The following is a 116,987-nucleotide window of genomic DNA, read 5'->3' on the forward strand; positions in this document are numbered from 1 at the left end:
GTGGGTCCTAGAGACCAAACTGGCAGTGTCTGATGAGTATATGGGGTGGGAAACAGCTGGGCTGACCACATAAAAAAGAAGCAGCAGCGCTGCCTCTGGTCTTCCTGGGTCCAAAATGAGAGGCAGCCACTGGCCAGCCACAGCTTTGACCAGCTTGGCAAAATTGAAATTGGATCTAGTGTCAGCATTAAACAAGATCACTTTAGAGCTTGGTCTCTGCTCAATTCTGTGTGCATTGAAACATGCCTGATGCCATGGTACTAATGCACTGCGCATCATAAATATTAGTAGCACTGTTTTTGACGTAGCCTAAAGCAGCTGCCAAATGACTTCCTGCTCGGGAATGGCAATGCTGCAAGCGTGGTGAAGTGGCTCATAAAACCCCATGCATGGCACGCCATCAAAGCCCATAAAATGTTACTTAGCTGTAGGACAATAATACCTTTCTGAAGCAGGACAAGGCAGCTGGCTGGATTCCCATGTAGAATCTGTCTTGGATGCTTGGGGAGCGCTAACAGGATACAGGATCTTTGCCTGTCAGTGCTTTGAGAACAGTGCAGGTGGGTATGACCACAGCTTCTACTGGGGTACCAGTGCTGATGCTGGTGGGCTTGGGGAAGCTGCAAAGGGACAAGAGCAATGGGCAGCAGCGGTATGTTCAGGCTGAAGGGTTTTAAGGAGTGAATGGAGCTCATAAAATCCAAGGTGCCTAAAGCTTTTTCAGAAGCTGAATTAAGTCCACTGGTCTGGATAGATGTATTGTGTTATTACTATTATCAGTTGTTTTTCTTAACCCAGTCAGGACTTGGCGGTGCCAGGTGCTATACTAGCCAAGAGCAAAACCCAGGCCCTGCCCTACAGAGTTTGCAGTCTAAGTATAGGATTAGCAGAAGCAGGTGGGTACAGACAGATGAGGCAGCACAAGGAAGCAGTGCCCTGATGCCAGCTAGCAGGGTGGGCTGTAGTGGCACCTTAGCAGAAGCTTATGAAGGATCCAGGTTTTTGGAGATGTTATGGCAAAGAGTAATCTGAAGGATCAGCTCAGATCACAGAGCAAGATGTAGAAAGCATCAGGGTGCCTGTCTGGAAGTGTGGCTGTGGGAAATCACATTGCAGGCTGAGCTCTTGGGGATGGTCTCTTGGCCCAGAGACAATGAGTAGTGGGGACAATGGGTGGAAAAGAAAAGGAAGTGGCCTGTGTTGGAGTCAGTGCTCTGGTAGAGTTTTGGGGGGCATATAGGTGCAAATTGTGAGCGGTGGGTCTCTGCAGCAGCATTCAGAGAGTGGCTGTGAAGGGATGAGAACTGTATTTGTGAGTGGCAGAAGAGGTGATGTTGCAGTAACTGAGAAGCTGAGAATTTGCCCAGGCTTTTGGCTGTGCAGAATGACAGAAAAGTCCATAGATCTGAGTGTTGAGTTTTGGTCTGAACCTGGAAGGTTTAGCTTGGAGTTGCAGATCCCAGGCAAGACTATAGCTGGAAATGTCCCCTGGAGGGGTGATCTTGCTGGGCTGTGGTGTGGAAAGAAGAGGGAGGCTAAAGTCTGTCTCAGGGACTTGGTTTAGGCTTACAGTTGAGGGACACTGGAAGGCTTTGTTTGAGCAGGTCTGGCATCAGGGTTGAAGCGGGAGCCACCCACATGGAAGGGATGGCTGAACTTTTATCTGGGATTGGACTGATCTTGGAGGCAGTGGGAGAAGGCAGCACTGAGATCAGAACCCAACTGGGCCCTCTCATCAGGGGACAGGAGGTGAGGAGGGTCTTTGGAGAGATTGTGAGGGAGCTATGAGTAGAAACAGGACAGAGGAGTGTCATTGAGCCCAAAGGGACATAAAACCTCAGGAAGGTGATAAAACCTCAGGAAGGTGATAAACCTGAGTGAGGATGTGGAGAGTGCAAGGAGGGTGGAGGTAGAAAGCTGGATCTGAGATTGTGAAGACAGTTGCCTGGAAACCAGGCAATCTGTTTGGCCAGAAATTTTGGTTTCTGTATGTCTGCTTTTGATCTCACTATGAACATAAGTAAAATATTTCCAGTTTTCTGGCAAAGTGGATGTCCCTAGACCATGCAGCTGCTTGGTGAAAACAGCTTTGTTATCAGGATGGTGGCCAATTTTGCAGTGACATTATACAGCTGTTTGGGGCCCTGCAGTCTTGCCTGCATTCATCACCTGCCTTCAAACTGGTCCTGGTTCTCATTGCTGACCCACTGGAAACCTCTGTCCTGCACCAAACTAACATTTATCAGACTTGAGAGGCTTTGAATAAAGCAATTCCTGTTCCAGGGGACTTGAATGTTTTGACAAAACTTTGGTCTCATCCTGGAATCTCCAAGCAGCTCCAGCCATCGATGACTTTGACATCTGTGATCTGAGCCGAGCACAAGGAGAAGATGCAGTATTTCTTTAGTTGGTGCCAGGCTATTGTGATGGCTGATGCAATGTTTGGCAGCTAAGCCATAGCAAAGGAGGTTTGTGTTGCAGGACCCAGTTCTAACAGGAGTTTTAAGGCCTTAATCTTAAAAAAAAGAAAAAAAAAGCCCACATAAATTCCACTGGATTGGCAAACAGCCAAACCGTAGTACATAACCTCTGAGCACTCCAAGAGTTTTTTTGTAGTAACTGGATGAGGAATGAGTTGATAGAGACAGAGCAGGGGGAGTTCAGAGTGCAGCCTTTCTGATGATTTTTCACCATGCTGGATTGTCCCTGAGTTCCCTTGGCAAGAAACCCAAACCATGCTGCACCTCCTCTCCTTGGCCACCTCCACGGCGGAGCTGCCGGTCTCTGTGTGCCGGGCTGTGAGGGAGAGGTGTTTATGCTTTTCATCCAGTGGGAAGGTAGGGAGTGTGAGCACAGGCACGTCAGACTGCAATACGATAACAGGTTTGCCCCATCACTCACTTTTACGGCTACTAGTAGAGCAAAAGAAGGAAATTCCTCAAGCACGTGGGATCTCTCAGCTGTGGGAGAAACTCCTGTCCTAGTCTTCTCCACTTCTTTCTCCAAGTCAGCGGCTGAACTGCTGCTCCTAATGCAGACTAATGCCATGCAGCTAATACACAAAACAGAGAGGATACACGGAATATATCAGATCCAGGTTTCCCAGGGAGGATAAAAAGAGAGGGCTGCAAAGTCTCACCCCTCCATTAGCACTGACTGGTGTGGCCTCTGACAGGAGGGCGATAGGGAGCAAAATCCCCATCCCCAGCAGAACTGCATCTCCCCAGCAACAGGGAAATAACCTCCTAAATGCTAGGTGCACAGGCCATACTGTGTGAGTTTCCTAGCCTCTGACTTTTCTGGCAGTCAAGAAACTTATTTTCATGGTTTTCAGATTTGGTTTTGGGAGGACAGGTGGGGCTGCAGTGGCCTGACAGAGGTGGGCTGCATGATGGGGTTGGGTGATGTGATTGTGTGGTACCTTCCTCCTCACTAAACCTACCGGCAGATGAATTTCCTGAACGACTAAATTCATGTAAGTGCCTATCCTTATAGGTGGCACGACTGTGTTTTGTTCCAGTGAGGCCTAAAGGCCCCAGCTGAGGTCAGACCCGGTTTCCAGCAAGACCTGTGTGTACACACACAGCCCTGCTATGGTGAGATGGGTTGGAGGAGGCTGGGAATAGGAGTGACTTACCACAAGTTGTGTGGTACATTAGTACTGGAGCCATGGCAGAAAGCATTGTCCCCAAGTGCCTCCGTGTCCTTTGCTCGCCCACGCTGCCTCCTGCACCCGACTTTAATGATGCAGATGTTCCAGTTATGTTCCAGTTTCTCATCCAAAAGCTGTGAGATTTTTCATATTCCTCTGAGGTCAGCAGACATGGATGGCAGTTGAAGGCTATCCTTTTTCTGGCCATTGTGGCCACATACAGTTACTTGAGAGGGTCTCTTCTTTCTGTTAAAACAACTTAATGAGTTCCCTTTGTCCTTTGCTAGGTTTTTGGTCTCATACACACTCAGAAAACTACTTTAGTGGGCTGGGGAGGGGAAGCAGGAGATGTGGTCTGACATGGAGGCAGAGACTGCTCATTTTGTCAAGCCCTACTTTCCCATGTGCTTGGGGGTCCATGAAGCTTCCCAAACCAGCCCATCTGGGTGTGGGGGCTACGCTGAGAGGAGGAGACACCCCTCTGTGGGACTTTTGGCTGCAGCACCCCAAGGAGCAATGCTGAATGAACATGTGAGTCTGCAAGTGCATCCACTTTAAGCACTCTTTAAATGTGCATTTCCTCTCCTTCGTAGCAAAGTATCGTAAGAGAGTAAAAGGGTGTCACCAATTCCCCTTTTGCTCCCACAAAACCTATTCATATTCTCTCTTGTGCCTGAGAAACTACTGCAGAAGAGACTTTCCTTCTCTTACACTCTTTTTTTTCCCCACTTTGTAATGAAATGAACAATCTTTCATTGTTAGATTTTAAAATAATTCTCTTCTGTCAGAGTCCAACTCAGACATCTAACTGGCTGGACTCTGTACCGGAAAACTCTGTTAAGGAGACGATGCATGTCTGACCGCCTGTTGCTTTTCCTCTGTTTCCCAGGAACTGCTGTAAAACCATTCCCTACCCCTGTGGTCAGTAGGGTGATGTAAAGGAAGGGTCTGGCCCCAAGGCCATTGAATGGTGTGCGGTCCCCAGACTGTGGAGGCTTTTGGACAAAGTCTTAAAGGAAAAGGCTTGGGAGGGATTTTCAGGGACGAGTCTGACGCCAAGGCGAGTGGCAGCAGCCCGAAACCGGGGCTGTCCCCCAGCCCTTTGTTCCTCCGGGTGGTCGGCTTCCTCTGCCCGGCGTAGCACAAAGAGGCTTTGGGAACTGGCCCAAAACCGAGGAGTGGCAAAATGCATTTGGTTCCCCTGCTTTTGTAAAAGGCATGTCTGGCTGCCAAGGGAAGTTTCCGTATCCTGCTGCCTTCTGTTTGCCGGGGCTCAGAGGGACCCGCTGTGCTCCCGAGTCCTTGGGCTGTGACTGGAGTCTGGGAGCTTTGCTCCTTCCTTTGTACACAGGCAGAAAAGACAACGGTCAAGTGTTTTCAGCATTTCTGACCAATTTGTGCTTATTACAAAGTTGGCTGCATGGGTCATTTTCCTGACATGGGTTGGGTGTCCAGGGGACATTTGCTTTGTTTCCACTGGGGCTGAGCTTGTTTTGGAGACAGAGAGCCTGGTCAGAAACTTGGGGAAGATGTGGAAAAGGTGGTTGCAGGCTTAAGGATGCCCTCCAAGAAAGACCCAGCTCAGGGCAGGAGGTGCGTGAGCTGCCTTGCTCAGAAAGCAAATGCAACGTGGGAAAACCACTAACTCCTAAAGACACTGGAGACAACTGTCTCCCTCAGTGCACTCTGGCTTGAACAAATTGTGAAGATTGTCAATAAATAACCTCTTTATCAGGCAGGATGGGTTCTTTGGTCCAGGTTCTTTTCTTGTGGTTAATCTTGGTTGAAGAGGGAGTTTTGCCAACACGCAGGGTGCAGTAAAGGGATGAAGCGTAGCACAGGCTTTGTAAAAGGGAACTAAAGAAAAAGACTTGAGACACATGGGATCAAATGACAGTATTGGGAATTATTGTCATGTGGAGAAACATTTCACAGACTGGTGCAATTAGCTGATATTAAAATGGGTGTTTAAGCTGTTAAGCATCCATAATGGTGCAATGGGCAGCGGATTGCAAGGATGAAAGCAGGTTGTCATTAAAAGATGTGGTTACAGGAGGCATTTTGAGTTTATATAGCGTGACAGTTTGGAGAGTAAAGTTTCCTACTTTAGGAAGATTTGGGGCTTTTGCTTTTATTAATTTTCTGATAAGACAGGGTCTCTTGGTGTAAGTTCATGTACTGGAGCACTTTAGCCTAAGGGTTGTCTTCTACAAATGCACCTTTCAGGCCCTACAGACAGGGCTTGGGTCGCTTAGACTGGGGTGGCTGCAGGCATCTATCACACCGGATCACCCAAAGAGAGCACAAGCATACTTAAATCTTGCATGCGTGCATAATGTGAAAATAGGAATAAGTGACAATCTGCCATTTGTTTGACAAGAGCCTCCTCCAGTCTGGGGAGCACTCTGCTCAACAGCCGCCTTTCCTTCGGAAGCAAAGCCAGAGCATGCAGAGAAACTCTGTAATGTGTTATGTGTTTGATATGAAAGGCATTTGAGATTTTTTTCCATTTTCTGGGGTGAATTAATATAATAGAGCTGTCACCTTTTATCAGTCAAATTTGGTGGCAGCCAAGCTCAGGGATGGTGGTGGAGAGGAGGCCATGCAAAAGGTGGGGAAAGATCTGGAATTTGCATCACGGAGGAGATTTTTCTGTGCATCTTGAGAAGTGAAGGGCTGTTCTTTGGGGTTTGTTTCTGTCAGAGGCCCTGACAGATTTTGGGCTGGGCTGAGCCCGCTGGGGTGGGCACAGAAACCATCTGGGTGTGAAGCAGAAGCTGCTGCCAAAGGAAACCAAATCCTTTTTTTGGAGAGACTGTCAGGGTTATTTAGAGGTAGGTTTAAAATGTGCTGCTGGTTTTGCCACAGTAAGGAGTACCTCTTTCTGAACTCTTCCCCGAGGACAGGCTACATGGCCGAGTAGAAGAGAAACATCCCTGCCTGAGCTTGCGTCTGAGTATGCCAGAAATGCAGTGGAGCTGACACAATTCAGCAATCTAAGGGGCAACCTAGTGCTGAAATTAGTATTCTATATATTTAATGTCCTATATAAAATTTTATAACCTATACATTCAGAACTCTGTATTAAATATGTATATGTACAATGTATAGCACACGAATGTTTGCTCTTACTTGCTGCAGTCAGAATTTTGCTAGATCCTGTATGCCCCTGCTCCTGCTAGCCCAAGTCCTGACCTGACCAGTACACAAGCACCTCCTGGGCAGAGAAGGATACCATGAGGTCTCACAAGGGGCAAAAAAGGTAAAACATTTTCAGTGACTCACCTGAGATTACACATCCTCAGGGCCTGGCCACGACACCGCCTGGCAGTCCCAGCAGACCATTTGGTGGGGTTTTTGGACTTGGTGCTGGCCTACTTGCCCCTGTGGAGCTCATAGCACTGGAACTGCTGCTCTGAGATATGTTTTTCTTGGGCAGATTTTATATTGGCTCAGTCTTGGCATCTCTGAGGCTCCTGGGGTGGAACTGCCACAGCTTGCTGCAGGCATGAAAACCTGCGGTCCTCCTAATTGTTGCCCCCAAGGTTTTCAGCTGTGCTTGGCAACGTGAAAACTGCTTATGGTTCTCAGGATACACCAAGCATCTTTTTGTCCCTTTGTAAGATCTTCTCTTACTCATGCAGCAGCAGAGCTGAATGACCTCGGAAGAGCATGCAACTGATTGGAATTAACAAGGAAGTGGAGAGAGCAAGTGTGCTGTTTTCTTCCTGAATTTTTTGGGGAGATGTCTGAAACACTGGAACATTCCTTCACTGAATGATAGAATTAACGAGGTTACCTCAGTTGTCATTATCAGTGCATGCCTTGAGAAGAAGGAGCTATGAACAATTCTATTAAAGCCACACAACTGCAGATAGAGTTTTAGGCAGAGAACTGGATCTACCATCTGTAGGTGACACAAGCTTCTGTCATCCTGAGGACTTTTTTTTTTTTTTTTTTTTTTTTTTTTTTCCTTCCAGGAAGCATTTACCTATGCCAAGTCTCAAGTGTTTTCCAGAGGAGGTTGTGCAGAGAGAATCAAAATGGAATTTGGATACAGACCCAGGGATCTGTTTTCACTTTCCCAAGTACCTTGAGTGATGTGATATGATGGGAAAGGGTCTCTGTGTCAGCTTTAGACAGGCTAACTGGTTCCACCCCGCACATGGGACTGAAAAAGGGAGAGAGGTGGAAGATAAAGGTTTTGGCGACGGGGTGACTGGATGGCGTGGTCTCACTCCAGGCAGGAAACCTGAAGATACTGACCTATCTTTGCCTTTCCCCCCTTTTCCCATCTTGCTTCACTTAATTATAGCATCTTAAACACTGTATAAATTGCTTGGGGCATGGGCTGGTTTTATGTATGTTATGTATATATGCAGCTGCCCAGTGCTCAGCACAGAAGGGCTCTGATCCTGACTGAAGCCCCTGGGGTCCCAGAGAGGGTGTCGGAGATGTCCTTTGGTGCTTGGACTGTCATAGCGGCAGGAGCCACTTGTATCGGACAGAAAGTTCTGCCTGTTTTTTCACTGTCAAATCCCTTGCCCCTGTATTTTTGACTGTTCATCTGCTTGGACAGTATAAAAGTGAGAAAAGGCTCCTGTTCCCCCCTCCCACAGCAAGGCATCACTTGCAAAGAGGTGAACGCTGCAATAACTTAACTTACCACCTCTGAAACAATCAGTTTTGGCTGACTGTTTGCTTGGCACTCACACCTAGCAAGAAAATGCCATCATTTGGAAGCTGCTTGTTTGAGTGAACCGCTTCGTGAGCAAGGGGCAGCCACTGGGTCTGAGACTGCAGCTGGGAATTCTGATGGAAAATCTCCTTGCTTTAGTGTAAAACATAAAATATGGGGATCTCTTTATTTGAAACATATCACCATCTCATACTTCCACCGCCTGCAGTCTTCAGCTGAGATAACCAAGGTCTCTGGAGTATATTGTGTTCAGAGTGACCTTCAGTAAACTTGTGTTGTGACCTTAGCGCCGTGCCCAAAACAGATCTCCCTGCACCTGCCAATATAACCAGGAGTCTGTTATGCAGAGCAGGTGGTGTTGCTTCTTGGTGGACCTGGCAATTGGCTTGAAACCTCCTGTTCAGTTTGAATTTCAATCTGCTGCTGAATGTGGCTTTTGCCTGGTTTCTAAATGGATAACGTGTTTCAGTTTCTTATTTTGTCTGGTAGGCATTTTTATAGAGCATACATCTGCAAAACCAGGCTTTCTTATAGATTGGCCTTATCCTGCTATCTCATCACCACAGTTACTGCAGGCCTAGTAGGTATTTTTTCTTGGTGACTGTATAAAAAAAAAAAAAAAAAAAAAAGAGTATGTTATCCAGGACAGGACACTGGCAGAACTTGTGACATGATTTGTAAGGTTAAGGCAAAGCATTTGATGATCTCAGTTATTTAACCTGAAGAAGGTGTCAAGCCTGTCCTCCCACCACTGCACATGACGTAAATGAAAAAATGCAGAAAAAAGCACTATAGATCCACTCTTCTGCAGATGGCTAATGTACATAGAAAGGATTTCGTATTATGTATTTGCATAATTAAAGGAAAGGCAGCATTACTGGTAGGTAGTACCTGGCTGGCATTTACATCTGTCAAGCCTAAATGAGAGCAGGGTGTTTATGAAGTGAAATGATTTAACATGCCAGTCTTCTCTCAGCTGTCATCTATTTCAGGAATTTCAAATATTTCTAAATTAAGCTTATTTCTCCTTCTTGCCTGGCTCCAGAGTGGGGAAAAACTTTACTGGAATAAACAAATAATTCATTTTAGTTAAATCATACTGGTGGTAGGAAGGAAAAGGCAAAGGCAGAGCTGAGTAACAACTTTAAGTCAATAAAATACTGACATGGATAAGTGAAAGAGGGAATAAAAGGGAGAACGTGATTATCCAACATCCCAAATGTGCAGTGTAAACAATACTTGTGGTGAGGGATGGCTAGTGATCGGCTCAGTGTGTCAGGATGGAGAGCGATTGTTCAGCCTGCTGGGAAGCCTCATTGCTCAGGTGATGGAGCAAGTATTCTGTATTTATGCAACAGCCTTGCTGTGAGCCAGGGAATTGGGTCCTGGTGTCAGACTTGGACAGGGAGGCTGGCAAGTTACCTCCTAATCCTGAAAGAAAGCTTTTTCTAACAGCTGATCCTGCATGGTGGAAGCCAGAGTTTTGCCCTTACTCAGGGTTACTTTATCATATGTCCCTCAGGAGTGAATTACAAATCCTAGCCAGCTGGAAGAATTGTCTCATGGCTATTCCAGATTTTCCCCTCTCTAGCTCTTACCAGTTCCCACTACTCTCCACTTGTTTTCTCCTTGTCTTCCTTACCTTCTCCACCTTGTCCTGGATTAGATCTTTCTTCATGTACCTGACTGGTACTGGCGCAGGTTCTTTCTCGAGGGAAGCTAGATGCACCTGGTAAGATAAACCCTGCTGCTGAAAGCTGTGGGCAGTGAACATTAAGCAGCAATTAGTGTGACCTGAGCTCTTCAGTGGCGCAATACCAGGAAACCAGGTAGTGTGGAATTCCCCTCAGTGGATTTACCATTTACCGCAGCCGCTTGGTGTGGGAGAAATGAGCATGAGGGTGAGCTGTTGCTGAGGAATTGTACTTCCTCAAGGGCCTGGACTTTTCTTGGAGGTCTTTCTCAATCCTAGACTTCTCCAAGGGATTCCTGATGGTTTCTCGTCAGCTCACCTCTCTGGCTTCTTATCAGCCTGCTAAGCCATGAATCCCAGATGGGTGTTTAAGCACCCCATACTCCCAAGGAGGGACTGGCCGGTTTTACCAGAGTTCAGAAAACTTTGATTCACACTTGTGGGTTGTGATGTGCTTTTCCGAGGTGCAGGCCTTTGAAGGAGCAGCAACAATAGAATTTTAACTTATTTCAAGGAATAGGTGAGAGAGCAACCATGCCAGTTTTAATCCAAAGCAGTTCATCACTGTGCCAGACTAGCAGCTGGAGAATGCTGGGGAGCATGTTGTGCTTTGATGTTTCCAAAATGTGGTCCTGGGGGATTTCAGTGTAACCAAAAATGTTTGAAGTACTGGCCTCTTGCCACAGTCTGGGATGAAGAATGTTTCTGAAAAACTTCACACTTCTGTATGGGACTGGACTGTTTTTCCCAGGCAGCCCCAGGCAGTACTGAGATGGATGTACTGTGGAATTGTCTTACTGTCTTACAGTACCTCTGATTCATAACCCCAGGGCAACAGCAAGATGCTAAGGGCCAGATTTTCAGGACTTAACTCTGAGGAGTTCTTTCTTATAATCTTGGAGAAAAAGAATATCCAGTAGTTCAAACTCTTTTAAGTACAATGTGATTCCTGATCCTTAGATTTTTTTATAAAGTGAGTGATGTATATTCAATTTGTGTAATTGAATTTACATCTCCTCTGCTATGCATACAAAGAACCCTGTAGAAAGTAATGTTTTGCTGGCATTTTTTTTTTTTTTTTTAATAAGGCAGTAATGTGTCTCCTCATTCGAAGTGTCTGTAAAAGGTAAAATACAGAATGTAAGGCATTAGATTAATTGTATTTAACACATTTCTAATTCTGGCCTGAAAGGAATGAGTATCATAGGCAAGGGAAAAACTGTGCTGTTTTGCTGTTCTTCAGTGAAGATTAAAATATAAATTACTCACCTATCCATTAGACAAATGTGAACTCTGGAACTCATCAAACATTAGCAGAGAAGGGACCTTGTCATCCATTGGTGTTAGTGTGGCTTTAATCGGCAAGGCTCAGTGGGACCTTGTCCGTCTATTTTATAAAGAAGCCCTATGAAAGGAGGGCTTTTCCCTCTCTTTTCACAGCCCCTTACTATGCTTTTCCTTCTCACCTTTCTTCTAGGTCTATGCCTGCATTTGGCTTGCTGAGCTCTTACACAAATCACTGAGAAGCTTTCGGCCAAGAAATGTGTTAGAGAGTCTTGCAGTAGACAATTAGTCTCTTCTGGCAGTACCCTAATTAATCCTGTTATTAGTCTTTGCCACTAATTGCTCTAGGTGAGGTCTGACCCTACTAAAAGCCACTCCCTCTGGCGAGGTGCCTCCACCATGCCACGACCTGGGTGACAGAGTGGCAGACGCTCTGGACGGAGCTACGTGTGCTGGAATTTGCCTTTGCACTGCTTCACTGGCCATTGCTGAAGATGGCAGCCTGCAAGGAGTAACGTAGCGTGAAGCCTCCTTCCTGGATGTCTGGGATGTTTGATTCAGGGCCTGGTACCCTGCCGTGCTTGCTCAGTGGGGCATCCCAGTCTTCAGGTGCATGATGTGCCACCACAGCTTACTGTCGATAAAAGGCTTTAGATGAAAAGCCTTGATCACCTCCCATTAATGCTTCACACCAACAGTGCTTTTAAAAGATTGTCTTGATGATAAAATGAGTGACCTTCACATCCAAGAGTTTCAGAAGTGCCAGCTGTGCCTTCCCATTAGATTATTATTACAGGTTATAATGACATGCTATAAATTGTATCAAGACTAGGGGTAGCACTGAGACAGAGCTATCCATTCTCCCCAGTCTCCATCTCACTGGGAGCATGTTTCTCTTTGTGCTCACTAAACAACAGTTCACACCTTCACAGTTTCCTGCACTTCACCCTGAATTTTGCTCCTCAGCATTTTTAAGCTGGGTAGAGTGTTTCATCAGCCAAAGCAGCTTCAATTTTCATGATAAAAGCAACTGCTAGCTACATGTAGGTGGTGCCAGGTGCTTCTGGCCCATCAGCCAGATGTAGAGCATTTTCCCTGATGCTGCAAAAAATGGGAGAGCCTTCCCTAAGCGAAGGTGGGGGGAGGGAAGAGGATAAACTTGAAATAAGTGACTGTTGCAAAGCGCCCTTGCATGCCAAACAAGAACCTCTTGTTTTTCAGGCACTGCTTGCCCTTGAGTTGGCTGATGCTTACCTCTCTCGCTGAGCTCTTCAAGCGGCTTCCTGCTGAATCTTGCAACCTCATGTCGCTGTGCCTGTGCGCTCAGTGTGGCAGGGAGGGACAGTGCTCGGTTCAAGAGAGGCTCTGAAACTTTAATGAAATGCCTCTGAACTAAGCAGGTTTTGTGTGCCAGGCAAGTTTGAAAAGCCTGTTTTGTTTGCTGCTTACGTTATGAGCACATTTTGGAAGAACCGGCAGTATTTTTGTCCTGGGTGATCATTAATTTTTTCTTTCCTGGTTGTTCTGTACAGACTCCCAAGTATTTTTGCTGCTCTTCAGTCATCTGCCAGATCCCGCTTTTGCAGCTCTTCCTTGGATGGGCATATCTGATTTGGTGGGTGCTCTGCAGCAAGTGATGGTGACCACTGGCAATAGTTCCATTCAGGTTACTCATCTGAATCACTGTGTGTGAAGCCCTTTGTGATTTTCTGGGCGTGTGGATCAGACTCTGCTGGGTGGCTTTGGAGCAGTCACAAGCTGTACGTTTTCTGCGGGCTCAGGGGGTGTTCAGTATCTCTCCAAAAGCTCTTAGCATCATGCAGTGTTGGGCAATCTCATTACTTCTTTTCTGCCACCAGTTTTAGATTGAAATCAGTAAGGACTGAATGACTTGTCTTCAGGAATAGCATCCCAGTGGCTGTAGCAGGAATAAAACCCTGTGCTAGGTCCAGCTGGCAGTTTATAGCCTAGGATTTGTCTTGGACATGGTATTTCCAGCAAGGGTTAATCCTGTGATCTGTATTCCATGCCAGTTGAACCCTTGGGTGTGATGTAAAATAACAGATGCCTACAAGGCATCTTACCTCTCCAGAAATGGGCTCCTTTAGACACAAGGAAGGTGCTGGTGGACATTAACAGAATTGATACACAGAGAGTGAAAATCCTCCCAGAAATGGCTTTTCAGTCCAAGGGCATGACTTTCCCACCCCTACTCACTGGATTAAAACTGTTGGTGGGGACGCTTACAGACCAGGGAAGAGAAACCTGCTGTGGGATTGCTCACGAGATAAGGCTGGCAGGATATGGTCCAACTTCTGTATTCCATCTATTTGCCAGTCTTTGCAAGCTCACCTTTCTGGCTGCATTTATGACTGAACTTTATGGGTTTTCAGAATGGTTTCTGGAGCTCTTTCTGATCAATGCACAGTAGTGGTCCCTCTCTGGAGGGCATGTTCTGACATGATATTACCCTGACGTCCGTTCTCTTCTCGGTTTATAGCTCTCCTTAATATTTAAATGGCTTTGTTGCTGCAGTGCTTGTGCCCCGCTTACCCAAATAATCTATAACTCAATGACTTCTAAATCCACTTCACAAGTTGTTATATTCATTATAAATGAGTTGTAGTGCAACCTGCATCACAAGTAGGTATTCTCATCTGGAGGTCTGTGCTGAGATCCAGTATGAGCAGTGAATATATTAAACCCATAAAACCCCCAAGACATACCATACCATACAAAATGAGCTCTAACTACATGCTCTGTTCCTCCTTATCAGTTATATTCACTAGCCATTCACTGAAAATGTATCACACACACACACCAGGCAGCTGTTCATGCAGCCACAGCACCTCGTACAGCTCCTACCAAGGTTTTGCAAGCGGCTGGCATGTCTAGCAAGGCTATTTGGAGATGACTGGGACTGCGGGTCTCTGCAATTAACTGGGTGACCCTAACTGCTTATGCAGGAGGGGCACAATCCAGCAGTGTTCTGGGCCCTGCAGCACAAGAGGAACCGACACCCCATGCTCGCCTTCAAGTCTGTGACTGGTCTCATTGATTTCAGCGGCACCAGGCTTGCTGGCTGCTTTTTCAAAGTTGAAGATGCAGCTTGGTGTGGACTGGCCAAGTATTCAGACAAGCCTCTGCATCTTTGGGGACTTTATTATTGTCACAATCAGCTTCATCTGCCCAAGGGCTTTGTCTGGTAGGATCTTAGCTACTTTTTAATCTCAAATCCTGGCTGATCGCTCTGCTAAAGCTAGCTTCACAACTGCTTTGCTCCCCAAATGCTGTGTATCTGAGAATCTTATACAAATGTTGCTCTTGAGATTAAACTTCCTTTTTAATTTTTTTTTTTTTTTAAATCACTATGGAGTAGTAGCTTTAAAAGGGATTTGAAAAAAGGGAAATCTGGAGTTTGGAAGAGACTCCCTACCCCATTCTGACAATGAATGCAGGAGAAATATTAGAACTTGGCAATATTCCTTTGCTTGTAAAATTTGATAGATTTAGATTTGACTGGTTTGCCTTGGATTGAGTAGGAATGTTATTAGTGCATGAAATTCAATGAGCTCTAATGCTATTTAAAAAGCCCTAATGAGAAGGGTGCTTTTGTGTCAAATTCTATTGTTTTTTTTCTTCCTTTTCTGCTTTCCATATTTCAAGAGCTCTAAAAATATTTTTAACAGTTAAGGAGGGAAATAGACTTTTGTCTGAAGGACCTGGGGGAGGAGGGGAGTCTGGGGGTAGGAGAGTGAATTGATCTGGTTTGGTAGCTTTTACTGTATGTATGTGTTCTCCTATGAACCATTAAATTGGGGAGTTCACTTGGGTTACAGCTGGTGCTAATTGTGATCTGAGTTTACTGACGGGCCTCCTTGTCTTTCCAATCAAGAGTCATTGTCTTTCCTGTTGAGATTTTTGTGTGACTTATGGGAAAGTATCAGCTTAAAGGACAAAGAATTGTGATGACCAGTTTTCAGAGTGATTTTTTTTTTTTTAATGATCTTTCGATTAAATGCAATATTCTTGTCCATAAGACCCGGTAAGGAATTGTGCACTTTGATTGGTTTTGGTGGGATACACAGTTTCTACAAAATCTAGTTTAAAGAAACCTTGTATTTATTTTTAAAAAGTCCACGAGGTAAAAAAAAAAATTAAAATATAAACCAATTAGTTTGATTCAACAAACTGAAGCATCTTGTTTTGAATCAGGTCATTGTTAAATTGGGTCTGTCCATGTCTTAAAAGCACTGCCCACTGCGCAGACCTGACTCCTTGACCATCGTATCTGCTTTGATTGGGCTTTGTGGTGCATCATGGTTCCTATAGAGGTATCACAGGAGATATATTCTGGGTATGAAGTCCAACTCACAAAAAAGAATAAGAGCAATGCATGCGCAGACACCCACTTGCAATAGTCGCCAAGATACTGCCAAACAGCCTTGAAGCAAGCCATTTCTAACAACATGTTAAAACAAGATCTTTCATAGTTTAAATAAACTTTGAACTTAAATTCTGGAAAGGACTTCAATATTTTACCTTTTTCTCCAGCTTGGAGGGAAAACCAAACAACAAACGATCAGAATTTACTGATATTAGATCTGATTTTTCTTGTTTGTTTTCTTGTAATACTACACATACAAGCAAAATTGATCAAACCCTCCTGCTTCAGATTTGTATCTTATATCATTTCATGCTATTTTCTTCTAATGTATTTTAAAACATTTCTGTTCCAAAAGCTTGACAGGTCCCTGCACAGAAAGCCCCGGAACAAGGAACCCCAAATATATTGCTTCCTTCTTTCTCACTAGCCTCTTAAAACAAAGTATGTATTTTACATCAACAGATAGAACAGCCTTTTTCTAACTGCAATAAATCTGATGACAATTTACTTTATACAAAGTCTTATGTGATGCACTGTTTATCTCCTGTGTAAAATTTCTTTTTGACTTCTGATTTAACTGGAAGTACAATTACTCCTGCAGCAGGGAAGTGCTCCCACCCCCGTGTTTGCATGTCACACTTCTGCTGCACTGCATGGATGGGAGATAACACTCATTTTCAAAAACTCCTGTGTCAGCCAAAAGCTGGGTTTTAAGGTGGATTTTGCTTGCTAGATCCAGTGTGCAGATTTAGCTGAACCACCCAGAAGCCTGGAAGTGTTCCAGTTTGCACCTTCACAAGCTCTGTCTGGGCTGTGTCCCAGGGCAAGGAGATAAGATGCTCTAATACATAGCTGAAAACTGTCTTCACCCTATGGCCCTGAAGCTGTGTGCTGAGCTAAATTTTTCCTGGAATAAAGCAAAAATGGGTTCGAGTCACCAGGCCTGACTTGTGCCTATGGCAAAGTGCTGGCAATGGTTTTCTCCTGCTGTCTCCAGAAGTGAAGGAAGCTCAGTATCTTGCAGGATGCAGCCACTATAAAAATCTCCTGTGACATTGCTCAATGGTATCATGCAAAGTATCAGAGATCAGCAAATGATTGTTGCTAATTATGTTTAATAGTGGTTTCAAATGCACTGCTTATTTTCTGTTTTCAAATGTTCTGCTCTGGTTGCCCAAAACATGTTGCGAAAGACAGCCCTTGCAGTATAGTGTCTCCTCCTCTTTGAAAAGGATAGTCTGATAAATCATGCACAAGAGCCTGGTCTTTGCAATCATCTAGTCCAGGCTACAGACCTAAGAGAGAGAAAAAATAATCAGCTCAGTCTGGATGCCTCATCCTCAGAATTAATTGTTCAGGTTTTCATCATTATCTCTTGGCTCTTTTGCAGATATTTTTTTCCAAATTCATTGAATAGAAAGCTAAAAAAAGAAGCTTTCATCGCATTATCGAACATCTTTCTGTGTACATACACCACCCCCACCCCCCTATAGTTCAGGGATCTATTATTGTTCTATTAACCGTGTTACATCTGCATATTGGCATAGGGTTTCATGCCCTGGACATTCTCAAGGGACTATACCACTGTTAGATTGCTAGCACAGCCATTTTTCTGGGGTAACTGGTGCACAAGGGCAGTGCTATATTAAGTGCAACATATGCTAGAAATCAGAAATGGAAATGCCTCATCACTGCAGTAAGAGCACTAAGCCAAGGCTTAGTTAGCAGCTGGGACACAATATAAAAATAGTAAACCTGGGTGAGAAGGGCTCATAGGAGAAAAATGCAATAAAAGAAGCAGGAACTTCTAATATCCATTTTCAAAACTGACTGGGGAAAACATTTTGCACAGATTTTTCATCAACATAGAAACAATGGACCCCCAAAACGAGTCTGTTGAAATCGTTGGTGAAAAATGTCAAGGGTTTTGGCTGAATACTCTTGTTCTCTTCTGAAGTGGTTGTTCTCTTGCAGTTAAAAATGGAAAATTTCAAGGAAAGAAGATGCTTCTTTTAAAAATCTGCCTTTCATCAAAGCCTCAAGTACAAACAGAAAAGGGAAAATTTCTGAGATAAAATGTCTACATATTTTCAAGTTATAATTTTTTTTTCAGTTATTTGTAGAGCATATTACTAATACTTCAGCCTTTTTTTTTTTTGGCTGGGTGAAAAGGGTAAATATATTCCACAATAATATCTTGTTATAAATCTGTGTCACATTACAAAGGAAAACAGCTTCACTGGCCCTGAAATAACAGCTGCAGATATTCAGGAAACCTGGAGATGGGGACCAAACTGCACTGACTGCATGTGGAGCAGGGAACCGGGGACTCATGCCTCAGGAGGGCTCTGGGTCAGTGCAAGTGTGGCATTAGCCTCCTTCACTTTGTAGGGATGTACCCAGGTTCATAATGGTAGGACTCTATGACCTTAAAGGTCTTTTCCAGCCTAAATGGCTCTATGATTCCCAAATGATTCTGTAACCAGTGTGCTACGTGCTGCTCCACCTGGGGGCCCTTTCTGTGCTTGGGATGGGTGCTCTGATTCTTGTGCTCTGTCAGAAAGAAGCTACCTCAAAAAATACTTGTAGGCTAAACCCAGCCAGTACTGGTATGGCTCTGGTTTGCAGTAGTCAGTGGGGGCAGACTGGATGAGCTTCTGACCCTAAATCCTTGAAAGAGCAATAATGAGGCATTTGGAACTGTTTGGAGAAGGTTGAAAATGGGCAAGGCTGAAGGTGTCTAGACGGGAGTAAGTAGCCTGTGGGCATGTGGAAGGGCAGGGACCTGGCAATCAGGGAGCCTGGGGAAAGAAAGTCTTTGGGTCAGGAAGAAATTCTTCTGTCCAAGGGAGGGGCTTGTGGCCAGGGAGGGCACAGCAACTGTCTCTGAGCGTCTGACCTGTCTGCTGGTTGTACAACTGACCCCAGTAATGGTTTCTGCATCCCCGTATGTGGTCAATGAGCAACACCTGGGGTCTGGCACACTGGGCACTGGTTTAGGCTCTCGGGACTCATCTAATGGGGAGTCTGTTGTTGAACTGTTACGTTCAATTTAATATGACGTGTAGCTCCTCAGGATTCTTCATACCTTGTTGGCTTTTGTAGCATCTTACACCAAGGTGCTGTTTGCACAGGGTTCCCCAAGCAGCTTCTTAGAAACAGCTCCTGCTTAAAGAGCACCAGCTTGCTCCCGTCCCCTGCACCCAGTCCCACACCATGGCTGGGTGGTATGCTGAATCAGTGAACTGGTCCCAGTTAAAAATTGTTCCTCTCCTCTTTGTTGGCAGGGTTGTTTGTATGCATTATCATTCCTTGACCACTTACGTGGGCACAACTGAGAAAGGTGATCCAGGGTGGAGCGTGGCAGCATCTGTGTAGCCACTGCTTGGCTCATACTGTGAGGCTGCAGCCCTAAAAGTTATTTAGATTATTCCCTTGGAAGTACTGTGACAAGAACTCATACAATAGTTGTGCTTCTTGTTTCTATCCAGCACGTCCCCGTGAAATGCTGTGGAGTGCTTGGAAACAGAATCAGTATGGGCAACTTCTCTTAAGGCCACTGGGCATCTATCTTTCTTTGGAAGTTGGTTATGTGAGTGGCTCAGCAAACAAAATGCTCTTGAAAAAGTAACAGCAATTTTAAAGTCTTATATTAAACATTTTAAAAACCCCTTTCATGGAAAATAGTGGGTTTTGTTAAACTGGTCAAAGAACCCAACTAGGGTAGTTGTTCTTTGCTTGAGTTTTAGGTGCTGCTTGTGTCCCCATTCTTCTGTGTTCCTCACGACGTGCCCCCTCCTTTTTGAGAGCACTTCAAGTTTCTTGCTTATCCTCTCCCATCAAAGCTTTGATGCTTTATGGGAAATATAATGCATTTGAGGATCTGGCATTGTAGACAAGTGAATCAGAAAAAGGAACTAGAGTTCCTATCAGGATCTACAGCATCTATTTTTGGTCAAAATATTCTTTTTCTTTAGAGTTTTTAGGGGAAAGAAAGAAGTCATTCACAGTAAAATGTTAATGAATGGTAGGGTGGGAACTGCTGCTAACAGTTTCCACTTGAAATTTCGATTCGGCCAGCCTACTGGTTCTCTGTTGCATTCCTGTGTAAAATATGCCGTGGCTGGTGAGCAAACTCAGCAACCTGACTCTAAGGCTGGCCATTTCCACTGGTGTCAGAAGATGCTGGTGTTTTCTTTTTGGGATATTCAACTGTTTGTTCATTCTAAAGTCTTCAAGTCTGATCAACAGGTGCAACGTTTCCAATAGATTTGGAAGTGATGCCTCACTGTGGCATCAGTTTGTAGTCCAAGACTTTGTTATATTGTTCTTGTGCAGACTGAATGGGCCCATGACACTGTTTGGTCTCTTTTCTTTCCTTGTGACCTCAGCATTCACCCTCTTTTCACAGCAGTACCAATTCTTCCAATTGGTATATCTCACAAAAAAAAGTCCATAGTCTTGCTGAATCTGACCAGAGCCATGAGGACAATGTTGTCCTGGCCCCTGCCAGCCCTATCAGCGTCACTGTAAGAAACCTGGCTTTTGTCAAGGGTAAGTAGGAAAATCTTTCCTATGCAAGCTGGAAAAGCTGCCTTGACAGATTGCTTGTTGGAAGTGCTAATGGGAACATTGATTTAATGTTCCAGATGATACCAGTAGCCCACACACCTGACCTGAAACCTCATCAGCCAGGTCTGCCTTAAGTGTCACACAGGGACAGTAATCTGAGAAAGGTTGGAAGCACAAGCACTCCTGCATGCTATGTGAGCATCCTCCTGGCCTCCAAGAGGCAGCACTGGCTTCAGCTAATGGTGGATCTGTCATAGGTATGTGCTGGTCATGACAGCTTGATCTTTTTAATACAGTGCATTGCTGTGGGTATAATATAAAAGCGTGCCTTGAGGAAGCGCTTGAAGAAGCAGAGAACAGTAACTTTGTGAATTAGTTGAAGGATACCCTAAAAAATCTTCCATCAATGGCATCATCCTGCTGTGTGGTATCAGCACAAAGACCAGTCAATGATCTATCTTGCTCCGCGCTGAATTTGCAGACAGCTATGTTTCATCAGTCGTGCTCTGCCAGTCCTTTGAAAACGCTGACGTGCAAGGGAGAAATGAGGCACATGAAGACAGTACTATTGTAGTAAAGTCATGACCTTGCTAACCTCTGGCCCCGTATTCATATAAACAATACTGTGACCAAATATGACTACACCCTTCGACAGATGGAGAGTCAATACAACATTGCTGAAAGTTAATATATTAATTTCATTTACAGAGCTAAGAATATCCAGAAGACACCAGTTATAGTGAACATATTCTGCCCTCTGAGCTGACCTCTTAGAAAATTTTAACAGAGCTATATAAAAAGTGAGAGAGAAATAGTAGATGCTCATCAAATTAGGAGAAGAAATTGACTGAAAATGGCATTTGGAAGACCAAGCTAGATAATTTTAAAATAATATAGCTGGAAATACAATGAAAATAGCCCTATCAAAATTGAATGTATGTGACAGAATCTTATAAAGCTTCACAAGCCTTCTGTGAATATAATATGCAAGCTGGGAATATTGGATTCAAAATAATAAAAAGCTCCCAGTCAAGCTCCATCTCATTGCAATGAGCTGTAGTGGCTTTAGGCAGATGCTAAAAGGTTGCAAGCAAGTGCTTAAGCAGTCTTACATAAGAGATAAATATGATGGATCCACATGTAGTAGAAGCACTTCTTAGGATAAAGAGAATCTCCCCAAAATCACAGTAGAGGCAAAGCTGGAAGCTACCGTACAAACTACGGCATAAGAGGCCAATTAATTTCAGGCTATACAGTGAGTAGATTATAGGATCAAGGACTTTTTGCATTTGGAAACCAAATGCAAGGTTAGAACTGGAAAGACTAGGAAGCAAGCAAGATCCTTGGAGACAATAGCCTGTGGGTATTGGATCCAGCCACTCTCTGCAGCTGTACCCATGATGTTTCTATGTGCTTCAGCAGTATTTGCAGATGCAGTCCTACCAAAAGCTGAGACAACAATGCACAAAGCAGGCCTGATTCTCATCTTAGTTATGCATGTGTAAGTTGCACTGTATGTCTGTACATCCAGGGTGAGGTCTGGATTGCTACATTAGGCACAGTTTGCTGCAGGGAGGACTTGAGGCAATGCATGGCTTTAAAGACAGCTCTGTAATGGTCCTGCCTGGTGTGTGTGCATGTGCACACAGACGCACAGAGATTTACACACTCCTGTGATGAATAGAGATGGATGCAGTCTGCCTATGCCAGTCTGATTGCATAGTTACACGTTCCAAGACCAACACAACATGTAATGCATCCTACTTTTTCATAGAGTACTTCCCAAAAATAAAATGGAAAGTTTAGCCCCCCCCCTCAACCTATCTTTTTAAACCTTCTCAAATGATGTTTCTTTGTGCTGTAATTTAGGATCTGTATAAATACGTTCTGCTGCAAAGGGTGATAATTACCCCGCCCACACAATTTTATAATACACACATCTAATTGTAGTACAGTTATTTGTGGCAGCCAAGCACTGAAAATATACTTTTATTGTATGCCTCTAAGCAACGATAGAAAGTCTTTTTATTGCTACCTGAATGTATACTTTCAGGGCATTTTTATTTCACCTAACTAATCTGCTTTTAGATTTTCCTCTTTGTGTGGCTTTCAAAACTCCCTTTCTGCAATTAAAAATATAGGTAATTAGTAGGCACATAAAAAGACTCTCTGGGAATGTCTTGTCAGTGCGTCACAGCATCTTGCAGAGATGCCAGAGCTGGATCAAAAAAAGGTGAAAGACCTTCCCGTTGGTCCAGCAGATGGGAATTCAGAGTCTGCCACTTCCTGTAGGTCAGCCTGGTCAGGGCAGGACCTTGGCCAAGGCAGGGGGGGATACAGTCAAGGGCTATTTTTCATCCTTTTATATATAGCTTGCCAAAGGAAAAGCCAAGTCCTCCACTCCCTCTTTCCTAAGAAACAACAGCCTTTTCCACAATTATCCCCTACTCCCAGAGGTTTTACCTGCACTGTCCAACAAACTAGTGCCATTGTGTCCTGCCACATCCTGGTCCCTTGACTGCCAGCACTCCACAGCTGTCACTCTGGTCTGAAAACGGTCCTCAGAGGCAGTCTATTTCTCTTTGAATTTAAATCCAAGTATTGTTTTTGGAATGGCTTGCCCCAGGGGCTGTTCCCTACAGGCAGTCCCTATAGTTTCCCTATAGGCTGTTCCATTATCTCGTCTGAGTTCAAGCCTTGATCTACCCAAGCCCTCCCTGCCTGTGCCTGTAAGGGGCAGGCAGTTAATTTCTCAATACCTTCCCCAAGTCTGTGTTTAGCAGAACTTGTTTCAGGATTTGCTGGAGAGTGAAGCCTGAACCTGAAACACTCACACCCTCATGTAGTCTTAGCTCCCAAGTTTTAGGATGTCTCAAAGGCTTGTGTGCTGTACTGTAGGCCTTCACCACCTGAATAGACTGGGATTTGCTTGCTGCTGGCCTTTTCCAAGAGGGAAGAGTACAGCCAGTGCAGCTGGAGGGAGCTTTGGGTCAGAACATCAAGGGTTCTATCTCTGACTGGGTGGCTGTGGTCATTTTTAACTCTAGACCAAAAAAAAGAAAAAAAAAAATCCCCTTGGGTAGAAAACATAATTTAACAAAGTCCTTACTGAGTCAGGGATAGATCTTGCCCCTCTGCTCGCTGGAAGTAGACAAGGAAATAGCTGTGACGCCCTAGAGCAAGATGTCCAAGGGATGTGTCCTCCTGCTGTGCCGTCAGGGGATGCTGCTGGGTGAGTCACACTGCTTTTTAGCAGGCACAGAGCAGAGCAATGCCTCTGCACTTCTTTGAGAGATTTACCCTCCTGAGGTTAAGCTGCTGTAGTTTTGACTGCAGAAGGGAAAAAAACCCCAACCAACAGTTCAAAGGCAGAATTTCAAAGTCAGGCTCATACATGGAATTATGGCAGAAAGGTTGGTGCTGAGGGGAGAGGCTAGAAGAAGGAGGCATAGAGAGAACTGGCACTGAAATTTTGCATGACAGCCTGCTCAGCAGCCGGCAGCAGCACAGACCCTGCGTGGTGCCACTTGCTGCAGCATGCCTGGTGCTGCAACATCAGAGCATGCTTCCAGCCTTATCTGGGGATCTCCACCTTTCAGCTTCATGGGTTAGAGCAGGCTTTTGCGAGTCTTCAGCTCCTTCTGTCCTCAGGGTGTTGGCTCTCAGAGATAGCAAAGGGGTGTAAATGCACCCTACGCCCTTTGAAAGGACACGTGTATACTCACAGGCTCTGGCAGTGCAGAAACCCTCTGCCCTTGTGCTGCTGTGGCATCTGCAGGAGCTCTGGAGGTTTCCAGCATGGTGGCAGTGCCAGGACCCCACCATCCCTGTGCTGCCATGCTGTCCCCTGAAGGGCACCCTGCATCTCTCCTATGGCTAAAACAGGGGCAGGACCAGGCTGGGTCAGGGCACAAATGCAGCCCAGATGAGATGCCTCCTGTTGTCAGGAGGCAATTAGTCTAATTGCCTAATTTGAGAGACCAGGTGGAGAAGCCCCTTGGAACCTGCCCCCCCCTTCCCTCAGCTCTGGCCCTCTCTGGACAGTCTAGGTTTCATCCTGGGTTGTCCATGTCCTCCTGTGCCTGTTTCTCCTCTCCCCGACTTCTTTCTCCCTGGGCTTCCAGCATGGATCCCATGGATCAGCCTCTCCAGTCATTTCACCTCCCCATTATTCCAGCATTTCCTGAAACCAATTTTCAAACCAGCTCTTTCTGTGAATCTTTTTTTCTGGGATTCTGCTGTCTACTGCATCTATCCCATGACTTCATCTTTATGAGTTTATGAAGGAGTCACTGAAGCCCAGCGCCAAGGACTTTTGTCCATAGTCACAGAGCAAACTCTCAAAACATCAGCCTGACACAGCATACCCCACTATCTTTCTGATACAGCGACAGTGATAACTTTGTTGGTAATCTAGCTGTTTTCATTGATTAATTTAGATTCTTTTTGAATAATCTTGCTCAGCACTTTTTAATGTCCTGTCTACTGTTGGTTAGAAAAATCTTGAAAACATTAGTTCATTGGAGGTAAACAAATATGGTAGAAATGTTGAAGAGAGCTATGTCAGGCATGCCACAAAAAGATAGGTCAAGTATCAATTTTTGTCTGTTTCCGAGTCACGGTGAGCCAGGCCACACAGAATGAACAGTTGGAGGCATGAGGAGACTGCAGAAAGTTACTACTTTAGGGGCTGATAGGCTTGACTCCATCTAGAAGCAAGACTGTAGCACCTAGATCAGCAGCGCGGTGAGAGCTCCAGGACTGGTCCTCAGTGAGAAAGGTGGCACATCCCTTGGGAAATACAGGTGGGTGTGTACCAGAGCCCTTTCCCACAGAGCTTAAGTGGATATTTCTCTTTGAGAAGGAGATGGTGCTGCTCCTTCCTTGGTGTGTGGGTGTGACCTGATGGATGAGCTTGGAGAATGCCAGTTACTTTTGCCAGCAAAATAGGTGGCAAGTACCACAGACTCGGGGTGGTGCAGGCACACTGCTGTACAGCCCTCTGAGGTTTTAACCTCAGCAGGGGTAGGTCCGAAGCAGGCTGGGAAATCTTCCCAGGGCAGATACTCAGTACATTCACTTGGAGTTGCACTGCGCTCCAAGACAGAGGACCTAGGTGTCCTGGCTTTCCTGCCTGCTCTGCATTTCTTATAAGTTATTGAGTGACTGTGAATTGAGAATATCTCTGTTAATATTCTGATTTGATAAGTACATGCACAGATAGTAACAGAAAGCTTTTATTATGGAAATGGAGATCAAGTAAAAAAAACCAAAAGCCATGTTTATTAAAGCTTGGGTTGCACTGTAATGTGTTACATTTGGTGACTCACCCCGGGCGTCGTCAGGACATGCATGCTAATGCTGTGATGCAGTAGGCTGGGTAATGAAGAGCAAAAGATCATTCCAGTTAGGAAGATGACCAAAACAGCTCTCTGTTCATCCACTACCTGCATGTCTGTCATGGCTAATGTGCAGAGCACCTTATCTGTATCCCTAATCTATTTAAATGCATGACTCACACAAGCCCCTGCCAGAAAGATGACGGCAAGAGATCTGAATGCTGGGGCTGACAAGCCCCCTCCCAGCCTTGCCAGTGGGCTGAGCAAGCCATGTCCCTCAGTCCTGGGGCTGAAACTTGGAGCCAGTGATGACGTTGCAGTCCAAGTGCTCTCTGGGCATCCCTGCTGAAATGGCGAGGCAGATGAGATCACTGTCTCGTGCCGCCACTCTGGTCCTGGCTTGTGGTGGTTGTCCAGGAGGCTCAGAGAGGGGAGAGAGCTTTTCAGCTGACAGCTGAAGTGTGCTTTGAAAACACAACTATATATTAAGAGCATGTAATAGGCTCATAGATCCCCTCCCTTCTCAAGGCAAAAGTTTATTTGAAGGAGCCACTCTTACCATCTGATAGGCACCAGGTAAATGCAGTCTGTGCAAGTGCCATTTACTTGTGTAGAGCCTAGACTGGCTCATGCCTGTCTGTTGCAAGGTGTGAGGATTTGCCTCTCATCATCTTCAGGAGTGGAACATTGCTGGAACCCTCCTTTGACTCCTTTTCAAGTACTTCAAACCTGCCAAAGCACTAGGAAGGCCTAGGACTGAGAAGTTCCTTTAAGAAATAAAATGAATGCGTGCTCCTGAAATGACAACCAAAGTTAGCACTGCTGGTGTGTGTGTGTGTGTTTATAGGGATTCTTTACTCAGGCAGCTGCACTCAGGAGATGGAGTGGCAGAGGTGACAGGAACAAGGGAGGCGAGTGGATTCATGCACTGGGACCTGCTATTGAACTGCTACAGGAACACAGAAGCATGTTCCCAGCTGTCCTCAGGTGGTGTAGTCTCACTGTGGATTATCTTGGCTTTCTCCCCTGCTAGTGCTGCTGCTTTTAACTCTGAAGTTTACCTGGCTCGGGGATGTCTGTGGGGATCAGGGCTGGGTGATGTTGATGGAGTGTTGCAGTATCTTTCCCATTAAGTGACAGGCAGCATACGAAGCATTAACTGGTGCTGAAGGGGGGGCTACCGCTGCAGTCGTTTCTCCTTTGACAGGGCTCCCTAGGGCTTGTCACGCATGAGACTTGTACAGTCAAGACCTTACTCTTGGTTTTATCCTGGGAACAGTAATTGAGTAATTGCTTAAATAGGATGGGGAGATAAACATCCTGGTGGCTCTTAGGAAAAGATCCAAAGAAGATGAGCTCCTAAAAGCCAGGTATCAAAGTGTCTTAAGTAGGAGAGAAGCCTGGCCTCAGTGCTGCAATTCAGCATTTAGTGTGAGCAGCCTGTGGGGCCCGAGGAGGGTCAGCCCCACAGCTGTGCCCAAGCGCTTAGCAGGGAGGTGTCTTCCACCTGCTGGCAGAGCCTGCAGCTCCTACAGCTAGGCGTGAGAGAACTACCGAGGACTTTGGTGCCAAGGTAGTTTTCTGGATCTGCCTCAACAAAACTCCTGCTCGTTTTAGAGCAGTTGGGAATTTGTCTGTGCTCTTCATTTGTTTCCATTTGGGGATCCTGCCTTCACCCTGCAGTGGGCAGAGGCAGCCAGGTGAAATGGCTGAACTGTATCCATCTGGACCATAATTTTGTAGGAGTCTCCCTATAAACAAGTTGCTCCTTATATGCTATTCAGACCTTCCAGCAATGCTGTCCTAGAGACATCTTTAGACACACAGATTCTTACAGGGGTGTTGTGCTCCTGGTCTAGAAATTTCCCAGGAGCTGTCATACCCCTGGCAGCTTCAGCTACCCCCACGGCATGAAAGCAAAGAGCTTCACTGTTATTGCCTGTGCAGAAATGGTAAATAACCAGCCCTTTCCCACTTCTCTTTAGTGGCTGGTCCGCTCCTCCCAACCCTGCAGGGGATGGGCAGAGCAAGGTTGACAGTGCTGCTGCTGAAAAGCTTGTCCCTTGTTTAGTCCTCAAATAAATCCTTTCATTTATCAGCTGACATTTTGGCCAAGCTGTCTTTCCTTGGGGCTTGGCAGGAACTGAGCTAGAAACTTGTTTAACTTGGTGGAAGGGCGCTGCAGTAAGAGAAGTCTGGCGATGCTGAAGGGTGCTGGGGGTTGTCAGCTCTCTTTTGCAGGCAAGAAAACCTCACAACATATCAGTCTGCTCCTAACAGTTTGTTACCTCCCAATGTTCATCTACTTAGACTTCAGCCTCTTCACTGGGCAAATGGGAGTAATTTAGTCATTATTTCCAGCAGCAAATTGACTCCATTAGAGTTCAGCTGACCGATGCTCCAGCTGCTAAAGGGGTGGGAGTGGTGCTGTCTGGCTGCTACAAATTAGACATCTTCTTGGTTCCTGGTTTGCCTTTGCTGCTCTATTTTCCCCTTCTGCATCCCTTCCAACTCAGTCCTTGGTCTGATGCTTTTTTGAGCTTTTCTCAAAGCTCCCATCTTCTTTTCATTCCCATGCACAACACAATGCTGGCAGGTTTTTCGGCTTTGCCACCTTGTCCTGTGCCCCTGAGCTCTCTCTGCCTGGGGTGCTCTCCTTTCAGGCAGCATGTAACACGGTTGCTGCAGACATCTGTCGCTAGCTGAGCCCCCTTTGACTTGTACGGTGCAACTCCTTTCCCACCCTCTGCCTTTGGTTCACAGCAAGTGGTGAGCCTGAGGGAGGGGGCAAAACCTCCCTTCCCTTTATGGCAGATTCATGCATGGGCACAGCTACCACTAAGGCTTTGTGTGCAGGAACAGAAACACTAGTGACCCTTTTGTGTTATATTGACCATTTGTTAAATCTTTAAACCCCATCTGTTTAGGCTGAAAACCTTTTAACGACTGGACATGAACAATTTAGCGATGATTTTTCAGGAGAAAATTGGCTCGGTTTGAACTTCGGTGCCCATTGCTCCAGCTGGTAAAGCGTGGACACTGGTTTAGTGACATGAACACAGCTTTGCTAGGGACAGTTAAAGGGCTGGTGGCCAGCACCATCAGGAGAGTACAACAGATGTGATTTTCTCATCTCTGGCACCTCAAGGCTCTCCCTCCCGTTTCCTCTCTGTGCTGGGAGAGATGCTGTTTGTTCTACTGATTACTTTGTTAGAAGATTACAATTCTGTTGTTAAACACTGGTATTTTCCATTCCTGCTCCTAACGCTGATGTTCATACATGTTTACTGTTCTGGCTCTGGCCCATTTTTTCCAGCCATTTGTGTCTAAACTGCTGCCTCTCTATAGCATATGATGCTGATGCCCCAAAGGATCAGAGTCACAGGGAACTGCATCTTTGAGAAGAAACTTTTCAAATCAAATTGCTCTTAAACACCTTGGCTCTAAGTGAGTTCTGAACAGCAGGTGGGTCCAGAGGTAAAACAGGAAAACACCCAGGAAACAAGAAATCATGCTAAATGAAAAACCAAAACAACTAAAAGTTCTGCTAAAGGTAAATATTTTTATGCAGGTTACTCAGGGGGAAAAAAGCCCCCAACATTTTACTCTGTATCTGCAAGGTACAAGTGCCAACAAATAGGAGCATGGCAGAAGGTGACCTGATGTTGATAATACCTTTTGCTCAAGCAGTTGATGTTTTCACTAGGGTTTTTTTCTGTAATGCAGAAGGGCAAAGATGAAACAGTATACAGAAATTTCAGGAGATCTGGAGTTTATGACAGGTCTGATACTGATCTGGGACTAAACTTGTCTAGTGGAAGGATTAGGTCTCTGAGATCCTCACTGTATTTATGAATGGGACATGGGGTAAATATGACCCAAAAATAGTTAAGCAGTGACAATTAGCATTTGACAAACAAAGGAAGTTATCAAGCCTAAACTGAAGGATATAAAGCACACAGAAATCCAGAATGCTATAGGAAAGGAGACCTAGAAAGAAAAGGGATGTTCAAAGTGATGTACCACAAAAGGCGACACACTAAGCTCAATGTGTTGTGGATTGATAGCACTGTCCTACTGTCCTACTAGAGAAGATCAGCAAAGCTTGAGATGAGACCTGTCACATCTATTTTCAGTAGACATATTAGCTCTGACAGTGATCCAGAGTCTGGTTGCATAAATTTAAGCACTGTGCAGTGAGTGCATGTTGCCACTAATTCCAATTATCCGTAATTCAGTGGACTGAAGGGAACCAGTGTCAGTCCTGTAAATTATCTGCCAAGCAGAGTTGCAGGATGAGTCTCTGGCCTGGTTGTAGTTTGGTGAAGCACCACTGGTGCAGCAGGAGTTGTATCCTGTTGAAAACAGGAATAGTAGACACTGAAAGTCAGTGGCAACTTGCATCTGTGTAAGTACCAGATAAAGCAAAGGAGTTAAAGCGTCACGTAGCGTAGAGCCATGCACATGGCCAGCACTTTTGAAAACAATGCTTTGAGTGTCTAAAATTGGAAACAATAGCTGCAAACAGCAGCAGTGTTATGAAAGCTGTCCCCATAGCTGGATGGTATTGTCATTTAGAAAGATGCATACTCAGAGTAATGGGAAACATCTCCAAATCACAGGGAGAATGGTGAAAAAGGGCACTGGGAAAGTGTCAAATACGACAGCCATAGCAAGCTGCAACTGCTGGGGCTCGGGCATGATATGGGCAGAACTGATGGATTTACTATTGCTGGGAAACACTTGTGCTGATATTTCAGGCTGATCCATGGGTACATGCTACAGATGCCAGAGAGAGTGATTTAGTGTTGGCTGAGGAAGGCAGTGTTAGAGGTGTGTTTCTGAGAGTCTCTCTGCCCTCCAGAGCTATTTACAAGCCTGCGTTGTGCTCAGCCATTTGCTACACAGAGCTGATGGGTCTGTGACGCTGAGGATGCCACAGTCAGCAGATAGCACAGCTTTTGGTGATACTGTCCCTTTTCTGTGCTGGATCACTTCCCACCAGTTGTACAGACACTACCACTGATATCTGCTGGAAAGACAATGTAGCTATGCACATGCAGTCCAGGAGGTTCCTGCAGAGCACTGATGATAACTTTTTGACACAGGCGGCGGAGAGCCAACGAGCTGAGGTGGACCTTGTACTCATAAACAAAGAAGGACTGATTGGGGCTTGAAGGCTGGGGCAATGACCATGAGATGGTGGAGTTCAGGATCCTGTGTGGAAGGAGCAGGACAATAAGTAGGATTGCAACCCTGGACTTCAGGAGAGCTAACTTTGGCCTCTTCAAGGACCTGCTTGCAGGAATCCCATGGGTTAGGGCTGTAGAAGGTAGGGGGGTCCAAGAGAACTGGTTAATATTCAAGCACCACTTTCTCCAAGCTCAAGATCGGTGCATCCCTATGAGTAAGAAATCAAGAAAGGGGGCAGGAGGCCTGCGTGGATGAGCAAGGGGCTTCTGGCAAAAATCCGTCAGAAGAAGGAAGTTCACAGAATGTGGAAAATGGGATAGGCCACTTGTGAGGCATATAGGAATGCTGTCAGAACATGCAGGGAGGTGATAAAGAAGGCTAAGGCCTGTTTGGAATTAAATCTACTGGGGGATGTCAAGGACAACAAGAAGGGCTTCTTCAAGCACATCAGTAAGAAAAGTGTATCTAAGGAAAACGTGGGCCTGCTGCTGAATGAGGTGGGTGCCCTTGTGACAAAGGATACAGAGAAGGCAGAGTTATGGAATGCCTTCTTTCCTTCGGCCTTTACTACCAAGGCTGGCCTTCAGGTTTCCCAGATCCTGGAGGCAAGAGATGAAGTCCAGAAAGGAAGATTTTTCCCCTGGTCAAGGAGGATCGTGTTAGAGATCAGTTAAGCAGACCTGACACTCATGAATCCATGAAGCCATGGGTGCACCCCTGAGTGCTGAGGGAGCTGGCAGATGTTATGGCTAAGCCACTCTCCATCATCTCTGAAAGGTTATGGAGGACAGGAGAGGTGCCTGAGGTCTGGAGGAAAGCCATTGTCACTCCAACCTTCAAGAAGGACAAGGATGACCCAGGAAACTACAGGCTGGTCAGCCTTCCCTCCATCCTTGGGAAGGTGATGAAACAGCTTATTCTGGAGATCATCTTTAAGCACGTGGAGGAAAAGAACGTTATCAGGAGTAGTCAGCATGGACTCACCAAGGGGAAATCATGCCTGACCAACCTCATAGCCTTCTATGATGGAATGACTGCCTGTGTAGAGGAGGGGAGAGTGATGGATGTTGTTTACCTTGACCTCAGCAAGGCTTTTGACACTGTCTCCCATAACATCCTCATAGGTAAGCTCGGGCAGTGTGGGTGAGATGAGCAGACAGTGAGGTGGATTGAGAACTGGCTGAATGGCAGGGCTCAGAGTTGTTATCAGTGGTGCAGAGTCTAGCGATGTTACCCAGGGGCAGTGCTGGGTCCACTTTTGTTCAACTTATTCATCAATGACCTGAATGAAGGTATGGAGTGTACCCTCAGCAGGTTTTCACAAAACTGGGAGGGGTGGCTGGTACACCAGAGGACTTGGACAGACTGGAGAGTTGGGTGGAGAGGAACGTAATGAAATTCAGCAAAGGCAAGCGTGAGGTCCTGCACCTGGGGAGGGATAACCCCGGGCACCAGCACAGGCTGGGGCTGACCTGCTGGAAAGCAGCTCTGCGGAGAAGGACCTGGGAGTTCTGGTGGGCAGCAAGTTGCCCATGAGCCAGCAGTGTGCTGGGGTGGCCAAGAAAGCCAATGAGATCCTGGCATGCATTAGGAGGAGGGTGGCCAGCAGTTTGAGGGAGGGTGTCCTCCCACTCTGCTCTGCCCTGGTGAGGCTGCACCTAGAATACAGTGTCCAGTGCTGGGCTCCCCAGTTCAAGAGGGACAGGGAACTACTGGAGAGGGTTCAGCAGAGACTAGGAAGGTGGTGAGGGGACCGGAGCATCTCCCTTCTGAGGAAAGGCTGAGAGAGCTGGGGCTGCTTGGCCTGGAGAAGACTGAGAGGGGACCTTAGTGCTGTATGCAAATACCTGAAGGGCTGGTGCCAAGAGGACGGGGCAGGGCTCTTTCCAGCGGTGCCCAGCGACAGGACAAGGAGCGACAGGCACAAACTGCAATGCAAGAAGGCCCATCTGAATACGAGGAAGAACTTTACCTTGAGGGTGACTGAGCAGTGGAAGAGGCTTCCCAGAGAGGCTGTGGGGTCTCCTTCTCTGGAGAGATTCAAAACCCACCTTGATGTGACTCTGTGCAACCTGCTGTAGGTGACCCTGCTTTAGCAGGGGGTTGGGCTGGGTGATCTCCAGAGGTCCCTTCCACATTCTGTGATTTGAGAAATCACCTCAGAAATAGCTCTTTGGGAAAGAGTTTGGGCTTCAAATGATGGCGGATCTCTGATGTTGCTGGTAGGTTAATTATTTTTCTAACAAACAGCAGCAGCAAAGGAAATCAGTGCTTATTTTCTGACAGACTTTGTCTATCCCCAGCTCACCTCCACTGGGTCATGTTATAATCATCTTAGCTGGATGAAGAGAGGTCTTTATAACACATGAAGGTGTTAAGGTCTTTGAAAGCGGTCTTCAGTTGGGTCTTGCATGCTGCTGTTGAGCATACTCACTGCATTGGCGTCCTGGAAATTTGAAATGAAGTGGGCTTTTTCCTGAGTTTGTTTTAAAGGAGGAACTGAGGAAAGATGTCCCAGCAGTTCAGGTTTTAGTGTTCTTCTCTGGAAAGCTGAGTTCAGTTGCCATCTCTGCTTTGGATGTAGCTTCTGGAAGGAAACGGCAGCTTCTTTATTTCTCTTTACAGTCAACCTCAGCTGTATTGGGCTTCTGATGTGTCAGCAAAGGAGAGGTAATACATGTGGATTCGCAGGTTGTTATGCATTTCTGCAGACTCTTGACAGGTGTTTGAGAAAGGTGTATGCCAGCCAGGGTGCTTAGGGGCTTTTCCTGGAGAAGGAAGGACTGGGTTACCCTGAAATGGAATCTGCTCCATGAGTCAGAGATCCTTCTCTGTGTCAGAAATTGGTTAATTGCTGACCAGTAATTTCTGATGTTTACATCACAGTTTTCACGCCATGAAATAAAGGCCCCACAGTATGTTCTGAACTGAGCATCCCCTATACCTTTCTGCTGCACTTCATCAGCTTTCATTAAGCTTCGTTAAGGAAACCAAACATCCAGTGTTTAGTTGAACAGACATCTTTTCATTATTATTGAAGAGGATGAAATGCAATGATTTGCTGCAATTCATGCTTGTGTTATAACAGAAATGCAAGAAAAGGCTCAGTGTGCTTGTAATTCCTTGCCACCTTCTGCTTAGCAGCCCTGGCACCCAAGGTGTTAATGTGGAAACACTGGGGCTCTGACTTTTCTTGTCCTTATGTTGTTGTTTCTCTCCTTATATGTGCACTTATGCATATACGCACATGTGCTATGCACAGTTTAGGTGGTTGCTGATAAATAATTAGTGGATGCACATGGAGAAACCCCTCTACTTTGGAAGCCTTTGTACACATATGATTTAGCGGAGGATCTTTTTTCAAATCAGAGTAGCCTGTTTGGCTCTCTTCTTTTTCAGCCCTGAACATCAACTAAGTAACAATGGACCATCACAACAGCTAATCCTTAGCTTTGGGTTGCTCAGACCTCAGTGTGGTGGGTTGACCCTGACTGGATGCCAGGTGCCCACCAAAGCTGCTCTATCACTCCTCCTTCTCAGCTGAACTGGGGAGAAAAAGCATAACTAAAGGCTTGTGGGTTGAGATAAGGACAGGGAACTCATTTAGCAATTACAGTCACGGGCAAAACAGACTTGACTTGGGGAAATTAGTATTTATTATTAATCAAATCAGAGTATGGTAATAAGAAACAAAACCAAACCTTAAAACACCTTCCCTCAACCCTCCCTTCTTCCCTGGCTCAACTTCACTCCTGATTTTCTCTACCTTCACCCTGCAGCGGCACAGGGAGATGGTGATGGGGCTGCGGCTGCAGTTAGTCCATTACACACTGTCTCTGCCTCTCCTTCCTCCTCAGGGGGAGGGCTCCTCACACTCTGCCCGGCTCCAGCATGGGATCCCTCCCACAGGAGACAGCTCTCCATTAACTTCTTCAACATGAGTCCTGCCCATGGGCTGCAGTGCGTCATGAACTGCTCCATTGTGCGTCCCTTCCATGGGGTGCAGTCCTTCAGTATCAGGCTGCTCCAGCCTGGGTTCCCTGTGGTGTCACAAGTCCTACCAGCAAACCTGCTCCAGCCTGGGGTCCTCTCTCCATGGAGTTACAGATCCTGCCAGAAGCCTGCTCCAGCGTGGGCTTCCCTTGGGTCACAGCCTCCTTTGGGCATCTACCTGCTCCAGCATGGGGTCCTCCACAGGCTGCAGGTGGGTATCTGCTCCACCATGAACCTTCCTGGGCTGAGTGGCACAGCCTGCCTCACCATGATCTTCACCACAGGCTGCAAGGGAATCTCTGCTCTGGCACCTGGAGCATCTCCTCCCTGTCCTTCTAGGTGTTGTCATCTGTGCCATTTCCCCGTGCCGCCCCACCACCCTTCTTAAATACATTATTCCAGAGGCTTAACCACCATCACTGATGGGCTCAGCCTTGGTGACTCTGTCTTGGAGCTGGCTGGCATTAGCTCCATCAGACATAGGGGGAGGTTCTAGCAGCTTCTCACAGAAGCCACGCCTGTAGCCCCCCTTGCTACCAAAACCTTGCCATGCAAGCCCAATACACTCAAGTTCCAGTGTCTGCACATATTCATGTCACTAAACTTTGGCAATGAATAACATGTGGCTGAAGGGAGAACACGAGGAAATGAATGGTGGGATTCTGGGTCTGGGGAAGGAATGGGGATATGGAGTGAGGGTAAAGTGAGCCAATCATTTTATTTTTAAAGTGAGACCTTACTAACAAAGATTAGGTTGAGGAATGCTAACAGCTCAGTTCTATATTTTTCTTCCAGTTCCTTAGATACATTAATCATGTGTCTTGGTTAATAAGCAATGATGATTTCTGACCTCATGAGGGGCACTCTGTAAATGCCTATTTTTTTCATTTTTTAGTATATGTATAATGATATATACACAAGCTCAACAGGGAAGGTGCTTGATGAAAAAGGAAGGGAACTGTGAAAAAATAACCCTCTCCTTCCTCTCTGCTGTATCCTATCCATTCTCACGTCTTTTTTGAGCATCTTGGCATCTTCTGTTCAGCCACATCCACATCCCTCAAGCTGAGGTCCCCTCTTGCCTGCTGCAAACACCACTGTTACTTTGCAGTTGCTACTCCAGAGTCCAAAAGGAAAGATTTTACCCCTGACTTCTCTCTGCTCCTGCCTTTGGCAGCTCTTCCTCACTTTAGTTTCAGGATTTGCTCTCATGTTTCATGTGAGAGATCTCTGCTTTTTCCAGTGTGAAGGCACTGGCACAGCTAGACACATCAATCCTGTTTTTATTTACAGGTCAGATCCAAGACAGGCACCAGCAATCTGGGATTTCCCATGCTGCCCTACACAGCACTGACCTCTGCAACGACCCACACTTTTATGGAGGGTAGGAGGTAGTTCAAACTCTCTATCAGCTCAGCCCACAGAATATCATGTGGGATGGCTCAAATATGCCAAATTTTGTCTTGTGATTAAGTGGAATGGTCCATGATCTATTGAGGTCTGAGCAAATTACAGCCACATTAATTAAACATAGGCTCTCTGGTTGAGCCTAAACCACAGATGGCATCCCACAGATGGAATGCCACTCTTGATATTCACAGAGCCACTCAGCCCTTTAACTTCAGCTTGTGCTCATTAGTAGAGCAATTTATTTTAGGTGCAGCCATTGGCCTCTGCTGAGGAGAGTGCTCTTAAATGGATATCACTGACAAGGGCCCAGTACACAGAAAGAGGCGCGATAGGGAGCAGGAATAATAGAAGCTCTAAAAGTTATCAGCTGTTCTTTCAACCCAGCCTTTCAATACTGCAAGAAGAGAATTGGGTATTGTGTTCCCAATGAAGTTCAGTAACATTTGGCTATTTTACTACTTGAGGTGCTGTTTTTTTGACTGATTGTAGCTGTGATCCGTTGGAGGATCTTACAGTTAGATTTTCTAATATTGAATGTGGAGCTCTTTTTTTAATGGAAATATTTACCCTTTGAAGCTGAGTCCTAAAATCATCCTTGCTTCTCCCTCCAGAAGGCTCAAGTTATAGCTCATTGGTTTTTGTGTTGTCTTTTTGGCAGTGCTTGTGGGAAAGATGCGCGATAGCATGGCAAGGTTTATTTAGCAGGAATGGCTACTGGTGATAACCTAGCATGGGGCCCCATTCTGTTAAGCACCAGGCATCCCCTGTGCCAAAGAGGGGAAGGATTATATGAAATAAAATTTCTTACACCTGGCCATGTGGAAACCGATGCATGGATATGAAATTACTTTTCCAAGGTCATACAAAAAAATCTGTGGCAAAGCTAAGACCTAGCACGAGACAGTCTGAGTTCTAGGCCAGCACAATAATGTCAATTATAATTATTAATGTGAAAGGAGGAGGAGGGAAGAACAGAGGAATGACATTTCTGCAAGGATGAGGATGGCAGGGAATTATTTCACACTTTAAGGCATCCTGACACTGCGTGTAAAGATAAGTGTGGGATTCTAAAAATCGAAATACATTTCTTTTAAAATATACCATCTCATTTCTAACATTAATTTTTAGTTAGAGAGGTGGGAGGGAATTTGCTATTACTGTCTTTGAAAGAAGGCAGCCTGTTAATCAGTAATTAAGAGTGGTGCTGGAAAGGGCTTACGTGCTTTCCTTCATCTGCTTCAGGGGCTCTTTTTTAACTGTAACTGGCCAGGATTGCCTGAAAATGCAGTGGCTGCCCTGATAATGGTTCATCTTCAGAAATAAGCTGAAGGTAGTTTGGTTCTGGTGCAGGTTCTGGCTAGCTGGGTCCTGGATCCAAGCTGGTCCCTTCTCTCCTCTGATATCCCTAGGGGACCATCTGCATCCTGCAATAGAAAGTTAAGACCCATCAGTTTAGAGCTGTGATGAACTAAGTTTTGGACTTCATGCTCTTCAGCTGAAGCTCTTATTTAAGTTCTTTCATGTGGGTTGTGGTTGTTCTGGGAGTGCTTTCTTCTGTAAACAGCTGTGGGGAGCACTAGCTTTCTTTAGTGCAGCATCTGTAGTTGCTTCTCTCTTGGCCAGTAATAGAAGGCTGTGGCTGCACTTTAGTTTGTCATCATGTGTACTGGATTCAAGCCTAGACCTTTGGCCAGGACAATTCACACTTTGCTCCTCAGCAGTGAAGTTTGTACATTTGAACCCTTGTGTTGAATCCCTTGTGTTAAGATAACTGCTTGTAGATAAGGTAAATAAGGTTTTGATGGAACATCTAGGTACTGTAATCAAGTTTCCTAAGATTTTAGGCAGGAGGATGTGCTGGAATAGCATAATTCTCATGATTCTTTGACTGTTCTTCTCATTTTTATGAGCAGTGTAGGATTTTGTCCCAATAAGCCCATTGCCCACTTCATATTTCAGTGGATTTGATCGAAACATATACAAAGTTGTTTTGGGAGGAGGCTTCACATTAGCCTAGTGGAAGGTTTCTCCAGAGCACTAAGGTTAACAGCAGCAGTACTAGTGTGTGGAGAAACCTTGGGGCTAGTGGCTGGAGACTCGGAGGCTGATTTCTTGGAGTCAGGGCTACAAACTTGTACAGCTCATTTGGAGAAAAAAACTGGAAAAAAATCTGTTTCAGAAAAAAAAAATAGATTTTTCTTCCTACACAAAACTAAGGTTTCAAGTTTTCATTCATACTCTGAATAAAAACTGTGAAATATTTGAATTCCCAGTAGTAGGGAAATACTAAGTTGTGACCAGTTCTGAGTGTAACTATGCTTTTCTTTTCCCCTTTGGCCTTGTTTTCCTAGTTATTTCTCATTATAATCTGGAATTTTTAAGGTCAGAGCTACCTGAGCTGGGCCAGGTGATTTTCCCTGCTCTACTAGATGCTTGCAGGTTTGTAGGGATCCATTAATTCAGTGTTTGTTGGAAGATCTGTTTTCTGTCAATATGGTTTTTTGCTCTAGTAAGCTGTTAGGATGCCCTGCTGGGCTTAATATTCTCAGATAATGAGTGCTTGATCTTGGTCAACCTGAAGTTCTACCAAGAAAGTCAAGTTATTCAGATACTGTTAGTTAATTACCAAAGTTTTGCTCTGAGACATGCTGAAGTCTTTGGAAGGTGTCTCCTCATTTTACTGGCTATAGAATTAGTAGTAAATTCATTATTTTCAAAATATGGAACAACCCTGATTGGTTTTTTGCATCTCCATCACTTCTGAATATATAGCTTTCAATACAAGGATCAGCAAAATATAATTCTCACTGTATTAATTTTACAATAAGGGCTATTTTATATAAATTCTCAAAATATAGATGCCAGTATTAGGCTCAGCCATCTTTTCCTCTGAAAAGGATTTTTCTGGGCTTTCTTCCTCAGCTTTATAATGTTTGGCGATCTGTCCCTTCCCAAAAGTGTGCTGTCGGTATAGCTGGCTGTTAGTGGTAATTACAGCCTTTCAGAAATTAATAGCCTCCTTTGGATTGTACTCTAAAAGAACCACGACTGCTTCTGTGCATAGGGAGTGTTGAAACGGAGAACACTGAAAATTTTCCTTCAAAAATACTGTTGTGTTTGGAAGTTTTCATCATCTGCTTGCCTTGATATGATGAGGACCGATGGAAGGACAATGGAAAAAAACCCAGCTTATTCAGGAGATAATGATATGAAAGGGAGAATTAGTCCTTCAAGTGTCTTATCAGAAAACTCTTGAAAACTGGGGGAAACCAAAGTCTACCTCCTTTTCATCTTGAAGTAATAATTTTCATAAAAAGCTACCTACTCTTTCCCCAGCTCTGTTGATAGCAAAGGTTATTGATTACTTTGCTGTATTCATGGTGCCCTTCCTGACCCTATTTAATCTGGATCCTGTGTGGGTACTTATCTTTGTGGTCACTGTGGTTTAATATTAGTGATTGAAAAATGATACACAGCTCCTGGAGTTGTCTTTGTGGGCTCAGAAGCCGTTAGGCCCTCTCACCTTTGGTTGCCATCTCTTCTGTCCTATCTCAGGACTGTTAAGCGTCCTGTTGATATGATGATATCCAACACCATATCATTATGTTGTTGGAAAGAGACTTTCCATCATTTCTTATCTCTGTGTTTGAATTGTTATGCCCACGCATGTGATGAAACACAGGCGGCCTTCATCACCGGTGCTTCACAGCCTGTTGATGTGGGGTGTTTTTCTCCTCTTCCAGCATGCAGCTGCAGCAGCCGTGTTTTCTTTGTGGGACCTTAACGAGTAAGCTCAGCTTACTGCACAGAAGTCCTACGTATCTAGCTCCTGGCTGGAGGTTATGCCCCGAACTGTGCTATCCACAGAAATACTGGAGCTGAGGGTTTGTTTAGCAGCAGTGGACGTAGCCAGCGTGCCGGCAGGAAGCAAGCCTGAGGCATGGGCTCCTTGCGCGGGACGCGGCGCTGAGGAGAACAAGGAGGCTTTTCTTAAAGTAGGGCCCAGCAGAGCGAAGGTAGTGCTGAGAGACTTCAGAGAAGGGGTTGTTCGCCGGCCTGTGGCACTGAGCCCCGGCAGGGTGAGTACACCACCGGAGAAGAAGGAATGAAGCAAGCTACTGAATGAAGTGACCTCGAGGTTATGGGTTTGGAAGTAGCTCCTGCAACACAGGTCTCCTGAGGAGTAGGTGTGCGCAGAGGGCTGTACAGCCCTTAGTGATATCTTGGCTAGATGCTGTTAAATAGGTTTTAAGGATCAGAAGACAAAGCATTATAGACCAGAGGGGCTGGGGCTGCAAGCCCTCTCCAGCAAAGGCCTCTTTCTTTCCCCGTCTGCAGCTGCCTGGTTCAGCAGGGGCCCTGCTCCGTCATTAAAGCTTACTCGGCACTAGCTCAGTCCAAATCACCAATACGAGGGTTGACCGGCAGGAGCTTTGGAGGGGGAAAACGGAAATTACAAACTAAATTGAAGGGGGAAAATAATGGAAAAATTGAAGTTATAGAACAGAACTGACCACAGAATGGAAAGGGACTTTCTGAAAACCTAATAAAGCATCATTACCTTTGGTAGAAGTATGTGGAGAGCTGCAGCAGTAGAATATGAATCAGAAAAAATGACATCTGCCCAATGCCAGCCGTGGCCCTTGGGTCGGGTTGTGCTGGCCTTTTCTATCAGCTTTTTTATTATGTTTTCACGAAAAAGGAGGTGACACTGAGGGGAGCGTGCTGCTGTTTCTATATTCTGCCAGTTCCCTTTTCCCACTTGGTAGCAGCAGCATGCAAATACATCTAATTTGATTTTTCTACTGTTTCCTGAAGAAAGGTAGCCTCTACCAACTCCAGACCCCCTGGGGTGTCAAAGGGGGTTGGGAAGAGGGTATGAAGTTAATTCCTTTTGGGTTCTCTCTAGATATTTTTTTATTTCATTTTTCCTTAGGAATATTTATTCAGTGATCCTTCTTGCTTTTCCACCAGAGATATGGTTACCCTGTAAAAGTTCAACATGGTTTTCTATCATTGGCATTTACCAAGCCATCAGAACTAAAGATTGAAATAAATCTACTTTAGACTACTTCAGCTGTAAGAATGTATAGAACACTTTATTTACTGTGAAATTAAACAAGGATAGATACCTGTTTGCAATCCCTGGTGTGTAGCCAACAAACATGTTTCATTACTATGGCTAGAAAGAAAAACATCTTCTATAGAAAATTTTTTGACCAAAGTATAAGAATTCAAAGAATTGGAATCACTTTACTCCTTGTATTAGATTAACAGCTGAAAGGCAGGCAAAATAGGATGATTTGGTTAAAAAAAATATCTTGGATCATGTTCACAAAAACCCTCAACAAACCACTAACTTGTCCCATGTACCTGCATTTTTACTGAATATTTGAGAAGAAAATCTTCAGATGTCAACAATTATTCCTTTAAAAAAGGGGAAAGAAAGAAGAAAAAAAAGAAGCCATTAGCTAACTGCTGTGTGTCAGATGGTGAGTTTGATCAGCAGTGCATTTTGTAGTGTTGTGCACTGTCATGATAATAGTTGATTGTCCCTCAGAAATAAAATATTAGCATGCTTCTGATTGCAGAAGTTCAATAATAATAGCAGATAATGGTTATACATTGCAACAAGGGGCAACGAGGGAGTAGTCAGCAGCAGTAGCAAAGTCTATCTAACTGTCTATTTGAGGGCCATCTTGTCTGTCTTAATCTAGCCAGCTGCCTAGAATTGCTTTTATGTTCTATTCCAGATATCTGGGTTTGGATAGGTCCTTTGGGTTTTTCTGCCCTGCCCATGTCCTCCTTAGCACAGGTTTTCATGACTTTGAACTCTACCCAAGGAAATCTTGCCTACTGTACAAACTGGTTATTCAAAAGCAACCGGTAAACCAAGGATATTGCCTTTTACATGGGCATGGTCTAAATAAACTGAAAAAATCACACTTCTAATCTAGGATGCTGCTACTGGGATGACCCCCTACCACAGCCCTAAGTGTAAGATGCACAGCTATACTGTGAACTCAGAGCAGAGGCTGTTCTTTGGTTGTGTGTTTGTGTAGGCTGGGGTGTAGGATTCCTATATGGGAACAAAACCAGTCGAACAGTGATAACACAGGGTGTGCCGGTAAATGATTAGTGGCCTGAAACGTGAACTCTGTCTTTTGTTTTTGCTGTCCTACTTACCTTTCCTTCTACCTGCCCATATGGCCTTGGCATCCCCAGCCCGTGGCCCTATAATTTTCTCTTTTGGTCTTTTGGGGGCTGGCAGCACAGCTGGGCACAGGGATGCAGGTTAGCTCTGCCCCTCTCAGAGCCAGACAGGCATCAGCTCCCTCCTGTTCAAAACCCCTATAAGGGGGTGAGCCCTGCTGAGAGAGAGGACTCATTAGCACAGGCACAGTGTGCGCTAATGAGTCTAAATAGCTTCTGGAGGAAGCTCATGGCTTTCCAGCATATGGAGTGGGTGGAGCGCTGTATCTCACGGTATCAGCATCTCCTTCATTGGGTCTGGTTTGCTGAAGCACACATTTGAGTGGGAAAGGGAAGAAAAATGGATAGTTCTCTAATTTCTTGCCTGTTCCTTCCACAAACAAGCCTTCCCTGGAGCCTGCAGATTTATCACAGCTGAGAGGGAATTCTGTGGCAGCTTCTTATTAAAATATTGGCAGCCTATTACTGTTCCTTACAAATGATGCAGATGGATCACTGACTGAAACAGTGCTGAAAGGCAGCTCTGTCTGAGGTGAAACACTCTTTGTCCATCACTGCTACCTGCCCTTTTCCTTACCGGAAAGCAGATTTTAATTTTTTCTTATTTTGCCTACCTCAGCAAATCAAGATCCTGAAAGTTATTTCAAAGGCTTTCTTATCTTTTAACAAATATCTATGGTCTGTAGCTGTCCTGACCTTGAATTGGTTACCCGTGCATTTCTCACATCAAGATTAGATTATTGTGACTCCCTCCTGACAGCCTGGCCTGATAAGGCTCTGTACAATTTCCAGCTGGTGCTGAATGCTGCTGCCAGGCTCTTGTAATAGAGAGATGAGCTCCACATTTCACCTTTGTCCAAAGCGCTGTGTTATTTGCCAGTTAAGCAATATATCGACTGGAAGAGTTCCCTGTTAGAGATGAACTGAACTTTTTATCCACATTCAGGCATGTGTGTGCTTTGAGAAATGAGATGAAAGCACAGGTAGGTGCTGATTGTCCCATCCGATGATGGTACAGGAAGGGCACTCAGCACCTAACCTCACGTTACCTGCATTACTGATAGATTATCTGCAGCTCATCTCCACACAGGATGGCAGGAGTCCAGCTTATTTTTTTCCTGTACCTTTTTAATTTCCTCAATTAACAGTAAAAACCTGATTTGGTATCAGCTACGTCTGTAAGGTCCCAGCTGCCTTGCCCTGCTGACTGATAGCTCCTGTATTTTGCAAAATCGGATGCAGGAGACTGCTGCTGTTGGTGGTGGAAGCAGGAGGTGCTCTGTGGCTAAATGCAGCAGTTCCATACCCTGCACTACAGAGCTAAGCTTGCACACAGCCCACTTCAGCGGATGTGTGTAGATCAGGAATCATCATACGCTGTACACCATGGTGTGTTACTACAAACACTGTGAGGCTGCAGGAAACTACAATGTGCCAATTGAAAATAAGTTGCAGGGGGCCTTTACAGGAGGAAGAGGTCAGGATAATGTTGAAATGTGATGTTGGGCACGATCCCATAAAAAAACAGGTGGGTGAAGGACTTCTTTACTTCTTAGCATTTAGGTGTTCCCTTTTTTCTGTATTTAAAATATTTTCAGCTTCTGTGATTGGCTGGAAAAAGGAGGCTATGTTTTGGTAAGGAAGCTGGTGATGTTCTTGCTTCATTCTTTTTTTCTTTAGAACTATAAATTTTTACATCCTTGATATTTGGGACATGCTGAGGAAGAGGAGAAACTGCATGCCTTCACAAAAAATTATCCTCTCTACCTCCCTGAGGCTGACCTGTCTCCTTCCTGCTCCAGATAAGCTAAATGAGCCCCCCAAAATGGAGGAGTTAATTCCCCCCTTCCAGTCTGCCAAGGGGCTGGTGGATTTTCAATTACCAGAAACTTTCAAATCTTTTCTTAAAAGACATGTTCTAGTTTAAATATTTTTTTTTTCCAAATGGTGGTCAGACTTAAAGGCAAAAGTCTTTTCAATCTTTTGTAACTCTAAAATACCAGTGGATGCTTCTCTCCTGTGCCTCACTGGCTCCAGAGGACACCCAGCCTTGACAGCACTGAGCTAGAGGCTGTTTGATTCAGTATTGCTACTTTGTGATTGTACAGATGTAGATAGAAAGAGTCTTCACTGAAACTGAGTTTTGCTGTCATATCCAAGAGGGGTTTCATGTTGTTACCTAACTTTATAGTAACTGGGAACTTTTTACCTGCCCTTAGCTGCAAAGGTAAGAGTGAAATACCACAGGGCTTCATGAAGTCACTTCTCCATCTTCAAGGTCATAATTCTGCAAAGGAGGAGGGATTTTGTGCTGCTTTTGTTGTTCGAACTTTAAGAGTGGAGACGGTAGTCAGTGTAACATGGAAGTTTGTCATTGGTGATGCTCTCCATTGCTTGGGATTACACCAGAGAGCAACAGTGTGGTAGGGAGAAGTTAGTAAAAATTATGTGGAGGTGCTTTGCATTAACTTCCTTAGCCCATCTTTTGCCAGTTTTGTTGCTTTCACAATCCAAAGGAGACTTCTAATATTAAAAAAGCAAAAAAAGGAAATGCTTCTAAGCAGATGAGCCCAATGTGTTTCAAGAAACACCATGTTTGCAAAGCATATGCACAGTACTCAAAATAGCTCATTTCTTTCTAGCAATGATAGCTCTAAAATGCCCTTGACCTTCCGAAGAAGAGAGATTTGTACTACTGCAGTATATAGGATTTTAATATTAAAAGAGGTTAAATAGCAGAAAGTGAAAAGCTTTTTGCTTCCTCTTTGGTAAGAAGTGAGCTAATGCCAGCAATTTCCATGGCAACTGCAAACAGACCGTCCTGTTCACTTCCATGTTATAAATAAAACAAAAATATTCTCTGAATTACACGCTGTGCCTGCATGTATTTGCTATCACCATGTTCAGCAGACGCTGGGAAATATTTCTGTACTTATTTGTTAGGAAAGATCACAAGGTTTATGCAAACTAAATAGTCTTGGTGGGCTATGTTCCTTTGAGGAAATAATAAAAATAACCTCAAAACAAGGCCATCTTTTTCATTGCTGTTGTTCTCTGAGTTTCGCAAATAATTACAAGTCCAAAACTGGTAACTTACCAGAAACTGGTGTAAACAATAAACTTGCAGTAGCATAATTTTAACAGGAACAAAGTAACTTTAAAAAGGGTAGGTGATGACTGGGACTTCTGCCTTTGTATTTCCGATGGGGAACACACAAAGACTGGAAGGATGGTTATATTGTATCTTGTTTTTGCACAGACCTACTTTGTGTCCTCTCACTGCATCTCATATTCTGTTTTCTAAGTCTAAAGTGTAAGCTATTCCAGTTCATAGCAATTCTTTAGTCACAGGCAAGTTTTCATCCTGTCCTTCTTTCGGTCCATGAACCGGTCTTTCCCTTCAGGACAAACGCAAAGCTAAGACGAGGCTTTGGAGCAAGGGATAAAGCATAAAAACTTCTTGTGCAAAAGCAGCACAAGAACTTTTCTTCAGATTCCTCAGCCCCAGCTTGCATTCAGTCAGAGGGCAGAGCCTGCAGAGACATCTGGGGTACTCCTCGCTCCCTGCACTACTCCGTAAGTGGAGAATTATTTTTTGAGTGTGTGGTGACCATCTCACATGCCACTTCGCAGCCATAAGAAAAGGACCGGGAGATGTGAGAAGAGCTTTGTGAGACAGCTGGTTCCATTAACTGCTCCTTGAGGCTGAGGTGACCTTGAAGGAATAACCAGTACTGCTAAAAGCAGAAAGATGCATTAGGCTGATTCCGTCACTCTCTGTAGGGTTTTTGCTGGGACTGTCCTGTCCATTTGCAGCTTGTTCAGAATTCAGCAGTGCCATTGCTCGCTGGCCGGAGCCATTACCATCCTATTGTGCTTACTTGGCGTCCTGTCTGCTGGCTGAGCACGGATGACCAGATCACTTGACATTATTAAGGTTTTAAAGCACTTACAAGTACCGGCCTTGCCTCTTTTCATACCCAGGTTCTCAGGCTACATTACATCAGCAAGTATGTGTGATCACATCTGTATGTTGAGTTAGTAGGAGATGTACATGTTGCAAAGGAGACTCTTGTTTCCACTAGTGCCATTGAATTATCGATTTCCTAACTTAAAATAGAAAATTCTAATGATTGGCCTCTCCTGTTGCTTTCAGACAGAAATCTTTAAAAATATATCATCCTTCCTGCATGTGTGAATGTTTCTTGGTTTTTCAATCTCTTTATTACAAGAAGATATTAAGTCAGGTTTGGCTGCTGAGGTTAGTTGCATTTTTACTGTGCTTGTGTATGTAAGCAGAAGGGCACAGGTAGATATAGATTTATTTTTGCATCATATATTTTCATTCCTGTTAAAGCTTCCAGAGGTTGAACTGAGACTTGTAAATACAGCATAATAAACACCTTGACACAGCAGTGAGGATTTAATAGATTCTGTCTATTAGAGATGAAATTTTTTTTTTTCAATTAAAATTGCAGGCAAGGTTTCTAATTACAGTACAAATTATTTCAAGTGTATTTTGCTCCATTAAAAAGCTGTAGCGGACAGTGCTGCACTTGAATCAGAGCTGGGAATCTAGCCAGAAATGTGACCCCCTTCATCCCTCCATTCTGAGATTTTTAAAAGCACAATTGAGGGTGAGGTAGCAGAGGAAATGTCTCCATTTTCTATTATTAAGTGTTGAATCCTGCCTCATCCCAGGCTTGGATCAACCACCTCAGGTTCCACCTTCCCCTTATTTACACTGAAGATCCCTGCTATTTACACTAAAGATCTCTGCAATACTCTTGAAATTATGCTGACAAATTTAACTGCTTTTGTAGCGTCAGACGTACCTTATGCTAGTCTATGAGCTCACACTGATTTTTAACTTTAAAGGAATAGGAAGATGGATGAGGAGCTCCGTTAGCACCATACTTTCAGTAGAGAAGGACTTTTCCACATTGCTTACCTGTGCCATGTGAAGGTGCCATCCTAAGTATGCTCACTGTTTGGCCAAACTGAGGTCACTTTTAGGGCTCTAGTAGGGATTTTAGTCCTGCACATCTGTGCAGAAGATGCTCTGTCACACCAGTCTTGGTGGTTTAGATGAGGTGAGTGCTCTCCCCATGTCCCAAGCTGCCTTTGAGGGAATGGAAGAGGGGATAATACGGCCTGGATGTTGCTGCAGGGTATTACCCAGCAGAGCCACAGGTATGCAGGAAGGTAGAAATTTCAGATATTGCTGGTACCCCATTCCACTGCTTCCAAACCTATTGTCGTGGCCCTAAGGGAATTAATAGGCCTTAATGGCTCTGACCAGCCTCACCTGGGACCCACACCCCTGCCAGGGACTCCATTTAAGCTCTAAGCCTGGGCCTTCAGTCTCTGTATGGGCTACGCCATAGGTGAACCTGTCTCCTGGGTGGTCCTTAGTGCTATGTTGTAGGTATCTCATTTCATGTTTGGACATTCTGAATGTAAATTGTAGATTGTCTCCAGGCTGATATTTGTCCTTGACTCCTGGATGGACTCTGGATCCATGTAGCCCTCTATATGGCCCAGTCTCCATTTGTTCCTGATTAGACTCTGTGGCTGGCCCCTGAATCTGGTGCATTAGCTGCCTGGTCTGGGAGCATTGATGTACTCTTTTACCACCATCTGCCTCTGCCCACCATGCTCAGGCTCTGTGGGACTGTGCCGTGTAGGTGAGGGCCCTGCCTGGGCTGTTCCTGCCTCAGGGAGCAGCCATCTCTCACTGCTCCCTGATGCTGGCTATGCAGAGGTCTCTGCTCCCATGGTCTCTCACAAGTTGCTCCCTGGTGCCATGTCCTTACCGAGGTAATGTCTCTCCCTGCCTTGAGTTATGCCTCCTGAGGGACCTCCATCATAAAGCAGGACCTCTGTACCTAACTTCCCAGACCATTGCCACAGTTAGAGGGGGTCAGAGTCTCAGATCTCAGCACGTGGTTTCTCCTTTCCCTCCTGTATGTATGTCTTGCCCTGGAGTCAATGCCACTGGACGGGAGGACACAGCAGCCTGCCCAGGCTATTCTTTCTTGGCCAGGTAGTGGTGTTTTGTTCCCTCCTGCGTGGAGTTTTCTTCTTTGCATTATGTGATTGGGGTGGGGGGAGTGGAGGGGATGTCTGGTCCTTTATCTTTATTTGGGGAGATGTAAGTAATTGACATGTCTCGGTGGGTAACAGGGGAAAGAAAAAAAAAAAAAAAGATCCCTCAAGCCTCTCTAGTTGCTAAGAGACGGATGCTTCAACTTTGAAAGCCTCCATGCATGCAGGGGATATTATCCTGGCAAATTGGACTTTCAAATCTGGCAGCAAGGGAAAAAAGGTGATGCCCAAAAAAATAGAGGGCATTTAGGTGATTTGATTTCAGAGACATCTGTTTTTCTTTGCTGGGAGGGCAGGGGGCTGCTCCAGTTAGTGAACGTATGTGATCACATTATTTGTAATAAGTTTACTTGTGAGTGTTTTGCTCCTGTGCTCACAGCTTGGACAGATGACCCCCCTTTCTCTCCTTCTTTCTGAACTGGTTAATTTTTAACTCTGCTTTTGTGTACAGAGCTTGATTGTGTAGTCAGGCCATGTGTAGCACTTCTTTGAAGCCTGGAACCAGTTTGCATGCAGATGGAGGGCATGATCGAGTAGCGGTTTAAAGTTTTATACCCACAGGACCTGAAAGTCTCCCTTGCGAAAGCCATCCACTGACTGGTGCAGGAGGAAGAAGGACTGAGCATGCTCATCTGTAGCTTTTGTGCCTCGAATAGTAGCTGCCTCCCTTGGTTGCTTTGCTGTAGCTTCTCTGACCACCTAAGTTTCTTCAAAAGCACTGCTGTTGCTTGTCCACCAAGTGAGGCTTTAGGAAGGACACTGTAAAAGCTATTACATCTTCTCTTTTCTATGTTTAGGCTCTGCATCACATAACAGTAGGAAGGTAAACGCTAACAGTATCCTGTCACCAGCTGCGAGATGTCCATGGCACAGTTTGCAAAGGGGTGCAAGCAAACCTCCAAGCTCCCTGAGCTCTCCTCAATCTGTAACATGGGCTGGGAGGTTGGTGTGTGCTCCCGACTGATACAGAGAAGCTGTGGTGCTCTCATTGCCATCGCTGTGCTCCAGGACGTCCTACTCGCACACTGCTCTGCTGGCATGCCCTGGGCCACAGCTGACCACGCAGTGCTTGCATGGCCTTGTTGCGTTAGTTGTAGGGCTTGTGTTTGCAAAGCAGTGAAGAGGGGTATTGGGATCTGGGGTTGCTCAGTCCTGCATTGCCCTGGGAACAAGGCTTGCATTGTGCTGGGGCTTTTGGGGGCTCTGAAAAATAATGATCTTTCAGAGAGAAACTCCTAGAGCTGTAGCTGCTAGTGCTTGGACAGAAAGTGTTGGCAGTACCAGCTGTTTAGTGGGCAAACAGCGGTTTCAGTCTCAGCCACAGTTCACTGAGGAGCGCACCTGAGTGTGGTGTGCTTAATTTGGAAGTATGGAAAAGACTCAGACTCTCAGAGGTGCCAATGTCAATTCTGCCAGTTGTGCAATATTAAACACCTACCTCAGGTACAGGCTTTGAGTGCAAAGACTTCACTCTGTTGGGTTCTGGCTCAAACAGCCACCTTCAGTGTTTTTCTTAAAGACACAGGAAAAGAGAAAACCGAATATATTAGCAATATAAAATATATATAAAAATATAAATCTGATATTCCAACAGTACCTGTGGTTCCTGTTCCTTGTGATTGCAGAGAATTATTTAAGAAGACCTGGCTTCTTGTTTGCTGGCCCTTTTGAAGGCATTAAAGAGGGTAACAGCAGTGTTTTGGAGGAGAAGGTTAGCTGAGATGGACTAGAACTGCTGATGCTCTGGGAACCTGATCCTGCTTCTTCCTAGACTAATGTGCCAAAATGAGAGGGGGGAAAAAAGCAACCTGTGAGGAGACTGCTACCTCCATTTGTTTTAGTGACTGCTACTGACCCTCACTTGTAGGTCTGCCTGACATCAGTAATCAAGCCTGTACTTGCTTACTGTCCATTTTGCTTTTGGGCAAGTGCTAATCAGATCCAAGCTGGGCATCACACCAGAGAGCTCTTGAGGTTGAGAGCTTATGAAACCAAGTGCAGGCTTTTTCTTAGGCTGATGCTTCAGCCAGCAGTAGAGCAATTGTTATCTTTATACTAAATTTTTGAGATGTTGCCTTTATGTATAATCTCACAAACTCACAGTAGCTTTGGAGAATGACCAGTATTGGCCATGTAAGCTAGATACTTTCTATTTTAGTTGCTAAACAGGACATAAAAGAAAAGGTAGAAAATACATTAAAAGTAGAAAAGGAGAAGATGCATGAAAAAGGGAACAGGAGGGGGGGAGGGGTTGGTCTTTAGCCAGTGTTTGTGATTAAAGCTGAAGCTGAGACCTGATGTCAAGGGCCCTTCCCAAACCAGATCAGGACAAAGAGTCAGCTGTGTCATGGTAGACCAGAGACTAAAGGAGATGAATACCAGAGGCTGTGTGATAAAGTTCATGCTTTTCAGGTCGCCTGTCCTCATGGGACTAGTGTCCGATAAGGTAGTCTACAAAATAGTGACAGACCCATCCTGTTGCTATTTTACTCGCTAATTTCCAGCATACCCAGTTTGGGCTTGTCACTCTGGTCCCTGCCCTTCCTGTTTACCAGGTGGGATCTGAACGGAGGCGTCTTTGAGCAAAGTACCCTGACCTTACTGTTTAGGTGAATTAAACCAGTCAATGAATTTCACTGACTTTTCTGTGCAAAGTCACACAAGAGACTGATTTTCATTTCTGTTGGACAGTAGGCAGCGCATGGCCGCATTCTCAATGATGCTGCTGTTACTGTGCAAAGTGCTCTGCATTTTCACCTGGAGAAGAACCAGCCCAAAGCATTCTAGTTTTCCAGGAAATTAAGACTCAGAGCCAAACTTTTTAGTGCAGTCTCTTTTCCAGCTGTTTTTTTCCCCCCACTTTCCTCTGCTGTCTAATTGGAATTGCTTGTCAGTGTGCATTCCTAATAGAATTTTCTGAACACAGCTCCTGAACCCTACATGGTAATGTAAAACCATTGCTCTGTGCTGTCTGTAACAGATGGGAAATGTAATCTTCTGGGTCCTGTGACAGGGTCTGCTCATTATTATATGAATGACGAGAGAAGAAATGTAAAAAGTGCAACATACGTTTATTTTCTGACACCTTGTTTAAAAGGCAACGGGCCCAATTCTTAGTCACTGTAAGAGCTGCTGGGAGTACTTTGGTGTAAGAGTCTTCTAGCATGAAAGAAGAATTGCCTAATATGACTTATTTTTCTTTATCAGTCTCTAAATTTCTCTCACCTTAGGCTGTTTAATCTAGCTTGTTCAGGCAGCTTTGAGTACTGACTGGTATGCGTTTGTCAGAGAGTGGGTGACAAGGTGATTCCTACAATTCAGTGAATCTCAGGACATTTGTTCTCAGAATCTCTTTAGCCTGAAGTTTTTGCTTCTCTCTCAGACCTGAAGAAGAGCTGTGGGGCCTTATCCAGCTGCATTTCTACGTGTGAGATTTATTTATTTTATTTTATTTTCCCAAGACATCTTTTCCTGCAAACCTGCCTCATTCTAATACCTCTGAGGCTGTACCAGGAGAAGACCTATAAAGGATACTTTTACTATGGGGATTGTCTTCAGGGTCCATCTTTTGACTGAGAGTCTGGAATCTGTTGGGATGCAAACAATCTTCTGATAAAAGTAGATGGTGTATTGCTTCTTTGAGACAGTTTGTGTATAGTTAACAGGTCTACAATGCTAAAAGCACCGGTGATTCAGAACAGTAAGGATAACTAAATAGCAAGCAAAGAAGCTTTAACTGAAGCTAAACAGACCAGACAACTGAAACACTGGCAGGGCTTTTGTTTTGTTTTGTTTTGCATTCTGCAGGTACTGAAGTAGCTTGAATGACAACCTTCAGAGAACTGAAAGAACCCAAGTAATACATTTTCCTGTTGGACAATGCCTTCCCTCCTCTCCTTCACTGTGTCCTTTTCTGCCTCAGACCTGTCTGCTGGCAGCGGGCCAGGTATAAAGTCTCTGGTACCCGATCCTCTGCTATCCTGTTACCTTCCCTGCCCCTGGCAGGCAGATCATTGTGCTATCTGACCCTGTTTGAAGTTCGAGTGCGATGGACTCCAATTCCCTATCAGGCCTGCCAGTCTAGCTGGTTTCAGTATTTCAGCAATCTTCTGTGTGGGTTGGTGCATTACCTGTAAGGAGTGGAGTTTCATGCTGGAGCTATTATGCCCTAGTTATTTTTAATCCCTCTCCACCATCAGCACCTTTGCCAAGAACTGGAGTCGAGGTTTGCAAGCGCTGCTTTGATCTTGCTTGCACCTTAGGTAACATCTGTATCAGCATTTGCATATTGATTCTTGGCAGAGGGGTTCACAAGCTAGATTTTGTTTAAAAAGCAAGAGCTGTTTTCCAGTAATAATTCCTTTGTCTACAAATATACACACAGACACACACACATGTGCACTTAAATGCTTTGGACATGCTTACAGCGGTTCCCTCCAATCCTGCAGTGTGTCCTTGTTTTATGAGAAAAATGAATGACACTGGACTCTAGTCAGGGGAAGGGAATTCATCCCAATTTTATTTGAAGTTCTTTTAAAAACAAACATGGCTAATTTGAAAGCCTAAGCATTTCAGTTATCAGAAGTGTTTGACTCGTATTTCTTACTCTCAGCCAAAGCCCACATAACAAAGCTGCCGAGTAGGTATTAGCCTTTCCCTTTGCAACTCACTATTTTGCCCAGGATGAAGCCATAAACACTGTTCCTTTGACTCCTGTTTCCAGAGGGAGGTAACATCTATTGTGAGAACTGCTCTTTTAGGGTGGTGCTGGCTGGAGCCAGATGTGTATTACAGTGCCAGCACAGTTGTGCTGTGACATGTCACATCACATCCTGGTAATTAAAGAATAGACTGTTGGGTCACCTTGGTACAGTGAGCCACTTAGTAGGTTTTCCCTGAGACGGTTTGGTAGCTACCAGCCCCACCATACAGAAATCGCCAGATAATTTTTAAAGCCTTCCCTTCCCCCATTTCCTCATGCTGCTGAGTATTTTATTTCCAGTTACTAATATAGGAGTGTTGGGGAGGAAGGGAGGGAGAACAGCATAAAACCCTAGCTGTTAGTATTTCATAGATCTAATTACTGTATCTTGACATGGAAATGTACACAGGCACGTGAATGTGTATTAGAATTAGGTAAATATGGCACAAATATATTTGTGTATGTCCTTCCAAATGAGCTAAACCAACTGAAGTTTCAGTGATTGATTTTCTAGTGTATGCAATTGCAGCCTCGCTTATTGGTTTATTTGTGAACAGCTGAGCAAGTGAGGTTTTATCTCCCCATAATTTCTACAAAAAGCAGAAATTGTAGCAAATATACAGTAAATAATTATCCAGGAGAGTGTTTGTACAACAAAAGATGCTATGTCCTTTCTGAAATTTACTTGTAACATAGTTCATAAGGGAAGAGTGAGAGCACCGCTCTACCTATGGGTAGTGACAAAGCTGGGAACATGCCGTGTCCCTCACCTTTGACAGTGTATTATTTTTACTGCTCTGGCAGAAAAACTACTGTTTTCCTTTCAAGAGTCCGAAATGTTTCCTAAAACTTTTTTAGGCCTTGTCTGTTCTCATCCCCTTTGGGTGGTGGCTGTGATGAAAGTCAGTGTCTTTTCATGTACGTGAAGCTGAGGAGCTCCTTGCTGCAGGATGTTCTAGTTGCTTGAAGTTCATATGAGTTTATGGGAAGACTGGACAAGTTTACGGAAAATAAATCCACACAGTTATTTTACACCAGTGAAGTACTTCTGCCTCTGAAGGTCTGAGACTCAGGCTGCTGGTGATCAGAAGAGTGTTCCTGAAGTGTTGCAGTGTCCTGTTTTTTAGTTCTTCCCTATGTATCTGTTGTAGGCCACTGAGGGATATAGGTTACCACTCTTCCCTGTACAGCCTTTCCATATTTGGACCCTATTAGGGAAGTGGGATGTCGGTTCATAAAACTGGGATGGGTGAGCTGTGGTGTCCAGCCAGCATGCACAGGTCACCATGCAAAGAAATATTTAAAATCTGGCATTGCCCCTTCTGGTGACAGGTTTAAGTTCTTTCTTGGATCAAGGCAGACAAGAACAGATTGTTTGTGAGTGAGTTACAAAATACAGCTTGCATTCCTAAACTGATCCATTCCATGTTTAAGAAAAACTAGAATAAAAGTGATGAAAATCACTGCCTTGGGTAGTAATTTGTGATCAGACAAAAGGGTTAAGATCTTGGAATGATGACTTGTTCATCCAGCTGCAGTGCATATGCAGACACATATAAAACACGTCAATGAATATTTTATTCATATTAAGATATCAACAGACTCCATGTGTTGTACAGATAACAGGAGGGACCAATGTGCAAACAGAGATAGATGCCTTGTTGTTGCTCTCTAGGTTTGATTCTACCCCATTTAAATCAGTAAGAATTTTGCTACTGACTTTGACAGAACCAGGGTTTTTATCCTGAAGTATCAAATTGCAGGAATTCAAGCACCTTCTTTACACAGTCCAGATTAGAAACAAAATGTTTCTTTTAATGATATATGGAGGTGATGCACTCCTAATGGCTCATCAGCTTAAATTTCCTCTCACGTATTCTAACAGCAGGAAAAAAAAAAAAGAACAATGAAGCAAAAGTAGTATGTTGAATTAATAATAGAATTTATACACTTAAAGGAATTTTAAAAATATCTTTCCATAGAAATTACTTCAGAAATACATCAGAGTCACAAATTAAGCCCTCTGAGGTATAAGTAAATGTGAGGATGTAACACATGGTAATCGAATCATGTCATTTCATAGACATGGAGGTGATCAAAGCATTAATAAAAACGGCAAGGTCACCTTGAATTGAGGATTCAGTTTTGAGTGTTAAATGTTTCTTTTAAATCTTTGGCTTGTGAGACTTGCAATGACTTGGGAAAATTTTGTCCCTGTGCATGTATCCCCATGAGTTCACAAAACTACAAGGCTGAGGATGTGCCTACAGATCCCGCTTGGTGGAGCTGATCTAGCCTACACAGGGCTCTGAGCAGCCCCAGCTGAAAGGACAAACAGTACAGCGAAGGGATGGGTCAGGCTGGTCTTGCAGGATTCTCAGCTCAATCCTTTTCCTGCATCAGACATTGGTTTATTGGTTTATTTGCAAATAATTTGCAAAAAAAATTTGCAGACTATTGCAAATAGAGACAGCGAAACCCCCAGGGTTTCCAGGTGGCAGAAAACTCTGTTGGTTTTTTCCTTCTTTCTATTTTCTCTTAGTCCAAAACAAGCCTTCCTCTTTATTTCATGAGAACCAGAAAACCTAAGAAAAGTCTGTTTCAGACACATCAATACACAATGTTTCCGAAATGAAATATGCTCCCCAGATGCCGCAGCTTCTCAGAGAAATTGATGATCTTGTCAGTTCTGCTGCTGGTAGCAGCTGCTCGTGTCTCAGGATTTGTGGCTGGGCTGCAGCCAGTGCCGCTCTGGCTTTCACAGTCCCAGATCTCCGTCAGAGACCCAGTCCACTTGGGCTGCTGGTCTGGTCCACAGCTGCTGGCTCTGGTGTCCCAGGACCACCAGCTTTGGGGCAACTTGCACGAGGGATCTAGCCCAGGGCTGGGCCAGCAGCTGGCGAGACCGTTTGAAACCTCTGACTCCAAAGGCCCCAAGTACCATCCCATGGCCACCACTTGGAGATCAAGGCTTTTCCGCCCTTGAATGATGTGCTTGATGCTACACCCCAGAGCTGAGGCCTCAAGAAACCCCATGTCCTTAACCCTGACACAACCAAGCTCATGAGTCATTCCCAAACCTGGAACTGCACGTTGGCTGCAGCCCCCCCAGGTTCGGGTGGATTTCCCCAGTTCTGGGGCCATGGGGTTTCCACAGCATCAGGTTCCTTTGTTTCTGTGAGGGGTTGTTGATTCAGAGGTATTTTTGACAAAATGTGAAGGGCTCCATCAGATGTAACTGCAGCCTCTTGGCTGTGATGTGGTCCCTGGTTTATGTGGGGAAGAGTGAGACAAAGCAGGACCTTGTGATGGCCTGAAAATGCTTGAGTAGAACTAGTCAGAAAATGTTTTGTTCTCTTGTTGCAAAATTAGAGGACAGTAATGAATATTTCCAACTTTTATCAACATTATTTAGTGAAGAACTTTGTGAGAAGGGAAATTGTGAGGACCTTTTTTGTTTTTGAAGCTTTGTTGTTTTTGAGGAGAGCCCCACGAAAATGTCGACTCAAAATCTGCTCTGGGAAAGCTGATTTAAAATCAGAAGCCTTTCTGAAGTAATCTATTTTCTTTGAAGAGATTTTTAAGCTTAGTAGAAAATCCCATTTTCTGTTGAGAGAAAAATATTGTCAATTGTTCTGGATTTCGGTGCAGCTCCTTGGTTCCCCTGGGGTGGAATAGTACAAAGTAATCTTAATGGTTATCTGAAAAATGAACTGAGAATTCCCCCAGGACCAGGAGGTCACCTGGCCAAGAACTCAAGGAGAGAAGGCTGGAGCAGGAGACTGCTGATTACTGGCTGGGAATATGGTGTCTCAGAGACTGTTTTTGTAGCTTGTTGTTATGCCCTCTGTGGCAAACCTCCGTGCTGATGAATTGCAACTTAAATATGCCCCCAGTGGATGATTACTAAGTGTGGAAACATTATTTATATTTTCAAAATAATTTCAAACAAAACAACCTCTGGCAAATGAAAAAGAAAAGTTTGACATCAAATCTCCTCCTGTTAAGTGTTCCTGCTCGAGGAATATCATGATCTGCTTGAGGACATGGTCTTTGCAAGAAACAGAATGAAGTGCCTGCATGCTGCTGGTGACCTCAGTGGGAATTCCTGGTTGCTGGAGAAATATTGGTCTGTGCCTATGGGGGTGGCTATTATGTGCCCAGCCTGCTCTTCTGGCACAGTACTAATGGTTGTTTGTAAACACTTCCAGCCTTGGTGGCATAGAGGATGCAGAATCATGTCAGATATTAATTACACTGTGAATAAATATAGAGATAGAAACTCTATTTTTATCACTAGCTAGGTAGTGGATATTTACTCTGCTTTCTTCAGTACTGTTTTTCATCTTGGTTTCATTGCATCTATAAGTGCGTTCATTAAGTGATTTTGCAGACTCCTCACAAGCTGAATTCTCTTCTAAGATGCAGCTACTAATGTAGCTTATAAAGTAAGCATACAAAGTAGATTATTCTCAGTAAAAGAACATTTTGGGAATTCTTACATTTCCAAAGATTTTCCAGAACTCATCTTTGCCCTTGCATGGGTTATGTGTGTGGATGAAATGAAACATGATTATATACTGTTGCACGTACAGCATGCATATTCACACCTACTTTATGCCATAGATTTTTATAGCTGTTAAATTTCCTTTTCATTATATTTGATTTGCTAAGATGAAGGCTTGTTTTATCAAAACTAATTACATGGTATGTATTTAATGTTCTGTCCCTAAGGTTTTCATAGTAATAAAATTGATTGTTACTGATTAAAATGGTTGTATTACATCAGCTTAATGTCACTTGAGGTGAATGCAGTATTAGAAAAATGGCCATTAAAAATGTTGAATAGGAAACACAGAAGCAAAGATTAAAGAAAGGGAAAAGATTGTTTGAATGGACACTTTAAAAAAATTATTATGACTAAGAATTTTAAAACATTTGACTTGGAAGGGAGAGGATCTGAGATGAATACAAAATCTTGTTATTGCTTTTATACAACTCATTGGATTGCCACTCTCCAGCTCCTACATAAATGTTCAATACGTAAGCTTGAAAACAGAGTTTGTATATTTCTTGTGTCATTACAGGCCTGTCATGTAAAGGTAAAAGTGTCCATAGGGTGGCAAAAATGAAGCTGATAAAATAATCTACTTAATCATGATGATCCTTTCTTTCTCTGACAAAGTAAACACAGGAGGGATTTAAGGTTTATTACAGGGAGAGGGAGGGTAAGGGTACAGCCATGTGCTCTGCCACAGTTGTTGGAAAGGTCTGATGATGACGGTGGGAGCCACTGGTGGCTCCCCGGGCTGGGACAGAGGGCAGCAGGAGCAAAGAGGGTGCATGCAGGGAAAGCAGCATGTTTGAATTTGGAGAGAGACCACTGAGAAAGGGGAAAAAATAAAGACATTAAGAAAGGAGGAGTTAAAAGAGGGGAGATATAGGACTGAGAAAAAGAGACTTTAAAGAAGTAGTCAGTATAATCTGGGCATTTTTAAGGGGAGAAGTCAAGCTCTGGGGCTTCCTCCACTCCTTTTTAGGTTAGATAATATGGAGAATGTAACAATTTTCTTTACTTCGTTGTTGTTAAGAGTGCAGCTCTTTCAGAGTTGTGGGTGGCTGCACTTTCAGTGAGTCAGTACCCTCATGATTTGTCACAATATCGAGTATTTTTTTCTTGAATTCCAACTTCCTGGAATCACATGGCCACCTGAGGGTCTGATTTCTCTCTCTTAAAACCTGGAAATGTGATTAGTATTCAGCTACTCAAAAGACAAGTAAGAGGAACTGGAAGGGTGTCACTTTATAAAATTTGTATGATTTTTGAGCTGTTCTGGTAGGTCAGTATCTCTCTTCAGAGCAGCTACCCAGAACTTTCTCCCTCCTCTCCTATGATGGAATTTTTAACAAGTTGAGAATGATCTGACCATCATCGATGCCTCCTCTCTCCCCAGTCACTGACAAATTTATCAATAATTCCATATTCTTTTTTTTCTGAGGCAGCTGCTGAATGTTAGTTCTTGATGTCATTTGCAGTTGACTGCTGATTTGGAAGGCCAAAGTGTCCCACTTCAGTTTAACTTAAACACCTTCAGAAAAGCTGAATTCAGTTGTATCGTTAAAACTGAACTTTGCTTTCCTTTAGTTTGAGGCTTAGAAACATGGCAGAGTTGAAAATGTGTTGTGCAAACCATGCCTGGGAAGTGGCAGGATGCAACACCAGGGGAAAAATCTGGGAGGTCTGTGGGAGGAGGGCAGGGGAAGGAAAAGTCCTGACAACTGGAAGCTTTCAGAGGAAATCCATAACATACAGTAACGATGAAACAATAACAACTGAAGTGGGCAGTGCATCTATGAGATTTCAGTGACATTTTCCTAGAAATAGTAAATTAATCCATCCATAAACTACTTAGGAAACACTCTGGACAAAAGTTATCCTTGACATAAAAAGGCATATTCTTGGGCTTAATAACTCTATAGGAGATGATGACCAAAGATTAGGGAGTGAGAGTCTTAATACCAGTGTTGTGAGATGACAAGTAATCTTCATCCAAGGAATATGAATCTTTTCCTAAAGAGGTATGCTTTTCAAAACTTAGTGTGCACTTTTATTTCCTTCCACAGTCAATTTTAATCCATCCTTCACATTCCATTAAGTTGACAATATTGCTTTTTTTACCAAAAAGGAGAGCTTTGTATCCATGGAGAGAATGAGGAGAGAATAATTCTTGTTATTTGCCAAGAAAGAGTGGCTGGGTCTTAGGCCCTCGAGGGTAAGAAGATAGAAGAGGAAACAAGGAAACAGGAGAATCTGAGGCTTCCTAGCATGTAAACTGTGTGTGCAAAGAGAAGTTATTGTACCTTTCCTGTAGCCAAGCCACAGCCAATCCCAATAAAATAGGTATTTTTATTCTACAGCTTTCACGTGCCTCTGTCCTGTACCTAGTTCAGTCAAGAATATAAAAAGGCAATGAAATGGTGATGGAATGGGATTTTTAGCATTCTCTGTGTTAAACCAACCCTTCTTTTGAAGAGCATCTGTCTGTGCCCTAGAGGAACTTTGTTCTTCAAAGTAGCCCTTAGAGGGCCAGGAGGCAGTAAGAAATCTGCCACGTTTTGTCCACAGCTTAAGAATGATGTTTTGGGACAAGGTATGTGTATGCTTTTCACTGACACCCAAACTAGAACGGGATGTTCTTCAGTTAAACATCCCACTTATTTACTGAAAAGTGAAATTTCAAGGAAACTAGAAGTATTTGTCAGTCAGCACTGGATTTGGTCTCTTCCAGAATAAAAAGGAATCAGAAGACAACTCTTTTAAAGGTAAAATGCTTCATTTTTAAGTTAAACCTTTGAAAGTTGTGATTCACAGTGATATCTTGTGGTAAATTGTAGCAAAGCTTACATTTAAAACAACATCGGCAAGAAATGCTTTGTTTCAGGCTGAAAGAAACATTTTAAATAACCTATTTTACTGAGACATTCAACCCCCTTCATTTCAGATCAGTCTAAAATCTTTGCAATTTGACTAGGAAATGTGAAGTCAGCCATGTGCAGAATTCCATCCAAAACAGAGCTTTGGTACTGGGCAGCAGGACCTGATGCTGAACAGCTGTATAAATCTCAAGCCCTTAACATTTTAAGAGAGCCCTGGACCAGGCAAACTTCCTCTCTTTGTCTGATTCATGTTGTCAGATGATAAAAGGGTTCAGGGGGAAATGGAACATATAGGTGTTTTGAGAATATTCACACCATCTTTAGGCTTCTAATAAAGGCACCTAGTTTATGAGCCTAGACAGGTTATATATTCTATGGGGAGAAGTAAACTCCTAGTTTAGCTCTTAAATCATCTCTGAAGTCTCCACTGACTGTAAAGCAGCCTAAGCCAGGCACTCAGATTGGGTACCTAGGAGCAGGAGTTACGGATGCCTTCCGCAGATTCCTCAGAAGGCCATGGTTGGGCGTTTCAGGTACTATTTTCAGTGTTTAACAAGCAGTGGCTCAGCTAGAATCTGGAAGTAACCGGCATGTTGTTTGCCAACAACATCTGGCAATGCAACCTGTGGGAGGACCGCAGCGTCTTGTTGCATGTTTCACAGTTTACTGAATTTAAGTATCTTGGAGTATTCAAACTTGGGATACATGTGTAATAGCCAGTGAAATGATAGTTATTCTTATGTCTACAGATTTAGGGAGAAGAGACGGGAAGAGGGGTGGGAAGGCCGGCTGCTAGCACTAGTTGCCAGCTGTGCATGCGCAGGAAAGGGCAACAACCTTGTGCCTGTACGAAACCCTGCGTTTAGAGCTGTTAAATAAGGGGGAGAGGCAGGAAGTGGAAGGAGTGGCTCCAGCAATTCTTAGCTGGATGTTTATAGCAAAGAAAGGGTAATAGTAACCACAGACTGAAGTGCAGCAAAATGGAGCTAATTACGGTTGGTTGCCAGTCTATCTCTTGCATTTACAATATATACCCATTGCAGCAGGTAGCTGGAGCCGTAAGAGCGGGGTATATCTCCTTCTCTTTTCTTTACATAGAATTTCCACTAATGAAGATGCTACAGAGTTGTCTGCCTAAAAGTGAAATGTTAGCTCCTCAGTTGATGTAAATCACTTTAATCCCATTGAAGTCAACACTGAAGATTTAACATCATGCTAATTGAAGTCAATGGAGCTAGGCTGATATATACCAGCTGAGGTAAATTCCCCAGTGCATTCTTTCTAGCTCTGATGAGTGTTTGGAGTCTGTGCTCTGGTTTGAGTCACACAGAGACCCCAGCTGTGCAGTGCAAACCAGGCTCCTTATTTAGAGCTGACCTTTCCTAAATTTCAGTTATGGTGCTAAGACTGGTGATTTCAGTCCAGGTTCATCCCTACACTTAATCTGCAGGGTTTTGGGTTTTGGTTTTTTTTTTCATCCTCCTGGCCCTTGTGGTAGCATTCCCTTGTGCTTGCAGATATTTGCTTTTTGGCCTGTGTTATCTAATTAGGTCTGATATATTTAGCTGTCAAAGAGCACAACAATCTGTAGCTAGGCTTCTGTTATTATTGATAGTAATATTGTATGGAAGGATCCCCAGATGGTGTTAAACATAGTCTTATGAGTTCCTTTTCTGGTGTGTAAGCAAATGCTCAGTCTATGGAAGATTTGCTGTCTGATTTGGTCTCTCTCTTCATTATGCCGTGATCTTTGAGCAAAAGCTGTAGCAAATCCTGAATGCTCTCTTCTCATACTCTAAGGCTAATGACAATTCATAGGACACAGCATTTTGGGGAGAAGCAGAACTGGAGTTTAAGATGGGCTTTCTGGAGGAGAAGCTTTGCATGAGGATACTTGCGGTGGTCTCCCTGCCAATGCCGTGTTATAAGTCCAAATAATTCAAACTATTTTGCCTTCCAATTTTTCTACCAATGAGATGTCAAGGTCAAAGACCCTTACCCTCCTGTATATTGGGGAAAATGCTGTTACCAGCAGGTGAAGCAAAGGCCAGATTACATTTCTTTTCATCAATGGAGCCATTAGAGTGCATGGAGTTGTACAGATAATTTAAACCAACAACAAAACCAGTTTCTAGTAATGCAGAGGTATAATCTGAGCACCAGACAGTCTCTTTGTAGATGGTATGATTGATGTCAGGGATGTCAGGGCCTCTTTTTCACAGCTCTTTGTGCTGGCTGGCTGTAGGTTGGTCCTAGTTATTATTCTTGTGAGTTCTGGCAAGATAGGTAAGATGCAGATGTCTTCACCAGGATGAGACTCTAACCTAGTGAAAAGGAAACTCGTTTAGAGTAAAGTGGGGAACTGAACATGTACTGTCAGGCTGTAGAGAATCTCAAACCTAGATGCCCTCTTCTAGAGTGAATATTTAAATCAGTAGGCTTTTACTTGAAAAGCATGTGAATTGCAATGACTGTATTCACCTTTGGCCCTCTGTGAAGAAGCTGACATGAGGAAAGAGGCTCGAACAAAACTTTTAGCTATGATAAGGAGGTGCACAATGACTTCTGGGCTGGATGGAAAGGACACCCAGATCACAGTTTTAGACACATGCAGAAATTAGCTGCTTATTTAGACACCTGATGTCTGTCTTATACTTAGTTTTTAAGTTTTGAATGTTGTGGAAATAATTGAACAACCTAAGCAGCGGTGTGTGCACTAACAACAGTTTTGAAGGTTGGATTAAATGTGCTCACAAACACATACAAATGCATTTGACCTTATGATAGATTTAGATTTCTGCCTTTTTGTGCAGTAGGTGAGAGTATTGCCATGGATTTTAGAGTCACATGCATGAAGTGTTCTGTGTCACCACCGCCTGTATTTTTAGACTTTCTTTCAGGACATAAATACTAAGGATGTCACAGCAGCTGATTCAAAGAGCCCTGCTGTGGAGCGCCTCGCACTGCTAATGAGGCTCTATGTGATCTCTTATCGCTGGAGGGGCTGCCAGTTGCCACTAGGAAGAGGTCTAGAGAACTGGTGAGGAACATAAGGCTTGTGAGAAGCAGTTTGCTGAGAACAGTAGCTCCATGAGAAACTGGGTTTAGCAGGCACTGTTTTCCAGATGGACAATGCTGCTGTGAGCAGCTGCAGATGAAATCTTCAAAGCCAGTATGGGAGGTGAAGATGAGGGGAAGGGAGGAGAAAATCCTGCAAGCTGCTAAGACAATAAGAGAAGCCTGTCATTGAAGTCTTATAATGGTTGAAAGAATGGTGAGAGTGCTCCTCCCTAAAAACACAACAAATGTTTTCTTCCTTGCTGCTTGAGGAAATTTCTTTGCTGCATCCTGACATTTCTTCTCTCCCCAGGGCACAGTAGGCATCCTGCAGAGTCATTCTGTTCTTGCTGCTGCTTTTGGTGCTACCAGAGGGCCTGATTCTGTCTGCTGAAATCTTTGGGAAATCTCCTATGGCCTGCCATCAGTGTAGGATCAATCCCTGGAAATTTGAACTAGAAATCTGGTTGGCATCTTCCTCATCAGCTAAGGACTGAGTTTTGTTAGGCTGAGCACAAATTATCTGAAAGACAAAGGATTTATGTGGGCTGATATTCCTGATGTTAGATGGGTTTTAGATATTTCATTTTATGTGGGAGAATCCTACCAGCAGCAAAGACTGTCTCTGTTGTCCTGAGCCCCTACTGCGAAAGGGGAGAGCCAGCCATGGGTGTGTAGAAGAGGACTGTACTGCATAACCCCCCCGTGAGGCTGGAGGGGATACGGTTTCCTCATTGAGACTTGCCGTCAGTTTTGCCTCTGACAGGGTGAAATGAGGAGCAATAAGCAGATGGCTGCTCTGTGGACTCAAGGCACTTACAAGCCTTTAGGGTACGTCTTTGTGGTAGGACACAGGACTGTGCAGATACCAACTCCGTCTGTGAATGAGCAAGGATAGCACAGTGCAGCTTAGGGATGCCATCACGTCAGTGCACTGGGCCATGTTAATCAGCCTGACCGACAACTTATTGATGCAAATAGGTGTTGATAAATAATAGGCAGCTGATCACTGGTTTTAGCAGAATACTTGACTCTAGATTCTTTTCCTCTGTTTTGTGTTGGCTTATGAATTTATGAAGCCTGCTACACAGTGTGGCAGCTCAGCAGCATGCATCAGATTTGCAGATAGCTTGAGACCTTTGAGGTGAGCTGGTAGCAGCTGGAGAAGATTCTGGGCCTCTGTCTCTTGGGCTGGCAGGTAACACCTCCCAGTAAGGGAGTCTGCCTACCTCTTATATGCCTTTACCCATGACTGTATAAAGCCCCTCATAGAGGCTATACAGCCCTGACAGTCTGTAAGGAGAGAGACTTCCAGTTCTGAGGTTTACCCAGCAGGACTAGGAGAAGCTGATACTGTTGGAAAGAGACTTTGCCTCACTGGCAGAGCTGGTGCCTGACAGTACCCCAAGCTAGCAGATCTAACATGTTACAACATGAACATTTCCCCTGTGTTGGCCTATTTGGAGAAGTTCTGGGAAGAGGGACAGCATTAAGTCTCCCTTCCTTCATAATTGTGTATATTGTGGGCAAAAGAGGAGTGCCTGCAAAGGCTGTTCTGTTTGCCATGGGTTTGTCTTCCCACTGTGTTGTGACAGCCTGGCTCGGAGACAGATTCTGGTGTTATGACAAAGAGTCTGAAGTTTTCTTTGAGAGGCTGGAGTATGGTTCTGTATTGAAGCAATTCAAAGCTTCCAGCTGGAAGGAATATGTCCAAGGCTGTGCTTTGCTACAGCTTTTTCTGTTTCTGTCCCTGCCCTTACAGCCCACAAATGCAGATGGGTAAGCAAGTTATGTCTGTGGTCTAACTGGGAGAGTTGTCTGAAATGGCTAGCTCTGTTCCCTCCAGCAGAAACAAAATAAAATATATGAATGTCTTTTGCTCTGTTGTAAAATTTTCACATCAGTTGTGATTTTGCTCTGAGCTTTCTCTGATCCACTCTGTGCTAAGAATAGTGGCTAGTTACAAAACACCTGAGAGAACAGATGTCAAGTGCCCATTACCCAACAAACTTGAATACTTCTCTCCATTTCTTCTTCAGTTGATTTGAAAACAAAAGGGCATGATGTCAGCCTGTGTGATTTCTGGAGCAATTAACAAAACTGAAGTTTGAAACTCCCAATCTTTGGTATGGAGCAGGCCTCCATGCTCTTGACCTGCCTCATGTTGCAAGACATGGGTTTCCTTGAATTGCTGAGCCACTCTCAGGCGAGCAGAGAAAGGCGGTATTTAACCCAACATGGGCCTTGTTTTCAGAACAGATTTATTTTGTTGATGGAGCTCTATTCACTTGCATCCCTTGAGAAACCTGCAGCATTTGGGACCACTTAGGTTTGCTGAATCTTCTTGCTCAGGCTGTGGCAGAGCCTGGTTGATGCAAAGTCCATGGCTCCAGTGGCAGTGGACTATGGCCAACGTCCTCTTTAGCAGAGCCAAAAGGTGTCTAGGATCATATGGGCTCTACTGGAGGGGCTTTCCTCATCCAGGTAAGCACTGTCACCCCCTGAAAACACTCCTAAGAAGAGATGGTGAAAACCTGTCCTGTCTCTGTCTTGGCTGGTCCACAGAGGTGCCATGTTTCCCTAGAGATGAAATCACCTCAAAGTCTGCTTGTTTTCCATGCCTACTGGGCATGGTGGATTAGATACAGGTGAAAAATGCTCTCAGTTCCCTCTTGTACATTCAGTCCCATGCTCAGGCACAGCTCAAATCTGTGCCAAGAGGCAATTCAGGTTAGGAAAGGGATATGCCATTTTTCTCTACCTCTGCTTCTTGTCACATTTTGTTAAACGCGGTCATGTAGCATGTAATGAAGACATCTGTTCGTTTTGTAGGAAACTGTGAAAAAGTGTATGCGTTTGCCTTGTGCCATCTGTTGCCATTCTGATAAACAGTCGAAAGCTCTGGCAAACATAAACAAAAACAGTGAGCTTTGGTGCTAACTGCACCATTTTCTTCCTTGGTGCTCTGCATTTGAACCTTTTCTTGTGATGTGTGAAATATTTGGGGCTCTGGTCTGCTGTAAGGAGATCCTATGCTTGGCAGACACTGCAGTTCTGCTTCTGTCCGTGTCCCTCCACTGAACTCGAGACAGTAAGGAGAAGCAGGAGCTCCTGAGCTGCTGGAATGATGTGAAATACTGTCTGTGCCACCTGGACGGCTCAACTTTCCCCCTCCAAATTTTGTGCCTCTGAGTGGAAACTTGGCTGAATCAAGGAAATGGTTCGGGAGTATACTACTGATCAGGAGGGATTTAGATGTATTATACAGGATTATTATTTTTCCAGAAGTCTGTCCTGTGAGCAAAGGTTCTGTGTTACAGAATATGTTGAAAATAGTAGTTTATAATGGATTTCTGGAGACTCTGTGAAGATGGACCACTATTACTGTAAGGAAAGACAAAAAAGGGCACCTTTGTGAGGCTCATGCTGTCAGAGAAACACAAATAAGACAATGCTGGAGACAAGGGTACGGTGGCCAGTTAAAAGCAGACAGTGGAGAAAGAAGGTGTACAAACTTTTGAGTGTGGCTTTCAATGCAAGAGCATATAGTAGATTTCAAATATTACTATATAAACTTTTTTTTTTTTTTCTAAATAAAAACCACCACGGAGGTACTTGTGCAGAAGTCTTTAGCATGTGTTACTTTGCATTCACCAGACTGAGTCTACAGAAATAGCTTCTGTGAAGGGGAAAAAAGACCTCTGTTAACTCGTTATGCTACATACTTACTAAATATAGTGTTTTCCAGTGACAATGCATTTTTGCTGGCATATATAGACTGTGCCAGTTAACAGCTAAATTACCTTTTGTAGCTTTCTGCCTGAGTTGCATATAAAGTAGTCTATGCTGCAGGTTAAAAAACAAAATGTACTGTTCTAACAATTATTAAAATTCATGTCTTATAAAATGCTTTTTGCAAAGAAGTTTTATGCACAATGTCTAAGCCTGTATCACAGCCTTCTTGGGCTGTTTTGACAAGGAAAACAGTATAAGTACATAGTGGTAAAAATATGAAAAAAGCTAGGAAAAGATCATAGGAGAAATAACAGATCTTCTTTTGACACAGGCCACGGAAATGTGAAATTAAAAAGTACTCTAATGCATACTGACAGGGAGCAGGGACACAACTCACATTGCAACTAAAGCTGTTCATAACCCAAGCATAGTTGATTTTTAGGCTGCTTTCCTTAGGAAGCCAGGCTTATGAGCACAGAGAGGGTATGTTTGTGTGTGTGTATACACACGCATCTGCCTGTGCACTGTCCTTAGGACTTCTAAATCTACTGGTCTCTTCTAGCTGAGTTTGGTAGAGAGACGGTAGTTTGCTTCCTAACAGGTTTCCTGAGGGTGGATGGGGAGGGGAGGTAGTTGGACTCCATCCCTTGTTAAGTGTGAAGGAATTTACATGGGTAGAGACGAGAATAACACCCCAGCTACAGGAACACCTTGAGAGGGAAGGTCTAGCACCTTGCTAGACACCGGACAACCTGGCTGCAAGGCACCAAACAATAGGACAGCAGGTTTCAACAGTTCCACTGGTTATGGAACAACTTTTGAGGAGGTGGGACTTCTAGCAAAAGCTTCTTTTTTGGCAACTTCAGCAGACTCTCCTCCCGTGTGGACCAGGTGGGGAAGAGAACAGAATGCACAGGCACAGCAGTGGGTTACACCAGCTTTTGGGAGTGGAGCTGCCAGGGGCTGGAATTTCTATTTCTGAGATGTTACAGCTTTTGGGGTGAGGGGTGACAAACTAGACAAGCACAAATAATGTCCTTTGTGGGTATATATATCAGACTATCTTAATTTTCATTTTAACTTCACAGGGTTTTTTAAGTATATGAAAAAATGCTGAACTTTCATTCTGACAATCATTTTGAGAGTCAAAATGCCACTGAAATGATTTCCTTTAGAAAAATTTTCAGTAGAAGTGTATGTTCCTGCAAAAGGTTAATTTTTTATGAAATATTTTTTTTGTTAAAAAAAGCCCACAACCTTATCAGAAAGAGTTTATTGCTTGGAGTCTAACCAATTTCAGTATCAAATGATAAATCAATCTGCACAATTACAGCTGTAACGGGGATTAGGTCACAGTAAAGCTTATGAGTACTCAAGACTTAATTAGCTCGCTGAAATCAGTGTGACTCTATATTGACTTGGTAAGTCTTGAATCAAACTCTGGCGGCTTGATGAGCAGAAGGACTCAGTGCTGTGGTACTTAAATTTCAATGACATCTCCCCAGCTGGGACTTGCTGTCATGTCTCTCTCTTGGAGTCTGGTCAGCTGCTGTTCTCACGACGTAGTCATCAGCTGTGCTGTTCTCTTCTTTTTTCCCTCCCGCTACCCCCCATTTGGTAACAGTCTTAGGTCCTGGGTCTGAGATATGATTCAAATCATCCTTCTACCTGGGGGATGGGGAACCCTCATTTCCCACTTGAAGTACTAGGTTTGGAGATTCTTCTAAGACAGGAGGTACTGGGGCCCTTCTCTTAGAGCTCTTCTGTTTTGCATGGGAATAATTACATTGACATTGTCATAGAGTTACTCTTGAGACTTGTGGTTGGGGTTCCCATAGGACTATAATCTTTTTTGTAGACTCCTTGATAAACTGGTTAGCAGTATCTTTATGTGAGGCAGGACCTCCTGGCTTTGGCTGGATTCCAGGTTTGCTCCCTCTCTTCAGTCATGGTCCTACTTGAGGGGCCAAGCAAGGATACGTGAGAATTCCACGCTTCCAGCTGGGTCAAATAGATTTCATTCTTTCTTGTTGTTTCACCTGGTCCACGTACAGATGGCCTTGCTGCTTGTCTGTATATTTAAATGAGGGAGATACGAGTTGCAAGCTGTGTTATTGTGTTTCTGTAACTGAGCTTGGATAAAAGACTCCAGAAGAAGCCCGGCCTCTGGGAAAGAAAGGGAATTTGAATCTTGTCTTCCCACATTCCAGCCAAACATGCTTATCACTAGGTTAGAAGTTAAAACTGGAGGATGTGGACCTTTGTGTTTTGGCCAGGATCTGGTGCAGGTCTGTTCTTTGCTTTACTTCTCAAATGTCTTCTTAATTGAATAATTCTTTCATACATAAAAAAATAATAATAAAAACCACAACGGCTTTTTTACACTGTTGCCGAACTGTGTTTTTATTTGCCCCCATTTTGCTAGTGTCCCTGCTCATGTGTGCAGGACTATCTGGTTTTGTTCAGTGAGTTTTCAGGTCCTCTTCTGATGTGTTATGCGCTGCCATCGATGTATGTCTCTGGCTGAGAAACACAGCTACAGGGGAACTGGGCTCTGCAGGTGCAAGCTGGGCTGGGAAACATCTGGTCTGTGAATTGCAGTAGGGCAAATGAGATGGTGTTGATCTGCGCAACCACAGAAAGACTTGGACAGTTCTAATAATGCCCCGAAGTGCTAACTTTATGTCCCTGAAGTTAAGCCAACTTTATCAGCAAACATATAGGCACCTTGGGACTTGAGGTGCCCAAATTGCAGTGCTCTGGGAGTTTTTAAAATAAACTATTTTTATTTTTATTGTTTTTTAGATAAAAATTACAACTAGAGGCTTTAAACAAGAACAAGATCCTAATCATGTTGGCAGTGTGAGAGAATCCTTACCCTGAAGAGATGACTGTCTTGCTAGGCAGCAAATGAAGAAAGAAAGGGTACACAAGTGAGGGGAAGTAATTAGTGTGTTACATTTATCTGTGGAGATGGGATTCTTGAAGCCTCTGCGTTGTGTTTTTGCCTGTGCTCCTTAAGTGCCATTTTACATCTGGACAAACTTCTAGATGTGCTGGTTGCCGCCATTTTTCTCTGGGATCAAGTGAGGGTCTCAGAACAGTTTTAACTCATTTACAACTTATTGTTACTCATATAGCTACTGTAGAGGAGTGGTAAGTATTTGAGTGGCCATGAACACAGGATGATTTTTCTCTTCAGTTTTTTCTTATGACTCTCAGTGTTGATGAGGAAATATTTATCTTCTGGTATCTGCCTTATGTATGAGAGGACAATTCTGTAGAAATAACAATCTGTCCCCTTATTAAAGACCTTGAGGCACAGACTGCTTATGAGGAGAGGAGCTAGAAGTAAGACAAGGCCATCATCTAAGATAGTGGGATCTCTTATGATCTAATGCAGTCGATTTTCAGACAAAGAGTTTGCAGGTGATTACAGCTGACTGTGGACGCATGAATTATCTTCTGGGCATTCCTTTCTTCTTTCTTTCATTTATATTCTTATTTTCTTCTTTTGTCCATATAATTAGTGGAGCTTCAGGGTGTTTTGATTCTTGATGAGTTATGTTTATTTATTGTGGAAAGATACTTCATGTACATTCTGTGCAGAAATATATTGTCCTTTACACATGGGAAAAAAGATAGGCCATTTCCTTGTCTCCTGATGCTGGCTAAGGTGGTTGCACCTTAGGTTAGGAAAACAAAACTGGACAGGAAGATTGGCTGGTTTATAGGCCTTGTTTTCTCTCTCATGACTGGACAGAAACCTGCTGGTGTTACCCACCAGTTTAGCACTCCCCTTAAGAGAGTAGTGGATGTTGTATCCAGGTACCCTGCTGAGGGACTTCTGGATTCCAGTTGATGTTTAGTGTGTGGCACTCCTCTACCTTCCAAAGTCATTCCTGAGTCATCCGCTGCCCTTAAACCTTTCCTTTTTGTTGTTCTGTGAAATCTTTGTTAGTCTTGTTAGGCAACAAGAGCAGAGGTGGTGGACTGTATCTCCAGATACTTTAAAAACCGAGGAAGAAGATACCAAGCAAAACGTTAAGTAAATTCCGTGAGTGAAATTTTGACTATGCAATTAAATAACACTTGTGTGTGGGAAACTTATGTTGGCCCTATTAATGGCTTTGTTGGAATGGTAGGAGGGACATAGGGCATAATCTCTGCTGTATATGAAAGTGAAAGCCATTTGCAGTGGTGGTAGCAGAGGGCACAAGGTCACACCACTTTAAGACCAGCAGCTCAGGCAGTTTTCAGTCCACCTCACAGTCCATTTATCTAGTTTGTACTTCATCAGTTTGTCTATGAAGATGTTATGGGAGGCAGTGTCAAAAGCCTTAGAGATATCAAAATAAACAACATGCACTGCTCTTCCCTCATTCACCAAGCCTGTCATCTCATCATAAAAAGGCTATCAGGTTGGTCAGGCATGATTTACCTGTCTTAAATCCATGCTGACTAGTCTCAATCACCTTCTTGTCCTTCACATGCTTGGAAATGGTTTCCAGGAGGATTTGCTCCATCATTTTCCCAGGGATCAGGGTGAAACTGATGGGCCTGCAGTTCCCCAAATCCTCCTTCTGGAAGACAGGAGGGACATTTGCTTTTGTCCACCCCACAGGAAACTCCCATGTCCCCATGGTTATCGACAGTGGCCTCATAGTGACATTGGTCACCTCTCCAGCATTCATGGAGGCATCCCATTAGGTCCCATGGACCTTTTTGTCCAGTTTAAATGTTACCTAAACTGATCATCCTCTACAGGGTGTAAGTCTTGCTTGCTCCAAACTTTCCTACTGGCCTCAGGGACCACCAGGGATTCCTCAAGACCACCCTTTGCAGTAAAGACCCAAGTGAAGAAGGCATCAAGTTTCCCAAGCTGGGATCCCATGTTCCCACCTAGGTGAGCTCTGTGTCTTTGCTGCTGACAGGAAATAGAGGTTAGTTCTGCACCTAAATATCATAATAAGGTGTTTAACGGAAGGAAAATAGGTCATGATCTTTTGATCACTTTTTTTGGTAAATGAGAACTCTTTTATGTTGTAGTGCTGACACTTGTAAGTGTAAGTGACAGAAGACCAAAATGTCTGTTAGCCTAGTTACGTCTTACATCCAGAAAAGCAGCTATTAACACAAAAGAGAAACAGGCCCCCCACTGTGGTCTGTCTTTTGCATTCGGTTATTCATTCCAGTAAACAATACGGGAAAGTTTTACCAGGTAACTTTGTTTCTGAGGAAAGCAGATTGATCCTGAGTTAGCACTTAGGGAGAGACAGGGGGGAAAAAACCCAACACCTTCAGCTATAATGTTTCCTAAAGTTAACACGTCGCGTTGGAGGTGTAAATGATATGAGGTCTGAGGGCTGCTGAATTTCCAAATGCTTTACTGCAGTATCTCGGGCTGGCAATTAATCAATTTTCTGTGCCTTTCAGAGTTTTCCTCTGAACAATGTTCTTCCTCTGAAGCTCATTAGCCATCAAAACCTGTCATGTCTACACATGTTTTTCTTGCACCTCATTAAGAGATTATTGATTGTTGGCTTCTACCCCTTTCAGAATTGCCTTAGAAAATTAATTTCAACCATGAGTGCAATTTAACTGAGTGTTTTTGCCAATGTTTGATAATGACTTCCTTTATTAAAACCATTTAAGTTTTCATCATATTTATTTTGTCCCCTGCAAAACACAAATCATCTTCAGCCAAAAGAAAAAAAAGGAGAACCCCCACCTTAATAAAAATGTATAACATTGTCTTAAGATAGATTGAAGCCTGAAGCAGTTTCAGAAATGCAAGAAAACCTCATAATTGCCATTGATCGATTTGTAACAAGTGTATCTTGTGGCCACCAGATTTCTCTTGTTATATGAGATTTGTCAATAGAGTCATTCCATTGAGGGAGGAACATAGGCCAAGCAATTAACAGGTTTTTTTTTTTCAGGATTGCTTTTGTAATTAGGGCCAATTTTTCACTGGTAGGTTATTAATTATTCAGGTCTCATGGGTTTCTTTTAATAGGAAACATTGCCAAGTTCTTTCTGCAGTCATGAACGAACTTCTCCTGAGTCATCAGCCAGTGAAGTCAGTCAGATCTTTTTTGCTTAGGAAGAAGGAAGGAGAAAAAAGGCTATTTACATTTAACAGTTCCTTGATGTTACATCCATTCTGGTTAGTGCATACAGCAAAGGGTGGGCTCGTCTTTAAAAGCTGCTGTGGCAGGCAAGGCAATGATACGCATTCCGCAGGGAAACAACTGAAGTAGAGAGGTGAAGACCAGATTTGTCCAAGGTTTCTAACTGCTCTTGGAGGCTGATAGTTACATAACGAGAGTCTCAGAAGTGCCCTACTAATTGTGAGGCATCAAGCTACTGTTGTTTTCATGCTGAAATCAAGTAGAAGTGGAGTATCAAACCTTTTTATGTACTTTTGACGTTGCAGTGAGATGATTACAGCACCTCATCCTGGAAGATGTAGCACTACGGTTTTCTTCCCAAGAGACCCTCTCTTGACTGACAAAGCTGTGTTAGGAGTTTTTCCTTGTTTACCCAGCCTCATTGATGGCTGCTTATTTCTGCCTCCTGCTTTTATCACATAGGTTTTACAGACTCCCTCAATCCTGTCAAAAATTGTCTTTTGTGACAACAGTGGAAAATGGACAGATGAACTAGTATGAATCAAAATTAATTCTCAAGAACTGTGCTATATGGCTGGAGGACAGTGGTTTCTGGAAGAGAATCTTAGGACCATTGAGACTGAAAGGGACCTCTGGAGATTGTCTAGCTCAAAGCAGGGTCATCTGCAGCAGTTTTTGTCAGTTTCTAGTCAGGTTTGAATACTTTCAAGAATGGAGACTCCACAACTTCTCTGGGCAACCAGTTCCAGCATTTGACTACCCTCACAATTAATTTTTTCTCTTACTTTTTTGTGGAGTTTCTCGTGTTTCATTTTGTGCCTGTTGCCTCTTTGCTGGTCACCACTGAGATTTATCTGGCTCTGTCATCTTTATTCGTCCCTGACAGATATTTATACACATTGATAAGATTCTCTTGAGTCTTTTCTTGCCTGGGCTAGGCAATCTTAGCTTTCTCAGCCTCACCTCATATATAGGTGGGGAACAGTGACATTTGAATCTGGCTTCACTGTCAAGAGTAAGCTTGTGAAAAGTCACTCTAAGTATATCTGATAACTGGAGCTTAGGCTTCTGGTTTCCCAGAGCAATCTGTTCAAGCCTTTCTGGTTGTTTTTTGACCTTTCATCCCTCTAGGTAGAAAGACTAATAATGGACCTGACTAGATGGGCCCTTCTGATTTTCAAAGCCTCAGATGGCAAAGCTTCCCCCTCCGTGATGTTGGTTGAAACATGCTCCATGCTTTATGTCATTTCTTCCTCCCAGCCTCTCACAGTTATTGATATCCCTCCACTGTCTTGGCGACAATGTCTAGGTTGACCCATCTGTCTCACTTAACTAATTAGGGGTTGATTGGGTGAGATTCAGACTTTCAATTTATTGTGAACAAGGCAGGTTAACCTGCAATCTGTGGTCTCCCACAGTGTACTGAAAAACAACATTTTAAATTCCAAGTAAACAATACAAATCCATTCAACCACCAATAATAAGAAAACCAAATTTGATGCCTTTTCTGTGGTAATTGTTCTCCATATCACTGGGGGAGAGACATTTAAATGGCTTTCAGTTGGGAAATATGTTATCTATATATTTCTAAAGCTATTTAAAATGAACTGAAACTTTTTTGATAAACATGTGGGCAAATCACCTGATTTTCTATTCTAACCTCTTGCATGACGAGCTTCTCCCACTAATTCCTGCACATTGCCTTGTGGCTGGATACTCAGGGATTCACAGCCCATTGCCTAATCCTGGGTATGTTTGCCTGAGGATAGTTAATTGTCTGTCCTGGTCCCCGAGTGGTCTTTGACTTGACAGACTACTCTTCAAGCAGGATCAGTAGCCACCAGCTGCTCCTTCCTGTTAGTTCTGTTCTGGTTATGCTGGCTTCTGTTCAGCTCATACCAGTGCACTTAATCAAATAACCACCTGTCACTTCTCTGTTTCTGGGCTTTATAACCCAGCATGAGGCAGCCAAGTTCAATCCCAGTCTTGCTGTGTCCAGTAGCGAAGCTACCATCAACCTTAGGGAGGTAAGATTTTCCTTTGGTATTGGATCAGGTACTATACAATTATGGAGATACCTATCCATTGCCCATTGTTCTTCTGGTGTTAGAAACTGGGAGCTCCAGATAGGCAGTACACTGTGCCATATGGAAAGTCAGTCTGTCTCTCTCTGGCCTTTGGCAGTTTCGCATGCTCCAGTGAGAAGTTCAGAGGCCTTGATGGATGATAATGACTGGATTTTTGAGGCTACTGTGTTAAGTGAAGTATGTGGATAAGGACTGTGGGTGAAATCCCCCTTCCTTGTACAAGTGCCAGGCTGGCGATAGCATTCAGGGTGCACACTTCTTACTGCAGTTGGTGGGATTCTGGTACCATAAATGCCTTTGTGGATCAAGGTAGCTGGTGGTGATCTTCTGCAGAGTAAAAGAATGAAGTCAAGGCCGGTGGGCAGGCTGGATGTGAAGTACCAGCCGTTATGACCACGAATAGCCACAAACCAATGTGCTCTGCCTTGAGAAGTACTGTCATCCACAAGACGGCTATGTTCCCAAGTCCCAGGCACCACTCTCTGTACTCTTCACAAAGGTGTTGAGTTCTATCTTAAAAGCAGTTGGACTTATTTTTCTCTGTTGTTCCTACTGGAAGGCTGTTTCAGACCCTGAGTGCTGTAGCAGTTAGGAACCCTTTTTTAACTTCCAACCTAATTGTATTCATGGCCAATTTATATTCATTTGTTCTTGCGCCAGTATTGGCCATTAGCTCAAATAGTTCTTTTGTCCTCTGGTGTTTATCCTCAGGATAGATTAGTAGAGAGCAATCTTCCTCCTTTCACCAGCTATTTTGCTAGTCTAAACAAGCTGAGCCCCTTTGGTGTTCTCTTGTAAAACTGGTTCTTCATCCTGACTGATCTTTGTCTCTTATCCAGTTTGAAGTCAGTTGTGCTCACACAGACACAAGCCCAGAATTCTTTCCTACCTCTAGTAGCTATATAATCTTCCTGAATTAAGTAAGTGCATTTACTGTATGGATCCATTGTCCAAGCACTACCATTCTCCTCGTGTATCCCTGTTCTTCATATTTCTTTATGCAGAAGATAGCTGAATAATCCAGTTCCGTTGTTAGAAAGATTTGTGAAGGACACCAGCCATATGTCCTGCTGTAGCAAAACTGCTGTATTTCATTTGTGTTGGACTATGGCTAAGTCGGAGACTTTGCTTTAGGCTGGTTTCTCTCATGTGGTGTTCTTGATCTCTCCCTCCTGTCTCCTCTCCTATTTTTGTTGGCAGGGGGAAGCCCTTAAGAAGGTAGTCAATGGGATAGTGTGTTCTTCCTGACTTTTCTTCCTGTCTGCCAGCACAGTTGTATTCAGCTGGAGGATCATACTGAGTATTTCCAGCTGCTCTGACATCTCTCAACTTTTCAGAAGTCTGAATTTCCTCTTCACTGGCACAGATTTAAATGCCTTTCATTAGGCCTTGGTCTTAATCATACAAAATATCAGTGGTACATTCAGTTTTCATGATGAAGAGCGATCCTACTGGGAGAACATCAGTGAACTTCTGAGCTAAAACTGGTAAGCTTTGAGGGTTTTGTTCACTGGTGTTGGCAAGACTCTGGAACAGTTCCCTGCAGGTCTAATTATTTTTACTAGACAAACTCCCATTGCAATGAATAGGAAGTTTGGACTGTACCATGATTTCAATGAACTTTGTTGTAAGACTGTCATGTCAGAATAATTCATAATGTACCATGAGAAGGGACTGCACTGTGAGAGGAACGTGCTTGCTGGCGTGTCATGTATAAGCAGGGCTATGCTCTAGCAATAGTTCAATATCACATTTTGACTGTGTATATTGTTTTAATTTGCGGTGTCTTGGCAGTGTAAGCAGGCACATTTGCTAGTGTTTGAAAAGAACAAGGGAAATTAAATATGCAAGAGCATTAGAGTACGATTCAGCGTTTGACATAAAACCACAAAATTAAAACAATCCAGACATACGCCTCCTTCTCTGCCTTTTGTTTGCATCAACATGCCCCTCAGCTTCAGCTCTATGACATCTACCACTTCGAAGGGACAGTTCTATGAGTTTGTGATGATTAAGAGTAATTTAAAAGTGATTTAAGGATGGGCTGTGGTGGCAGTATTATGCTTCAAACTTTTTTTTTTTTTCCTTTCAAAATCCTTACTAACATCAGAGCTGTCAGTAGGACTCACAGAGCCTGACTTACACAAGGTCCATGTGTCTGTGTGACTCAGGGTTAATATGGTAGAGACTGTGAGAGAGATTATTCCTGGTTCTGACAGTGTTTTTCCTTGGTTAGCCTTGAGCAAATTATATCTATTCCTTATGCCTCTCTCTCCCTCCCACTTTCTTTGTTCCAGTGCTCTGAGACCTGGTAGGGGTGTGCAGGGGTGGGATGTTCCCAGAATCTTCGCTGCCATTTGGTAACCTGTACAACAGTTGGTATGTTTGTGTCACAAATACCACTGCCTTTTTATGTATTCCTGGACCTCATCTTTCAAATGGTCTTTTTTTTCCCTCATCCTGCCAAAATGTAGCATAGAAAGGGTTAAGGTTGCTTGTGTTTTTTTGGGAGAGAAGGCAATATTTTCCTGAGAACTGGTACAGAAAAGAAGTTCAATTTCTATGTTGTTAACTTTTCATTGAAACCTCCTAAATTTCTGTGTTCACAAAGAAGTTCTTTGTGAAGTTATCCAGGTCAAAATGTTTTTCACCTCAAAAATTTCTGGAAGAAGATGTTTAACCAGCTCTCCAATAAGGTCTTTTTGGAACCAGTGCAAGATAAAGGCAAGGTTCAAAATACTTGGGGGAAAAATCACTTCATGTTCCTAATCTGTGTTCCTGGAAGAGGTGTGCTTCCTCCTTGTAAGTCCTGAAGTATGTTACAGCAGCACTGTGTTCCCCTGTTGCATGTGCTACACCTGAGGTCAAGGGTGGCATTTGATCTTCAGAGCTGTGTCTCATCTGCTGGTAATGAAGGCCAGAGTATCTAAGAGCTGAGACTTGAGGAAGAAACGTAAGGGATCATGTTGAAACACTGAGTCAAAGCTGATCACATCTTTTTCTGCCTTAAACTCCCTATTTAGGAAATTGGGCAGAGTAACACTCCTTTTCTTGCAGCCTGAGTCTGTCCTGTCTGTTTTGATTGCAGGCTCTTTGGGACTGCCGTTATTCTTGCACAGAGACTGGCATGATGGGGCCACAACGGTTGCAGGAGGTCCCCAGGCATGTTGACAATAAGATATTAAATGATGATAGTAGGGAGATTGTTTGTTAAAGTCAGAATCCTTGGCACAGCTCTTAGACTAGAATTTGATCCAGGCAGTAAAGATGCAACTATTATTATTCACATACAGGGCTGGTAGTCCAAGCACTGGATATCCCAGGTCTGTTGATCCATGAAAACTTTGTAAACAGAATAACAAAACACAAGACCCCAGAGGTTGTACCACAGGAGTACTTCAGAGGAGTAAAAAGTTGCTCTATGCTTTTGTTTCCATGGGCACCCTCCAGTTACTGTTATGAAGCAGGGATTATTGGCTCAATAATTAATTCAATGATTTACAAAAGAAGGGTGTAACACATCAGGGTGCATTTCTCATATGAGAAAATGCTACATTATAGCTTTTAGGTTACTTACTTGCTAAATGTACAAAGTTAAGGTAGTTTCACTTTGGTGTGTCAGTCAATAACTTCAATGAGTGGAGGATGTGGGGAGGAAAAGGAAAACTACTGTCTGATCCTCCGTGTGCGAGTTGCGCTTGCAAAAGCCAAAGGAGAATAGTCTGCTCAGAGAAAGAGCATCTAACAGGGCTGCTGACAACCAGGATCGTGAGAAAATAGCAATGGGTTGTTTTAATCAATACAGAAGGAGAGGTAATTGATTTAAAGTATAGCAAGGGGTTACTCAGCCAATAATTAGCCACCTTATCAAAGTTAACTAGTAAACCCATGGATTATGCTGGACTCGGAGTCCTGGCTTTTTGAGGAGAGTTCAGATCTGGATTTTCCTCTTCCCCAGCGATCTTTACTGCTGACATGCTGCCACAGTCGGTGCCCTTTGTTCTTTTTCACAGGCAAAGGGATTCTCTTCTGCTACAGCATCAGCACAGAGGCTCTGGGAAGAGCCGCTCTCTCAGTGTGTGACAAGAGGCAGAGCCAGAGTTGTTCAGGAAATCTTTGTGCTAAGTTTATTTTATGCCAAGTTCCTCTACATTAAAAAGGGATAGGGGGATTACAAGGTGAGTATAGGAAGATTATCAAGTAGTTTTACATTTTGCCATCCTCTCCATCTTTCCCTGTCCTCCAAAGCCTCCAGCCCTTCAAAAATGCTTAAAGGGCCCTTGTTGAGGGGATGGCATCCCTTCTCAAGGCAGAAATACTCAGTGATGCAATCGTTACTGAGATGGTTGTTGAAATAAAGCAGGTGGAAATCCTGTTGCCGTAGTTCTAGGAGTTCTGGAGCACTGTCCTTATTCCTGTGACTAACTCAAACCTTTTCTGCAAACACTTGACTGTCCAGTCCAGGGTGCAAAATAGTTTGTGGGATATACTTTATTTTTAATTTCCAGCCACTGCCATTTCTGACTCATTACTTTGTCTAAACAGGAGACTGTATTTAGAAATGATATTTTATGTCTTAAGGTAATGAGCCCATTCCATTGATGCTCTGAATGAGATTGTTCTGTACAATTTATTTGTGCTACAGTATTTTGCAGTCCCCTCAGAAAAAACCAAAACCCTTTCAGGTTTTGATAAACCCAGATAATGAGAAAGTTCCTTCCCTGTTTAGGTGTGGATGAACATTTTTGATCAGTCTCTTTTCAGCAAAAAGTATTTTTTGCCAAACTGAATATGTACTTGGAACAACTTACTGAAGAGACAGAAAGATGCTCTGCACTTGCAAGAAACAAAATGTGTTTAGTCTTGTTTTATAGTAGGTGACCTCAAATATCATAGGACTAAATGAATCATTTAGTATCTTGTAGTAAGTCTGTGGCAGAGCTACGGTCTCAATTTTACTGCTCTAAGACCTAATGCCAGAGTTTTAAACACAGAATCATCTTGTTCCTCCTTTATGCCTTGAAACTTAATTGAGCCCTACTATTTCCATGGATCCTACGGTGGTGTAACAGGTAAGAGTGTGGACGAACAGTCACAAGACTTAATTGTAACCCTGGCTTTCCTGTTACTGATGAAGATCACTCAAACTTTGTGCCTTGATTTCTTTAAGATAAAGGTAATGCTGCCACCTCAGTCTGCGTTGTTCCAAAACATACTGCATGCTGTTACTTTTCAAGGTCAAGACCTGTGCTTGTTACTCGGCGCTGTTAAAACCAATGGATTATTTGTATGTTAATGCATCATATTTGTGGGGTTCAAGGCAATGCCATCTGTGAAAGTCTACAGGAGCTGTGGTAAGGTCCTGCCCTAGCACAGTTCTTACACACTTCTGTTGCCTTCAGAGAAATTAATCTTTTGCATAGTGTTTGGCGTATACTGAAATATCTAGTTCCATTGGAAGGTAAGGACGGTGGATGTGATGCCAATTTTTTGTTTTGTGCCTTGCAATACTCTCTTTAAGGATTGCACAAGAAATCATGGGCATCTGCATGATAATACAGGAAAGGTGTGTTTGGAATTCTAATTTTGTTGTTTATGCTCAGAAAACTCAAACCATTCTCAAAGTATTTCTGTATAAAGCATAAAAGTTTCTAATTAAACTTATAAATCAAGAACACGTGTACTGAAATATTTCCATTGCTGGATGCAAAGAGTGTTTATGTGATGTGTCAAAGAGCAAAAGGTGCTGTAGAAGCCACAGGTAGTTGTTGCGGATCTCATATTGAAATACTCATGGTGTACAGGGCAGTTGATAAAAAAAATCTTTGCTGTATTGACAAGCCTAGTCACAGACACGTATTTATTTTTACATATGAATTTAGTGCATGCATGTGTAAGTGTGTTTTTGCATAAAGTAAGGAAGAGCACTCTTTATATCAGGTATCTCTCCTCAATTATTAGGTACCCTTCTATTGGAAAAAAAATTGCCATCAAGCTGAAATTAAAAAGTCATAATTGTCTGTCAAAAACCAGCAAGGGAGTAATCAGAGGAACTTGGCTCAATGTGTATGTAATCCCCAACTGCCTTCCTTGATTCAGCTTGAAATATAGTTTATCAGGTTTTGTTATACTGTGTTAAGACATTTTCTTGGAGATCAGACTAGAATCAGATCATGGACTAAGTTGTACTGTGCAAGTGGAACATAAACCTGTTACTCTCTGTTGCTGTTCTGCATTTGAGAGATGATATTGCACCAGGTCTGGCTGAATAACCCTGCATGTTTTCTTATATGACTAATTAATGTCCCTGGAGCTAACGTCCAGTGCAGCCAGAAGGATCAGATTGGTATTGTGTGGTCATTTAAGTGTGTGTGGGTTGTTTTTTTTGTTGTTTTTTTTTTTTTTTTTTTAATCAGAAGGATGGCATTTGACCTGCTGGCTAGTGAATCCTGTTGCTAGGAGTGAATCTGATCCTCCATAATTAGTGCTAGAAAGCTTCTTTTGGCTTCCAGCTCTGGGATGAAAGGTTAAAGTGCTGTGATTCTGTTCAAAATCCATTAACCAAACAGAGTCTTAAGGAGCCTTTGGACTTCTTGACCTTATCCAATCTCTAATAAACAAATTCTCTAAGCTAATCAATGAAACAGAATAACTTTGAGGTCTTTACATCTACCTACTCTTTAGTGTTTTTAATCCAATGATACAAGGGGAATAATTTTCTCCTGCTATTACATAAAGGCTGATAACCCTCTGAGCTGTGTTTTGTGCATCTTGCTAGGACACTGCTCTCCCAGATATTATTTTTAGGACTATGGTGATATGCAGTTTTGCTAGTAGGCACCACTAGACCTGACAAACACATTCAGCCACTTGAAGCCTAAAAGTACCTGACTAGCTCCGGCAGTAGGTGAGATTTTCACATGCGCAGCTGTAACAATACGAAAACTCTTTGTGAACAGCATGCAGCATCTTCCTGTGAATGCATAAGCAAGAGGGACATGAATTATGTGTAAACACTGATAGGCTTGAAGCCCAAGAGAAGGGATGACTAAGTCGTGTCTCTGCTATGGATGCAGACATAATGAAAAACCTCAGGTTTCTTGGGGACACACAGAAGATCCCAGTGGTCTTGGCATTACGAGGAGGCCCATCAAACAGCATTAGCAGACTAATTAAGTGTGCAGCTTAAACTTAATTTTCCTGGTAGCACTAAGACGGATTAAACATTATTCATTTTGCGATGTCCTTGGTTCTCAGTTAGTATTTTTCACTCCTTTTCCCACCTTGTCATTTTGTTTCAATCAGTGATATTACTGTTTGTAGCTGAGGAAATGCACCTGAGCAGGGTTTAAAAATAGGATTTTCTAAGCAAATCTTCATAACTTACAGCACCTGGGTTCCTATTTCTCATAAGAAAAGCACTCCTCCTTTTAATGAAATAGGTTAATTATGCAAAGCTTGAACACAGTGGCTAAATGGAGAAAATGTGCTCATTTGTAAATGAGGAGGAGGATCTGTTTTATAAGGTGCACTTTCTGTATTGCTCTGTTTCTTTTTCTGCCGTGTGAATTAGGTGAGGCTATGTATAGGCACCAGCATGAAACTGTAGGATACCAAATATGCTGATTTGTGTTTCTGCTTTGTTTTCTGATGCATATGTCCATTGCAGGGCAAACAGACAGTATAGTCCTACACAGAGCTGCAGCCTTGTGTCCTAGTTCTTAATATTTCTCTTTATGGCTCTCTACAGATATCTGGAAGTGAGTGAAAGACTCAGATGCTTGGGGGTAAGGAGTTAATTTTTCTTGCTTTTTTTTCTTTCCGGGAAGACATCTTTGATTTTTGTAATTATTTAAGTAGTCTTGAAGCGCTAAATCTTGCTCTGCAGGTAAACCCACATCCTGCAAATAGATGCTCAGATGCTGATTGCACATGTGGTGGGAGTTTGACTGACATGTCTATTAATAGTTTATATGGGATCTGTTCTTTTGGACTAGAATTCTGGCATTTGGTCCTAGGGGTTTGGAGGTCTCTTCAGTCTGTCAGGAGGTGAAACTCCTGGATGTTGTACTAAAACTTGTATGTTCAGTGACAGAAAGAGTAGCCTCTTCAAACTTTGACTTCTGGGCATCTGCACACCAATATGATCTTTAATTAGATTATTACATACTGCCTTTCCATCTGTCTCTAGGTAGATTAGCAACTCTAAAATCTCTGAAAGAGAAGAAATTATAGAATGACCTGAGAAAGATAGTTGTGATTTATTTCATTTTGTGAAATGAATGCTCTGATACAGGGTAGGGTACTGGGGGCATCTCCAATCTAAAGTAATAGAACACCTTTTAATTCCTTTTATGCGACCTTGAAAGCTGCCATAAGTCTTTACTGCACCAGGAATCCCTAAGTGCGTCATTCTCACATAATGAATACAACCAGCAAAATCTTCTGAAATGTGATGCATCCCAGGATATGTGGGAGGAATTCTTTCATTGATTTTTTTTTTCTTTTTTCATTTCTGTTTTTGACTTATTTTTTTAAGTGGATGCTTATTTTTATTTACCGTATCCCACTGGGCTTATTGGATCTGAAAGGTTGCTCTCCTGCTTCTGCAACTTCTTTATGGCTGTAATCACACTGTAATAATACAGAGGGAGTTGGTCAAGAGAAGCATCAGACAATTTCTGTGATTACTGCTTTTGCCTTATTTCCACTGAATTACTATTTCTTTGTGGGAACACTCATAGTGCTTTGTGCTTTCTAGCTGTAGAAGAAGGGACAATTTCTGCTTGAAGAAACATAGTCTGTTAGCTGAGCCACAACAAAGGAATAAACAGAAGTATTTTTCTATCTAAATCGACAAAATTCATAAAGATCATCAGAACAAAAGGGGTTTATTAAGAGATGGTTCAGCACGTTGGAGGTGCAGGCTCACAGCTGAGGTCATGCGCAGAGGATGGAGTGAATCAGAGGTGGTTATTAAAGGTCTCCTCCTTTGGTTTCGTTACAGCAGCCTTTCTCTGGTCACCCTATTCTGTGCATTTGATATTTTGCTTTGTAACTTGAGGGACCATGAACTGGGAAAAGATGAATGCTTGCAAATAAGTGATCGATACTGGTGTATGGTTAGACTTGCACTAGTCACGTGAAGCCCATGGACTGTTTTTACCTGTAAAACCCTGCTCCTGTAATGACAGTGTGAAAAATGAAAACTTTCCTAGTACCCCTGCCTTTCAGTGCTCACAAATACTATTCACAAGCCCGAAAGTAGTAAGGTAATATGTCTGACTTCAAAGAGGTGGACAACTTAATTGGAGTATAAATTTAGAGCTAATAATACATGCTTTTTTTTTTTTTTTAATATATTCTGTATACTTTGTGTGTTAGCTGGGTAATTTGTTTCTGCCTTCTACCTTAGGAAACAGTGGGACGGTGCTATTTATCTTATTTCTTGTGGGAGACTTTTGTAAAGCGTATGCTGGGCTGCTGGTAGAGTGCATAAGAAAACAGTCATTGCAATTTTTCCTAGTCTGAGGCCATTTTAAGAAGCACAGAATGCAGAATGTGGCTCGAACAGACAAAGTACATCTAGTTGGGGACTGGTGCACGAATTTTCCAAAGAGAATAGCTAATCAAAGAGTGAAGTTTATGGAATAATAACGTGATTGGAACTGTCTGCTTTATTTACTGATATGTCACGTTGAAAACAGGGTTTTGAGAAGCAAATTGACTGTGGGTGAAATTCTCCTTCCACACTGCAGAAATATAACTTACGTACTGGATATTGTAAGGACTCTGCAGGGGCTTAACAGGTGCAAACCTACTGGGTGGCCCATTAGATGGAAAAGATTGTGATCCCAACCACACTACACGCTACAACAGGAGAGAACAGAGAGGATGTGGGGGCTGCTGTAAGGCTGTGGCCTGAATTTTTCTCCTTCCCCCCAAAACAAAGGGACCACTATGAAACTCATCTTTCCTTCCCCAAGTACCAAGCATGTTTCTTTGGTTTTGGTTCCTCATGCATACACATGAACTTGCGTATGTTTATGTGTAAATAAAAATGAAATGCTTATCACTAGGAGGCTTTCTGCTCTGCCTGCTGAGAGAACAGATTATCTGCTTGACAACTATGAGCGATATAATTTTAAAAACTGCTGGAATATGCTCATTTCTTTCAACAAGGAGCAAGGTACAAAAGATGTAAAAATTAAAATGAAATGTCAGGTTCATGCTTTGCCACAGGGATGACTTTTAACTGTTGTTTAAATTACGGACCTTGCCTCCCGAGTATCCCTTGTTCAGCACGGGACCACAGACTCCTGGAGGACAGGTTTGTGTCTGACACAGCTCTGCTTTCCTGCAGTAGGTTTTCTAACTCATTGAACAAAAAAAAATAATTGTGGTATTGTTATTATTACTATTACTTTTTACTTCATTTAATGGATTCCCTGTATCTTCCTCTATGCAAAACATCCTATCTGTATCAGCACTTTAAATTATTAAAGTTGCTTATTATTTATTGTGTATTAAATGCTGACAATGTGACGTGCAAAGGATGTAGGCTGAAAGGCAGGCATTTACGCAGTTGTGATTTATATTTTTTGCAAGCTGCTTTTGTAAGTATTCTGAGCTTTCATGTTTCCAAATCTCAGGTTGGTGGGTTTTACAGGCTATTCAACTAATTCAGTCCCATCTTTCAAACATCTGTCGCCTCTGAAAAGTTCTCAGTGTAAAGAGGAAACTGTTATTTATAAGAAGAAGCTGTCAAAGATCAGCTATGTTCAACAATCTAAGGCATCGCTTACGTACATCAGCACTAAACTATGCTCATTTGGATAGCATGAATGGCTAATTTTAGCTTAAAATTGGAAGCAATTATGGGTTCAGGAAGAAAAGTAGGGCTGTATGTCATTAGTAATTGATTTCTTTTGTGGGAGAGCTTGAAATGAGCAGTTAAGAAGAAAAACATTATTAAGTGATGTAACCTGTTGCATGCAATATGCAGATGTTTCCCAGATCTGTGTGTATGTGTCTCAGGTGGATGGATACTTCTGTTGTCGTTCCCCCTCTTCCCTCTGGCTCCCTAAAAACTTCTGCTTCTCCCGCCTGCATCTTTCAGCTTCTTCTGTGAAACTCTCAAGCTGATGATAGCTCATGCTGGAAGCATTGTGCAACTGGTGTACAAAGAGGACAGTGGTATGCCATGGCATGGGAAGCTGTGAGTCACTTGGTGAGAAGATGTTGTTGCTAGCTCTCAATATCACAACATCTTGTAAGCAAATAATTGTCCCACCTGCTCATCTTACGGCAAACTGCAGTAGGCCAGTCCAACAGAACAATGATGTTCTCTATGCCAATGAGAAAAACTTAGAAGCTTGCGTACGTCAGTAGGAATAGAACTGCCTGAAGTAACATACTCCTGCTCCTTCTGTCCTTCTTTGCTTCTTGGAACAGTTTGTGATCTTTCAAGGGTGTGGTCCTTGGCAATCCAGGGAATAGCTACTGGGTCAGGAATCCTGACCTCTCTAAATGAGTCAAGATGTAGAAATTGCCTTGCCCTCATTTTTCACTGAACCTTGTCTTCTCATCTGCAAGGAGTCACCAGAATGCTCAGACCAGCTGCTGGGACCGAGTTGTCATCCTTTCTGCTGCCAGTGCTCTACAGTCCTTAGGGTACATAAGGGCTAGCAAAAGGAGGGAGAGGACTGCCCACAGGGCTGATGTCATAAAAGATCACTTCACTGCCCACCAGCTCTAGGAATGCTTTGGGCTAGTAAAATAAAGCACATTTGCCTCCATGGAGCCAGCAACAGTGGAGAGGAATGATGAAATGATTGTTGTGTCTGGAAACCAGAATTTCAGGAGACTGTTGGAGAATTTCAAGACTCTTGGATTCTTTTCTGGGAAGGGTTATGTTTACACGGTCTTTTGCAAACAGATGTGAACTGTGAGTCTGGGTCGATTGGTTTAAACTCAGTGTTGTGCTAATGTGATGACGTGGCTTTTGGATCAGAGCGAGATCGTGTCCGGTTATATTGGTGTGTGGACAAAGTGAGTGCGTATTTGTCTGCACAAGATCACATAGCCCTGCTGAGTGGGATCCGGTTCCTCAAGCATTATGTAATTTGAGGCCACTTGAGATGTGCAAGGGTATCCGAGACATCCAGTAAGGGTCTGGCAGCAATAATACAGGACCTACATCTGACTCATGATTGTCTGGAGAGGTAGCTAACAGCCAAACAGGATTCCCGAGGACGTCTCGGAAGGGCTGAACTCCTATGTGATCCTCATCCCTGCTTTACGGTCCAGAGGGTTGAGAAGCAGACCTATGACAAATATCCAGTTTTTTAAATGGCTGCCTGGGAGGAATGGCTTATCCTCCGCAGGGCTAGGCTGAATTAGGCTTTTCTGTCCCTTTTTCTAAGAGAAATCCATCTAGAAAATGTCAGGTTTGTATATGGCCAGGAAGCTTAAAGCCAGAGGTGTTCTGTGGAGTTCTAGTTTACAAAGACACATACATGCAGGGAAGTTGGCTGAAAAAGAAGGATTTCCAGTGTGCTGAATACTTCTTTATTTGATTTGAGTTCAAAGTTGGCAGGATTGCTAATTTCATGAGCAGCTGAGGGGTGAAAAGCCCCTTACTTCAAATCTTGGAGGATATCTGCCAAGTACATCAGCTTTGGGACTAGCACACCTGGCCAGCCAAGACAGCAGACCTGTAAGGAGTCCAGGGTTCACTCAAGAGTCTTTTGTGGATTAGGTCAACATTTGTCAAGACATTTTTTAAAAACAAAATTTTTCAACTCAGCAAACCATTTTTGATGACCTTGTTTCAGCCAAAAATTTCTAAGAATCTCTGCTTGCAGTCAGAACCACACACAGGAGACATTTGGCATGGCTGTTTTCTTTCCTTAGGACTCTTTATGGCAAGAAAAATTACACAAAGCTTCCATTTATCTCATTTTTGAAATTCATATGTAAGATTTATGTATGCCTCTGACAGGTTGCGAACTGATCTCCAGTCACTAATCCTCACTTTCTGAACGACAGAGATCTGTGCAAAATTCTTATGGAAGAACAAAATGCACGTTTGTATTTAGGCACTCAATAGCTTTCTCTGACTACGTTAAAGAGTCTTAACGTTCAATTATATTGAATTTATCCAGTTTGGTATCTCTGTCTCTCATGAGTTTCTGGCTAGCTGCATGGTATTTAATGTATTTCTGTAGTGCATAGCTTCTGACCATACTTAATCAGGCCAAAATTAAGACCTAGTTTTAAAAATAATATTTTAATATATTAAAAATAGTATTATGTACAGTAAAGTAAAAAAATCTAAAAGATAACTTCACTTACTGCTGTTTCTTTCCCTTGGAACCTCATGAGTCCGGGGGCCCCACACCTGAATTGTAGACATTTTTTGTTTTCAGCGTTGCTGGATTAAAGAAAAAACCTCCAATCCCTTTTATTCTGTTTTCCTAAGGGAATGAGACATGATCTTATTCTGCCTGCCTGTCAGTCAGTCTCTTAATAAATTTTGAGTCCTTTGGCTGGTTTCAGCCACCTTTGACACAGGATAGCTACCTCTCAGATATTACATTCCTACACATTTTGTGCAAATCAACACCTAGGTTAAGGAGACTTTATTAGAAATCCCTCCGAGGGAATGACAGGGATGCCTGCTACACCCCCCACCACCCTGCAGGGTAGCAGCCACTCAACCACTCAGCAGGTTGGTTTGGACCTGGTTCCAGGCTGGCCATCACACCTGGGCTGTGACACTGGGGGGCCCAGAAATGTGGAGAATCCAGAGTGGATGTGGGAAAATCTGAAGGTGTGGGAAGGGGAGAGGGTTAGAAAACATTGGGGAGACCAGGGTGATGCTGCGCATGTGCTGAGGGACACTGAAGAAGGTGGGCTTATTGTGAGAGTGTAAGACGGTGTAATCAGTAAGGATATTTTGCTCAATGTAAATAAGGAACTACGCTTAGATTAAGGCACAGAGGGGAAGGTGAGATGCATTTATAATTCTGTTTGTGTTTTGTATCCCAGCTACTTGGTGGTGACAATGAGTAGTTAGACAACTGATTATTGAGTGTTTGATGATCTGTCTAATCTTAGTCCAGAGCAAAGGTATTTAATGTCTTGATTTTTCTATTGAATAATATTGTGGCATTGGTTGCATATAGTAGTTTCTAACTTCTTATTAACTGAACAAAATCACAGACTACTTTTAATAATAAGTGGTTTGTTTGGCCGCGTTAATATAAATTCAAACTGGTTTTACTGTCACTGCATAGAAATGAACTGTCTTTCAGAAAACCAGATTTATTCTGTTCATAAGGAAAAATGTAATAGAAATTCCCATTACCCAGCATACTCCTACCTGAGAAAATTTCTAAATTTCGGCAAGTTTTTTCAGTTAATAAATGCAGCTCCTGGAATATTTCATTTGCCAGGTTTTCAAACCCTCTGCAACAATTCGAAGAAATAATTCAATGTTTTGCTTATGCTCTTAGTGCTTTGGGAAAGGCATATTTGCAAGGATTTACTGAAAGAGAGTGCCAAACTGGTTGTCATTTTGGTTTGGAAAATGCTATCATTATGCTCTGTTTATTTATCTGTTTTGTGGCATGATGTGTTTTGATCAAGAGGATTCTGTAGGCAGAATAAAATGAAAAGTATGAGACAGATTGACCAGCAACTGCTATTTGACATTCTCTGTCCACTGGCCTAGTTTATTAAACCTGGAGTGAAACAACTAAAGCACTAGTGATGAATATGTCTGTTTTCCATAAAATGAGCTCCCAGGTTTTGCTGGTAGTGGCTGTTGTTTTTCATATGAAATTGGTAGAGTGTCTCATTAAACAAAAGGCAATTATGTGTATTAGCAATAATGATAGAATCATACAAGAAGAAAAAAAAAAAACACCAAAAAAATACCCCCTATGGATGTAATTTTAGAAATGCATTATGCAAGGGGTTAATTCGAGAGATGATTTTTTTTCTCCACATTTTGAAAGCTTTGCTGTAATTTTGTATGAAATTTGAGATCAGTGAGTCTATAATATCTTATGAATAATTTACAACGCCAACAGTCTTTCTGTGGAAGAATACTAAATTAATTAAGGCCTGGAGGAATTTCCATGTGTTTAAGCCACATTATATCTTCAAGGTTTTACTGCTTCAAAGTCACTGAGATGAACTCCTGGCTTCTCAGGTGTTAAAGTCCCAGGAAAACAAGATCGGTGCCCTTGCTTTAGCCTAGAAAAACTACAGGGCTTGAGCATGTGTGTTTTGGGTGAATCTATGAAAATGATAGTACCTTACACTCACTTTGTTCCCTCACTTTTCTGGGATGCTGTATTTAATGGAACTGCCTTACCACCTCCCACACCCCCCGGTGCTTTGCTGGGTGGGATGGCGCACTGCAGTCCCCCAGCCAGCTCTTTAGGGTGCCTCATTTGTCTGGGTTAAAGGAGGTGGGGGCCATCTCCTGACAACAGGAATGACCCATAGCTGAGCTTACCCCTGCTCTGAAAAGCACAAAGCTTACTTCTAACCACAGCAGACTGCGTGGAAAGAGTTTTCTTCAGACCTGTTGGTCAACCTTCAGAGAATCCCTCAGAAACCTCTTATTTTTCTAAGTCTCAAGCCATAAGCAAATCCCACAGCTGATACTACAGGGAAGGCTGGATATGGTGAGAACACTAACCTGCCACACACACATTATTTATTTGAACAGGACAAAATATCTGCTTTCCAGCTGCTCTTGATGCCCTTGAGTTGAAATGCAAATACAGAAAAAACATGTGCCACTATACACAGCTGACAGCCGTTTCCCATCCCTGAAAACCAGTCAAGCACAGCAAAGTGGAAATAAGTCCCTCTCTCCCATGGCTAACCACCCTCAGAATCCTCTTCTCACTTCCAGCGGCTGACCAGCTACCCTGAACAGAGTAATTCTGTTCCCTGTGAGGAAATCCTTCAGGGGTCCCTCATTCAGGCTTCCATTCGGTGCACCATTTATTGAACTGGCCTAGTACTTACGTATGTCCGGGCTTGGGTTCATGGTTACTATGTTCTTCTTACACCATGTCTGTGCTACCCCCACTTCAAGGATAAAGCCCCGAGTGCAGGGGTTACTTTGCTGAAAGCTCATACGGACATTGGTGACATGTTATGACACTGAATTTATACAGTCATATTGGCGCATTCCCCATTGCACACCCAAGCCCTGCCCCTCCTGTTTTTCAAATTGTGTACACGTTACTTTGTGCCTATGGCAGGGCAAACTGAATGGTTTTCTGGCTGGGAAAACCTGGCTGTGAAGTCCTGTGCTCCCACACACCTGTGTACGAGATAGAACAGCCCCCCCCAAACAGTCTCATCAGCCCGCAGTAACTGTTGCCTTGTCCAGTCTCTCTGCACTTTTTCTCAGTGTGTTGGGGAGGGAGGTGAGGTCTGGGCTCCACCTTGTCTATTGCACAGGGTACAGGTGGTTCAGGCACAATTGTCTGTGGTTTCTTCCTGAAACTTCTAGTAGAGCAGAAACATGGAGAGGCAGTGGATGGAAAGGGGTTGCTGTGGGGTGCTGTGCTGGGCCATCATAGAGATTCAGCCTTTGTAACTGTACAGTGTAGATGGGATGGAGAGTTGGATGTGGTACCACTGGCAGGGCCTGTGTTGTCAAGACTTACAGTCATGTCATGGAATATTCTTGCTCAGGTGCTGTAACACACTATGTGTCTGTCCCAAGAGTTACAACATGATGGCACTTGAAGTAGGAAACATCCCTAGCAAGGGCAGCAGAAGCTCAGCTGCATTCTCACAGGTAAGCATACATCTGAGCTCACTTGAAGACCAGACTTGTCCATTATCCTTCTTGCAAACACATTTTCTTCTGCAGAGGAAGCCGTAGGGGTTGGTACCTCTGAGCGGACCTGGACCCAGCTCCTGCCCATGTGGTTTGGTTGAATTAGGCACTGTCCATGTGAGTGGGCTATGGATTCATCCACATCTTAAACCTGGCTCCTTCCAAACATGAGGTGGACTGTTTGAAGCTGGAGTGCTGCTGCAAAGCCCGTGGGCCATGAAAGGTTGTGCCTAAGCCTTCTCTTAGCTCCGCAGCATAGTTTGGGGAGTCTGGTCCCTCCTCAGCACAGAGCCCTGCTTCTTCCTTACAGGCATGTGCTGAAACACTTCGCTGAATCAGGACCTCTCCGGCACCATGACCAATTTGTAGATACATTAAATCAGAAAGGAATCGGGGCAAAGACGCAGGATACAGAAAGCTGCAGTGTCCGATTATACATGGTCAAATTACTGACTGTGTATGTTCAGGCTACTTGAACAAATTAAAAATGGGGGGTGGAGGAAAGATAGTCAATGAGGCCTGTATGATTTTAGAAGGTGGGGGTAAGCGGGCTAGGGGCCCTCAGCAATACCCAGATTGTCCTGTTTGCCAATATCCAGGGATAATTTACACATCAAAAGGAGAGAGCGGAAATGGACATGAAAAGTGACAGCAGTTGCCAAGTTAAATAAAAGCCCCTCAGTGAACATGAAGAGCAATAAGAGCCGTTTGGAAAGTTGGCTGCAGAAGAAGAGGTTATGTGAGAGCTTATACCCGACTGCCTTCTTGGCCCCTTGGGAACCAATACAGACATGGAATTCACTTGACCCGCAGGGCTGAGCAAAATATGGCCACACATCAGTAAAGCCTGATGCTTAAGTCATAAGAAACAAAAGCAGGACTGTGCCAGATGCCAGACGAGTGGGATCAGGTAGCAGGAACCACAGCCTGACTTCAAAATGCCTGAGTAAATCTGGGCTGCTAAATCTCCAGTGGACTGAACCTGAAGAAAACAAAGTAGAAGAAAAATGCTGGTTTTGTCTTTTATAGAGGGATATTATCGGATGAATATAGGTTGAGTTTGAATAAGTGAGAGGCAATATTTCTAAGACAGGGTGTTTTTTAAAATATGAGGCTTTGTAGCTTTGGCATTAAAGCAATTTCTATTCTTGTCATGAATCACTGAAGGACGGATGCTGTGTTTAGGGGGAACATGAACACCCAAATCCTTCCTTGCATATCTGCCCCTGGTTGTATTTTTTTCTTTCTTTGCTCGAGGCAAATTCACAAATAGTCTTGATTTTCTCCATCGCATCCTAGTCTCACCTTCCACTGCCGAACAGCTGCTTAAGATATGTTGTCAAACACCACTGTCCTGTCTCGACTTTGCTAAGAGATGGTGCGAATGATCTGGGGTTTCCGATGCAAGCGCTAGGAAAGCAAAACTAATTGTTGCCCCAAGCAAGAATCTTCCTATGAGAAGCTGATCTCTTTTACACAAGTCCAAACCTGAAATAACTCCACAGACGTCAGTGCAATCACTCTAGATGTGCAAGAGAGGGGAATCTGCCCTCAAGTCCTTCATCTTCTTTCCTGGGGGAGGGCAGCCTGGCTCAGGAATCGGGAAGGGGGGGAGAGTGCCTGCAAGGATTGCTGCCTTTTTATACAATCTGCATCAGCTTCATGATCAAAGGCTAAAAGTGACCGGAATAGGCAGAGTCCTGGGATTTCCCATTCACACAGTGCAGGCAGGCTTAACCCTGCCTGCTTAATGCCAGGGCTTGGGGCTTTGATGTGAGGGATCACGTGTGTCTCCCACCACTGCGACTCTTTGTTGAAGGCAGTGGTATGCCTTTGGGGTGGTGCTTGGGGGGTGGGGTGGGGTGGGGAAGCAGAGGGGGTTTAAAACCTTGGTGGTTTTGGATGCGTTAAGGCTTGAGTCGGGGGCGAGTGCTGGGGGTCTACAGCCCTATGCCAGTGCTGGTCGCCTGCCTTCCCCTGTGAGCCCTTCTGTGTGAAGGAGCCCGCAGCTGCCGGCGCCTCTGCTCTCTAGGGACGAGCCAAATACCTCACAGGGTGGCTCTATCTGTGGCTGCTGTACGGCGGGGATTGGATTACAAGCGGCTTCATGCTGACAAGACTTTGGAGGAATAATAATATCTTGAATATTATGGAATTTGAGGAATAATAATATCGGGGGGGATAATGACATCCTCTAGGGAATGAGGTTGTCTCTCGCTTTCTTACGACCCTGGCACAGAGAGGCTGTAGTTCTTAGAAGTAGGGGGAATTAGCAGCTTCTTCAAGGCCTACGTGCCAGTTCAAGCTAAAATGTTCCCAGCATGTGTTCTGGCACTGCAGATGGGATGGGTATCTCCCTGCAAAATAAAACAGCTGGGGCTTCCAGGTCTGCTTGAAATCACTGTGCTTCCTCTGCCTGGGAGGTGATAGCACTCAGAGATTTCTCTTGGCACCTGCTCTTTCCCTTTCTCCTTCCAATCACTTAAGGGCCAGGCAGGGTTTTGCTCTATTATATTCTCTTTAAGACCCGGACTCCCATTTGCTGTGCTTGTGTATAGCTTCATCAGTTCAAAAGAGCTATCCCAGTATAATCAAGCTGAGCATGTAATACACCAAAAAGATGGGTTGGGATACTGAACTCTGAAATCAGGATAATGATGCTAAAAAGGAATAACTTGATTTGTTTTTTCTTGCTAGAATAGAGCCCATTTCTGATGTAACTGATTTGTATTGTCTTCACAAAACCTCTTTACTAGCACCAGATTTACTACCTGAAGCTAAAGGAGAAAGATTAGTTGTAACAGTGAAAGGACATTGCAGCAACATGTCTGGAGGATGCAGGTTTCTAAGGCTTTCTCACAAGGTGAGGAAAGTCCCCAGGATGAAAACCCTACCCTGTACAGGAGAAGTATGCCTGTGTTTCAGCATCCTGCTCTGGCTGGCAAGCCCTCCTTGGCTGGGAGGGGGGACCAGTTTGCCAGCCCTCGGGCAGTATGAGAATAGCAATTGCACCTGGACTGTGAGGCCAAAAGGCTGCATCCCCTGGGAGCGGCGAGCCCTGGGATGGTGTGGCTGCTGCCACATGCTGTTACTGATCTGCTGCACGTCCACAGGCTGTTCACCTTTCCTGCCAGCTCCAGACAGGGAGATGTCACCAATTCAAGAGGGAGAAAAACCAGGCAAAGCATAATACAGCTCTTTCTTGGCTGGCTCTGCAGAACAGCAGGGGGGTTGCTGCATAACCTAGAGGGATCTGTGAGCTCAGAGAGCTCCCGAGACTAGGACTAGTTCAAGGGAAGAGCAGGACAGACTAGCAGAGGCACGTCTGAGCTCTCAGCGACAGTATACAGCGTGCATTGTAGCTTCAGTGCTGCCTGCTGGCATCTTCCTCCATCGGCGCTGGCAGCATCTCTGAAACAGCTGCTTGTCTTCCTTCTCTGACACCCAGCAAGGTGCAATGGTGGCAGCTGCTCCTCATGGAGAGCTGCTGAGGAAGGGCAGCAGGATCCAGAGGGACTTGCTCTGGGAAGGGCAGGCCTTGGGCTGTGCTCATGCCAGTCCACACAGGCAAAGCACCATATGCTGAGACGGGACTGACGCAGAGGAGGGAGCAAGGACAAGGATGGCTTCTCAGAGCCAGTGCTGCAGGCAGAGTGGCATGTATTCATTTTTCTTACTTCAGCAGGAGTGCTAAGCGAAAAAGAGGCTCTGGTACAAAATCACATCTCTGTAAACTACAGATGTGCACACCTAATGCATAAAGCAAATGGGGAACAGTGGCCAGGCTAATGTGAAAATCTTCTGAGCTGCAGAAAAAGGAACAACTCCAAAAGTGAGAAACCAAGATCTGCACTGCCCAGATCTCTTTGCCATGGGGCTCAGGAGAGGAGAGAGTAATCAAATCAATCTCGGTGGGCTTTTAGCTGCCTTTGGAAGAAGTTTCTGCCTGACATGAAAGCCACAGCCATGGCAGATGCTCGGAGGTGCCTCTCAGATAATTGCATTAGCTGTGGCTCCAGGTGTCCAAGGGAAGCAGCTGACAATTACACCTTTTGTTTTCTTTTTCATGTTTGACAGCCAGATGCCTTTTTGATCTGCAGTGTGCACTTGTCTGTGTGTGCATGTGTGCATACATGTATATTTATATATAATCTGAGATCTATCACTCTAGCAGAGTTGCAAAAGGCTTATCTGAGTCTTTAAACAAATACAGGGCTGATTTACACACCGTAGCATCAAATGCAGGGGTTGCCTTTTGGCACTTGTGATCCCCTGCAGTTTTACAGAACATGTTCTTTCTTGTGGCACTGTGAAATTATAAGTTGTGCAGATTTTACTGAAGAAAATCCAGCCCTGTGGCTGGTTTTCCAAATACTGAAGAGTTATATGGCAAACTTTTCAGCTGGACTGTGGGGTTTAGCCCTTCACAGCAATGCCAGGGGTGACTGGGTGCATGTTGTGTATGATGTCTATTCAGAAAGGAGAGCTGGTTCAGGAGCTGAGGGATTTCAGTAATAGAAAAGCAAAAGACTTAGCAAAGGTGTAAAGGTGGAGCTCTTTCTGCAGCTCTAGAAGTTGAACAAACCAAATAATCCCTACTGACTGCATGTTATACATCCAGAGACAGAAATAAGAAGAAAACACTTGTATTAGTTCAGGTATTGAGAATGACTCTTCCTGCTAATGAAGAGTTAAAAATAAAAAACCCCAAGCCCCTCTCTTCCCTGCCTGTTTACTACTGGTCACTGCAGGAGACAGAGTATTGGCTTGGAAGGCTTCTTATTGACCTTACTACATTCTTATAAAAAGCAAGTTGTTTTCTGGTTTAAAGCAGAGATTTTGTGCTCAGAGAAAAAAAATCTTTGCTGGTTATTTCTGGCTCTGGAGCCAACCCCGCTGCAGGAGCTCTGAGGCCTCCCAGGTAATGGTATCGTCTGTGGGAGGCCGTTAAGTGGTATTCTGAGAGGTAAAGCGGGCACTTCCAGGCTTGAGTTACCTTAGTTTAAAAACCTGGTACTCACTACAGTATTCACAGCCTGACATCAGAATTGCTTGAGAATAAGGCAGCAAAAGCATTTGAGGAACTGGTTGTTGTGAACAAGAAAAGCTCTGACCAAAGAGGGGGATTGGACTAATTAATGTGTGACTTTATGGCTCAAGCCAAGACCAAGACTTTCACAGACTGCAAGATTGTGGACTGTCATTATATGAAAGAAGACTTATTCCAGCAGTTACTTCTCTTTCCAGAAACTACTCGCTGGGGAATGAAAAGCCTGAGGTGAAAAATTTATTTCTTTTTTGGACTGATACGGGTGGTGAGGGTGGATGTTGCAAAAATTTTATTTTTTTTTATTTTTTTTTTCCTACTGGAGAACTGATGTGTTGGAGGGGAAAAAAGAATAATTATAAAGTGCTGTCCCTGACAATGGTGGATAAGTCATAGAATCATCGAATCAGAATATCTCAAGTTGGAAGAGACCCATAAGGTTCCTAGATGCCTTAGAGAAATAGGTGGTATGGAGCTCTTCTGGCAACAAAACGTCTGAAGATACCTGTCTCTAAAGAAGAGCCAGAGAGAAAGACAGGGGCTTCTATTTCATGATGCTCTGAGAGCTGAGCTACCCTCAGAGGAAAGCAAGGCTGGCAGTGCTGTCAGCACTCTCAAAGGACAGCCCAGGGTGCCATATATCCCTGCTCACATTCCTAAGTCTGCCTCTGCAAGCTCTGCTCATGCAGTATGTGAACAGAGTAATGTGGGAGAGAGTTGTGAGTGCAGGACAGATGAAGTCTCCAAGGAAGAGCTACCTAATGCTCCTTCCTAGCTGTACTGCGATTGCAGTAAGTTCCTCATTTAATATTTATTACATTCAGAATTTATAGGAAATCACTGTAAGTTGTAGTTTTAATGGAAATTGACCTTGTAAACCAATTGATCAAATCTTGGGTCAAGATGACATGACACATGCAAATCATATGCAAAGCTCATGTACAGCTGCGTGTACAAGGATCACTCTCCACCACAAGCAAACCTCCACTGACTTCAATTAAAGTTTTGCCCAAGTCAGCTTGAGCTTTGTACGTATAGCTCTACATGGGCTTTGTGCATGATTTGCATATGTCATGTAATGTACAATATGGTATTGTGTACTAGCTGTCTCCCCCTAATTAATACATGATTAAAAACTCTTAGAGAATAACGATTAAGAAAAATTTGTACATACGGAAATTGCTTGCAAATGACCACACTGGTGAAATTATAACCCAGTAATATTGCAGTCCCATTCATTTTCTGTTAGGTGTAATCACCCCTAATAATTCAGCCGAGGGTAATTAATCTTTGCTGATCAAAGTACAGGAAAGGGCTGAAGTACTGTAGCTGCATCATAATGACATGTAATGCTGATGCTGCACAATTGCTAGTTTGCAGAGAGATGTGAAGATGTCCTCATCGGCATACAGTCAATGAGTGGGAGTTCATTATCAGTCAGTAGAGGATAGAGGCTCAAATAATAAGGTAAAGAAACTCAAAAATACATAGACAGGCAGATGCTTGCAACTGGAGCTCAGCTCATTCCCTGAGATGAAGGTGTGTGTGTGTGGAAACTGCAAGAGGCCAGTGAGGAAAAGGACATTCAATATTATTCTTTTTTTTTTTTTTTTTCATCGCTCTATCAAGATGAAGTCCAGCTTATGTTGCACCAAAGAAAAAGGGAAGTTTCAATCCCCTCAGATTCCTCAGCAGAAAGTCAAGTTTCCAAGTTCCTTGTATCAGTCAGTATCAAGATAGAAGCTTGTTGCCTCCATGGGACAAGCTGTCACTTTGTTGGAAAGGGCACCTTCTCTGGGTGACTTGATGTGGCCCAGATGCCTTGAAACAGATGCCTTGTGCATCTTCCCATGAGGGAGGTGGTTGATGAACAGAGGGAGAAGGACTGTGGGCAAGAGATCTTGCAATGAAACCAGCATGTGGCTGAGAGCTCAAGAGAGCAGGCAAACAAGGTGTCCATCTTAGTTCTTCCTCTACCAGTTTTTGAAGAACACTTTCAGATCCCAATTGTGCTGTTGTCCTGGACTAGGGAAAAATCCAGAAAGATGATTTCCATCCATATGGCCAGAGAGAAGGGACAGGGCCATGTTGCCTCCTGAACTGCTTCAGCTAAATGTTGGATATATAGCATGTTTAAACTTACAAGGCTTGAATTCGATGCTGTGCTGTATTGAGTTTTGCAGATGACATTTTAAAAAAATCCCAATACCTAATTTATTTAGTCAGGGTTCATTTATTTTAATCTTTCAGCCAAGCCCTTGTTTTGGAACTTTGATCTGAAAGTGGTGTTTATTTTCAAAGTACCACAAAAAATTTTTAAATCCTTCCATGTCTGAATATTCTATTTAAAATTCTTTTGATACTCCCTTCTATTGATACTTCCACCAAACATCAGTGGTGTTAAAAAACCCCCAAAACGTATTACTAAAAAGACAGACAGTATTTAGAGCTACAATGGTCCTGAAGTACAGTGAATCAAAACTGGAAATCCATCAGTTCTTTGGCTGCTAAATGATTTCCATGCTGGGCTGGCGTTTATCTTCTAGAATAGAGAAGCCTTTCAGGGAACAGCAAACATCTGGCAGGGGGCCAGAGGCCTTGGATATAAGACAATTAGCACAACGGGGGGAAAGAAGGGCTTCCAGAATTAGAGATGAATAAGAAATATTTGTAATGTGCACTGTAAGCTACTGGTTTGATCACAGTAAATGTTTGTCACTTATTTCTCTTGGTTGCAAACATAGTGCTGTATTACTTGTCTGGTTTTGCTTTCTTCTGTAATTAGTTTCACCACTGAGTGGTAGGACTGGTACATACCACACTTATTGTCTTCTACTTAATCTTTAAAAGGCTACTTTGTTTGGTTCAAAATAGATAAAACGACAACTTGCTAGTTGTTGGAAAGATAGACTGCTCCCTCCTAATCCACTGGCTTTCTCTCCATATGTAGCTTTAATTAGACATGAGGATTTAAGCTTTTACATTCTGAGGCATGTAACAGTTGAACTAATAATAAAAGAATATATTTAGATGGTTTAAAAAAACCCACTCTACTTCTAAGAGTAAATCTTGACGTTTAAAAGTGCCGAAGGGTTTCCAGGCTCCTCACAGTATCACAAGCTGTAAATTTGCTCTTATTATTGTCAAAGGAAAATATCCCAATCTTAGAACATAAACAGACTGTCAAGTCTTGAATATTAAGAAGTTTCAACCATCTTCTGTTACTCTGTTAGAAAGACAAGGTACAGTTTCATTGATTAAGGTCACACCAGCTAAAATTCTGGAATTTCTCTGGAATGTATCATATGAAGATGAAGACTTAATGATAATGTAATATCATAATCTTCTCTAATGTTAGGTACTGAAACAAGAATTTACTTGAAAACTAACAGAGGTGAGACATGTGAAGGCATCCTTCAGCATTGCATAGCTCTGTTTAAGCCTCAGCTGGGATATCATGTCTGCTTTTGAACACTGCACTCCATGAGAAATGTAGGTCAGTAGAAGACTGAAACATGGGTCTGAAAAATATTGGGGATGTTTAGTTCGGAGAGGAGCAGACTGGTGTGTGATTCGGTGACCTTCAGATGCGTAACAGGCTGTTGCAGAGCAGAACAGGCAGTCTGTTCTCTATAATGGACAGAAACAGAAGTAATGGGCTTAACAGTTTAGAAAGGGAAATTTCATTAAGGCATTAGGAAAAACATCCTGATGGAAAGGTAGTTAAGGACTGGGTAAAATCCTCTGGGTTAGCTGTGGAGGCACATCCATGTTTCCTGCAGCAGCCTAAAGCAATACCTGTTAAAAATAGTTTAGATTGTTGTCTTCATCAACATGAATGCTTCTCAAAGTTGCTTCCAGCCCCATTTTCTATGATTTTCACTAATCATGCTCCTTTCTTGCAGGTCAACATGCTTTACTTCTCAAACACTGGGGAAGTAGCTTTATTGGTCTTACATGTCTTTTGGAGTTCAGCATAGATTTGGAGTTATACATTACAGAGCTGATCAGAATATGTATTTTCTGCTTATCATAAAATCATAGAATAGTTTGGTTTGGAAGAAACCTTTAAAGGCTATCTAGTATAACCCCTCTGCAATGAGCAGACACCTTCTGCTACAGCAGGTTGCTCAGAGCCCTGTCCAGCCTGACCTTGAATGTTTCCAGGGATGGGGCATCTGCCAGCTTTCTATGCAACCTGCTCCAGTGTTTTACCACCCTCGTCATAAAAAAATTCTTTCTTATGTGTAGTCTGAATCTACCCTTTTTAGTTTCAAACCATTACCCCTTGTGCTATTGCAACAGGCTCTACTAAAATGTCCATCTTTCTTATAAGTTGCCTTTAAGTATTGAAAGGCCACAATAGGGTCTCCCCAGAGCCTTTTCTCCAGGCTGAACAGCCGAGCTTTCTCAGCCTGTCCTCATAGAAGTGGTGTTCCAGCCTTCTGATCATTTTCGTTACCCTCCTCTAGACTTGCTCCAACAGGTCTATCTTTTTCCTGAGGACTCCAGAACCGGATGCAGTACTCCAGGTGGGATCTATCCAGCGCAGAGTTAAGGGGCAACATCCCCTCCCTCAGCCTGCTGGCCACGCTGCTTTTGATGCGGCCCAGGACACGGCTGGCTTTCTGCCGGCTCACGTCCAGCTTTTCACCCGCCAGCACCCCCAAGTCCTTCTCCGCAGGGCTGCTCTCCATCCCTTCGTGCCCCAGCCTGTATTGATACTGGGGGCTGCCCTGACCCAGGTGCAGGACCTTGCACTTGGCCTTGTTGAATCTCATGAGGTTCACACGGGCCCACTTCCCAACCTCATCCAGGCCCCTCTGGATGGTATCCCATCCCCCACATGTGTCATCTGCACCACCCAGCTTGGTGTTGTCTGCAAACTTGCTGAGGCTGCACTTGATCCCACTGTCTACATCACTGATGAAGATACTAAACTGTACTGGCCCCAACATGGACCCCTGAGGATCACCACTTGTCATTGATCTCCATCTGTACACTGAGTTGTTGACCACCACCGTCTGGATGCGACCATCCAACCAATCCCTTATCCACCAAACAGTCCACCCATCAAATCTGTATCTCTCCAATTTAGAGAGAAGGATGGTGTGGGGGGCCATGCTGAAGGCCTTACAGAAGTCCAGAGAGACAACATCCATAGCTCTTCCCTTGTCCACTGATGTAGTCACTCTATCATAGAAGGCCACTAGGTTGGTCAGGCAAGACTTGCCCTTGGTGAAGCCATGCTGGCTAGCTGAAATCACCTCCCTGTCCTCCAGGGGCCTTAGCATAGCTTCTAGGAGGATCTATTCCACGACCTTCCCAGGCACAGAGGTGAAGCTGAGAGGTCAGTAGCTCTCAAAGGTCCTTCTTTCTACCCTTTTTTAAAATGGGTGCAACGTTTCCCTTCTTCCAGTCACCAGGGACCTCACCAGACTGCTTTGACTTTTCAAATCTCATGGAGAGTGGCTTGGCAACTGCATCAACTAATTCCCTCAGGCCTCTGGGGTGCATCTTGTCAGGTCCCATTGACTTATGTATGTTCAGGTTCCTCAGGTGGTCACAAACCTGATCTTCTCTTACAGTGGGAGGGACTTGCTTCCCCAGTCCCTGCTTTGAGGACCACCCACTTGAGAGGTGTGGGAAGAGAGGTCGCCAGTGTATCTGTTATCTATGTGTCTGTTTATCTACCGTGACGCAAGTGTAAATGAAGATGAAATTTTTTTTTCTTTAAAGGTTGCCTTGGGCTACTGTTGACTATTGAAAATGTTAAGAATTTTTTTTTCTGCAAATCAAAGTGCCCCATGTGAAAATCAAAATACTTCATTTGGAGTTGAGCCAACCCAAGTGAAAATGTACTTTGGCAACTCAGGGGAGAGTGCCTGCTTGCATGAGGGCTTTTGGCAATTATAGCTTTGTCTCCCAGGTCATTCCATGATCTCTGTTCTTCTGCCTTCTCACGGTGTCTCGTTGAGTTGCCTCAATGGGAGGCTGCAAGGTCTCCAGGAGGACACAGTACAGCCTGGTTTACAGACAGCTTTGAGGAACTGAGGATCCCACACTACAACTCCCATGTGCATAGCAGTGACTTGAGATGGACTATTTGTGTTTCTGAACTATGAAATATTTCACTTTGAAATGTCAGAATATATTGAAATTTACTTTTTTCAGCCAGTAAGTGCCTCTCTATTGGTTTTTAGGTGATACTTTGGAGGGTTTCTTTTTCTGACAAAAATAAATGTTTTACATTGTGAAGAGTTATTTTTCATATTAGTAAATGTGTGAAAAGATAATGTTCTAAAGAAAATTGAAATTTCAGTGAAAACAAGGTAACAACCAACCCTTTTTTACCCCTTTGCTGACTCTCATTCTGACCGCACATGGGGAATTCCTAAAATTGAAAGTCTTTCTATGGTGCCCGCTGCAGAATGAAGTGCTAGGATGTAGCTGGGAGTTGCAACAGCATTCACCCCTCCATGGGATCACCTTCGGGAGACACATTCCAAACTGGTGAGTGAATAGTCATAAAGGGAATGAACTTTCCTGAAGGACTGTTCCCTTGCAAACCTCTGTGAAAAAGAGGTCTCCATGAAATGCCCCTGGCCAGGCTATTATCTGATCCTCCTGAATCATTCTTTCAGGTGAGCCAGGTTCTTTTCCTTCAGGGGACACCTCCTCTGTGGTAATTCCATCCCTTATTTCTTGCAGCTCCTCTGGTCTGTCAGGAGCCCAGGGCTAGGGTTCCCAAAGGAGGCTTCTCCTCAGGCTTCATTAATGGCTATGTTTCTTTTGGATCAGTTATCTTTACCCCAACTCTTTGCTCTCTCTGAGACTTCAATCTACCATGTTCCTCTTGTTCAAATGACTCCAAAGTGCTTTGAAACTCTGGCTTTAAGGGCTTGCTGCCCTGCACTGCTAATAGTCCAGAACAAATGCACCACAGGGCACCCTAACCTCCCCCACATCTTCCATTTCAAGAAAAATAAAATACCTCAAGAAATATCTTCCCTCTTTTTGCATGCTAGTATTTCTTTTGGCTATTTCCAAGTTCTTTACACCTGTCACACAGGAACTATGTGCAGGGCCAGAGTACCAGCCCCTGAGTTTGCATTGCAATAAAGCCTTGTGACATTAACACAGCCACTAAAGCTGCAGTTTCCTTTGTACGGGGTCATGTAATTAGTAGCGTCTGCTATTTGGTTACTAGTAAATGTAGAATTGTACGAAAACCAGCTATCTGTGCCCAGAATGGTTTCACAGGGAAGACAAGTGGTGTTCAAATAAAAACCCCACTGAGCTGACACCCTGCCCCAGAGCCCTGCGGCAACCTCGGTCTCCTGGTACTGTCTCTTCCAGAGACCCAGTGTGGGGCATTCAGATCTTGCAAAACTTTCTTCTTTCCTGGCTGTAATGTTAGCCTTTTTGTCTCACTCCCTTGAAAGCTGCTTGAGGCAACATGAAAATCCACGGTTAACTGCAGTGAGCCAAATCCTCACCCATCACAAACGAGCCACAGGTTAATGACAAACGCCAGCTCCAGGCTGAGCCTCCTGTTCTGAGTAGGATTAAACCAGCCCTGTGTTTTATGGCACATGCGGACTGTGCCTGGCTCCATGAGAGCTACCTGCAAAATCAGCACACAACAAGCTGCTCTTTAGCAACGTTGTTGGGCTTGGGAGGGGAGACCAGCCAGCCCAGCCTGCTGGGAAATTTCCGTGGGTAGTGCTCTGAGGCATGACTCAGTCTGTTGTTCTGCATTGTAGTTCTGGGAAAGATCTGTCATGTCAAAACCTGCAGGGTGGTGACATCCTTGTAATTCCTCTAGAAAAATAAGAAGTGCAAGTCAAAGGCTTTAACTGAGCTTCAGACTGCTGTGCTCTGTATAAGTACAACTTAAAGTCAAGCAATTGAGTAAAGAATGAACTAAACCCAATAAAGGACAAAATAAAGGTAGTTGCATGTTAGATAGGAGGAGGAACATTTTCCCAGATTTAAGCATTCATCAACCAGAGAGCCTGCAGGTATCGCCCATGTTGAATCCAGTTGTAGCTGAGTGTCTGCCTCCTGTGTCTCCAGTCCTTCCTTCTCTCCCTGATCCTCTGCTCTGGTGTTAACATTACATTCTGACACCAGCACTCAGAAAGAGAAGGGAAAATGGATAAAGGAAATTTGTCTCTTTCCTTCTTGCATATTACAGAGCACTGTATGCACATTCTGGTTGCCAGCACTTCTAGGAATGGGTCCTTTGCAGAAAAGGTCCATGTGGGGTCTGTAGTGCTCTTTGCCTGGATGAGACCTTGCACCCCACCGTTCCTGTACAATACAGGCAGATTTCCAAACCGGGAATGGGGAGCTGCTTGGGTGAAGAGTTTCTTAATGACAGCGGCTGGTCTTAGTGACACACAGTCCTGCTATTTTTGTGCTTCTTGTCACTCGAATCAGGCCTTTGTCACCAGAAGTGAAATCCTTTACTTGTTACAGCTGATCTTAACTGCTGCTGAGATCAAACTTCAGTGACTGTAAATCAGCTGCTCACCTCCCTCTCAACAGCATTTTAACTACATGTGGGATATTAATTATAGGTTGTCTTTTTCAGACCTATACTTCTGCATTACTTGTTGCTTTAGGAGCTAAAAATGTGCCACAGGAGACAATGGCTCTACAGTGGCTTTTAGCCTCTCAGGACAGATCCCAGAGCTGACATCATCTGCAATTATGGTGCACAGATCCAAGCGCTCTGACATAAGGTGGTAAATTATTCATGATTTGGCAGCCACCGTAAATGGAGAGTGTGCTTTAAGAAACCTCAGAATTGCAAGACTGGTTTGTCATCACAGTCCTATTAGGCCAGTGGCCTATCTCTAAAAACAATACTTTGGATGATGGTGGTAGAGCCTGAGGGTAGATGTATGTGGGATAAATTTTCCCCTTGATTTCATGTGAGTTTCTTGGCTAATATCTACAGGCAGAAGGTTTAAAATCCTTCCCAGATGAGGCCGTGTGGCTTCTGCCCCAAAGAATTTGCAGTTTAAACTGAATCAAAGCTAAGTGCTGGATGAACGTGCAATTGCAGCAGATTTGGTGGGTCAGTGCAGCGTGGGAGGAGGGTGAACTAATAACCTTGGACAGACAAACTTCCCATCTTGTTCTAACAAATTTGTGCTCACTTCTACACTGGCCAAAGATGAGGGACCAGGACCTGGGCACATTGGACTGAACAATAAGCATGACAGAAACAGGTGGGAGCCGTAACTGAGAGTTGCAAGCGTTGTTTTAAGCAGCTCAGGTGAATGATGCAAATATACACCATTCCAGCTAGGGTTATATTAAGGATTTGGAGAAAAAGGACAATTCTTTCCCCACATATTGATCTGTCCTAGCATGGGATGGAAAGTTAAAGCTGCTATAAACAACCAGTGAGACTTGTCTAGGTGATTCTGCATCAATTCACAGAGGATTCACATTAGACTGTGACCATCATGGGGGACAGAATGAGAGGAAATATTCTTTGTCATCAGTGCTTTGCCTCTATGGAGGCTGGGGGCAAGCAGAGGCTTACCCAGAGGTGACAGTGCCATTGTCCTGGCTGGTTGTCAGGACATGAGAATGGGTGGAGAGGAAACCTAGTACTGCAGCCTACTGTGACTCTTGTAAGTCTTGCTTTCTTCCAGGAGAGAAACACCGGCTGTTTGTGCCTTGCTATAGCATGTCCCTAGTACAGACCAGAAACAACTGTTTGGTCCTGGAGGGTAATTCCTGATGTGTGATAAAATGTATTTCTTTCTCGCCATTCATCCTGATTCTTATACAACTTTACCATACACCATGATCATCACTGTAATGAAAACACATTTATTAACCCAGGAACTCTGGGGAAAACTGACCAGGCTATTGGTTCCTTTGTGAGAAGTATATCTTGTTACTCAGAGAAAACCCCTTTGCATCAACTACCCTATTGATTTCTGTGTTCATAATCAGTCACATTATCAAGATGTAAAGCAGAGTCTGGAATAAAATTTTCAGAAAACGTTTAAAGTGCAAATGACCATATACTCATGGATTTTCACAGCCAGTAGGGACTATTAAGTTCTTTAGCCTGACCTCTTGTATAGCTGAGGCCAGATAATATGGCCAAGTAACTTTTTATATGGCATTAAAGGAAATGTGTCTTTTGTAAACTGCATTTTAACTAGTCATTGCTCAGGGAACATGTGTTTGTTAAATTACTTTCATGTGTGCAGATAATTTAGTTTCTTTCCCTTCTCCTTTCCAATTTCAGTCTTTGCATTTCCTCCAGATCCATCTACCTGGCTGTGCTGGTAACTGGATAATGCCAGACACCCCAGCAGCCTTCTGCCGTGCCGAAGTGATGGCGTGTGCTCAGGCATCTGTTTGGAGTGTACCCAACTTCTGCTTGTGAGAAGGTGAGGAACAGAGAGAAGAATTGCTTGGTTAAGAATTAAGTGTCCTTTCCTGAACTGGATACTGACAAAAGGGTATGTTGCCCATTTGAAAATATTTCTTCTTCTTAATGGAGATGATGAAATGTGTGGTAGTTGTCCAGGAAAAAAAATATAAATATTTGATTTTTCAGAGGCAGTGTAGAGTCCTGTTCCTAATCCAAGGGGGGGATAATGAAGGATCTGTTAGAGTGTCTGCAAGACATCATCCAGGCAGGGATGAGCATGGCCTGCCCACGCTCCTTGTTACCGAAGCCATGTGAACATGGTGCTGAGCGGCAACTAATAAGCTTCAGTGGGAGAGAAGATACATCAGCACAGGCCAAATGCGCTAGTGTTGTCCATATAGCATCCCTTGGCTCCAAGCAAAGCCGGAGTCTGCTTGCATGTTGCTGTGTATTGCACTGCCAAAAATTCCTCTTTAAACTGGAATGTCCTTTTTCCATCTGTGATCTACCTGGCTAATTGTGTGTATTAGGGTATTTCATGACTGGGTACAATGGGGGAACCCTTGGAGAAAGAGGAGAGTGCTTGGGAAAAGAGACTTGGCAGATTTTCATTAATGAGTCCTGGCATTTTTGGGGAAACTTTTTTCACAGAAAAGAGATGAAAAGAGGGTAAAAATGACTGATTTTAGAAGCTGGAGGGGTAAAATCTGATAAGGTAAGGTTTAAGGTGCTGTTTGGCACCTTAAAATGACTGTTGTAACTATATTTGAAATGTGATATATAGGCTAACTTCAAAGGGAAGTGGTGTTATAGTCAGTATCTTCTGAGATGCTAGGAAGAGAAGTGTCCTTCAAAGGATAGATATTGGCCTCAGAGAATATGTATGTATATTAAAATACACCTGGGTGATAATTTGAATGCATAGTGTTTTAACAAATGATAAAGAAAGGCCAAACACTAATGTTCCTTCCTATTAAACAAGGAGCCTGTGTAAATAAGATGTACTAGCAACAGCTGAAAATAGAGCCCTTTGCAGACAGGTCCATTGAATTTCTGCACCTTCATGTAAAAAGCTGTACAGGGTGGTAAGTACATTGCCACCTAGTAGCTGTCCAGGTGAACCAAACTAGAGCAGCACTACTAGCTATGATCTGGCAAATCCAAGTCCCTCTGCAAAATAAAATCCCAATAAACCACTACACTGCAGGAAGTCAAGAATTTTATCCAGTTAGGCAGGATAAGTGAGCTGGTGCCAATTTGGTATCTCACACTTGAGCGGGATAGACACAACTGCAGTGGGATGCTGGTGACAATTTTTCCTCCATTTCCATCCAGCAGTCTGAGAGGAACATAAATCTGCTTAGAAGCATGACATTTCCACGGACGGTCGTAGTCCCTTACCCTGCAATCTGAAATAGCTGTTTTTGAGTTTTTTTGGCATTTACTCACATCTGAGTCAGTGTGATTGCTCAAAGGTGGAAAACTTGGAGATGAAGCAGCCAGATTTCTCTCTTCCTTCTGGAGCCATAAACTAGCAATAGCATGTTGCTGGCCTGAAGCCTGTGTTCTGCCCCACCTTCTGCACCCAGTGGATGTCGAGTGTCACATCCACAGATCCTGTTGCAGAGCAATTCTCCTCCAAGGCCTTGTCACCCCTTTGTCTTTCTAGTCTCAGGATGCTGCCAGAAGATGGCCGCTTGAAGGAGACCTCCTCCTTGCAGTTTACAGTCGGTCTTGGAGAGCAGAAACATGTTCAGTGCTGAACACTGCAGAAAGGGAACACATTTTGTGAGTGCGCTGGTAAGCTAATGCAAGCAGGGGCACTCCACCTAACCTGGGACTGGAGGGAGCCACCCCTGCATGTCTAGGGATTATGGGTTATTTGGCCTTAACAAAGCCCAACAACCAGAAAAACCCTCATAGAATAATAAAAAAAATATGTTTACACCTGTAGATATTACTGCTAGATTTATAGCTGCTCAGTGCCATGGAGTGCCAGCCATGGAGGAGGAGGCAGTGCCTGCAGCAAAAATCTGTTTGGAGGAAGCTGAGGTGATACCTTGTCACTGTTAAAAGATCTGATTTATAGGAGAAGGCCACAAACTTTTCTGGAGGGAATTGCGTGACAGGGCAGACATCACAGCGAAGACATGGGGTATCTAGCAATACTTAGCAGTGCATCTTGAAAGAGAAATAGGAACAGATAACAGCAACCAGCAGAAGATTAGCAGCAAACTGTCCAATCTGTAAGCCCTCCATCACTTTTTTTTCCCTTGCCCCTTTACACTGTGGAGGCCTGGTGTGTCTGAGAGCCAGCAGAGAGTCCACTGTCCCTTGTGATGAACACTGGAGTGAGCTTTAATGAGAACTGGAGTGGTGACGATAGCAGAAATGTGTGCTGCCAAAGTGACATTCACTCCTGAGCCTTGCTTATGGTAAAAGGGATGCCTGCATCAGCTTACATCCTTGAATATTTTAAGCCTGACATTCACACTCTGTGTTTTACTACCTGCAGGTTTGGCATCCTTAATGTACTTTGAAAAAGACACACTGCTGCACAGAATTTTCTGCAACAAGTGTTGTGTACTAAGCATGTATATATGACAGAAAAATGTGTATCCAACTAATACCTGTTATAAACACACACATGCCAGCCAGCAACACCTTTAAAGCTTTCAGCATTTGTTTTTGGTGCTCAAAATTCAGTGATGTTCATATTTCAAGAACTGGAAGGATAACATGAATACATAAGGTGCCTTAGGGCAATAAAAGTTAGTTCTTAGAGGTATTTGTGGCACATGATTTAAAATAGGATGATTAGTTTTTGTTACTCCAAATTGTTTTTTACTGACAATGGATATGGTGAACCTGTTCTTAATCTGGCTACTCCTTCTCCTTCACTTTCAAGAAATTCATATTTATTTTTAAATATACATGTAATTAAAAGACAAGTAATTCAGCAGAAAGTCTTTTAAATGCATAACTGATTATCTACTTCCTGTAATTGCTGGTTTGTATATTGAAACTTAGATTGAGTTGGCAGACAATAAAAGATTATTTTTTAATTAGACATACTCATCCCTATCATTTGGGAATAGGGGAGATTTTCCACCACTGGTATTCTTCCTATCCAGGAACACATGCTAACCTCTTGCTTGATATCAATGTCATTTTTTTCCCAAATGAGAAATAAGAGAAGTCTGCCTCTCTTGCAGAAAGTGCATGGCTAGGCAGTGTTTGTCATTTCATTTATATAGGATGCTGGTAGCAGGATGCATGTATGTGCATTATATGACATAGCAAGACTACATACCAGGGCCAGTTTAAAGTACTGAGATTCACTTACAATCCCCAAGGATTTTTCACGTTCATTCTTAGTTAGAAATTCTGCTTTTACATCAGAAGATTGTCAACACAAAATTATGATACCCAAAGTATTCTTTTATGGGGTCCCAAACTCATTTTTTCTTTCCTTTGTGACAAATGAAGCAATTGTTAGCTGTCTTAAAAAGCATCTCATGCAACCTCTTGCCCTGCAATCTCCATCTAAAATGAAAACATCTCTGGAGACCTTTCTTTGCTTGATAAACTGAGTTGCAGCCAACCTTTGGTTTAACAGACACTATCATGAGCACCCGAGCATCTGGACCTCTCTGGTAATAGGGTGGTTGCAAAATAGGGTGGGTGTCGAGCTGGTGACTTGGGAGCAAGTTGCATTCAAAGCACGGGCTCTCAATTTATAAGTCTTTTCTCTTGTGGGGACAACACTTCAAAACCATCAGTAGGGTCCCCCCACCTCTCCTACTCAGCCTGCCCTGTGCCATCCACAGCTGCACTATTGTCATGTGGTGACAGAACAACCAATTTCAGTGCAAAGTAATGGGTGGTTCTGCATATATTTTTAGCTGTTCTTTAATGTAGTTCAGCCACTATAAAAGGAGGTGGCGGAAGCAGTGGCCACCCTTCCCAAGTCCTCTGGAGACACCATACGATACGAACCCATGTGTGCTAGCACAACCAGTCCTGGGCTCACATTTCTAGTTATAAAAGGAGGTTTTGTGATTTCAGGCACATGGCAAAGCTGTCTCTCTAACTGAAGCTATCCTGAATTTTGCTTGCTCCTAATTTTTGCTTAACCTTCTTTCCACACCTGCAGTCTCTTCTGCTTCCTCCTCTAGACCTTACCCTGTGGCAGCTCTGCTTGTGTAACTCCTATTCATGCCATCCGCAACCGTTTTGCTCTTGACTGCTGTAAATCTCCTTCTACTGCATTTTTTTTTCTTTCTGTGGGCCTCTTTCTAAACAAAAGGAATGTGATTCTCCTCTCCCTCCCACTGGCTTTAACCTGTTGTAGTTTGCCATGTCATTATTCATGATTTAAATGAGGCTAAGTGAGAGAAGAATAGTGCTCTGAGATTTTCATTATGCCAAAGCCATGCTATTCTCTGCACGCAGGCTATGGTATTATATCACCCTGTCCCTTCACCACTTTCAAAGGCTTCCTTTCCTCCCGATGCAGCTCAATAGTATGCTAAGGACTTTCAGAGCTTGTTTTTGAACTTGCCTGACCCTGCTTCCCTGATCTCATATCCACTCCCACACACATTTATTTGGCTTTTCTAATCTGGCTATCTCCTGTAGCTGCCCAGCTCTGAGTTTCTGGGTGTTTTGTTATTTATGTTTCCCATTTGTCTGACGTTTCAAGCCCCCATTTTCCCTCTCTCAGTCTCACCTTTGTGTCTTTCTTGCTGTCCCAGCTGGCACGAAGGCAATGCTGTCACCCTCCCTTACCACCTCCTTGGGGCGATGCTGGCTGAGATCGCCGGCTGCACTGTGACGCCTCACTGCAGAGCTCCTGGTTGGCTTGAGCTGACTCCTCTTTCCCTTGTGATTTCACAAGATCTGGTAGATTTTCTGACTTGCACCAATTTGTACAGAGACCCCTTGCTCTGCCGGTGTGACTGAGCACAGCCATCGGGGCACGAGGCCCTTCCCTCGGTGCCTTCTACAAGAGGGCTGCTGCACTGGCCTCTCATACACTTCACAACAAGACTCCTCACTCCAGCATCCTCCCCCCAGGGCTGCTTTCCACCTCCCCTCTGCCCCAAAGGGCACGTGCAGAGAGGGTGTCCGAGGGGGCTGATGGGTGCGTGTGGCTGTCTCCTGTTGGGAACACCAGGGTCATGGGGGTGTCTCTGACTGCAGGTCCAAGGTGTCATTTAGCTAGTGGTGGCAGCGCACAGGTATTCCCAGTCTGTTCAGCACCCAGGCACCTTTCAGTGATTGAACGATGCTAACAAAGCGAGCTTTGTCAAAGCTGGTGTTTTTCAGGCTGCATTTTAATGCCGTTGAGTCAGGATTTATGCTCCTGTACCAGGAACCTCACGTGTGCAGGCTGCTCATTCCTTTCCTTTGGTAATTGCTCAACTGCCCTTTATGTGGAGAACAGAAAGTGAGAGGTGGTGAGCAGCTGAGTAACCTCTAGCTGCTACTGTATCTTCAGGAGGCCTTTCCATCTGGCAGGTGTAACCTTTGGAGAAGACATATGCTATCATCACTCTTCCTCTCCACCCACCAAGCTACAGCTCTTCTTCAGAGAACCTTGGGGCAGAACTGCCTGAAATATCCAGGTATCAGATATATTGATCATCTCTACGTACCTTCCTTTCTATTAGGGGACATATTACAATAATATGTGGGTGTCCTGCTTCCCACCTGGGGCAGCAGTTTGCATATGTATCTGTAACTCTGGAGAGGTTTGTGCATCTCCCCGGTGCTGAAGCAGATTCTGTGCAATTTTATCCCTTTGCAATAGGTCCAGCGATGCCTTTGGGGTCTGTGTGGTATTCATGCATTTATTAATGCAACAAAAGGGAAGAAAAGACTTCTATTTCTGTATAAATGACAGCGCTACTGCTAGGGACTTTTTAAAAGGGATCTACCATCCTCCCAAATGGTTGGATCGCACTGGCTTAGAGTGACCTCAGAGAAGCTGTGCTTTCTGCTGAGCTTAACATCTTTTTTGAGGCTGACTGGTCAGTGGACACTGTGCTCTGACCACACATGCCTCACCCAGCATGCACTCTGCAACACGTTTGTGAGAGCTGTGGGAAGAGGAGACCAGGGAATCTGACCATAGGGGAAACTGTGTCAGATCTTCTATACCCCTTTATGCAGAGATCAGCCCTGGGATATGTGTGACAGCCACCCCAATTGTCTTCCATGGGAGTATGGCTGGGAAGGACGAGGACTGTGCTCCTAATACCTCAAGGCACTTCTCTGGAGCTGCCAAGTTGTTCCCACAAAATCACAACCCCCTTCAGCCTTTCTGGCTTTTGGGGCTGGGATGTCTTCTTATGAATGTTCCATTAAGTGGGTTCAGGCCCTTTCCTGAGAGCTGGAGAGGTCCTGGTTCCCTTCTAGTGGGATACTTTAACTGTTGCTCTGCTCACAACAGAGCAGGCAGTATTGGTAAGATCCTACTTATCCTGTGACAGTGCATGTTTTGAGCTATCATACACTGTGGACATATACTTTCTCCCTCTACAGAATTTTAAGTAGAGCAATTCAGAGGCTCTGAATGCTCAGGCAGAGTAAAAATTTCAGATACATTTTCTGCATGTGCCCAGATAAGCTATAGAGCATGTGTGGTGTGTCCAGCATTTCCAGGAGCTGTGGGTCTTTGGTCTGTACACTGGACAGATGGTCTGTATATGCACAATAAATGCCATGTGTTTTCAAGCACAGACCATCTGTGAAATGTAGGCATAGCATGTCTGATGCTTCCTGAAAACCTAGGACAGAAATATGGCAACCCTATGGCTCATGCTCTGCAGTGTGACTGAGACCGGAATTTTCAAAGGACTTTGGACTTTTAGCTCCTGCTGATTTCAGCAGATCTTCCAGAGCAGATGCTAAGCAGAGCTTGGACTCCATGACTGGGTCATTTGGTAGGACAGATGTTGCACATGCAGGTCCTGAGTACAGAAAGGAAAAGCAAGGAAGGCTCTTAATTGGGAGGTTATTTGAAGATTATGGTGCAATGTGGAAGGCTACAGAGTGCACCTGGGGCCAGGAAGATATTTTAGCATGAATTCAATGTGATGAAAGCACTGTGTGGCTCTTTTAATGGAGTTCTACAGATACAAAAAATGCACCTACTGGTATTGATAGCTGTTTTATTTATTCACTTATTAACCACCCTTGAAATTACAGTCTGTTGCAAAAGTATCACTATTTTCTTCTCCAATGGATACCTGATTAGTGTCTTGTAAGCCATGCATGCCTGCCAAATAAGAGTGATGTGTTTCCCAGCTGATAGCTAAATAATTCTTTAAGTGAGTTATTGTCTCACTTAGTAACTCTGGTAAACTAGACTCCCCACCTGACGCACCCTCCCCATGCAGAACAAAATTTACCTAATTTTGCTCTAATTTAAAATGGTATTAACATAAACATTCAGCAGTGAGAAATTGCCCAAAGGCTTTTCTGTTGAATTATCCCTGTGGGACGACTCATCTTTTAAGCTCTCCCAAACAAAAAGGTCATCCCATCTATTCCAAGCCTTTCTGGAGACTAACCTATAGCCAATATTTATACAGAAGAACAGTCATTATCCTGCTCCTGCTGCCTCTCAAAAGTATTTTGAAGATTTTGCAAATGTGAAGCTCTCCCATATCAAGGAATGAAAAGTAGACCACCTGTTCTTAGAGGAGGAAAACAGAAATATTGGGGGTGAAAATGCCCATCATCTCACTGGGATCTTTACTGCCTCTGGAGTTCTTAAAGCAGGGGCCTGGGGACAATTCAACAGCACTTCACACACAGGTTTATCTTAACCTCCTCTGTCTTAGCTCACCCCATTCCTCTCATCTTCTATTCCCTTTCCTTTTCACTCTCCTTTCTCTGGACTCTCCCAACTATCAACTGTCTGTTTTGATTTGTTGGCTCACATTGGTAGCTGCAACCCCAAGAAGGTGGAGATGCTTTTGAAGGCATTAGGTTTTTCCAGGTTAGCTTCTCTTTCAGATGTGTTCCTTGCCATCCTTTTGTTACTGTCAGCCATCCTACCGTTCTTTATCACCATTATCTTTGCTGCAAAGTCAGTGTAAACTATCCATCAAATTTTGGGGCTGGAGCCTTCAAGTCTTTAAGTTCTTGCCTATCTGCTCCACTGCTTTCCCTGCTGCTTTTTTGATTCATAGGGCTGAAAGACCCCATTTATATTTACCTCTGTACCCTTTGCAAGGTCTCACTCCACTTGAGTTCTGGCATTTCTCACTTTAGTCTCAAGCTTCTTGACCTCTAAAGTACTGTTCTCTTTGCTGAGTTGTCTTTTTTCCATTCTTTGTTGGCCCTTGGTTGATTGCTGTTATCTTTTGTTGAGGTAGTTTACCCATTCACTTAGAGTGATTTTTAATTTTTATTCATTACATTTAGAGTAATTTTTACAGGCTTTGTTTTTCCCTGGCTTGGGACATGTGCTAGAGGTAGTTTCTATACTTTTGGCTCAAAGGAATCTCAGACCTTTCCCATATTCACGCCTTTCAGTTCTTTGGTCCAGCTGAGTTCACTAATTAGCTCCCTTAATTTCTCAAATGTTGCCCATTTGAAATGTAGAACCTTAATTACAGACCTATTTTTGTTTACTCTTGCATTTAATTTAAACTGAATCAACTTGTGATTGCCCAGTCAAAGGTTATTTTCTTTGATCATTTCTTCTGTAATGTGCTTGCTATTTATCAAAATGAAGCCTAAAATAGCATCAGTGGTTCAGCACTCTTTGGTGAATTAATTTGTTGGCAATTACATCTAAGACAGCCTGGGCCATGCTGCCAGTAGTAGCTTCTGTCTCTGTGAAACTATTTATTTCCCTCAAATTTCATTCCTTAATGACATGGTGCATCATCTGTGATATTGACAAAGAAGCAAATCCGATGTTTTAAAATCTAGAGAGGA

The 116,987-nt window shown here is 43.6% G+C and overlaps 1 long non-coding RNA gene across 1 annotated transcript; it reads left to right on the forward strand.

The window, feature by feature from the left end:
* Positions 1–1,854: 1,854 nt before the first annotated feature.
* Positions 1,855–67,323, forward strand: LOC308067147. Its single transcript, XR_013929462.1, has 2 exons — positions 1,855–55,654; positions 55,699–67,323. It is a non-coding gene; the product is annotated as an uncharacterized lncRNA (long non-coding RNA).
* Positions 67,324–116,987: the final 49,664 nt, after the last annotated feature.

This window comes from Falco punctatus, assembly GCF_963210335.1.
Source record: "Falco punctatus genome assembly, chromosome: 7".
NCBI lineage: Eukaryota > Metazoa > Chordata > Aves > Falconiformes > Falconidae > Falco > Falco punctatus.